General features: G+C 51.3%; 4 protein-coding genes across 7 annotated transcripts; 3 read left to right on the top strand and 1 right to left on the bottom strand.

Moving 5' to 3' along the window:
• The first annotated feature begins 3,220 nt into the window (after positions 1–3,220).
• Positions 3,221–20,742, top strand: LOC137147324 (zinc finger protein 585A-like). Of its 3 annotated transcripts, none has more exons than XM_067539338.1 (6): positions 3,221–3,310; positions 9,645–9,814; positions 11,819–12,077; positions 12,418–12,531; positions 13,414–13,527; positions 13,826–20,742. In XM_067539338.1, the coding sequence occupies exons 3-6, from the start codon at positions 11,975–11,977 to the stop codon at positions 16,312–16,314; spliced, it is 2,820 nt and encodes a 939-aa protein (XP_067395439.1). In that variant the 5' UTR covers positions 3,221–3,310; positions 9,645–9,814; positions 11,819–11,974; the 3' UTR covers positions 16,315–20,742. The 3 variants fall into 3 exon arrangements, with proteins under 3 accessions (XP_067395439.1, XP_067395438.1, XP_067395437.1); XM_067539337.1 differs by lacking the exon at positions 3,221–3,310 and adding an exon at positions 3,668–3,927; XM_067539336.1 differs by lacking the exon at positions 3,221–3,310 and adding an exon at positions 7,946–8,337.
• Positions 20,743–33,597: 12,855 nt separating this feature from the next.
• On the bottom strand, positions 33,598–71,092 carry LOC137147326 (zinc finger protein 850-like). The gene is made up of 8 exons (XM_067539341.1): positions 70,229–71,092; positions 58,651–59,599; positions 47,861–48,024; positions 45,538–45,866; positions 42,466–42,575; positions 40,875–41,001; positions 39,285–39,386; positions 33,598–37,984 (listed from the first exon to the last, which is right to left on the bottom strand). The coding sequence occupies exons 1-8, from the start codon at positions 70,684–70,686 to the stop codon at positions 35,595–35,597; spliced, it is 4,629 nt and encodes a 1,542-aa protein (XP_067395442.1). The 5' UTR covers positions 70,687–71,092; the 3' UTR covers positions 33,598–35,594.
• LOC137147325 (zinc finger protein 774-like) lies at positions 41,269–52,137 on the top strand. Of its 2 annotated transcripts, none has more exons than XM_067539340.1 (3): positions 41,269–41,303; positions 47,283–48,809; positions 49,567–52,137. In XM_067539340.1, the coding sequence occupies exon 2, from the start codon at positions 47,297–47,299 to the stop codon at positions 48,200–48,202; it is 906 nt and encodes a 301-aa protein (XP_067395441.1). In that variant the 5' UTR covers positions 41,269–41,303; positions 47,283–47,296; the 3' UTR covers positions 48,203–48,809; positions 49,567–52,137. The 2 variants fall into 2 exon arrangements, with proteins under 2 accessions (XP_067395441.1, XP_067395440.1); XM_067539339.1 differs by lacking the exon at positions 41,269–41,303 and adding an exon at positions 45,196–45,766.
• A 38,643-nt stretch (positions 71,093–109,735) lies between the features above and the next one.
• LOC137147323 (uncharacterized) lies at positions 109,736–120,179 on the top strand (the record flags this gene model as incomplete). The annotated part of the gene is given in 3 exon segments (XM_067539334.1): positions 109,736–109,832; positions 116,525–118,414; positions 118,417–120,179. Coding segments are annotated over 3 exon segments (3,750 nt in total), but the record flags the coding sequence as incomplete, so codon positions are not given.
• Between the last annotated feature and the right edge of the window lie 21,059 nt (positions 120,180–141,238).

Here is a 141,238-nt window from a genome sequence, read left to right on the forward strand (position 1 = left end):
GTGTCCCACCTTTCACAGTGGCCAGAAGTAGGTGCTTCAGAGGAAGGTGTTGAAACCACACAGTAGTAGATGTGGGCTAATCTGCCCGGCATGCAGCTCTGATGCTCTCTCTGATAGTCAGAGATTGGCTTGAGCCCTGAAGCGGGGGGTTCAGTATCCCTGTCGAAAAGTTTACCATTCATCGCGCTGGCTATTCTTGTTATCCATAGGCACGTCCCATCTCCTTCTGAATCTTGCTCAATTCTTACCCTCCACTATGTCCTGTGTCAGTGAGTTCCACGTGCTAGTTGTGTGTCGAGTAAAAAGGTATCTCCACCACTGATCAGTTCTGAATGGCCCAACAGTTCACGTCATACAACATCATACAACGTCCCGTCACAGAGAACAGAAGCCCCCAACCTCCCTTGTCTAGGCCAGTCATTATTTTGTAGACTTTTGTCACGTTCCCCCCTCCCCCCGCATTCGTCTGCATGCCAATCTTAGTCGAGTCAATCTCTCTTCGTAGGAGGGTTTGTCCAGGCCCCTGGTCATTCTCACTGCCCTTGTCCAAACCCCTCCAGTTCTGCAATCTGCTGGCTGAGAGGGGGCGCCCAGGCGGCATGCAGGTTTCAGAGAGGGACAGCGCCATTGAGATATTGGAATTGGAAAAGGTACAGAAAAGGGCAACTAAAATGATTAGGGGTATGGAACAGCTTCCGTATGAGGCGAGATTAATAAGCCTGGGCCATTTCAACTTGGAAAAGAGACTAAGGGGGGATACGATAAAGGTCTATAAAATCATGACTGGTGAGGAGAAAGTAAATAAGGAAGTGTTATTTACTCCTTCTCATAACACAAGAACTAGGGGTCACCAAATGAAATTAATAGGCAGCAGGTTTAAAATGAACAAAAGGAAATATTTCTTCACACATTGCACAGTCAACCTGTGGAACTCCTTGCCCGAGGATGTTGGGAAGGCCAAGACTATACTGGGGTTAAAAAAAAAACCTAGATAAATTCATGGAGGGTAGGTCCATCAATGACTGTTAGCCAGGATAGCCAGGGATTGCTGTTTTCCAGAGGCTGGAAATAGCCAACAGGAGAGATCACTTGCTGATCCCCCATTCTGTTCATTCCCTCTGAAGCACCTGGCACTGGCCACTACAGGGCTAGACGGACCATTGGTCTGACCCCGTGTGGCCGTTCTTATGTACTGTCCTTGCCAGGTCTCCATTTCCTATGCTCACATCTCACCAGCAGCTCTATTGATAGTGGTTGCTAATAAGCTGTGAAATAATCTTTGCTGGAAACGGCAACAGCAATCTGACTCTTTCATGTGTTTGTCGTTTTCAGATGGATTTAGCATTGACCATGGGGAAATACCAACCCAAACCCTGCTTCGCCTCCGCAACTGCGGGTGACACTGGCCTGAAAGCTTTGCTAAAATAAACACATTTTGCACTGTTTTCTTGCTGTCTTTTGACTTAGTGCAGTTGAGCCTCACTCATTTGCAATGGGCTAATTTTCATAATTTGCCTGCCCAATGGCTGACTCTCAGCTCAGGTTGCACAGGAGACACGGTACTGGACTGTGGTCTTGTCGAGCTAAGACTTCCTTGCTTTCAGAAAATAATCCACTGTGGAAGGGTTATTGCTGTGCTATTGGACAGGAGAGGAGTAGTTCCACTCGATCACACTCCCCTGGTCCCGCACCATAGAGTCACTCGTGGCTGACTGTTGGCCAAATCCTATTTTCATGAAATATATGAAAGAACAGAGCCACAGACACCCCGCCCCTCCACTTCCTACCAAGAGGCATTTCAGCCTGACACACTGTAACTTTAATCCAAAGTTAAAACCTCAACTGTCACTTATTGTTCTACCCTTTGAAATGTTCACTGCAGCCTTTTTAAAATATCCATTTACTGCAGAATAATTCAAGTCTGTCTGTACTTTCTATAATTCTATTTGTTTTAAGATTGTTTGTTTGTAAAACCATCCACTGACCATTTTATCTGTTAATTTTATGCACTTTCAATTTCATTGTAAAAAGCCTATTTTAAGTATAAGAAGCCACACTGTGAAGTGTAATTACATACACCGACTGAATTGTGAGAGACGCTGGCAAAACTGAAATAATGTTTGCTTTAAAAATAATACGTGAATTCTTCAGCTAGGAGTTGGCCCCGAGTGATTGGAGTGTGAATGGCTGAGCAATGGAGGTGGGTGTAGACAGGGAGAGTGACTGAACAATTGGTCTGAGTGAGGGATGTCTAAACAGAGGAAGAAAACACCAGCCTCACCTAAAAGGTTTGAGGGAGGGAGAAAGGAGCGAAGATAATAACTTTTACCACTCAGCTGGCCGAAGAGGAACCACCCTGATAACTTTGGAGCCAGCCCCCTTCAAAGGACAAAATCTGATCAGGCTTGCAGCAATGTGGGTGATTAAGGATCACACCAAATGCAGATGCAGCAGGACAGAGCAAAAACCCACAGACTTACTGTGACCCATCCGTGCCCAGGGGAGCCACCTGAAAATGCCAAGGTCAGGGCAGGCTGCAAAAGGCACATCTCTACAGTCTCTGTGGTGCGGTGGGAGGGGCGCTCTGGCATGTCTAGACAGTCTCTATGGTGCGGTGGGAGGGGCGCTCTGGCATGTCTAGACAGTCTCTATGGTGCAGTGGGATGGGCACTCTGGCATGTTTCTACATTCTCTATGGTGTGGTTGGAGGGATGCTCTGGCACGTCTGGACAGTCTCTATGGTGCGGTGGGAGGGGCGCTCTGGCACATCTCTAGATTCTCTATGGTGCGGTGGGAGGGGCGCTCTGGCACCTCAGGCCAGTCACTGTGATGCTATCACACGGGCGCTCTGGCAGGCACGTCTCTATGGTGCTATGGGAGCGGCGCTCTAGCCACCCCTGTCAAGGCTCCTCTCCTCCACAGAACACCGCTCCGGCCCCTCCCAGGAGCGCCCGGCCCCGCCCTGAACTACATTTCCCATCGCACCGTGCGGCCGCCTTCTCGCGCGGTACTTGTTGGGGGGGGGAGGTTCGTCTTCTCGCGAGAATTCCAGCGCCGCCGCGAACTACGGCTCCCGTGATCCCTTGCGGGGCCGCCGCTAAGCCGCCGCGGCTCCAGGGGGCTGGGTGAAGCTGAGCGCGTGCGCGAGCGCGACGTCGCGTCCTGACGTTCCCGTGTGACGTCATCCCCGCGGAGGGCGGGCGGTCGCCGCGGGGTTGCGGGTCTGGGTCCTAGCGGGGGAGTTGGACGGTGTTGCCATAACAATGCGCGATGACGTGGCCCCCGCCACAAAATGGAGTCACTGGGTGACGTAAGCGCCTCTGCTGTGGCGTGGGGGATGGGGAGGGGGTGTCTGGGGACCACGTGGGGCGCTGGGCGTGTGGGGCTGGGGGAGGGGCGGGTGTGGGGAGAGACTGGGGGGGAGGCAGGGTTAAACTGGCTGAGGGGGCGGGGGTGGGAGAGGCTGGGGGTGTGTGAAAGGGGGGTGGGGAGAGGCTGGGGGGAGGGTTAAGCTGGGCGGTGGGGGTGGGGAGAGGCTGGTGGTGGGGGGCAGGGTTAAGCTGGGCGGTGGGGGCAGGGGTGGGGGTGGGGAGAGGCTGGTGGTGGGGGGCAGGGTTAAGCTGGGCGGTGGGGGCAGGGGTGAGGAGGGGGAGAGGCTGGTTTGAGGCTAGTGTTAGCGCTGGCGGCTGCCCCGGGCGGGCGCTGAGCCGGAGGGGAGCCGGCAGAGGACTTGGCCGGGTGCTGCCGGGGTGGGCAGGTGCGCGAGTCCTGGGCTGGAAGGGCGCGCAGGGACGTAAAGGGTAACTCTGCGTGTGTCAGGGGCAGGCCTGGCAGCCCACCCCTCAGGGCAGGGCCGGGAGCCCACCAGCTAGCTCTGTAAATCCTCTGTAGGCCACCGGCCCAGCGAGGACTCCAGCAAGACACACGGTAAATTCCCCCTTCTTCAGCTCTGGGCAATGGCTAGAGAACAAACTCAGCCCAGCTCCCTTGTGAGTTGTGTCCCAGGAGCTCCCGGCACTGCTAGTTCTATTTCACGTGAACTCCGGGAACCGGCTGAAGGAGCCTCCAAGTGTCACAGGACTGTGGGTAGAGCCTTGTGTTGCAAAGATCCTCACTCCCACTGCTCTGGGACGTCTGTGAAACACACAGCCTCTGTTCGAGTCTCGTGAGGACAAACGCTGTCAGCTTGGATGGATCCTTATTATCCGACATCCCCCTGTGCTTCACGAAACAACTCGAATTACTGACGGAGCTAAAGGGGCTGGGCGTGGGAGTCAGGCAGCAGGTTATGGAGGGGCCATGCACTTTCTCTTTGTAGATTCAAGGGTTTAGTTGATCTCGCTGTGGTTCAACTGCTGTGATTGATGGAGCCGTCCAGTGGCCTAACAAATCTATCCCTGTGTGTAGAGAGGGTGCTGCTGGAGCACGGTGGCTGGGGAGACCCAGAAGCCATCATGGGGGACAGAGGAGGGAGAGGGGAACAGAACCAAAACTGTGAGTACTTCGTAGAATCATAGGGTGGAAGGGATGTCGAGAGATCTTCTAGTCCAGTCCCCAGCGCTCAAGGCAGGACTACGTAATAACTAGACCATCCCTGACAGGTGTTTGTCCAACCTGCTTTTAAAAATCTCCAATGATGGAGATTCCACAGCCTTTCTAGGCAATTTGTTCCAGTGCTTAACCATGTAGTTAGGAAGTTTTTCCTAATGTCCTACCTTAACCGCCCTTGCTGTAATTTAAGCTCATTTCCTCTTGTCCTGTCCTCTGAGGTTAACGAGAATCATTTTTCACCCTTTTCCTTGTAACCACTTTTTTGTACTTGAAAACTTTTATCACGTCCCCTCTCAGTCGTCTCTTCTCCAGATTAAACAAACCCAATTTTTTCAATCTTCCCTCACAGGTCGTTTTTTTAGGCCTTTAATCATTTTTGTTGCTCTTCTCTGGATTTTCTCCAGTTTGTCCACATCTTCCCTGAAATGTGGCACCCACAACTGGACACAATACTCTAGTTAAGGCCTAATCATCGCGGAGTAGAGTGGAAGAATTACTTCGTGTGTCTTGCTTACAACACTCCTGCTAATACATGGTTCCCAACCAGTGGCCCATGGGCCAAAAGTGGCCCGCGGGGTCTTTCAGAGTGGCCCGCGGCTCCTGTCCCGCTGGCTGCAGAAAGAAGCCATTGCCTAAGTACACAGGCAGAGTGCGCCGCCGGTGCAGGCTCCTTGCTGCAGCCAGGGGGATGGAAGATCAGCGTTCCCCTCCCTTGGCTGTAGCAGGGAGCATGGCAAAGCGCTCTGCCTGGGGCCAGAGGCGCTGGGGTCCTGCTGGAGCCAGAGGGAGGGGAGCACTGATCTCCTGTCCCCCTGGCTGCAGAAAGAAGCCACTGCCTAGGCAGTGTTTTCTTGTTACTCTTTATGTCTCTAACTAATTTCATCTCATTTTGTGCTTTGGCCTTTCTAATTTTGTCCCTGCATACTTGTGTTGTTTCTTTATATTCATCCTGTGTCATTTGACCTAGTTTCCACTCTTTGTAGGACTCTCTTTTGAGTTTTAGATCATTGAAGATCTCCTGGTTAAGCCAGTGTGGTCTCTTGCTATACTGCCTATCTTTCCTACGCAGTGGGATTGTTTGCTCTGGTGACCTTAATAATGACGGAAAAACTGCCAACTCTCTGGAACTGGTTTTCCTCTTAGACTTGTTTCCCATGGGCTCTTACTTACCAACTCCCTAAGTTTGCTAAAGTCTGTCTTCTTGAAATCCGTCATCATTATTGTGCTGTTTTTCCTCCTACCATTACTTAGAATCATGATCACTTCCATCTAAGCTGCCTTCCACTTTCACGTTCTCAACCAGTTTCTCCCTGTTTGTCAAAATCAAATCGAGAACAGCCTCTCCCCTAGTAGCTTTCTCCACCTTCTGAAATACAAAATGGTTGAATAATCTGTGCCCTGCTGTGTTGTTTTCCCAGCAGACATCTGGCTAGTTGAAATCTCTGGTCACCACTCAGTCATGTGCTTTGGATGATTTTGTTAGTTGTTTAAAAAAAGCTGCACCCACCCCTTCTTCCTGGGTGGGCGGTGTGTGGTAGAGCCCTACAATGACATCACCTTGTTTTTGTTTTGTAAATAACTGCAAACCCAGAGAGTGCTGAAAGGGGCAGCACAAAGCCAGTTTTCCTCCAATGGCCTAAGCCTGCTTGACCTGAGCAGTTAGCCAATATCTGAGGGCTAGCGGGTTGGGAGCAGTTGAAGATGGAGTCTGTCATTTCTTTGATGCAGCCCTATTATTTACAAGGAATGTGCAAAATCCTGTCTCCCTGAACACAACAGGAAACAGCTTCTTTGTTCACGGTTCCAAGCCCCTTTCCAGCTAGCACGCTGCCCAAAGCTTTCTCTGAAGGTCATGCTACATATGCTTCTCTGGCTGTCTCTGATGCTTCCCTGCTGCCTTCTCTGGGTGACCCTGTGATGCTTCTGGCTGCTTCGCTCCACGCACATGCCCAGCTCCACCACAGCAATACCCATCCCCTGCATATGCTCCGCTCCTTGTGTATCGCCTGTGTTGGGTGGTGGCACCTGCTGTTTCTCCCATCTCATTCTATAAAGGGCTTAATTATTTCTTACACTTATCCTGAACGAAGGGCGGCTTTTATGCCCACCAGCTTCAAGTGCCTGCCCAAACCCTAGCATAAGGTTGGGCACTAGCTCTGGGCACTACAGGCTGGGAAAACCTCTCAACGCCCCACCCACATGTACACCTTGGAAAGTGCTTTCTTAGTGGGCAAAGCAGTGGTGCCTGTGCACGTCTCTGTGGGAGGTGGCTGAGGGTCACCGTTGCTTGTCTCACCCGACGTGGGTGGGTGAGGATGGTCCTCCCCAGTAGCTATGTGGGAGTGGAGAGAGGGTGTGTACAGTGGCCCGTGGCCCCTGGCTCTCTTCTCCTTATGTGCTGCATGTAGGGCCAATGTAGAGGCCAGACCCCTCCCCTCCTGCCTCCCTGACGTCTCTCTCTCTCAGCCAAACCTGTCCCTGGCTGCCTGCCAGTCGGGAGGCCCCTCTGCACGCCGAGCCCTGCTGTCTTGGTAAATAGACGGATGGCCCAGTGGAGGGATTTCTGTGTTTTCTTTACAAAGTTCCCATGCAGCTTTCCTCCCCCCACCTCCATGGCCCCTGCAGCAAGCTCAGCCTTGTCTCTTCCTTCCGGCTCCTCCATGGGATTGGGTGGTGCACGGGGCTGTCCAGTCGGGCTGGGCAACGCCTCACTTGTTTCAGGTGGGAGCGTGGCTTACTGATGAGAACTGGGGACTGGAAGTCAGGCTGCCTGGGTTGCAGACTCAGCTCTGCCCTGATTACCTGAGTAGTTCTGGCCGATTGCTTTCCTGTGCCTCAGTTTCCCCATCTGTAAATGGGGGATGTTTCGCATTCTCTTTCTACCGCGGAGGTTGGAGTGCGTGATTCTGCTGTCATGCTGACTCTATCCTGTGGTAACTCCAACAGCTTCAGTAGGGTTCCCCCCCGTCCTCACCAGCGTGAGATCAGCACGGGCGCCTCGATCTGCTAAACTGCTCCCAGGGACGGTTGAGAATCACTGATCCAAATGAGCTTCCTTAGCTGCTTCCTCTCTTACCAGCCCAGTACTGACAATGGTGTTGCTTGTAGGCTCAGAGACTCCGCAAGAGCAGCCATGGCACCAGTGGAGCTGGCAGGGGGGCCTCTTTTAGGATTTGTGATCCAATACATCCGGGGGTACAGGAGAGGAGATGAGTGTGGAAGTCCCTCCAGCCACCAGTCACTAGTGTCTAATGGGCCTGATGGCACTTGGCATGAAACTTCTTGCATGGCCTTGCATGGGACTTCTTCCCAGACACTACCCCTAGGCTGCCCAGCCTTTAGTTGATTTCCACGGTGCTCTCCCGTTCCTTGCATGCTAGAGAGAACCAGGAGGAACATGGATGTTAAAGCATTTCCAAAAGCTCTTGAGTTCAAAGCCTGTTTTCTCGGCTCGAATCACGGTTTGCGTCTATGCAAAATTTCCCAGCGATTAGATTTCCTGCTGGGTGTTGTCCTTCAGACACGAGCCTGGGTTGAATATTTCTCTTCAAAGCAGAGCCCTTTGGCAGTGATGAAGATAAAAGTGCAGAAAGTGTTCCATGCAGAGAGGGTAGACGAGACAATGAGTATTCAGTAAATGCTCCCAGCCCAGGAGAGTGGAACAACGAGTGATGTTTGCAACGTAAAGCAGGTGCTGTGCCCACCAGGAGCACCCGACAGCACTCCGTGATGAGCTGCAGCAAAGCTCCTCCGCTGTCCATGGAGAAAAAGAACTGGAAATTGGAGGTAACAGACGGGCAAAGATTCCTCCCTCATTCCTACAGCCATCCAGGGGCATGCACAGCAGTTCAGTTGAAGTGCTGGTAGGTGAGCCAGGCCCTCCTCGGTCTGTATCCCAGCTCTGATACTCACTAGCTGTATGGCCTGGGGGAAGTGACTGACCGACCATCTACTTGCCGAGAATGCTGCCTGCCACCTGGGAATGCGTTGAAGATTGGCTAATCATGGTCCAGTGCTTTGGAAATGTGAAATGTTCCGTCCCTGCGCTGGGCCTGGCACTGGGAGGTGTGCAGCTCTAATGACTTCAGTGGGGAGCTGTGGAGAACCAGCACCTCGGAAAATCAGGGGCTAGGTGCAGTTATTACGCACATCGGACTTAACCCTTCATATGCTAGCTCTTCAGAGCTGGAACACACGCAAACACTATGCGTCGGACGAGGGGTGGGGCTCTGTCTGCAATGCTGCCATTGTATTACCCTCCCCCCCCCCCCTCGAATCCTGCATTCGATGCTGGTCTCCCCTTCTCAAACAAGATAGCACAGTGATAGGAAGGGGATAGAGACACAGACACAAATGCTCCATGGCCTGGAGAGATGGAAAAGCCTGGGACTGTTCGGTGTAGAGAGGAGGGGACAAAGTAGTGACTGGATAGACACGGTAAATCTGGGACTTCTCTTTAGCACTGCCTACAACACAAGAACAAAGGGACGTGCAGTGGTGGTGAAAGGCCGTGCATTTAAAACTCAGCAAAGGAAATAATTTGTGCACCATGCGCTGCTGGCACTCACAGCCGTCAGAGATCACTGAGGCCAAGAATCACACTGTGGGATGAGGGGGAAATCGTGGTCTGCTGGTTTGCAGTCTTCATTCCTGCATCTTGCCGTGCTACCGAACTTCAGTTCAGGACTGTGTCTGGCGTGCTGTGGGCTGGGATAAAGGGGCCCTGCTTTCACTATTATCTCTGACCGAGAGGGGCAGGCTGGCTTCATGCTGTCCCATGGGATGCTGGGAACTGTAGTTTTCCCTCTCCCCCGTTGGGCACCGTGAAGCAGGCTGGGCAGCACTCACATGTGGTAGTGACCTCTCACCCGCCTGGACTACAAGTCCCAGTAGCGCTGAGCGGGCTGGTCTTGGGGAAGTTTGCTAAAAGAGGGGCATTGTGAATTCAGTACAGACCCTGGGCTTAGCTGAACTCTGTCCCTAAGATGGCTGGAGGGAGGGGGGAGAAAAGCATCAGTAAAGTCTCTCTTTAGCATTTGTGTTGTGCCTCTCTCCTGTCCCCCCCCGCTTACTAACCCTCGCACTCAATGCAGGGATCTGCAGCAGCCATTCGGAGAAGCTGGGAGGAGGGACCATTCGAGTTGCCAGTCCTGGTAAAAGGTGAAAGGAAAGGATCTTGTCCTCACATCCTCCACAGAGCATCCACCTCATCTTCCACTGAGTCGTCTCTGATGGGAAAATGCCTGCAGGGGGTGCTGCCCAGGTAGGCTGCAGCTGGGGGACTGCCGGGTCTAGAGGCTTGCCTGGCTGCTTGCTGTCTTGTGCACACAGGCTGTGGACAGGAATGGGTTAATTCTGCTCCTTATTTCCCCTCCCTCCCGCCCCCGCACATCGCAGAAGATAGGAAGGTGGCGCTGTGGTGGATGGGGCAGTCTTTGATCCGTTGGTGCTGTGTGAGGGTTTTGTGGTAGTGTTTGATGCTTTCTGGGGGAGTTGGAGATCTAACAACACATCACCCCAGTTCTTGTTGTTTCATGTCGTCGTTAGACCTTGGATCCCACAGGCTTTTCAGCCTACTGAGTCTGAGCAGTGTCCAGACCCTGTTTGTAAGTCTGGCCTCCCTGGCACACTTCTGGGGCACCAACCCACTCTCTGGTACCCCCTCCTGATGATGTGGAACCCTGTGGTCCAGCTGCCCTAGGCCCCAAAACCAGTGCTGACTCCCTAGGTCTTCCCAGTAGCTTAAGTTCCGCCTGCGCAGGTGCTCTGGTTTACAGGGTTAACCCTACAGGGTCTTTGTTACAGTTAAAGCAAGTAACACAGACGTTGCAAAGGCACTTTTGAACTATACACACCTCACTCATACCCAGGGCACAAGTGATATACAGAGCTATGGAGAATTAACAAGGAGCTGCACGCAAGACCCTGCCTCAGTTTCCTCACCTCTTCTGAGAGCCCTTTGGGTCTTAGTCAATGTTCTTCAGGGAATCCAGAATCCTTCTGGGCCCCCTCTCCTCCTGCCCAGCCTTCTCTTTGGGTTCTGGGCTTCACTGGCTAAAGGCTTTAGCGACATTAATGAATACAGCGTGACAGGTTTCTTGGGTGGGAGGATGTGGTGTATCCCAGATTCACTGATGGGGAAACTGAGGCACAGCAGAGGATGTGACTTGCTCAGAGCTGGGTGTAGAACTCCCAGTCCCCTGCGCCAACCGCTCCTTCCACATGTGAGTCGCCGCCAGCCAGCACTTTGTCTATTCACAGGCGTCCTCTGTCCATTCCCACCCAGCTATGCCAGTCTCTTTCCTCCAGACAGAACTGAGTTGGTCCTGGACCTTCTGCTGTCTGACATGACATCTGCTGCACACTGGGGTAGGCGGGAGCCTCGATACCACCAGCCACCCATATTGTACTCAGCCACGTCGCCCTGTACGAGCACCAGGCAGATGCAGCCAGTTCTTCCATTTCAGTCAGCACACAGTGACCTTTCCCAGGACACCGGGGTGGGTGACTGCTGCGCTGCTGTTGCTGGTGTGCCTGAAGCAGGTGGTGCTGAGCGGGGGCTGCTGCTTGTTGCAGGTGCTGAGGACCTCTGAGGATGTCATGGTCTGTTTCTGGAGAGGGCGGGTAGTGGGATGGCAGAGGGAGCTGTACTGGGAGTTGATCAGGGAGAATTACGAGCTGGTCGCTTCGCTGGGTGAGGACTGTGTTTGGTGAGATGCCAGGCAGTGGCAGGGCAGCATGCGAGGGGCTGGAGAGTGCTGATAGGCAGGGTCTGCAGTAAATCTAACTCTTCGGGCAGGGGACTGGGCCGGGGTTGGGCTCAGCTGTCACACTGATTGAGGAGGCCGTAGCCTTCTCCTTCTTCAAATCTCTTTGCAAGAGTCTGCTCCCTGGAACCAGAGCTGGTACTTCCGGTGCAGGGGACAAAACCTCCAGCCCCTGGATGGCAGCGTCGCTAAACTCACTGCCCATGACTGCCCACCTCCCTCTCTCTCGGAACGAGAAGTAAGACCAGCCTGTGCTCCCCCAGTGGGATCTGGGAGCCAGGAGCTGATGGGTGATAAAGGAAACTGTACGGGGGCTGCCAGGAGCCAGGCTCGGTACTTGTTTACGGTTCCACTTTGCAGCCCTCCCTGCCGTGGGGGGCTCTGGGTGTGTCTGCGAGGGGTGCTGGAGGGGCTCGCCCCCTTTGCAATGTACGTGTCTGGTTGCTGGGGCAGCAGGGAGGTCCCTGTCTCCCTCTTCATTCTGTCGCTCCCCTCTTCAGGGGCCTCGGTGAAAACAGGCCTGGCCCAAGCCAGCGAGGCGGGGAAGAACAATCAGTCTCAGCCCTCCGGTGGAGCGCAGGGTCAGGTGCTGCCTGTGGCAGTGTCTGAGAGCCCCACACCACACAGCGAGGCTGGCCCCACGGCTGGGTGTAGCCATGGCCGAAGAATCCCACCCATCAAAGGAGGGGGCAGGATGGCACAACGAACTGGAGCTGGGCTGTGGAACCTTTTCTCACAGCGTCACCAGTTCAAACCCAGGTCAGTGCTGCTCGGGAGCAATTGCCGTCTGATGTCCGTTGCTTCTTAGGACACCTCCTGAAATCCACCCCCTGCCTGGCCCTTCCACTGTCCTTGCATGAGATGCCAGCAATCGAGTGGGCAATGGAGACTTATTTCTCCCCACACCCACCGATGCCAGAGGTGCTGGGTACAATAATGCCATTTCCCATGCTCCCCTCTCTGCCCGTAGCTGTGCTCTAAGCAGCCGTGTCCGGGGACTGATCCAACGAGATGCTGAGTGCCCTGGCTCTCCCTGGCTTCCTGGGGGCAGCTGTGGTCCAGCACCTGGTAACAGGACTATTTTTTCCCCCTGAACCAGGCCACCCAGCTCTTAAACCTGATCTCTTGTCCCGGATTGAGCGAGGGGAAGAGCCAGGTGCTGGGGTTCAGCTCGTCTTGGGAGGCTTAGAATGTCCACCGGATCCCTGCGCAGGTGAGTGCTGAATGCGCCAGCTAGTTAGCAGCAGGGGAGGGGAACCGCCACTGCTCTAACCCTTTCATGTCTTCACTCACTTACACTCCATTGTTAAACATAATTTGCCATGGCTTCAGGGAATGTGTCAGGCATGGATTTGCACTGGTGCTGAGTGGCTTCTGCCTGTCGCCTTCTCTTTTGATTGGGTGGGTTAGTGAGGATTATCTGACAAGGCAAAGGACTAGTCTAGGCTCCCAGCTTCTAATCCCAGCTCTGCCACATTGACCCTGTGCAACCTTGGGTCAGGTTACTTAACTTGCCCTGGCCTCAGTTCCCCCCTCAGTACAGCGTGGATAGTAATTCCTCCCAGTAGACAGGCTGGAGATGTAATTAATTAATTCCTGTGATGGGCTTTGAGATTCTGGGTCGAAAGGCACCAAAAAAGAACGAAGTATTTTTATGGCCATTTGGAAGGACCGTTGAAAGCGAAGATCCAGAGGGGTAGCCGTGTTAGTCTGATTTTAGCAAAACAGCGAGAGTCTGGTGGCACCTGAAAGACTAACACATTTATTTGGGCCTAAGCTTTTGTGGGCAGAAACCCACTTCGTCAGATGCAAGCTCAGTGCTCTCCTCTGTCCGCCAGTCGCTCCCAGCCCAGGCGTGAGGAAAAGGAGGGCTCAGCAGGGCGCTTGAGGGTGTTTGATTGGATTGTCTGGTGTCTGTAATTACACGTTAGGCAGCTGAGACTTAGACTAAATAAAAACGTTCCCCTGGGGCTGAAGTTAATTATTTTATTTGTGAAGTAGCGTGTGCAACGTCTCCGGCACCAGGCTGTGTTCGCTGAACGCGTGTTGTACAGCCTGACCCTACTTGATGACGTCCTCTTATCCCCTCAACCAGGCTTCGGATTTTTCAAGCCCGATGGTTTGTTCCGTATTGAGCAATGGGAGGCGCGATATATGGGGGATGAGCAGAAACTGGAGGAGAGCAAGATCCACAGAAGTGCCTGCATAGGTGAGTGCGAGCAGCAGTTTGTTCTGGTCTGTGCCCCTCTTCCAGGGGATGCTGAGGTCAGCGTAGAGGATGCTTTGCCTGGACGTGTTGTCTCAATGGGCTGCACTTCCAGAGCAAAGATGAGGATAGCTGCAGTCCGCTCTGCTTTGTCAGTTAGCTGCAGCCTCTGGTCTTCTCGCAGGCTGCCAGTGCAGCCCTCAGCTGGGTGCAGGCTTAGGAGCTGCTCCTTTCTTTAGTGTTACACACTGCAAGGAACGGCCCGGGAGTTACTGCCTTCTCTCTCTCTCTTTGAATCCAGCTGAGCATGGCGATGCGAGCACAGTCGAGCGGGAAGAGGAGAACTCGGAGAGCTTTGCTGAAGACTTGGAGCTGTCCCCTGCAGTCTGTGACCGTTCCAACGGCTCCTTTCACAGCAGGCAGCTGGCGTCCAAGGGGCAGCAGAGAACCCAGACCGGGATCAAGACGGAGGAATCAGCTGGCTTCAGCAAATGTTCAGATGCCGTTGTCCGCCAGCTCGGGTCTGGGCCTTTCCAATGTGCTGAGTGCGGGAAACGCTTCCGCCAGAAGCAGAGCCTCATCACGCACGAGAGGATCCACACCGGGGAGAAGCCTTACAGGTGTCTGGACTGCGGGAAGAGCTTCAGCCAGAAGCCCAACCTCCTGACTCACCGGCGGATCCACACCGGGGAGCGGCCCTTCTCCTGCACGCAGTGCGGGAAGAGCTTCAGCCAGAAGGCCAATCTCATAGCCCACCAGAGAACCCACGTGGGTGAGAAGCCACCGCAGTGGGGCGGGCCAGGGGGGAAGCCAAAGCCCCCGGCACACCAGGGAGACTATGAGGAAAAGCGGCCGTTCATGTGCCCCGAGTGCGGGAAGAGCTTCACGCAGAAGCCCAACTTGGTGACTCACTACCGGACCCACACCGGGGAGCGGCCCTTCAGCTGCGCCCAGTGCGGGAAGAGCTTCAACCAGAAGACCAACCTGGTGACTCACTACCGGACCCACACCGGGGAGCGGCCCTACGCGTGCCCCCAGTGCGGGAAGCGCTTCACCCAGAAGACCAACCTGGTGACTCACCAGAGCACCCACACGGATGTGCGCCCGTACCCGTGCAGTGAGTGCCAGAAGTGCTTCAAGGACAAAGTGTCCCTGAAAGCGCACCAGAGAACCCATAGCCTGAGCCAGCCCAGACCCCCTGGGAATCCAGAGCCAGTCCCACTGCACAGCCCCCCTGCTGTGCCGCTCCAGCCCGCCGGCGCTGAGCAGGAGAGCCAGTTCAGTCCCACTCAGCCAGCGCTAGCCCAGAAGATCCCCAGAAGCCAGGCACCGTGCACGTGCACTGACTGTGGTAGCAGCTTCCCCCAGAAGCAGCAGGTCCCGCTGCACCAGCAAACCCACTCAGCAGAGCCGCCCTTCCCGTGTGTGCAGTGTGGGGAAAGCTGCCAGCAGGCGGCTCCTCTGAAGCACCAGCCCGGCCATGCCAGGGAGAGCTCCCCGTGTGGGAGAGGCTTCAGCCCAAGTCAGCATCTTCTCAGATACCTGGGCCCCTGCCTGGGCCATGGCGACGCCGCGCACGTGGCCCACGGGGCAGAGAGGCCCTTCATATGTAACCAGTGCGGGAGCAGCTTTAGCTTGTGGCCGGCTCTCGTGGCCCATCAGAGCAGCCACGCCGGATGGCAGCCGTATCAGTTCCCTGAACGCGGGAAAGGCCTCCGGACCCGGCTGTCCCTGCCAGCCCAGCAGGAAACGCAGGCGGGGGAGAGAGCCTGGACGTGCCCCGAGTGCGGGCGGAGCTTCAGCCTGCACAGCCAGCTGGCCAAGCACTGGGAAAGCCACCGGGGTGACAGGCCCCATCGGTGCGACGTGTGCGGGAAGAGCTTCGGCTTGAAAGCCAACCTGATGACGCACCAGCGGCTCCACACGGGGGAGCGGCCGTTCGCATGCAGCCAGTGCGGGCGGCGCTTCAACCAGAAGGGGAACCTGGTGACTCACTACCGGACCCACACGGGGGAGCGGCCTTTCGCCTGCCCCCAGTGCGGCAAGACTTTCAGCCAGAAGCCCAATCTCCTCGCCCACCAGAAAATCCACATGGGGCGACGGCCCTTCGCCTGCACCCAGTGCCCCAAGCGCTTCAAGGGCAACATGTCCCTGAAGATCCACCAGCGGGTCCACGGAGGGGAGAGACCTCCTGCCAGGCCCCCGGGCGTGGGTCTGCTGGAGGCCAGCCCCGGGAAGAGGTGCTGTGCCCACGCCCCATGTGGGAAGCCCTTCAAGGAGCACGGGGCTCTGCAGCTCCCCCAGCGCGTCCCCAGTGGGGAGCGGCCGTACGCCTGCCCGGAGTGCGGGAAGTGCTTTCGGCAGAAGGTCACTCTGGTCACCCACCTGCGGACCCACACCGGGGAGCGGCCGTTCCAGTGCGCCCAGTGCGGGCGGAGCTTCAGCCAGAAGCCCAACCTTCTCACGCACCAGAGGACCCACACCGGGGAGCGGCCCTTCGCCTGCACCGTCTGTGGGAAGGGCTTCAGTTGGAAGCCCAACCTGGTGACTCATTACCGCACCCACACGGGCGAGCGGCCCTACAGCTGCGCTGACTGTGGGAAGACCTTCAGCCAGAAGCCCAATCTTCTCACTCACCGCAGGACTCACTCCCAGCAGAGGCCGTGTTCTGCCCCCAGCTCTCCCCCCGGCACGCCTTCGTCCTGCGCCGCAGTGGGGAGCAGCCCCACGTGTGCTTGGCCTGCAGAAGGGGCCTCGGCCACTGCTCCACCCACAGCGGGGAGCCCCTGAAGCCTGGCAGTCCCCTCGAGCAGAGATGGGGCGTCAATGCAGCGGGTGTGGCAGAAGCCTCGCGGATAAGGGAGATCTGTGAGCGCACCAGAGCCGGAGCGTGTAGCGCATGGCCCGGTCGGCGAGCTGTACGGTGACTGTGTCAGGACCTGGGGCTAACCCCTGCTGCTCCTGCACCAGCGTCACCGGACATGGACGGGGAACGTTTCAGCCGGAAGCCGGCTCTGACTTTATTCCCAGCACGCTGAAGTTCAGAGAGGACGCCAGCAGGAAAACCAGCTGATTAACATACAGCGCGTTGCTCTGTTGGTGGCTGGGTGCAAAGAGACTGAATGTTTCTGAGCAGAGCGAGGGGCGGGCGCAGGAATCCGGGTACTGTAAAATCAAAAAGGGGGCAGAGCTGGGACCCTGCGGCGAGTTTCCTGGGAAATAAAACCCAGAAAGAGACTTTCCCCAGGAGGGAGACCGGGAACAGCCCGTGGAGCTCTGCGCTGTAACCTGTGGCCTCCCTGGAGCTCAGCGTGATGGGAGGTGACTCTTGGAAGCTGTGATCCCACTGCTGTCATCCAAGCGGAGGCAGAGCCCGGCTATCCTGGGTGTACGTTGTACCGAGGGTATTGCTGTGTTCTGGATCCCCCCCAGAGCCAGCTGCAAGGAAGTGACGGGCTTCCTGGGGCTGCGAGCCCCAGCCCTTGTAGAGACAGTAACAGCGTCCCTTTTATTTTAGTTCCCTCCCCCCAGAGTGTCAGCACTTCACAGTGTGTGGGGGCACCTGGGGCCACAGCACCCCAGCTCCAGAGAAGGCTGCAGTTGGGTCTGGAAGCAATGGGGGGTCCCCACAAGGAAGAGGTGCCCGTCCTGGGGAGCAGGCAGGAGAAGCAGGGCACCGATGCCCCGGTAGAGGAGGACAGCCGCGCTGGGGCTCGTGTTTTGGGCGCAGCACACTGAGGCCTTGGCTCCGCTCGAGAGCGTTGCCCTGTGAGGGGAGAACAGCTCAGCACCGCAGCCCATCAGGTCCAGAACTGAAAACGGAAGGACAGGCCGAGGCCCTGGCAGCTGGTTAGCTGAGCCCCCAGCGTCGGCCAGCTGTGTGATGAGCTGTGGGGCAGAGAAGAGCAGCAGATTCCAGCATAACTCTCCCAGCTCAGCTCTGCTCTTCTCGTCGTCCCAGCGGTAACGTGGCCACACCGGGAATGACGCATCTGCCAGACAGACAGAGAAAATTCTACTGGGGGAGGACTGGCTGGGTGGGGCACCCAGCTTGGGGGACATGGAGCACACACAGAGCCCCTGGCATGTTGTGGAGGGCAGAAGGGGGTACACAGGAGGCTGTGGGGCAGGTGTGGGGACATACAGGGAGTCCTTGAAATAGAGGGAAGGGAGAGTGGCCCACGGGGCGCTTGCGGGGGAGTGGAGGGATGCAGGGACCCCGCTGTGTGTTCGGAGCTTGGCCTGCAGAAGGTACAAAGCGTGCGGTGACCCTCTTGTAAATTCTCCCGCTGAAATGGAAACGCAGCCAGCTGGATTCTCAGCCTCCCGTCCCAGCCTGTCTGGGCTCGCTGGCTGCGGGAGCAGGTTCGGTCATGTCCCGTCTCGTCTCCTGCCCAGCCTGGGGTGAAGCCTTGGGGAAAAGCCTCGGCCTTCGCCATAGAGAGTGGCCCTAGGCCGAGGTGCAGGAGGCAGTAGCCCCTTTAGCTGTAACAACCTGGGGGTCACCGGGATCGCGCTGGAACCTCTCCACTCGCTCAGCAATGGGCCAGGCTCAGCTAGCTGCTCACCTGCCTGTGCCTGGGCATTGTCGTGCAGCAGGGAGCGTCTGGCCCCAGAATCCTTGTGCGGGCTGCCGAGGTCCTTCCTGTCCGTGGATTGCTGCTGCTGGGATGTGGGGGTGGCTGGGAGCACCTCTTGGGGCGGGACAGACTTGCCTCCGGGCATGGCTGGCTGAACAGGGTTGAATGGTGAGAAGGAAGGAGCCCGGCTGGCCAGGGACGGGGACACCCAATCCAGTTTTCACATAGTGACTGTGAAGTGGGGCCTGCGTTGGGCCATCTCTTCCCAGGCACCAGCCCGTGAGATCAGACGCAGGCTCCTGCTTTTATTATGGCTGAGGCAGGGGGTGAGGACAGGCTGCGGGAAAGGAGCCTTTTGTGTGACAGTCTCAGACCGTTTCCTGCCGGCCATCACCACACAGAGGCCTGGCTGGCAGTCCCAGCCCGAGGCAGAACAGGCCCCAGGCCCTGGCCTTTGTCCCCCCAGGACGATCTGGCAGGGTTGGGGGATGTGTGCGCACACGTGAGGCCGGCAGTGTCCCAGCCGTCTGCTTCACCAGGACAGCGGTCTGTAGAGCTGATAGACCAGCACCTGTCTCCAGCCCGACTTTAAATAGCTACCCTGGAGCGTCATGGGAAGAGATGGGTACGGACCCCACGAGGACTTTTCTCACGCATAGACCCGCCTGTTCTCTCTGGCTCAGTGCTGATGTCTCCATACGCTTTAGGCGCCCCCCTGAGCAGCAGCTGCAGGCTGGTGTCAAGAGTGGGCATGTGGGTGTGTGGGAAACAAACTAGCGTGTGGCTTCATTTAGTTCTTGTCTGGCATCCGTGAGTCCCCCCGGCACGCCAGACAGGCAGCACGGTGCAGCGGGTTAACGCTCAGAGAGCGGGGGCTCAGACAGGCGGCAGTAGCAGAAAGGTTGGGGTGAAAGGCCGTACGTGTGCCCCAACTGGGGTGGGTTGGCAGGGGACGGGGCTGCTTCCGTGTTAAAGTGCATTTTGTGTGAAAGTGGAGAGCCCTGCCCACCTCATCCCGTCAGCCATCTCCTCACACTTGGCATGGAGCCGCTTTGTTCCCAGCCACCGAGCCGCACCAGTCAGGGCCCCATCCTGCTCTGGACTGGTGTTTGGCGCGAGGCATGACGGACTTGTGCCTGCAGGATGTTCTGTGGGGCAGGCACTCCCTCTTCCAGCACCTAGCGTGGGTTCCTAGTGCAGCACGAGGGCTCTTGGCGCTCCAATAACGCCTTGTGTTCACCCGTTGTGTGGGTCCTGGGCGCTCGTGATGCTGTTGCAATAGGACAGGGTGGTTCAGCCCTCGGTGGTTGGTAACCGCAGCCTGCCCTGCCCCCGGGCAGGCCCTGATGAGCTGTCTTTGCCTGCCACTGAGTCACGTGTGTGTTGTCCAGTGCAGCATGGAGCTTGGACCGATCGCAGCGTATGGAACGAACAGCTGAATGGGTTGGCATGTCAGTTCCTTGCTTCCCTGCGGAGGTAGGGAGAGAGCCTGCAGCAAGGACTGCGCATTATTCACTGACCAGGCTCCATCCTGGCTTAGAGCGGGCAGGAGTGGGCAGCCAGTTGGACGGGACTGGGATGGAATGGGGCTGACAGGCTGCTGGATGGGGCTGACTGGCACCAGTGCTTGGCGTGCCTGGGGACCATTTCTCCAGCATGAAGCAATCCCGATCAAACCCTGCCACATACCCGCAGCCCTCTCCTCGTGCCACTGCTGCGTATTCATGGCACGGTCTGGGTGGGAAACGCGCCGGTGTCACTGTCCTCGTTAACCCAGCCCCGCGCTCACCCCATGTTTCCAGCCCTTGTGAGTCTATTTCCCCCGATATACTCATTTGAAATAAAAGCTTTCGGGCAGCAGGTGAGTTCTGCATTTGTGGAGGTGCCTGTCTGGTTTCCTGGGCTGCCGTTTGCTGGGGAGCAAAGCACAACCTGCGTCCCATCAAACGAGGGCAGCTGGATGGGGCCACAGCCTCTGCTGCACTTCTAGGCTGCCGGGCTGAGCTCAGCCGGCCCGTGGGCACCGCCACCCTTTGCTCGAGTGCGGTGCAGAGGCCTGTGAGAGGGCATCCAGAGTGTTCCTGGCTCTCTAGCGTGCTCAGCTCAACCCCTGGGCATTGGCATCTCTATCTTTCCAGGCAGGGAGCTCATGGGTCCTGGGCACCCTGACGCGTTAGGCCCATTGACCAGTTTCTCAGCAAGAAAATGCAGAGACTTGTGTGATGCAAACAGACGTCCGTCCTCGTGCGGTTCTTGTGGTGACACCAGGACACTACCGGGTAGCTGTGTGCTGCTCCTGGGGCAGGGCAGGGCTGAACGTGCCCCGGCTTTGCCGAAAGCCTTGTCAAAGTGACTGAAAGGGTGGCCCAGTCTGGTGCACTGGCATGGCCGGGGAAGCTGCAGACTGACTGTGGAACAGCCTCGTGCACTGCTGTAAAATAGCCGAGCTACCTGCTAAGATGCCGTGGGGCTGGTGCATGGTGTGGTGCTGGGGGTGCGGTGCGCCTGCTCCACAGCTGTTACCTCCCTTTGTCTCAGACGAATCTCGCGGCGTGATTCTCAGCCCATGGTTCGCACCTGCATAAATCCTCTATGTTTGCTGGTCCTCCCTGGAATTTGCATCTCCTCCGCACTTCGTGTTTTCTGAAAACATCCGCTCACTGTGCAGCAGCAGGCCCAATAGCTAACAGAATGTGCAGAACCACTGGGAAAGGGATCGATAACAAGACAGAAAATACCACAGTGCCTGTATGTAAATCCATGGTGTGCCTGCACCTTGAACACTGCGTGCAGATCTGGGCACCCCATCTCAGCAAAGATACATTGGAATTGGAAAAGGGCAACAAAAATTACTAGGGGTACAGGAACAGCTTCCATGTGAGGAGAGAGTAAAAAGAGTGGGGCTTTTAGCTTGGAAAAGAGATGACTAAGGGGGCATATGACAGAGGTCTATAAAACCATGACTGGTGTGGAGAAAGTGAATACGGGAGTGGTGTTTACTCCTTGTAACACAAGAACTGGGGGTCACCAACTGAAATGAATAGGCGGCAGGTTTGAACCACATACAAGGCAGGCCTGCGTCACACCACGCACAATCGAGCTGTGGAACTCTGCCAGTGGATGTTGTAAAGCCCAAAGCCATAACGGGGTTCAAAGAAGAACTAGGGACGTTCCTGGAGGACAGGTCCAGCAATGACTATTAGCCAGGCTGGGCAGGGGTGCAGGCCCATGGTCTGGGTTTTCCTAGCTTCCGTTTGCCAGAGGCTGGGAATGGCCGACGGGATGGATCACTTGATTCCCTGTTCTGTTCATTCCCTCTGCAGCACCTGGCAGTGGCCACTGTGGGAAGACAGGATCCTGGGCGGGATGGACCATGGGTCTGACCCAGTGTGGCCGTTCCCATGTTCTTACTGGCACCTACACGCTTCATTCGCATGTGGTTTATTTCATCTGCCAGACCAGGAAGGCGTTAAATAAGATTGGTCCTAACCCTGGGTTCTGAGATCCTGCCTGCCTGGAGGGAGGCGTGGCAAGGCAGCCTAGGCCAGCTCAGCACGCTGCCAGTTTTCAGTACCATTGGGCTGGTCTTTCAGCCCATGTGCCGCAGCCCATCCGGGCCAGCTGAGCCGAGCACGCCGTTCGCAGGCGGGGGGTTCTGCACGTTGACGGGACAGGGTGGATTATTGCTGTGCCGCCGGGTGTGTTAGACCCAGTTACATTGGGGGGATGGACGGCCAGTCTCCCCTCGCCCCAGGGGCTGCTGGGAGGTGGACTGCCCCCCCCCCCCCCCGGATAGAACAGAGGCCGGGCCGTGCTGGCTGTCTCCCAGAATGCAGTGCGTGGGGGCGGCTCTGCAGGTGAAGGCTACCCAAGAACAGAGCAATCGGGCAGTGGGTTGTGGTTGAGGATAATAGCTGCCTGCAGCATCGTGCGATGCCGCCACCTCCCCAGAGCCCCTCGCCTCTTCCTGCCGCCAGGGGAGCAAGCCTCAAAGCCCAGCGGGTTCAGCTGGTGCCTCAGCTGGTGATTCCCCGGCTGAGACACCTGGCAGTGGCTGGGAGAAGGGCTGCAGGCTGCCCTGCTCAGGTCGGACCCTTCTGTCAAAGGACAGCACTGTTGCAGCCTGGCTGGACACGGCTAGGGTGGCAGCCCCTGAGACCCGCTGGGCTGGGCTCCCGTTGGGCCAGGTGCTGTACAGACACGGGGAGTGGCAGGGCCTCTAGGACCACGCACTGTCTGGTTTGTATGTGAGCCGTGGAGAGCTGGCCCATCAGCCTGGGGACTGCCCAGTTCTGTGACCATTGTCCCTCCCCCCCCCAGGTCCCTGTGCCAGCTCGTGGTTCTCGGAGGACGAGGATCCGAGGCAGCATCCCAATGTTGCACCCATGAGAGGCGGCACCTGCTGTCCTGGAACGACACGGCTCGCATGGTGATGGTGCAGGGTTCTTGTGTCAGGTGCTGCATATACAGCGTGGTTGACGCAGCTCCCAGACGCTGCTGCTGCTGCCAGGAGGCATGACAGTGAGGGATGGGCATGTGGCCTGATACGCGGCCGGGAACACCTGCACTGGGTGCTGGGCAGAGGGACACAATGGGACTGACTGGGCTTTTCCGTCTCTAACCCCAGTGAGTAATCCATGCGCAGTCATTCCCTGGACCCAGCTTCAGTGGGACCCTATTTGGGATGCTGCCCGCTCAGAAGCTTCCGCAGGCTGAGCAGGAGCGGGAGGCAAATGGGGGCAGACGGGCCAGAGGGGACCAGCCCATGTGGCAGCATCTGGAAGGGGAACCAGGGCGTCCGGCTACTGCGAGGCAGGCCTGGGAACGGGGCGCAGAAGGCCGGCGCTGGTGTTTGCCGCGCTGAGTGGAGGGGTGTGAGTGGGAGAGAACTCCTCTGCCATGTGGCAGGTCCAGGAAGGTTCCTGCGTTAGCGAGGAGGGTTTGCAAGTGCCGGGGGGGCACCAGCGTTCTCTGCGGGGAAGGGGGCTGCACCTGTGATAGTTCTGCCATTGCTGCTCGGGGCTGCTGCTCTCCTGATCAACTGGTAACATTTGCCTTCCTGCCCCCAGCCCCGCTGGAGGGCGCCCGGGGCCTGCCTGACGCGGTGCCCTGGGATGGGCCGTTGGAGGTGCCGGAACGCTTCCCTGAGCCCTGCCCACATTGCGCTCAGCACGGTGTGTCTCTGGCTTGAGCCTTCTGCATCAGCCTCGTTCGTACTGAGCGGAGCGATCTCCTCTGGGAGCCCTCGCTGCCCTCCCCCTCCTCCCCTGCTCCCAGCCTCTGCCAGGCCTGCTTTTCGGAGGGGCCGAGCACCCGTGGTGTTGCTCCTCGGCATAAAAACCAGGCTGCGTCTAGGTGCCTAGGAAGGATTTAGTGCCTAGTGTCACCTCCCCCCCCCGGGTGAACGGTCGCTCCCTGTGGGGGGCAGCCCCATGTCTGCACCAAGGGGACGTGAGACATTTCTAGAGGAAGGCGTGGCCTCGAGAAGGGAGATGGGGGCAGCCACATTAGCCCTCGGCATTGCCCCGAGGAGCCCAGTGGTGTGAGTTGGTTGTAGCTGTTCATATTTATGCTGCATGGCCGGGAACTATCTATTTAGCTCGAATCTCACAGCAGAAGAATGATCATCTTCTCAGCTACAGCTGGTTAATGACAGTCAGAGCCTCCTAATTGGCTAGTAACTTAGCGTGGTTACTAATTAGCTCACGCAGTGTTTTCATAGCACCGCTGCAAAGAGCTGCAGGAGACACAGGGAAGAGCCACTGGTGGCCCAGGAGCTCCCGTCTGGTCTGGTCTGTGTGTTGCTGGGGTCATTTAACTTGCTCCACCTTGCGTGGGGCCGGGGCTGGACGTCCCAGCTCAGCACCACAAGCTGTCTGGAGCGAGACCTGGGCGGCCCCTAGCAGGCCTGAGAGAAGCGTCCCCACCTGCTGTCTTCACCCTGTTGTACACAGCCACCGGGACAGCACCGTTCCTGGCCCCCACGTACTGGAGAACGCGAAATGATCACGTTTCATCATCGTTTTAAACACTTGGCTCGGACACCTGCCCCAGCTGGATGCGTTCCAACGGATCTCCTGGATGGAGGGAGACTGGGTGGAGGCCCCATTGCCTTGGGGCTGACCTGGGCTCAAGTTTAAGGACGTTGCCAAGGGACTGGAAAACTTTCAAGACCGACACCACAAGCTGGGAAGACGTGGCAAGAAACAGGCTACTCTGGAGGGCCGCGGCCGGGGTGCATCCACACAGCGAGTCTCGGAGCCTGGGTGGAGAGATGGAGCTCGTGTATGGCGCTACAAGTAGCCACGCAGACGTTGGGCTGGGGCTGGAGCTCGGTCTCTGGAGGCCACCACGCCTCCCTAGGGCTCAGAGCCCCGCGTCTGCTGGGCGATTTGTAGTGCCGCAGGGCCAGCCCCGCGAGCTCGGCCTGCCGGCGAGCCCAGACCCCCTTGGGTGTGGGGTGCTGCTCGCTGTGTAGATGCACCCACGGAGGCTGAAGGGAGAGGAAAGCGAACAGGAACGCAGAGCGGGCCGCAGGTGCTCCTGGTGTGCCAGCTTCAGCTTCCGGCCCGGTGCTTTGTTCTGGCATTACGGGCAGCTGCCAGTCGAGAGCTGTGGCCTGCCGTGGTGTGGCAGCCGTGTGGGCCCCAGGACAGGAGAGCGACACGGTGGGGGAGGTCACGTCTTCTCATGCACCAACTTCTGGTTTTGAGCCAGAGGAGCTTACGCAGCTTGAAAGCGTCTCTCTCCCGCCAACAGAAGCTGGCGCAATAAAAGATGCTTCCTCCCCTCCTCGTCGCTCGAGGCCTGGACATTTCAGCCACTCACGGCGCTGCAGCATGACACGTCGTCGCTGGACTGCAGCTGTGCACAGTGCCGATGTGCTCGGTGCTGTACGCTGGGTACAACACGCCAAACAACAATCAGGGCCCCAGCCGCATCTCCGGGCAGACGCTGACATCCAGAGCCGGCACCGGCAGGGCTGGGCGCTCTTCTCCATGCACAGCCTGTTTGCCCTGCAGTGGCTGTGGTTAATTCGGACCACTTCCCTTCCAGAGCCGCAGCTGTGGTGAACCCACTGGCTCTGTATCAGGCCCTGAGAACAAAGGCCCTTCCTCAGAGATGTCAGCCCCCCCTCACCTCCCCACCGTCCCCGCTGCCATAGGAGGGCGTGGGCCATCTGAGCAGAGGAGCCAATGGCAGCTGCCTTCCCCCTACCCTCAGCTCTGGCTTTTTTTCTTTTTCTTGTTTTTGCTGAGCAAACCCTGAATTGTGCTGGCCTTTGGATTGCCGGGGACCCCAGCCAGTCCTCGTGCTGGAGCCCGTGCCAGGCAAGGGCAGGGCTGAATTCTCAGCCGGGAAACAAGTGACTGAGCCCAGGCCCTGCCACCGAGTCTTTAGCCTCACAGACGAAAGGTATTTCCTCTCTCTCTTTTCCTGGACCGATTCCTGTCTCCAGCAGTCTGTCGGGGTGTTTGTCTGCATAGACGTGTGTGCGTGTGTGTGTAATATTGCGTCTGTTGTTGTGTGATTTCTGCATTGCCCAGGCAGGACGGGTGCTTTGCTCTCCTCAGTCGGGTTCTCTGGCTTGCAGAGTGGAGCCACTCCTGTTCCTGGGGGGGTTTAATTCTGGTTCCCAAGCCTTCTTGCAATCTGCCCTCCCCTCGGAAACTTTTGTTGTCGTCTGTGCAAAGAGGAAGAAAGCGCCATGTGGGTTGAAAGAAGGGTCGGTCCCGTTCCCTTGGAAAGGGGGCAGAGAGACCAGTTGCCTCTTGATCAAAATTGGGGCAAGAGAAGAGGAAACCAGCTGCCCAGCTCCAGGGCTACAGGGCAGGTGAAATGCTCCAGGGGCTTGCCCAGGTAGGACAATGCTGGTTGCATTTGTGTGCAGGTGGCCAAACAGAGGTGCCTGTGGACCTGTGCCTGGGCCATGGATTGAAAGTGAAATAGGGAAAACGGGTGCTGGACAGCGGAGACTCCGGACACTTTACTTCACTCGGTAACTGCGGGAAAGCAGAGTAGAAACCCTGCGCTGTAGGGATGTGGAGCAAATCATTCGGTAAGTGACCTGGCTTGAACTGTAAACTAGCCGCTCCTGCTATAAGGCTGCAGCCTCTTTCGCCCCCGATATCGTCAACTGTGGAAAGACAAGGACGCCTTTACAAAACCGGGGTAAGAAAAGCAGCCGAGCAGGGGCAGGTTTTGCTTAGGTGCAGAATGTCTGGGAATTGCCCTGGGGGGAGGCAGGGATTGCGTTTGCTTACGCTGTTGGTGACTGTTGGCTTAGGGGACTCCATGTTGAGCTGGTCACGGACATGGGCCTGTAATACTGAGGGCGTATCCAGGAGAGGGAGCAAGTTAGAAGTGGTGGGAGCAACAGGTTGAATTGCAAGTGGCATTGACATGAGGATTCGGGCGATGGGAACAAACACCCAGGAGGAGGAAAAGGTGGGCCAGCAGAGATGGCTGAGAAAACGGGGGTTAAGTGGGATAGCAAAAAAGAGAGAAGCTGAAGTAGATGGGACTCCAAAGATGGGCCATGAAAATGGCGGCCTAGAGCGGCTGGAAAGCTTAGACTTGTTTACAGATGAGTCAAAGAAGTGGGGCTGTGATAGAGACACACAAAATAGTGACTGGGCCAGAGAAAGTGACTCCCACTCACGCTTCCCCAAGAGAGGTGAACGAGGGACCCCCAATGAAACTGAAAGGGAATAAAAGGAAACGTTTCTATAGTGCATAACTAACCTGTGGAACTCACTGCCACATGATAGCCTAGAGGCAGAGAGGAAGCATGGTCTTGTGGTGGGTGAAGGCACAGTGCTTTGCTATGCACGTCTTGTGTGACCCTGGGGAAGTGATTTGATCTCTGTGCCTTAGTTCTCCATGTGGTGGGAATAATCCCGCCTCGCTTTTCCGGGCTGCTTGTTTGGGAGTCTCAGATACGATAGTGACCGGGCCATATGGGTAACTACATTCAAAGAGGATTGTGGGTGACCAGGTAGTCTGACCTCCCGGATAACGCAGGCCAGAGGACTTGCTCAGAACAATTCCTGCTGACCGAGAGCATCTCTTTTAAAAAAAAAAAACTCCCGAGCCTTTCCGATGGTGATTTCCAAACACCCAGCGATGGAGACCCCAGCAGGACGCTCTCTGCAGTGCCTCTGTCCTAAAGAACTGTCTGCAGGGTGCGAGCAATCACCGCCAGACCCGGGGAGAGCAGGGAGCCGGCACTGGACTGAGGATAATCACAGTGAATTGCAAGGGGGGGCGGGGCTGCAAGCCGAAATTCCTGGTCTGCAGGGAGGGGGACATGGGTCCTGCCTTAGAGAGGTGCTGACTGGAGGGCTGAGACCTAGAGGGGGTGTCCCTGCAGAAGACGCCGCAGGGGCAGAGGTGCAGCAAGCCCTGGGTCTGTGACAGGCCCCGCATCTGCCCGTAGTGTCGTGAGTTGTCACAGAGCAGCCCCCGTCTGGCCCCAGGAATCCGGCAGTGCCGGCGTGAGGGTGACACGGTGCTGTCCGTGTGCTTGGTGCTGTACAAACCTGTGCCGAGGCTTTGCACTCAGGTCCAGGTGACACACTGAGGGATGAGCCCTGTCGTTTCCATGGGCCATGACACCTCCCTATGGGCGTAGGGTGCCACCCTTCCCCTCCTCCCCCCACCAGCTCTTGCCCGGCAGGCCGGGTCACACGTTGTTTTGCCCCTTGTGTAGCTCCTGAGGGGAGGAGGTGGGGGTCTGTGTGTGTGTGTGTGTGTGGGGTGGTGAGTGGGGGTCATTTCAGAGCTGCAGGGGCGTGAGGGGGAGATGACCGGAGGCTGGGTGCCCTGGGCTCTGGAACCACTCGGTGAAGCCAGTCCGGACTCTAGACTTGGAGTCTGCCCATCCCTCCCCCCCCCCGGTCTCTTCCAGCCCATCGCCCCCCCAGAGCTGTCCCCTTGCCCATCCCCAGACCTTTGTCTCTTTCCCGGGCAAGGTGGCCACTCTTGGTCTCCACTTGCCACAGCCTGTCGCAGCTGGTTGACCCAGGCGGGCGGGGGGTCCTGGCCAGGTCTGCGCACGTGTGGCTGGGGGAGGCCCGTCCGCCCTCCAGTGGTATCTGCACTGATCACACACCCGGGTCCCATCACCGACACATGCGTAACATGGGGAAACTGAGGCGCACACCCAGCACGCAGAGACAACCCCAAGAATATCCCCACGTCGTCACAGCCCGTTGGTGGGACGGGCCCGTCGGCCTGATAGTGTTGTTGTGTTACCGTCGGTGTGATAGTGTTGTTGTGTTACCGCTCTGCACCCGTTCGGAAAGACACTGGGTCACTCGTGTTGGCTCCTTCTGGAATCAAACAGTTGCTGGCCTGACGGTCCCAGAATTCTGCCCCTGGTGCAGCTGGCTCACGCCGGTGCTGCTGTTTCTGGGGACTTCTGTCCCCCCGCCCACACACACACAGGGCAGCCTCATTATACCATTTCAATGACCTCTTCCCTTCTTACCAGGTCCTCCAGCCCGGGATCCTAGCATCCCAGTAACAAGGGTGGAGCTGGGCTTCCTGCATCAAAGGGACTCCAAAGAGAAGGAAATACCGAAAACCATCTGCACAGGTGAGGGACAGCCGCTGAGACGCTGCCTGCACCAAGCCAACCCGGCAGAGCCATGTTCGCCCCACGGCTAATGGCCTGCACCGAGCCCGCCAGCCGCCTGCCATTAATCATGGCTCTCCACCCATGTGCTTCCGCTGCCCGGGTCAGCCTCTGAGTCATTTTATGATGCACCAGAGCCCTGGGGAAGCGCCGCACAGCCCAGCCAAAGGGGCTCTTGGAAAGTGTTCCAGGCTCAGTAATTCCATGGACACGGAGCTCCTTAGCCCTCTCTCTGTGTGTGGACTCATTTAAAACAGACAATGCTCAGTCGTGCTCAAAATATTCCAGACAAGCATGTCAGGCTGTGGGGTCATGATTGGCTGAGGCTCGTTTTCAAACCCTCACAATCGTAACTAACAAAATCTAGTCTGGGGGCTTCCTACAGTTTGCAGTTCCCATAATTTACAACTCGGAGCTGATCGTTTTGTTATTGTGAAAAGCCTCCTGCCTGGGCCGAGAGGCTGTTTGCCACGTTTAATCAGGAGAGGCAGTTGTGAGAGACCAGGGGTCCGTTCAGATCTGGGTGCTGCCGGCTGCTCTCAGGTACATCAGTGTCAAAGGGGCACGGTCCTCCTGAAAACCCGATTTCCAGCAGAGCGCTTTGCATGTGCTTTGCTCCAGGGCGCCTGAAATCCCCGTAACCGCATGAGATTATAGACAAACCAGGCTGCTCTGTTCTGAATGTGTGTTTGCTGTGAGCACTGAAACCACCTTGTCTGTGGGGCCAGTTTGGCTGATGATCAGTTGCCTTTTTTCCTGTCAATTGCACCAGAAAATAACGTCCCTTTCATGCCTGGACTGGGGGCGCTCATATGCACATTACTCCCTAGCTCCTGCACGGGGCGTTTCCCTGTACCACCAGCAGCGAAGCTGAGACTAAAGAGACAGCAGGGCAAGCCTGTGGGCCTGGAAGTGGAGGAGGAAGAAAGAATCATAGAATCATAGAATATTAGAGTTGGAAGGGACCTCAGGAGGTATCTAGTCCAACCCCCTGCTCAAAGCAGGACTAACCTCAGCTATATCATCCCTGAACATGGGTCTGAACATGGCTGGTGCCGATGCCTTTGGTCTGCTCAAAAGACCCTTATGAATTTTTTAAAGGCATTTGAAAGGAAAAGTTCCGCACATGCCATTTAAAGGGGACTCTGGGGGAAACTCGTTTGTGTTTTCCAAATTAGCCAACTTCAGCAAAATGAAAACCGCTGAGTCCCTGTCACTGGAGCTACCCCTCTGGAGTCGGGGTCTAAGCAAGTGAGAGCAGGCGTTTGCCCAAAGGTGACGTAAGGAAACAGGAGCATGAATGGGGGCTGCCGAAGGTCCATTTCCTTTCCTGACTGGGTTTGGGGCTGATGAAAGGGGCTGGAGCAGGGCCTTGGAGAGCGAAGGTCCCTTTCTTCATGCACAGATGAGCACGGCACCACTGCAAGCTCACCCTAGTCTGCCTCCAACGCCGGGTCTTGGCAGGATCATCTCTAGCAGCGAGATTGTAATTCAGTCGGGATGGCTTAGCTGGTCCTTGGTCTCTGTGCTGAGACTCCCAACAAGGGCCAGGCCATGCCAGCTGGGGGCTGGTTTCTGCGTTGTGGAGACTTGTCCAACAGGAACTAGCCTGAAACCTCAGCTCCTTTCACCCAGGCTGTCAAACAGCTTCCACATAACAGCTAGTCCCATGCCCTGCTTGGACTGCAGAGAACCAGCGACCTGGAGCACAATGCTCCAGATTGCCTTACAAACCCCTTCCATTATCCAAGCCTTCCGGAAACGTGTCCGCATTTCCCTTTACCCCAGATCCCAGGGAACCCTGGGTTAGTAACGAGGCAGTGTGAGATGTTAGCTGGAATAAAACCAGGGGATTTGTGACAGTTTGGGCCATTTCCCCGCTCCAGTCAATATTCAGAAGAGTAAGTGCTGTAACACGGACTGATCTTGAACCAGAACTCAGGGCTGTGTTCACTGTATTTTTGCTGCTGGAACAACTTATTCCTGTGACTTGGTTGTCAATCGAATGTTTCTTAACACTGGGGCTGTCCTTTGTTACCAGTATGTGCAATAATGTCTGGATCTCTCTTTCTTTAATATCACAGACGTTCTGCCTGTGAACAGCATCAAGCGCGAGAAGCATCACGGGTGCCACACACAGACACCAGAAGGCCTGGAGGTGCCACCAGAAAAGGAAAATATTTTCCAGTGTCCTGAAAGAAGAAGGAATTTCGCAAACCCGTGTATGGTGACGGGGAACCAGAAAATGCCTGTGGGAGCAAAATTGGTGGCGGAGGGCCCTGGTGAGTGAGGCTCCTGGAAGGCCACAGACAGCCCCGGGAAGGGGAGAGGGCAGCGGTCGTTCAGTGCCCCTGCTGGACCAGGGCAAAGCTGCAAGGGTAAGGTTGCTCAGAGGTTAAACCACAGGACGCGTGCAGCCGAGGGACACTTTGTATGCAGTGAGTGCGGGAAGAGCTTCAGCTGGGGGTCGTCCCTTAACATCCACAAAAGGACCCACACCGGGGGGCGGCCCTACCAATGCCCCAGGTGTGGGAAGCGCTTCACCCAGAAGCAGCACCTCCTCGAGCACCAGCGGCTCCACAAGGGGGACAGAGGCCATCAGCGCGCACAGGCTGTGAAGACAGAACTCCTGTAGGCTGGGGGGGAGCTGAGCACGGGCACATGAGAGCGTTTGCAGCAGGAGCACGACTATCTAACACTAGTGAACCACACTCTGCCTTCTGCCGCACCCGGGCATCCAGGGCGGACTTTGCCCCTGGGACACCATAGACTGGGGTCTGCGTTTCTGGCGCACGCCGGAAGTTGGCGGGAGTTTTGGGTGGGCCAGGAGTGCAAGAGCGGACACGACGCAGGACGTAGCTGACGGGGAAGGAGGTACCGCTACCATGTCTTCCCTTGTTTGCCGCTTGGCAGGGGAACACAACGTGCACTGCTCTGTCTGAGGCGGAGTGCGAGAGGCTCTGGCGCTGCAGGCCACAGCGGTTGTATCACCTAACGTATCGTCTGAGCTGGGGCTGTAGCAGTCGAGTCGCACAAAAGTGGTAACCCGGCCATCGTATGTCTGGGCTCTGCCCCCTCGCCCTGACCTGCCATGCCAACACCAATAACGTTAAAGGCTTGAAAATGTCCAGCAGATGGGATTGTTCCTTGCTTTGCACCACAGCCTGAGTCTGTGCGTAGCTGTTGCCTTTGGTTTCAATCGATGCCCCAGACGAGTGACTCCCGTGTTAAATACGAAGGTGGTTGTTCTTTATACGCCGTACTATCAATGCCACCTGAAGACACTCATGTACAGGATAGTGCCTGGAGCGTAACCGTAGCCAGAACCCATGAATAAAACCCTCGGGAAGTGTAACGTTCCCCTGGCTGACTCTGTTCCCTCGCACCCTGTCTGCAGAGCAGAGCCCTGCCTAAAATCAGAGCAGTCACGTGAAATGAGTCAACGTACTGAAATAATGGCACCAGCCCCCCTTGCTAATCCCGAGTCAGGCTGACATTCAGGCCTCACCTTGCCCCGCCACTGTGCTGCGTATTGGGCTTGATCTTGCACTGTTGTGTCATGTCCTGTGGTCGCTTACACCCAGAGCACACGTCTCGGGGTGAGACAGAAATGCAGCTCCTCCCTCCCCCAGCTTGTTTAAAAGCCTTACCTCAATATTCTTTGCTGTACTGGTTTTAGAATTACAAACTCTGTTCTGGGGGCGAGATGTGACTGTGGGAGGCCATCGTATCACCCCGGTGGTGCAGGACTATTTTAAGCATGTATGTTTTTATTACTGATATTTTAACCTCCTGGAGAAAGTACAAGACAGGGAGAAAGAAACCTCAGAAAAGTCCAAGCCCTTAAGAGACTTTGACAGGGCGTTGGAGTATTTAAAGACCCGGGGAGTTTTGTTTCCTCAATGACTGGGTGCCAGGTGCCATAGTGAGGGTTATGCATGTTTATGGGCGGGGGATAGACATTTTGTCTCTGTTGCAATTAAAATACTCGTTTACTTTTAGAAGCTAAAGTGATAGTGGACCATGACTCCTTTGCTGGTTGTGTCACAGTGTCTAACTCACTCTGTACCACGCGTGTTAACTAGTCATTCGTCTTCTCAGAGGGGGAAGTCTCCATCTGTGTCATAGAATCATAGAGTTGGAAGGGAGCTCAAGAGGTATCTAGTCCAACCACCTGCTCAGAGCAGGACTAACCTCAGCTAAATCATCCCAGCCAGGGCTTTGTCAAGCCAGGCCTTAAAAACCTCTAAAGATGGAGATTCCACCACCTCCCTAGGTAACCCATTCCAGTGCTTCACCACCCTCCTAGGGAAAAACTTTTTCCTAATGTCCAACCTAGACCTCCCGCCCTGCAACTTGAGACCGTTGCTCCTTGTTCTGTCATCTGCCACCATTGAGAACAGCCTAGCCCCATCCTCCCTGGAACCCCCTTTCAGGTAGTTAAAGGCTGCTATCAAATCCCCCCTCATTCTTCTCTTCTGCAGACTGAACAAGCCCAGAGGGGGAAGTCTCCATCTGCATCCCCATATCAGCCCCCCATGTTCAAGCAAATGTTCAGATTCCTGCCCCAGGTCTATGCCTGTGGGGGAGGCGGCTGAACATCGAAGTCCCCGCATAGATGGGAGGCTGGGTGGAGAATCTTGCCCCGAGTTTGCCCCCTCTAACATTATCACCTCCATGATCTGCCATAGCTACCCATCAGGGGGGCCTGATCCAATGTCATCTGATGCCAGTGGGAGTCTTGGCAGCAGCAGTGGGAGTGCTAGTGTAGACAGGGCCCAGGTGCGTCATCCCCACGCTGTCTAATGGTGGTGCAATGGTTCAGATGTTGGTAGAAATCTCCCCAGACCCGCAACCCAAACTGCCTTACCTGGAAGCTGCCAGGCAGTGTCTGATCACCAGCCCAGCGCCTCCCACTTGCAAACAGGCAGTTTACGAAGAGTCAGAATACAGCAGTTCGCAAGTGTATACAGTGCCGCTAGGGCCTGTTTTTTCAGTGCTGTCTGCTCTCCACGGCCAGTGACGTCAGTGGGAGCTGAAGGCTTCCAGCCCCTTACAGCACTCAGCCCTCACTGCTGTGCTGAGGTGTGACTGATAGCAGGTATTACTTTAATCTCACCACGGAGACACATTGGTTTGTACAGGAGCTATTTTTATTTACAAAATGAAAATACACACACTGCACTGTACTGTACGTCCGAGACTGTAGCCGCATACACTGCTATGCGACTTTACCTAGAGTGTGACGCAGAGGTCACGTAGGACCCGTCAAAACACCAAGGGTGGTGGCTGGGGTGGGCCATTTAACACTGATTCTTCATCATTGGGTTGTTCCAGATCAAATTCGCTCCATTTACAATTAGCAGCAGATTCCAGCCACTGATGCTGCAGGTTCCATGTGGTACGTGAAACACGAAGTGAAGCGCTCTGCTTCTCTGCTCTTCCTGTGATTGTCACAGCATGTAGCGACAGAAAGGGACTGCCATCCGAACAAGAGGTTTCATATTCCACTTCCTGCCCTGTCACTCTGCCCCTCCGTTCTTTCCTGCTTTAGAAACCAAGGCAGGCATTTTCTGAGCTCGCTGTGGCCATCTTCTCAGGAACGTCTTTCCTGCGTATATTATCTTTGCACAAAATACATCAAACCCATGTTCTCTATTCACTCGGAGGCTCTACATTTTCACACCAGGCCTCCCCTGAATGAGTGTGAAAAAGGTGACTTGACAGAGCCCTTTCAGAAACATGAAAATCTTAATCAGGTCACCTTGCAAGCCTCATCTTCTCCAGCAGGAGAAAAATTAACCCCTGAATCTTTTACTCCTTTAGATTCTTCAGACAGCATCTTTGCGGCCCTCCAGTCCACCCACTGTAAGACGACGATCTCCCTCCTGTGGGGCAGGGATGCATCTCCCAGGGCCCTAATACAGCAAGAGCACCCTCCCCAGGGCCATAATCGTCTTTCTGTGGTCCAGGGAGGGGCCACTGCCACAGACAGAATCCCAGGGGGGGTTCCCACAAGCACCATATGAGCTAACATCCTGTCTCATTCAGTGTAATCAGCACCAACCACGCAGCCTCTGTGGCCAGAATTCAGCTGACCACTCTGCAGAACAGACAAGACATGGTCCCTCACCAGCACTATTAGCTCGGCTGCGTTGTCAGCTGAGTCAGAACCGTCTGAAATGTGTTTCTTTCCCCATCCTCCATGGCCACTGTAGCATGAAGTTAGCATCACTGATCCACCGCACCTGCCACTGGTCAGCAGCGAAGGAAGAAATAGAATCACAGGCTTTACTCCTTTGAAAACGTTCTACTCGCTGGACGTTTGTGTCCCCCCATTTGTTAAGTTTTCAAAGGTTACTGTACAAGGCGGTGCAGTCTTTGTGGTTTGTTAATTCCTGCAATGATCCCATCTGAAATTTACACGTAAACAGCAACAGCGGCTTTTCACACATTCGGTGCAGTTCTGTCGTCGCTCTCCTGGTTCCGATCTGCAGAGTCGAGTGAAGCAGGACCTCGTAGTGAAGCGTCTGTCCGTCCCCATCGATTCCCGTGAATGTCTGTCTGGGGACCTTCGAAATGCCCAGTTGTGAGGAACATGCTGATAAACAGACCTGGACTGTGCGCTGTGTATTTGCTGGTGTGAACGGGAGGTTAATGTGAGCTGGATGGTTAGACTGGAGCTGCGGGTCCAGGCATGTGGCCCTGCACTAGTGATGTGTTTTCAGTGCTCTTGAAGCTTCTCTCACATCAGCCGTGTGTGGATTCCTAGTGGTTATTTTACAGTACGCGTCTGCCTTGCACCTTCCTTGCTCAGCTCCTCTGGGCAGGCGTCTAGTGCTGCTGCTCTTTCACCGCTGGTAAATGTAGATGGTCTCCTCCTTCCGTGCATCCCCGAGTGAAACCGGACTTCCAACCGAGACTGAAATCTGGCTCCCCATGGAGATGGCTCCCACGTTGAGCATGCGCCTGTGTGGATTTACCGCTGCGTGGACTCTCTGGTGCCGCATGAGGTGTGTTTTCTTGCTGAAGCGCTTCCCGCAGAGGTCGCAGGGGAAGGGCCGCTCCCCGGTGTGGATCCGGTAGTGCGTTATCAGGTGCGTTCTCTGGTTGAAGCTCTTGCCGCACTCGGTGCAGGTGTAGGGCCTCTCTCCGGTGTGGATCCTCAAGTGTCTCTTCAGGTCCTGCTTGTGCCTGAATCTCTTCTCGCACTCCGTGCAGGCATAGGGCCGGCTCCCCAGGTGGGTCTTCTGGTGCGTGAGGAGGATGGACTTCTGGCTGAAGGCCTTCCCGCACTGGGCACAGGCGAAGGGCCGCTCTCCGGTGTGGATGCGCTGGTGGGTGTTCAGGTGGGTTTTCTGGCTGAAGCTCTTCCCGCACTCGGTGCAGACAAAGGGCTTCTTTCCCGCGTGGATCTTCTGGTGGGTGATGAGGTTCTTCTTCCAGGTGAAGCTCTTCTCACATTCGGTGCAGGCGTAGATGGTCACGTCCCCCGAGTGGACCAGCTGGTGGGTGAGGAGGTTCTTCTTACAGCTGAAGCCTTTCTCGCACTGGGTGCACCTGAAGGGCCGCTCCCCAGTGTGGATTTGCTGGTGCCTCATCAGGTGGGTTTTCTTGCTGAACCCTTTCCCACATTCGCTGCACAGGAACGGCCTCTCGCCCGTGTGGATCCTGAAGTGGGTGACAAGGTGAGTCTTCTGGCTGAAGCGCTTCCCGCATTCACTGCAGGCGAAGGGTCTCTCTCCGGTGTGGATCCTGTGGTGCCGGATGAGATCCTGCTTGTGGCCGAAGCTCCTCTGGCATACGGCACAGGTGTAGGATCGCCGCTCGAGGTGAGTCTTCTGGTGCACGGTGAGCACGGACTTCTGGCAAAAGCTCCTGTTGCAGTGAGCGCAGCTGTACTGCCTCTTCTCCTCATGGGTCTTTTGGTGCGTGATGAGATATTTCTTCCAGCTGAAGCTCTTCCCACACTTGGCGCAGGTGAACGGCCGCTCCCCCGTGTGGATCCGCTGGTGGGTGATGAGATTCTTCTTCCAGCCGAAGTTTTTCCCACACACGGTGCACGTGAACGGCCGTTCCTCTGTGTGGATCCGCTGGTGCCTGGCGAGGTCTTGCTTGTGGCTGAAGTTCTTCTGGCACACGGAGCAGGGAAACGGCCGTGTCCCCGAGTGAGTCCTCTGGTGCCGCATCAGGTGGGTTTTCTTCCTGAAGTTTTTCCCACACTCGGTGCATGGGAACGGCCTCTCACCCGTGTGGATTCGGAAGTGTGTTATCAGGTGCGTCTTCTGGATGAAGCTTCTCCCGCACTCGGTGCACTGATAGGGCCTCTCTCCCGTGTGGATACGGTAATGGCGTATCAGGTCTTGTTTGTGATTGAAGCCCTTCTTGCATTCAGTGCAGATGTATGGCCTCATTCCCATGTGGGTTGTCTGATGAGTCATGAGAAGGGACATTGGACCAAAGCTGTTGCCACAACCAGTCCAATTAAATGGCGCCTCCAACGGCTGCTTTCCCTGGTGCGGTTCCAGGCCAACCTTATCTGCAAAGTTATCTTCGTATTCCATGCACATGTACGGCATTTCTCTCTTCAGGTGTTCTTGGAGAAGTGCAAAATTCTCCATGTCACCAAAGCTGGATTGTTCTGCCTCTATTGTGCTCCTCAGCGATTTGTGAGGGATCCTGCAGACATTCCCCCAGTCTGAGCTCAGGGCGACCTTCTCTTGGCATGTTTCTGACAATCGGTTTGGTACCTCCATTTTTATAGTGGCATTCTCTTGGGTAGCTCCAATGAGGCTCACCGGCTGCTTTCCTGATTTGCACGGGATCCCCAAGAGGCTGTCCCAATCTGAAGACTCGAGAACAGCGTCTTTGGACTTTTCCGATGAGAGTTTGGGTGATTCTAATTTTACAGCAAGGTTCCCGTTCTCTGCTCCTGCAGGGTTCACCTGCTGCCTTTCTGGTTTGCACTGGATCCTGTAGATGTCTGAAGATTTGGAAAGATCTTCTTCAGACTTTTCTGATGAGGACTCAGCTGGCTCCAATTTTATAATTACGTTCTTATGCTTGGCTCCTGCATGGTACATCTGCTGCCTTTGTGGTGTGCACTGGGTCTTGTAGGAGTTTCTCCAGTCTGAAAACATGGAGAGATTCTCTTCAGATTTCTCTGATAAGGGGTCAGGTGGTTCTGATTTGATGTTAAAGTTCTCATGAAGGTTCTCATTGTCATTCCCAGAGCCATCATCTACAACACAGAGAAGAGAGTTCAGAATATTATTGCAAGGGAGGGTAAAACTCTTCGTATCAACGCTTTCCGATTCCCGATGTGATCCCACGGATGTATGTCCTACAGCAGCCCTGGTAATAGTCACCTTGTGCCACATCCGTTCTAGAGACACAAGGTTTACAAGATTTTGAACTTGTGCAGGAAGTCACCATGCCAACAATATGGTAAGTTTTTCTAGTGCCTTCATGTTAGGATCTCAAAGCATTTACTGGCATTAATTAATCCCCCAGCCCCGTGCTGTGCGATAGGTAGGTAAGCAGTACTGGTATACCTGTTTTATAGAGAGCTCACTGAGGCATGCTGAGATCAAGTGACTTGGCAGAGGTCACACAATAGGTTAGTGACAGAAAGCTGGGAACAGAATCCCGGAGATCCAACTCCCACTGCACATGCTGCTTCCACCCTTTCCATGATGTATTAGAATTGGCTGGTTACAGATAAAGTTGCTCACGTGATTGTCTTTATGATTTTGACACTAGGTGGCATTGATGAAATACAGATTTTCTTTTAAAAATGCTGTCGGGTCACATCCGTTTGTGATGAGTCACAGGGCCACGCTACTGTTTACTTGCGAAGATTAAGATGACTGCCACCTCTTTGTAAAAATGTTCACAAAATTCCAAAATTGTTCAAAAATGTCAGCTGAAAAGGTTGAGTAGGAAAATCCATACCAGGCAGCGTGACATTAATCATGTGCTATTCCTGATTTCTTATTGGCTGTTCTCCCAATCAGGAAGCACACACAATATAATGTGTCTTAATTTGCCTAACCACACAGTGCTATAAGAAGCACTAATAATGAATAACAAATAATCAAAACAAACAGTTTGCAAACAGCCAATAGCCCGAAAATTACAGGCACAGACTGTTCAGAGAATAATAAATCCATTTGAAGAAATGGAGACTGGATTTGAGAGTGACAGATTAACCTAAGAGGTGCTGAATTCGTAGCAAAAAATTCAACAAGCACTAGGGGAACAAAGTATTTGAATGGCATTTGAAAGCCGAGGCCGGGATGTAGAAATCAGTAAAAGAACCAAGATGTGACAGCGAAGAGGTAAAAATCTGCAGCTCGGGACCTGAAGTGTTTATGGAACATCAGGTTCGTTCCTTTTCTGCCCTGTCTGCATCAGCCACGAAAGCTCAAAGCATCGTGTGTAAATGCAGCCCTTCCCCAGAAAGCTGTGAACTCATTTCCGCTGGCTGGGGCGGGCAGGGCCGACACCCGGGCATTTCCGGAGGAGGTCTGATCCCTCACCTGTGAAGCAGCTTCGCAGGGCCCCCTCTTCCGCTGTGTCGCTGCATGCCCTGGGACGGGAAGGCTCCTCCCCTCGCTCGCATTTCATCACAGAATGACCTGCTGAGAGCACGAGGCAGACCCAGTTACTTTCCTTCTGCATCTCCCAGGCTTCAGAGTCTCCTGTGGCCCCTAACATGGTCCCCTCCTCCTGGTGAACGTGCCCTTGGCAAGCTGCAAACTCCCCTCCCAGAGAGGGTCTCGCCTCTGCGAGCCCTGCTTTTTCTGCTCCCTCGCAAGGGTGGGTTTACCTGCTGCTCTGCCCCTCAGGAGCGTCCCCCTGTTTGGGGGCATCTCTCCACATGGCCCGGTCCCCTTCTCCTCCAGGGACTCTCATCTTGGCCAGGGACTTGCTCTAGCTGGGGCCAACCTCCTGGGACGGAGACCCGGCCTAGTTTTATTATTAATTATTATTATCCGCCGGATTTGACACATTACCCGCCGGACTGGACACAGAGACACAGCTGGAGTGGCCATCTCCATAGCACAGCGCTATCCATCGCACCAAACTCTCGATGGCCCACACCCAGCGCCACGGCAACCGCTTGGCAGACAGGGCCCAAAACCGGAGGGAAACCAGGAGTCCGGCCAGGCGCCGTCTGCAGCTGCTGGGTCTCCCCATCCCTCTCCCGCCAGTAAGAGACGTGGGTGAGATGGCGACAACCCCTTCCTGGCCCCACACAGCAACGGGCCTCGATGAGGAGCGCCTCGCTGGGATTGCCCAGGGCCCACTCCCCATCCACGGTCTCATGAGAGGCCAAGGAATGAGTGAGCTACAGACCCTCAGCTCCCCTCGCACCGCTAGGGCCCGGCCTAGGCTGAGAAAAAAGGGGGTGTATCAAAAAGTGCTGGACCCCCCCCCAGGGCCAACCTCAGCCAGCCAAGTCAGCTTGTACAGTGTGAAACTGCGGCTTTGCCAGGCCCCATCTAGTGTGTGAAAGGGGGTCACTGAACAGTGGGGAAAAGCTGCCTTTCCCCTAGTCTAAACTGGCGCGTGGAGGTAGGGGGTGGTGCGTGTGAGGGTCTGGCAGTGCCGCAGTCCGGGCTGCTCCTGCTCGGAGGAGAAACAGAGGCTTTCAGTCTCCTGAATGGTCCACCTCATGGTAAAGAGTCATTTCCCGGTCGCATGCCACGTCCGCTCCCGCCCCGGCTGCCCCAGTCAGGACCCGGGTACGTCGGATTTCCTACTTCCGTATTCCAATGACCGCTGTTCTGAAAGAGCAGCGTGTGTGTGCGAAACGGGGCACAAAGTCACTCCGGATGTCCGTGATTGTGACACCGCTGGGGTCAGTGGAGTGGTGGCTGCACACACCAGGTCTGAATTTAAGCAGTGTGTGGGTAAGGGCTTTATCTTGCACACGCTTCCCATAGGGAGCAGTGTTTACTGCCCGGCGTCATTCCACTGCTTGCAAGGCGGTACGCACGACTCCTGGTACGAACTGTCTGGAAGATCAGAGCCCTAGATTTTAAATGTGTAAAAATAACATGCAGGAAACCCCCAGAATCAGGCTATCGGTAAAAAAAAGAGACAAAGCGATGGTTGATTTTTACCCATTGAGATCAGAAGCTCATAATTCTCCCTCATGACGTCCCGGTAAAGCTCTCTCTGCCATTCTTCCAAAATCGCCCACTCCTCCGGTGAGAAATAGACACTGACATCCTCGAACGTTACCAGCCTCTGAAACACAAACAGGGAGCTGCTGAGCGCCCTCCTGGAACAGGGAGCTGTGAGGGGTTGTAAGGGGGTTGGGAGAGTGCTCGGTTCTGGATCCCGTCAGGCCGACTGGTTGTGCTGTGCTTCCCTTCCTGAAAACTGCAATTTGCAACAGACCTTCAAGGCATACTCCTTGTCTTGTGGGTGCAAATACCGCGCAGACTATCTCCATGGTGTTGCCTCGCAGAGGAATGGTTTGTCTGCAGGAACACTTTGAGTTTCCCCAAAGAACCCGCGCACCCTGTGCAGAGCAGTAACACATTCAGGTGACTATAACCACAGGTTATTTTTCTAATTCTCCTCCCACATACAACAGCTGTTAATGTGACAGACCCTCTGATCCAAACCTCTTTGAAAGCACAGGGGCTGGATATGAATTCCCAGCTGTAAAGCTGGGCCACTCGTTCTGAGTCTAGGTTGGATTCTAGACCTGGCAGAGTCCATATGTTCCTGCTCTGGCTCAGACGCAGCTGAAATCTGGTCTCATGCGATTTTGGCCTCCTATGGAAGAAGCCCTGTGAGAGCAGCTGCTCTCGTGAGATCCCTGCCATTTGGGGATGAAATCTCACAAGAACAGCGAGGGGGAGCTCAGTGCCTTTGAATATTAGGGTGATCAGACGTCCTGATTTTATAGGGACAGTCCTGAAATTCAGGGCTTTTTCTTGTATGGGTTCTTGTTACCTCCCATCCCCATCCCGATTTTTCACACTTGCTCTCTGGTCACCCTGTTGAATGTAAACCCCCTAGTCCTGGTTCAGCCTCTAACCCACACCCCAGTCTAAGACTAATCTAGATGGTTCCCTGCCATAACCCATCTCTAAAATGAGGTTCTTCAGACCCAGTGCACGTCTAACACATCTCAGGCCACGTTTTCAAATGGAACACGCAGCCGATGGCAGCTGTAAAACATCCCATGCGCTGCAGAGCAATGCGGCGCTCACAACCCATCCCAGCTTTACTGTGTACGGCAGACAGGTGCAGCTCTGGTGTGCATGCTTCCTGCGCGTAGCAAGGCAGCGTTTTTCTAAAAGATCTGCTCTAGGACTCATTTTGGGGTGCTCTCTGGCTTGTGTTACACGAGAGGGCAGATGAGATGCTCACCCGGTTCCTGTGACTCTGGGCTGTTTAGATTTGTGCCTCTATCACTGAACCCCAGCCGAGAAAGGCATTTCACCTTTTCATTACAAACTGCTCCAGTAGCCAAGTCCTCACCAAGGTACTGAGAAAACTGCAGGCTGCAGCTTAACTGATGGACACAGCCTGACATCAGGACACAGACACATTCTGATCTCCGTGTCAATCCGAAGCCACTTCATTCAGTGGAGTTGCTCTGGATTTACTCCAGCGTCACTGAGATTGCAGCTTGCTTCAGGAAAGACCCTTCAGTGTATTTAGCTGCAAACACAACATTCATTGTGCATGTCCTACCTGAGCAGGGACCTCCTCGGCCATTCCCCTCTGGCGCTGGAATGAAGCCGGTGTGGCTGGGCTTTCCTGGCTGGAACTCAGCAGATAAGGAGGACTCCAACGCTCATCTTCTTTTAACAATCAGTAATGTTTAGAGATCCCTATTCCCCCTTCTAGCCACCTGGTTTCTTTCAATGGCTGCCAGCACAGAGGGGCTCTGATCTGACTGCCGCACAAGTTACCCAGAGAGGCGGTGCAATATTAGCTAGGAGCAAAGGGGGAAATCTGCAGGCAGGACTACAAGATTTTTTTCAAAAGCAAACCCTGACCAGCTCAGGGCGCTGCGGAACCAGGCGGTCACGCACCGAGATCACATGTGTGCGGTGTTAGACCCAGAGCCCCTTCTATTGTAAGGGTTTCACTCCAGCACAGCTGCGGTGCATTCCTGGGAGCGGTAGTCCTTCCCCGGAAGGTGCTACAGCTGCATGTGATGATTGTACGGGTGGTTTTCAACCCTAGCAGCGAGGGAGAACTACACTTCCCATCACCCCGCAGAGCCGTCATCCTAAACCCTTTGTTTTCTGCACGGCTGCGGTGGCAAACCGTTTGCACTGCCCACAGAGCCCCTCTGCTCTGCATTGCAAATCATTTTCTTTCTGATTAGGAATAAGTGACCAGGGACTCGAGGTCTGATCCTGCAGCCCTCAGCGGAGCTGCTTGCATGAGTCAAATCCTCAGATATCTGGGGTCTGGGGACCGGCCCGGCACTGCGTTTGAGCCAGGTTTTCAGGGCAAGTCTCCTATGTTTGTGGGCCCCCTTTATTTGTGGGTACGTGTCGTAGTGTCTAGATAGTGACGTACTGCCCCCAAATGTAAGTGACCAGAGTAAGTGTGGTGCAAATATTCTGGCACAATTTATTGCAGGTGCAAACCCGCTTGGGGAAAAAGGCTTGGTACAGACTTCTTTAACAATCAAGTGCGTTGTTTTCGCCTAGATCCTATGGCAAGGGGCGTGTTATCAATGCATGGATACAAGAAAAGGATTAGATCTTACAAACTGCAGGATGATTCGCCACAGTTTAAACCCGTGGATTCTCTGTTACTGGTCATTTGTAGATCACGGGAGGGTGTTCTTCTAGGAGCTCTGCTTTAGGAGTGATTTTTGAGGCAGTTCTCTGGCTTGCGGTACACCGGGGGTCAGACTTGATGATCACACTGGTCCCTTCCGGCCTTGGAGTCTAGGCACACAACATTCAAGCTGCCCTCTGACCTTACCTGGACATTTCACCCTCTCCCCGCCCCTTTGTCAGCAGGTAGAGCTTTGTAGGCACCCCAGCGGAGGTGAGTTTTAGGAAGGGATTTACAAGCGGGCAGGGTGATAGCTGGGTGGATTTTGTTGGGGAGCTTTTACCAGGTGGCATTGAAGAAAGCCCAGACGTGTCTGCGGGTTGAAGCTGAGTGGTGGGCAGCGAAGGCTGGGTAAGTGGGCCATGCAAAGGTGGAGTAAAATACTAGGTCAGATAGGGTGAGGCTAAGTCACAAAGTGCCTTAAAGAAAAAGAAAAGCCGCTTGTGTTGGCTGCCGTGGAGAAGGGGGAGCCGGTGGAGGGCTAGAAACGGGATAAAGTCAGGATGAGCTGATAAAGCAGGAAGGTGTTAGCAGCAGGATTCAGAATGGCAGATAAGGACTGTGAGTTTCCCTAGCCCAGCGGATCCCAAATTTTCAAGTGTCCAGACCCCTTTTCAACCGCCAAACCTTTCACGGACTGCCACCTGCTGCTAGTGTTATTTGAAATGGTACGTTTCCGTGGTGAGGATGGTGTTATTTTTTCTTTTTGCAGACCCCCTCTAGTAGCCTCGTGGACCACCAGGGATCCGTGGACCACAGGTTGGGAACCGCTGGTCTAGCCCTTAACTGAAGGGATGGGGGCCAGGTCTGAGTTTTTAACAAACTTTCTTCTGCGTGCGTCTCGGGCATCTGAGTTACGTGTGTCAACGAAAGCAAACAAAGCCCAAAGCATTTTAAATAGGCTGAAAAACAATGACCTCCCCGCTCAATTAATCAAAGGTCACTTCCATGGTCTCTTTAGTTGCCATAAATCTAGTTCTGTCTGTTTGTCTGTCTGTCTTTATGCCATACTCATCATGATAGTATATGAGAAATTCCAGCCATTCCGTGTTTTCTAGTCGTCCATGGAGTCTTCCAGGACAAAACAGATTAAATGAGACCTACATTTCTAAGGTAAAGAGCAAGTGGGGGGACGGGAGAGAAACAGCTCTTATTTTTAAATACATCTTAGAGAACTTTTTTTGTTAAAAAGGCACCAGCCCCCTTTGACCGCTTCACCAGTCACTGTCTGGATTCCCCTGCATGAGAGAGTCAGATTTGCAGGGACTGAGCCCGGACATGGGGATAATCTTGAAGGATCCCTTAAAGATGAGGGGACAGGGGGCAGGAGCATGTGATCCAGTGTTGTCCTGGCCAGGTGGGTCCCAGGATATTGGACAGACAAAGCGGGGCAGGGAATATCTTTTATCTGAGCAACTTCTCTTGGTGACAGAGACCAACTCCCGAGTGTACACAGAGCTCTCCTCCAGGGCCGCTGCCGCCCGTGGCTCAGGCAGTTTATGCGGCCAGTCTCAGCTGCTGAGATCTGTTCGCCATCCCTCCCAGCCCCGGCAGAAACAGGAAACTGCCGCAATCCCACGCGATCGCGATTCCTCCCAGGAAGTGCTGCAGCCGGCGGCGGGCCGGGCCGCTCCCAGGGCTGCGTTGCAATTGTGTGTGTGCCCGGCTGCTCCTCGCCCACACACCGCGGAGCGCTGGGCTCGCCGGGGAGGGACTCGGAGACAGCAGCACCTGCAAGGACCAGCCGGTTTTTTCCAGCCCCCCCCCCCGGCCTGCGCGCTGCAGCTGCAAATCCGCATCGGATCCGCTCCCCACAGCTCGGGGCTGCAGGCCGCCTCTCCCCCCCCCCCGGCCAGCCGGCCCGGCCCCCGCCGCCGGTCACTCCCCGTGGCCGCGGAGAGCCGCTCCGAGCCGGCAGCCGTTAGCAGAGGGCAGCCGGTGGAAAGGCAGCCGGGAAACCCGCACCGGCGCCGCATTTCGGCCAGGCCAGGCGGACCCGGCGCCGGTCGGAGCCCGCAGCGAACATCCCCGTTTGCACGGAGCCGGGGCTGCACAGACGCGCGAAGCCCCGTCTCCAGGAGACCGCCCGGCGGGGTTTGTTGCACAAACATTCATCGGCTCGGCGCTGGTCCGCAGAGGACGCGGTACCGGGCTGCCTGCCTCGGGCGGAGATGTGAGCGGGGATCGGGACCGGGTAAGGAGCCGCTCGCTTTGCTGTTTGCGGACCCGAGCAGATGGAGGCCGGGCGGGGCAGAGCCACTAAAGTGAGGGGCGGGGGTTCGCTCTTGGGGGCGCTGCGGAAAGACCAGGGCGTGGGAAAGCCCGGGGTGCGGGGCTGGCTGTGCTGGAGGTGACGGTGCAGGGGTGTGGAGGTGTTGGTGTGTTCGTGGTAGTGCATGCACACGCGTGTGTGCAGCTGTGAGTGCATGCACACGCCTCTTCCGAAAGCAGATCGCAGGCAGCGAGGGCACAAGCTGCTGAGCCGTGGGGCAGTGGGATGGAAGCAGTGCTGCTGCCCCAGCTTGCATTGAGTGCAAACTCTGCCACTGCCTGGCTGTGTGACCTTGGGCACCTCACTTCATCCTTGTCCCACTGTAAAATGAGGTTAATGTGCCTTGTCTACCTCCCGGGGACATTGTGAGGCTCAGCGAATCCATGTTTGCTCCTCGCTTTGAGGAGCTGCAAGGCTGGCTGTCTAAACGCTGAGCAAAATGCACAGGGCCCAATTGTTAGTATTTTATGATCCAAATAGTCACGCTCACCTGATCCATTGCATTCTGGGACTCTGGCCCATTGCATTCTGGGACGTGTAGTCTCGGTGTCGGCTACACTATGAAGGTTGAGGTTGTCTGATATCAGTTTCACTTTGAGGAAAGCACATGCATCACTGGGGCTCCTGGGGCTCCATGCAACCTGCTACTGGGGAAATTTGGGGCACCCCAGTTCAGCTGCTTTAGGTGTACCAGCAGCATAGCTCCTCGCACAGGAACAACTTCCTTCTTGTCGCTACGTATTCAAAGGATGAGGAGTCCCGGCCTTCAGCCAGAGCACCCTGTGCTGTGAGTCAGGCTACAACAGGCGGAGACCTTCAAGGAACACACGGCCGTGGAAGGAACGGGGTGTGTGATTTAATAAGTGGCTCTCTGTTCAGTACTGAATAAATACCATGGTGTAGTGCCAGGATCCCTGCTTCTATAGGTCCCATCCTCCGGGTGAGGTATTGAACACAGCATGGCCCTGATCACTGAGATAGTCATTACAAATCTCCTGGCACTCTTGGTAAGACTTAACGTCCTGTTTAACTTTGAACTGGATTGATGGCACTGTCTTTATTTCAGTTCCCCCTCCAGTTGAAATTGGGTTCAGGGTTCTTCATTTTGAGTCCTCAGCTGTTGTGTAGCGTTGCTGTGTGGTGTTTTAGAGCTCTAGTGTTCCACCCTAGAGGAGGCTGCATTTCCCTTTAATCTCTGTATCAGTTTATATTCGTAACATGCACTGGGGATATTTCGAGTGAGGGTGACAAGTCAGTGGAATGGGGGTATTAATAATAATAATAATAACAATAACACCCAGATGTCTTCAGGCAGAGCTAATGACTGTTGGTGCTGACATGACGGTGAGGGGTCTGTTTAGTCACTGTCACACAGTGTGCCAACGGCTCTTTTCCACCAGTCCATGGGTTAATACCTGCAGTGTATTTGTTTACCCAGGAGATGACGGTCCCATGAATGCAGATCAGCAAGAGGATCTCATGACTCACCTGACCACCCCCACTGGAGAAAGGCCATTCCCGTTCCCTGCTTGCGATGAAAGCTTTAGCGATGAGAAAAACCTCGTAATCCACAGCCAGGCGGAGGAGAGAGAGTACAAATGCATTCTGTGCGGGAAATGCTTCAACCAGCAGCCCAGCCTGACCCGGCACCAGAAAAACCACACGGGGGAGAGGTCCTATATCTGCCCTGAGTGCGGGAAGAGCTTCAGCCTCAAGCACAACCTCATCATCCACCAGCGCACCCACACGGGCGAGAGGCCCTACAAGTGCAGCGTGTGTGAGAAGAGCTTCAGTCTGAAGCAGAACCTCGTCACCCACCAGCGCATCCACACCGGGGAGCGGCCCTTCGCCTGCCCCGAGTGCGGGAAGAGCTTCCGAGAGCAGCGATTCCTCCTCAACCACCAGCGGACCCACACGGAGGAGCGGCCCTACGAATGCGGTGACTGCGGCAAGTCCTTCAAGGAGAAGCAGACGCTTGCCAACCACCAGAGGACCCATAGCGGGGACAGGCCCTACCAGTGCCCCGAGTGCGGGAAGAGCTTCAGCCAGCGCGCGTTCCTGGTGACGCACGAGAAGACCCACCAAGGGGGGAGCCCGTTCACCTGTGGCGAGTGCGGGAAGAGCTTCAGTTGCAAGAGCGGCCTGGTCACGCACCAGAGGATCCACACCGGGGAGCGGCCCTTCAAGTGCCCCGAGTGCGGGAAGAGTTTCAGCCAGAAAGGCTCTCTGAAAATCCACCAGAGAATCCACACCGGGGAGACCCCCTTCAAGTGCCCTGAGTGCGGGAAAACCTTCACGCAGAAGATAAATCTTACTACCCACCAGAGAACCCACCTGGGAGAGAAAGCCCTGACATGAGCCTGACAGCGCCCTGAAAGCTTTACAGAGAGGGCAGCTCTGGACGACACAGGGGACCTCCTGGAGGAGCGCATAACCGCGCTGGACGTGAGAGACCGAATGGCAGAGACCGCCCGTGCGAACGTCCTGAGTCTCCACAGCGCCTCCTTTCCTTACAAAGCCCTGGTTCCCCGCAGGGACAACCATCGTCTTCGTGCACTGACTCTGGGGCTCCCTTTGCAGCTGCTGTTCCCATTGTGCCGTCAGGTTTGTGCTCTTCTGTGCCCAGACGCCCCAGGAAGACTCCAAGTCCTAATCCCCTGGCTCCAGGGTGCCGGCCTCGCCCGCCAGCGAGGCAGTCTCCACCCACGTCCCTCTCCCAGATCCCTTGTTCCCTGAGGCTTGGGAGCCGATGAAGTAAATGAGGGGAGAAACACTCGACGAAGTTCTTGAGCACTGATGTAGGGACCGGTCCTCTGAGGCTCTGAGTGCCGTCAGCATCCTCCGGCCTCCTTTGGAGACACTTGGCATCTTGCAGGACCAGGCCTGCTTCTCAGAGATGCTGAGCCCCCCCTGCTCCCGTTGGCTCCAGTGGGGACCGTCAGTGGCCAGCGCCCCTGGAAATTAGGTTTGTTTCTAGAGAAGCGCCCTCTTCACTTTCTCTCAGGCTTGGAGCATCGCAGCCTGTAAGGCCTTAAAGCCAATAGTTCTGGCCTGGCCAGAATTCAGCCCCGGGATCTCTGCAGCCAATCACGTTCTGCAGCGCGGTCCGCAAGTGCCCTTATCTTCGACATGGGCTTGTCGCTAACAGACCGCAGGGCTCAGGGGGACCTGGCTGCTCAGAAGGACTTGACGCCATGCATGCTGGGATCGGTGTTCCCCACAAGCCCTTCCTCCATCTAAGGGTTAGGGCGGCTGCTCTCCCTTTTTGCCCATTAGATATGGCCCTTGGTGAGCTGGTAAAGTGCCCTCAGCTGGGGAGGGCTGGGCGCTTCTGCTGTAGCTGCTCTTGGGATAGTGGAAGCACGGCTCAACCAGCAGGTCTGAGCTATTCGGGCGGGCGGCTGCCTGGGAACGGTGAAAAGAGAAGAGGAGGCGTGCGCCCCTCGAAGGGGGTGTGGCTGCACTCTCCCAGCTCTTGGCTGAACCGACAGCCCCTTGTGACCATTGCAGAGCTGGGTAACTTACAGCAGTCGTCTGTCATGTTGGTCCAGCTTACCCCCTCCCCACGCTCGCTCTGGGCTGTTTGTTCACGGGGCTGGCCCATAAAGCACTATATATATATATATATATATACACATGCTCAGTGTCATTGGCATTATTCTTGTAGTTAGAAATTGTCCACCAGCGCATGAACTAATCTCTGAATGTGTTCATTTATCCAGGCAGCGAGAACGCTGGGTATGAAAAGAAGCCGGGTCTCGTGAGTCATGTGTAACGTTAACACATTTGATGTGGGGAAACACTTCAGCCAGCAGCCCCCGCTCCTAGAAAGCACACAGGAGAGAAGGTGGCTCCCTGAAACAGAATCTCATCCCACATCCTGAAATCCAGCGCAGAGAAACTGCATTATCGGCATAATTAATAGAAAGCTTCAGAGACCAGAGATTTCTTCTAAATCGTCAGGGACCCTGCTGGGAGGGGAAACTGAGGAAATATAGTCATTGCTGCCAAACCTTCAGGGAGAAGCAGGCTCACAAATCCCCAGGGAACCCGCCCTGGGGAGAGACTGTCCCAATGAACTGAATGTGGGAGAGGGTTGGTCTGAGGACGGTCCTGATGATGCATGAGAAAATCAACACAGGAGGGGTCCCATTTACCTGCTCTGAGCATGGGACAAGCCTCAGCTGTGAGAGCGACCTCATTATACTCCAGAGAATCCACACCAGAGAGAGACCATTTAAACATTCCAGGGGAGGGAAAACTTCACGTGCAAGATAAATCTTACAACTCCCCAGTATCTGCACCAATCAGATCGCCTGACTAGAAGTGGAGACCTAAGTAGCTGCAAAGATAAGCTAAGAAAAATGCTCTCCTCTGTGGGAATCACTGGGCATAGTTCTGTGACTCGGCCTGTGCATGAGGTCCGAGTAGATGAGCAGAGTGGTTTCTTCTGGCTTTAAATTCTGTGGATCTGTAATTCTGAATATATGCCTGAGACCTCCTGAAGGTGGGAAAACGTTATGTTAAAACACAGGACAATTGGTACAGGAGAGACATCAGACAAATGTCCTGTATGTTAGAAAAATCTTCCTTGCCTCCCTTTGCAGTACGGGACGCTCAAAAATCTCCAAGTGGTGCACTGATCAAAGAGTGTTTACTCTCTGGCTGCTGTTACAGGCCAGTTCAAGGAGGGCTGCTATGCCAGTGGCATGTGATTTTATCCCTGTTTTTTCCCCGGTGAGGTATTTCCCACCTCCTGGTCTAGTGTGCTGGTCCCTTTTGGTGCTTTGTGTTTCTGTTTCTGTTTCTGTTCTATGCCTGAAGATTCTGGGCCGAAGGGGAAGGTTTCATTAATGTTCTCAAAGGAGGCAAGTTGTGGCAGCGTGTGAGGAGGGCCAGGACTCATTCTGTGTCCCCTGGGAAAGGCAGCGGTTGGAAAAGGTCATCAGCACAGTCGGCATAAAACTCAAGAGATGTAACACACGCACAGTTCCGACCTGTGTCGCTCACAGCAGTTCAGGTGCTTCAGACAGAAATGGTTTGGGAAAGTGAATTTTCCTTTCATAGTTTTCTGCCGTTCGCTCAATGTTACGCGTCACTCCGCCTGGACAGTGAAACCAGAGGGGTCAGTTTCAGTTTCTGTTTATAGCCAGTTTCACTTTCTGGGTCTCAATCTTGTTACTGGATTCCCAGTGCCGGGGGGGAATAGCAAACGTCTGGAAGGAGGGAGTTCATTTCAGCCGAGCTGTATGGAGGTAAAATTAACCCAGCTGATGCATCCAGAAATTAACGTATCAGAGACCAGACTTTAGGGTCCAGTCCAACTCCTATGGAAATAAATAGTCAAGCTCTCATTGACTTCAGCTGGATCCTGCAAGATGCCGAATACTCTGGACTGGAGCCAGCAAAGCACAGAGCTGTAGCGTGTGCACTGACTACTCACCTGCTTGAAGTTAAGCAAGGGCTTAAGTGCTTTGCTGGATCAGGGCCAGAGTGCTGAGCACCTGGCAGGATTGAGGCCTTAGTGACTAAAGAGCAAGTATTGTAACCCCGTAGCCTACCGGCTGATAGGGTGCCCATGCTGGCTGAGAGAGCGTGCGGGTCTCAGTGTCATAGATTCATGCAAATGCTCCTATCGATAGGAGGTTGTTGAGAGTCTCACCTTCCCACCACCTTTTATTTAAAAACAAAAAATCTAAATTCTGTCTGTAATCCTGGGGGATTGGCTGGGTCAGTTCGTCTTTGGGAATGTGCTGGTGCTGCTTCACCAAGACCTTTCTATGGCTGGACAGTCCCGGATTCCTGATTAGGGGGCAGGTGATGGCTTATGTTTCTGTAGAGGAGCCTGGGTCTGTAACTGTCTGCGTGAACGCTCGCAGCGATCCCTGCCTGTGCAGGAGTGGAGAGATGGGGTGATTAAAGGGTGTGAAAAGGTGAAGAAATATGACAGGAGAGTGGAGGGGAGGGGCATGCCTGGAGAGGGGTAGTCCTGGGGGAGCAGCCGTTAAGCTGGGAGTGGAAATGAGGGGGTGTATCTATGGTACTGTAGCGGGAATGCTAGAGATCAATAAAGGAAGGGGTGTTTTGAAATGCTTCTGCATTGTGTGATCAGTGCTTTATTTGAAAACCTCTCCTGATCACGGCTCACACGTGATCATCCAACAGCAGCCCCCAGCTGGGTGCAATGAATGCGGCAGGGATTGCCCGGGAACTTCAGCACTTAAACCGCTGGCTTCCACCAGTTCAGCTAAAGTCGAAACCAAACTAAACTCCCTCGTGGTCGCTGGGGCCAGGCCGATACAATCCCATGCACTTAGCCAGTGGAAACTGCTCTGGACCTCAGAAACGGCGTCCCATCGGCACGTGAGCGGGGGATGCTGGTTGGGAGGAATGCCACCTTCACATCATCCCCATGGAAGCTCCCCCACCAGAGCTCTGTGTGTGCAGGTCACACGGGTTTCCCATCCAGGGGCGTGCTGGCCACCTCCTGGTCCAGCCACTGCAAGGTTCACTGAAACAGCACCTCTCGCCAAGATGTGTGAGACCCAGAACAGAGCCGGGCGGAGCAGGGAACAGTTTGCTCTTGCCGCCACCTCAGCTTTCTCTGTTACAGCAGTTCCCTTGCGCTGCTCTGTAATGATCTCACACCCGTGTTCTTGTGGCTTGTCCCTGCATGTTCAAAGGGCCCTGGCCGGCCCTGCCAGGAGGTGAATGGGATTTATTGAGATGAAAGGAAAAGATTCACACAGGAAACTGGGGTTTCTTTGGAGGTCACTTGTATTCTGTGTGGGCCTTTAAGAAGGAGATCAGAGACCTCCCTGGTCACATATGTGCCAAAGAATAATCATAGAATCATAGAATCATAGAATATTAGAGTTGGCAGGGACCTCAGGAGGTCATCTAGTCCAACCCCCTGCTCAAAGCAGGACTAACCTCTGCTATATCATCCCAACCAGGGCTTTGTCAAGCCGCAGCTTAAAAACCTCTAAGGATGGAGATTCCACCACCTCCCTAGGTAACCCATTCCAGTACTTCACCACCCTCCTAGTAAAAAACTTTTTCCTAATGTCCAACCTAGACCTCCCTCCCTGCAACTTGAGACCGTTGCTCCTTGTTCTGTCATCTGCCACCACCGAGAACAGCCTAGCCCCATCCTCCCTAGAACCCCCTTTCAGGTAGTTAAAGGCCGCTATCAAATCCCCCCTCACTCTTCTCTTTTGCAGACTAAACAAGCCCAGTTCCCTCAGCCTCTCCTCATAAGTCCTGTGCTCCAGCCCCCTAATCATTTTTGTTGCCCTCCGCTGGACTCTCTCCAACTTGTCCACATCCTTTTTGTATTGGGGGGCCCAAAACTGGACACAATATTCTAAATGCGGCCTCACCAATGCCGAATAGAGGGGAATAATCACTTCCCGTGACCTGCTAGCAATGCCCCTCCTAATGCAGCCCAATATGCCATTGGCCTTCTTGCCAACCAGGGCACACTGCTGACTCATATCCAGCTTTTTATCCACCGTTACCCCCAGGTCCTTTTCTGCAGAACTGCTACCCAGCTCGTCGGTCCCCAGTCTATAGCTCAGTGGGTTTCCCAAGCAGTACAGTCAGTGTGAGCCAGGTGAATGTGTGCTTCTCCCGAACACCCGCTGAACCGACAGCACTGTTAATGCCTTGAGAACCACAGTCTCAATACCTCATTTCAGGCATGGTGGGCTGTGAATGTGTCACCTAATCTCGCCCATCGGAGCTGTTCTTCCCCAGAATCCCATGGGACGCAAGATGAAGGGCTCTGCCGTAGCTAAGGAGAGCAGCGCCTCCACTGTGCCCCAGCTCCTTGCAGAGACCTGGTTTGATCCCTACAAGCCCCGTGGCGCCCGCTGGGGTCTGGGAGCTGAGTCTCTGGCCAGTGTTTTTCTGCGCACTGAGCCGCAGGGCCTGGTGCTAGGCAGCACCATCTGTTTTATCTGGCCCCAGAGCATGAACCTGTGAAGTGTTTGTTTCCTTCCCAGCGATGGGAGGAAGATGTTTGTAACCTCCCTGAATGGCCAGTCAGTGTGTCTATGTCAGTGTGCCTATGGCCTGACGGGTCTGAAAGCCTGAGTGAGAGAGGACAATTCTCATCTCCAGGAGAAGACCCTGGGCGTCTTGGTTGATCACAGGGTGACTATGAGACGCCAATGTGATGTGACCATGAGAAAAGCTAATGTGGTCCTAGGATGCATCAGACGAGGTATTTGCAGTAGAGATAGGGAGGTGTTAGCACTGTTATACAAGGCGTTGGCCAGACCTCATCTGGAATAGTGTGTGCAGTTCTGGTCCCCCATGTTTAAGAAAGATGAACTCGAACTGGAATAGGTGCAGAGAAGGGCTACTAGGATGATCTGAGGAATGGAAAACCTGCCTTATGAGAGGAGACTTGTTTAGCCTAACCAAAAGAAGGCTGAGGGGAGGTATGATTGCTCTGTATAAATACATCAGAGGGATAAATACCAGAGAGAGGGAGGAATTATTTAAGTTCAGCACCAATGTGGACACAAGAACTAATGGATATAAACTGGCCATCAGGACGTTTAGACTTGAAATGAGATGCAGGTTTCTAACCATCAGGGGAGTGAAGTTCTGGAACAGCCTTCCAAGGTGAGCCATGGGGGCAAAAAACATCGCTGGCTTCAAGACTGAGCTTGATAAGTTCATGGAGAGGATGGTATGACGGGACAGCTTAATTTGGCAATTGACTGATCTTTGACTGCTGGGGGTAGATATGCCAATGGCCTGTGATGGGGTGTTAGAGGGGTGGGTTCTGCGTTACTACAGAGAATTCTTTCTGGGTGTCTGGCTGGTGAGTCTTGCCCCCATGCTCAGGGTTTAGCTGATCGCCATATTTGGGGTCGGGAAGGAATTTTCCCCCAGGGTGGATTGGCAGAGGCCCTGGGGGGTTTTCGCCTTCCTGCGTAGCATGGGGCACGGCTCACTTGCTGGTGGATTCTCTGTATCCTGAAGTCTTTAAACCATGATTTGAAGACTTCAATAACTCAGTCATAGGTTCGGGGTCTATTACAGGAGTGGGGGGTGAGGTTCTGAGGCCTGCGTTGTGCAGGAGGCCAGACTAGATGATCATATTGGTCCCTTCTGACCTTAAAGTCTACGAGTCATCTCACCTAGTCACATGAATCTAGCGTGTGGTCCTCAGAGCCCATCCTGCAGCTCGTCCCTTTTGCTCTCTCCCATGTACCCTCAGAAGGCCCCACTCTCCGGCTGGGAGGGCTAGACCGAGTTGCCTTTGGAACAATACTGCACGTTCAGTCACTCGGAGACGGTCAGGAGGCAAGGAGTGCGCTCCCAAAGCAGGCACGTCTGCTGCCGCAACATACCCCCAGCCTCTGCTGGCCCGGCGGTAAGGGACTAATCCAAGATCCCCAGCACCTTGCATCCATGTGGCTGCTAGAATAAGAAACTACATTAAACAAACCAAAAAACCACAAACAAAAACAAGAATTTTCTTCTAACCACTTAACTAGCTAGAAAGAAATTCTCCATCGTCGGCTCACACGTAAGGAGAACTGTGCAATATCCGGGCTAGCGGGTGTGTGTGTGTGTCTCGTGTGTGTGTCTGGAGCCAGAGACAGGCTGAAAGCCGCACAGCTATTGTTTTCTCAGGGTCACGGCCTTCTTGAGAGGCAGCAGAGGCCTGTGTTTTTGGATCTGAGGAGTCCCACTGCTGCCTGAGTGCAGCTGAGCCGGTGGCAGGGGTCTCACAAGTGGCCATGGAACATTACACGGTGTCAGAGAATTTCCCAGCCCATTGAAAAATTGTCACATGAAACAGTCTGTGCGAGAGGTGGATTCACAGCCTCCAAAGGGAAGAAAGATTGCCTGTCTGCAAGGTCCAGTAGGAAATGCTCTGATAACTTTTTTAAAATGTTTCTTTCTCATTAGATTTTTGAAAACCAGGGCTGCTAACAACTGCACACAGGAGCTTTTTGCTTTTTGCTGGGACATCACATGTCTAATTTGCTGTCCACTAGCAGCCCCAGGTCCCTTTCAGCCATTACTGCTCTCCAGGGGTCTCCTTCCCCCTGTGTATGTGAGATTCTGGTTACTTTCCTTGACATGCACTAACTGCTTTTTTCCAAGGTGATCTTAATTTAATTATTTCCTGCCCTGGCCTCTAATCCCACTAGGACCCTGGGGATTATTTCCAAGTCTTGACTGATGTTTGCAGCTCCTTCCAATTTAGCATCCTCTGCAGATTTCATTTGTGTGCTGGTCACCTCCTCTTTCAGATCGTTAGCTGAGATGTTAACTAAAACAGGACCTCTCACCAGTTCCTGTAAAGCCTGCAAGACACCTCCCTAGATCAGGGCAGCTGACTATTTTTGATTACTCTCTGTGCACATACCCCACGGATGGGAACCAGAAGAACATACATAGGTTAGACTGATGAGTCTGCTAGCCAGTTTTCAATCCAAACCAATACGAATAAACGTCTCAAAGAAAATGTTGAGTCTCAGAATCAAATGTTTGACTAAAACCCAAATATATTTCACATTTATGATTTATTGCATTCACTTCACCCACATCTAATCTTTTCTACATCTGCCTTGCAGACCAGGCACCTCAGGTTGGGGCTATCTATAGACAGCAGATTTATGTCTTGTGCAGTACCAAACACATTCTCAGAGCTTAACATATCCATCATCGTAATAAACCCATGCTCATTATTGCTCATGGTTCTGTTCCCTGTAGCTGATTAATAAATTTTTTTCCCCTTAATACACGTTTTATTGTTTTTAGTAGAGCGATGAGCTACTGACCTTAACTGCCAGGCTCACTCTCCTCACCACATTTGAAAATCAGTCCCACATCTAAAGAGAATTCTGTGTTACATTTCACTACAAAACAACAGGCTGGGTAGCTTCCATCTGAACACAATTCAATGGTAAGGAACAGACATCAGCAACTCTTCGTGCTGATTGTAATGTTTGTGTGTTAAGGACCAGATAGTAGACAGGAACTCTAAACTGGAAAATCTGTGAGGCAAAGCCCTTCCTTTATACCTGTCTGTAAAGTGCTCAGCACCTGCTGGCGTTATGCAAATAAGAAATGATCATCAATTCTAAGACAGCCTGCATTCACAGCCTGCGTCTGCATCACACAAACGGCACAGTTACAGCTCATTCGTCTCCCGGGTCACCTTTCAAAACCTCTTCTTCTCTGGCATTGCCTTGCGTGGTGTTCCCCAGCACCCAATTTCATCAGCCAGTGTCCCAACGGATAAAGAACGTGTTAAGAATTACCCAGGAGTTGGCAGGAAACAGTTTGGAAGCCCTTGTGACCACACCACAACACTCCTGCTCCACAGCATGCAATTCTTTGCTTCCATTTGCTGTGGCTGGACTTAAAATCTGGAAGAACGAACATCTTAGCATGTGCTTTGAGCTAATCTTTCTGCTTCCCAGTGGCTGCCAGAACTTGGTCCCATCCCTCGTGCCCCACAGGGTCACTGATGAGTGTCCCATCTAGACCTGCCCCTCCTGCAAGAAGTGCACACACCTGGCGGTGTTCTGAGTGCAAAGGGTGATTTGTGGCAGCTATATTCAGCAAGTCCCCTTCAAACTCCTCCACGAAATAGGAGGGATTGGGTGCTTCCTTCCCTCTGGGATACCAGCATCCACTCATGAGGAGCGAGAATCTGGATCCCAGGGCTTTTTTCTGCAGCCAATCCTCCATTAATGACCACCTGTTATTGGAGGAATCTTCTGTGCTAGCTGTGGCTGGTGTGTTTTTGTACTGTGTATTTTGTGCGTTGCCCACCTCCAACTACCTGTCCTGTGAGGGCATTAGCTTCCAAAATGTAAGGCTTCAAGTATACCCAGCCAGGAGGTTAGTGATGCTTGTTGTGGGTCCATCCTTGTCAGGATCCCCCCCAAAGTTCTTTCACCAACTGTCCTTTTCTGAAGATGTGGGTGTTGTGTTTGCAGCCAGGGGATCGAGCTTTTCCTGCCCAGTGAATGTTACAGCTTAAAGATCTTCTCGGCCCCAGCTCTACCTTTGTTTGCACCCATCAGCATCGGATTTCAAGTCACAAATGTTTCTCACATGAGGTAAGTGCCTTAGAAATGGAATAACTTCCCTTTAAAGTGTGCAATTTCTACTCTAATGTCTTGTGCGCAGACAGCAAACATAAAGGGCTCGGTTGCAGATTCTCCGTTGACTTCAGTGGGTGCAGGATCGCCTCTGTGAAACGTTTTCCATGTTTTAAGCCAGTTTCCTTGGCCCTGCCTGCGCGAGAGGGAAAGCATTTTAGACGGAGCTCTTCTGCAATAACATTGCTCCAGAAAGGCGTGAACACAACTTCCAAATGGATTCCCCTGCCCCCTACAGACCGTGGTCTTACAGACTGTTTGACAAATGGCTTCCTAGACTAGGACTCTGCCTTGTTTAATTAATTAATGTTTACAAAGGCCTGCAAGTGGAGGCACCACGTACGTGCTGCATGATGCTTATCACGATTACCTAGTTGGCTTGTGAAATGGTTTATGGTACGTTATACCCAGTCTACACAACTGAGACCCAATCCAGTGTTCATTGAAGTCAACCGAAGGACGCCCGTTGACTTGGATCAGAGCCTTAGACAGACAGGGAAACACAGGGAGGCCCGGGTGCCCTGATGTCTCTCTGGGAAGCATTCTGTTTCAGGATGGCTAATGCACTGTACCTGTGGCGTGGCCGGGGGCCTTTAACTAGTGTGTTGATATGGCCTCTCGTGCGGATCCTTGGTCCCGCTATGAGATAAGTTGTCTCTGTTATCTGTATTCAGTACACGCTGGCTGGCTCTCCCGGGTGTGGAGTCTCTCGTGGGTGGTGAGATGCGCCCACTGGGTGTAGCTCTCCCCGCACTCGGCGCATATGTAGAGGCTCCCGGCTTTGTGGCTTCGTTGGTGGCTCACCAGGTGGTTCCTTTGCTTGAAGCTCTCCCCACACTCGGCGCAGGTGTGGGAGGTCTCCCCGCTGTGCGTTCGCTGGTGTATCTTCAGGCTGTACTTCTGGGTGTAGCTGTTCCCGCACTCCCCGCAGGTGTAGGGGGTCTCCCCGCTGTGCGTCCGCTGGTGCTTGTTGAGGTTCTTCCTCTCGGTGAAGCTCTTCCCGCACAGGGGGCACTGGAAGGGCCGCTCCCCGGTGTGCAGGCGCTGGTGGACGCGCAGCCCCTGCTTGGCACTGAAGCTCTTCTGGCATTGGGTGCACTGGTAGGGCCGCTCCCTGGTGTGGGTGCGCTGGTGGTTCGCCAGGAAGCGCTGCTCCCGGAAGCATTTCCCGCACTCGGGGCACTGGTGCGGCTTCTCCTCCAGGTGGCTCCTCTCGTGGGACACCAGGTTGCCCTTCTGCCGGAAGCTCTTCCCGCACTCTTTGCAGGTGAAGGGCTTCTCCCCCGTGTGGATGCTCTCGTGCTTCTTCAGCGCCTGCTTCTCCACAAAGCTGCGGCCGCACTGGGCGCACGTGTGCGGCTTTTCGCCGGTGTGCACCGACCGGTGCTGCAGGAGGCTGTGCCGCCAGCGGAAACTCTTCCCACACTCACTGCAGGCGTGCAGCTTGCCGCCCGTGTGGACCTGCTGGTGCTTGATCAGGCTGGTGCTCCAGGTGAAGCTTTTCCCGCAGTGAGCGCATCTGTGCGGCCTCTCGCCTGTGTGAATTCGCTGGTGCTCTCGGAGGACCTTCTCCTGCCCAAAGCCTTTCCCACACTCGGTGCATTTATAGGGTCTGTCATCCACACCGAGAAGCTGGGCAGCTTTGAACATGGTGCACGCAGGGTATTATCTATTAGAGCTAGCTGAATGATGGTTCATTGCAAATGGCATGTGTTGTGAATTTAGCCCTTTCTCCTGTGCCTGAGCGTCTTTACAATTTGCATGTGTTCACCAGAGGGTCTGTGCAAACAAATCTCAGTCTAGGAGTTATTAATAAGTTAGTTACTATTCATTATTCATGGGGCTGTGACTGATCACCTATGTCACATGCTAGTCTTTCTGCTCCCTGCTAGGATGGCTGAAACTTTTAAAATAAAATAATAATGAATAATAAATAATGAAAAATATATTTCCCAGGGTGAATTTTTGGACAGATAATCACTAATGCTAAAATTCACGAAACTTTGGTGGTGTGCAGGCATTTTCATGAATACCTGATGGCTGTCCAAATACTGGTGAATAACAAAGATTGTGATCCCACGAATAACGTGGAACCAAATGAATAGCTTCCAGTCTCCAGAATATGTTTTGTAACATTCAACCAGCTCTGTTAATTCTGTGAAGACTCCGTGAGTTTTTTCCTAGACTGATATGTTTTTTCTGGGGTGTTTAATGTGCATGATTATTGTTTGTGTATCAGATATGTGTACATGGCACTGAGAATTTTAAAAATGTTTTTGAGTTTGTTGAAACTTCTTTCACCAGCAATGAATGTATCTGGCTTGTTTTCTGCTGGGTTCCTCTTCTTCCTCAGTCCCCCCGGCTTTTGTGGCTTCTCTCATTATCACTGCTCCAGAAACCATCTCTTTGTACCTTTCTCTTGGAAACTCCCCTGTTCCTCCAGTTGTTTTATATTTTTATGGTGTTTCTCTTCTCTGTTTTCCACTCAGGGACCATTTACCCACTGAAAATGGAAAAAGCAAGTTATTTTATTGCTAACAACGGCGCTATTGTCAAATGTAAAAATAATCCAGAAAACTTTTATTCACAGTCAGGTCTCCAGAAATTTCTATTCCTCATTGTTATTTCTGCACTGATGTACTTGCTGCCTCTAAGGTGTAATGTTTGAGAATCAGCTGTAACTTGGACCCGGGGGTATAAAGGTTTCCCTTGTGTCGTATTTCAGACACCTGTCATTGTCACCCCTTCAGTTACCTGACCAAACCTCTTCAAGCAAAAGTGGCTTACTACACTGTATCAATGGGTTGATAGGTTGGCACATGCATACTCAGAGTAAGTTCTCCTTTAGCCCCATGACATGCGGTGGCATTAAAAGCATGGCAGAGCCCAAAGAATTGCACCACATACGGTGAGGTTAACATTTTCTTATTTAGTATTTCCCAGGACCAAGTGACCTTGGCATCCCTAATCTCTCCCTCAGAAGCCCACTGCATCTTGGAGAACACAAATGCCAAGTGTGCTGGTACCAGCAGCCCCTTTGTGTTGTGCAGAGATATTTGCCAGTGACGTTTCCATTTCCTGGGGCAGTGAACAATCTAAATTCTGTTTGCTCAAGTGTGTAGGATAAAAGCCAGCTGCTTATATCCACTATTGCTGGTCAAAGGCGCCAGCTTGACGTCTCCAGACTGAAACCCTGGGTTCATCCGGTGACAGCTTCCCACAATGGCCAGATCATGTGCCTTAACTATGCACTGCAGGGAGTCTGCCTGCTGCAGGAGACTCGCCACGATCCATTCAGTCTACAGCCGCTCTGCTGAGACGGGCCAGTTGTGATAGTAGGCTTGGCGAGGGGGACGTTGGGAGCTGGACTGAGATCACCAGAACCTACCACAGCGAGGCCAGCAAACAGCCATCAGATGGCAGCAGCTTTCAGTCACCACCACCTTGCTCTGGATTTGACGAGCAACCCAGAGCTAAAAATGTCTGCAGCCCATTACCCACCCCTGAGCCACCCCGTCACCTAAAGAAAACTCTCCTGGAATGCAGCTGTTTGTTCCCTTAAAGGCAGGTTACAGATGGGAGAGATTTCACTCCCTCTCCTTGTATTCAGGCGTTGAGAATTTCTGAACAGCTCAGTCCCCTGGGAGACAGCCAGACAGAGCCTGTCAGTCTGTCCTCTGTGCAGCTGTGGTCTGTGTGCAGCCGCAAGAAAGTCAGTGTCCTACCTGAGATGAAATCCCGCCAGGCGTTTTCCTGTCTGAGTCCCCGGTGCAGCGCTGCCATGATAATTGCTGTGAGTCCCAGATCCCGCTCTTCTCCTCCGGCAGGGCTCGGAGATCCTGCTCCTCCTGCCTCTTTCAGATCTGTCCTAAAGGCAATGCTCAGACCTGCTGCACCTGGAGTGACCGGGGAGAACAAAGGGGCCCGAGAGGGATGTGGGTGGCGGGGGAGGGGAAGGCTGGGTAGATTTATGGAAGAAGGGACAGTCAGTCCTTCCTGAGCGCAGCTCCAGATGCGCAGAGCGGCTCCATCCCTCGCTGTGGAACTGCTGGGGCTTGCACCGAGCCACTTCCTGGCAGGAATTGCTGCCCCGTCGCACGCGATTGCTGTAGTTTCCTGTGCTTCCTCTTGATTGCTGATGTGCAAAAAACAAAACAAACAAACTACATTTCCCAGCAGCCCAGGCCTGGAGATCTCCGGCCGCGGCTGCTCTCGGCTGTGCAGAGGGCCGGCTGCGCTGGGCGGTGCAGTCTGACGGGAGAGCGGGATGCTGCGGGTACCAGCGGCCTGTGGCTGGTTCAGCACATTTCACAGGAGGGGGCAGGAGCACAAAGGCACGGCCCGTGCACAGCTCGGCTTCCTGTGGGAGCTGAGCAGCAGGAAGGTTTCAGAGCCGGGCCCCGCAGATCCAGTTTTGTTTGGGAAATGTTGGGAAAACAGCCTCATCAAAGCGCTTTGTTTCCACTTTATTCCAATATAATATAACGAACCGTCTAGTTTATGTTGTCCAAACAAAGACTGGACCAGCACAGGACATTTAGATACAGTGTAATGGAAAATGGTGATGAAATGAATACATCCGTGTAGCTGGAACATTTTCCAGCGGACAGTTGTTCAGCTGGAAAGTTTTGGACGAATTCTAGTGTGTCTGTTGCTTTCCCCATTGCCCGGTGGTACACACCTTTATGGCTTTTTGTCCCATGTGATCTTGCCTGGTGTGTTAAATTCCATTTCTGACGGAAGACTTTCCCACACTCAGTGCTCTTGGATGGTTTCCCTTTCATTTGGATAATCCAGGGAGTGAGGAATATGTCCCTGTCTTTAGTTCTGCAGTGCATTTATGTTGTTCTTCTCTGGTCTGCTCCCTCTGCCTAGAATTATTACATTTCGGCGTTGTGGCTATTTGCTCTGGATTCTTGTATGCAGTTAGGGTTTGCTGAAATGGATTTATCTGGTTTGATGTCTGGTGAGGGTTCCCCTGATGTTTCACTTGGCACTGGCTCTCCTACTACACCGCCCTGTGCACATCTCTCTTATCTATTTCAGATGTGTGTCTTCTTTCCATTGCTCTCTCAAGATTTAGGCTGATTTTTGTTTTGTTTTCCATTCAACGCCACATCTGCTGGATCCGTATGAAAAAGAAAAGATCGTTACTAAGAAGCAAGCTGTCTCTTTCCTAACAAATACTTAGATTACTAATAGGTTCCCAAGAGTCCACTCTGCCTGCATTAGTTAGTAGTAAGCCATGCCGTGTGGGGAGTAGGTTATGACTCAGCATTCAGACACAACAACATAGGACATTTTCTCTTCACTTTTTTTGAGCTTGTGAACTTTGGCCCAGCTGTTTTTCTAGCTTTGTTGAATCAGGAGCTTTCTGTGCCCTTGATTTTACCTTTCTAAGAGAGGAACTATTCTGAAAACCGCTGTCGGGGAGAGGTTGCTGGAGCACAGAGCGGTTGGACTCTGAAGGGCTAGTCAAAGTAACTTTCTCCATCCCACCCCACCTCATCCCACCTCAGTGGCTTTGTCTAAACTCTTAAATAAACCCAAAGCAGCCACCAGCATCGCTGTACTGGTGCCGGTCCCTAAGCACATACAGGGGACATACAAGAATTTACAGCATTTGAACTGTTCAGGATTTGACTCCTATTTTGAAACAAAGTCCAATGCTCCCACTCCCATGATTAAAGTTTCTCTGGCTTGGAAGGAAAGGGACGAGGATTGTGACCATGGTGACTGCTGTTAGTGAGGCTGGATTCCATGTCCAGTGGTGCCCCAGGGCAGTGGGAGCAGGTGTGGGGCAGGCAGGCGCTGGGAGAGGGAGGGGTGCTTGGGGAGTCGATAGGGAGGAGTGATTGAGGGGAGCCAGGAGAGGTCCGGAGGAGGGGATTTGCGGAGATTCCTCTGAGTGGTCGTGGGCCAGCCAGGGGCAGTGCGATGAGTTAGAAGGGAGGTCTGGGGGCCCCGGCAGGAGTGCGGTGTTGTGGAGGTGGTGGGAGAAGGCTGTATCAGACCCTCCAGCTGTCAGAGCCATATGGCCTCGCAGCACTGGCCTGGTTAGAGGTGCCCCGGGGCATGGCCAGGAAGCCAGGCTGGTGCCACAGCAATCCCACGGGGTGATGGTTGCAGATTGGGGGGAGGGAGGGGAGGAGAGAAGCACTTGGAGGTTTTGGGGGGCAGTGGAAGAGCCTGGAGCAGCCTGACAAGGGTTGTGTGTGCAGGGAGGGAGAAGGGGCAGTGGGAACCAGGAGTTTGTTGAGGGAGTGGGGGACCTGGGGCTGCCTCCCTCCTTTTGCTCCTGCTCCATTTTCTCCCCCTTCTCCAGCCCTCTTCTCTTCCCTCCCTTGATTCCTGGGTCCCCCCCCCCAACCTTATCCCCATCCACGACCACTGCTGTCGCCTGCTCCCCCAGGGCCAGAGAGCAGGGAGGCAGAGAGTGTTGAGTGGCAGAGATCACTGCTCCAGTGCCCCAGAATCAGGAATGCTGGGCTGCAGGGTGGTGTGACACGGCTGCCCAACGCATGGTGTGAGCTTGTCAGCCCTGGAGTCCAGTCTCACCCACGCCAGTATTGCAGTGCCAGGCTGTCAGTGGAGTTACTCCAACGCGAGGCCTGAATTTAGAACGGCTCCATCCGCAGCGACCTGGTCCTCCGCTAGGATCCATGCCCTAGAGAGATGCAGGGAGACGGGACTCCTTTAAAGGTGGTGCAGCCAAATCAAGTCGTTCTAGCACTGGTTTACACGGTATAGGGGAGCAGGAAACAGGCGTCTGCAGGCAACCCAACGGTTGTACACTAATGAATGTGGTGGAAGGAAAGTTGTTATAGAGAAGAAGAAGAAAAGAAAAGGGGCTGTATTCGGTGTATCTCCACTGGCTTCAGGGGAATTAGAGGAGAAATGAATTCAGTCCAAGACTGAGTAAAGTTTAAAAACACCCATGGGAGCTTGTAGAGGGACTGGAATTTGTGGGAGAATCTCAGAGTAATACCATGGCAACCTTTAATCTCAGTTTTATTAACACCTTTACCCCCCTCTCTACCACTCTTTCAAACGTCCTGAGATTAGGTTATGTTTTATCTCCAGCCAGCTCCATAACTGGTTTCCAGAGAGGCAATGAAGTCTTGTCCTGCCACTCTGACATCTCCTCGTGGATGTCTAGCTGTCCGCTGCTCTAGGCCTCAGTTTCCCCACCTATAAAATGGGGATAATAATATTGACCCACCTGCCTCCCAGAGGCTATGTGAGGATGTACTAATTAACGTTTATACAGTACTTTGGAAACATAATAAAAATGAGAGTCCCATAGCACTTTAAAGACTAACAGATTTCTGCAGACATAAGCTTTTTTGGGCTGCAACCCACTTCGTCGGATGCATGCAGTGGAAATCACAGATAGGAAGTATATATATATATGCCCGGCAACCAGCCGGCCGGCTTGCCGGGCAGCCAACCCAGCAGCAAGGGGGCGGATAGGGAGGGCAGCAGCTATACATACCAAGGGTATGCGGCAAGGTGAACTACAGGACTCTCGCTGTTTTTGCTGTATACAGGCCCGCACTAACACAGCTGGGAGTTCCGCCCCCTCTGGAGCTTTGGAAACATAATGTTCTTTATAAGTGCTAAATATTATCATTTAAATTGCTTCTCATATATCAATATTCAATATATAACGACTCCTTGCTCGCCCGCCCTGCCTGAACGCGATGGCTTCCCGTCTCGCCCGCCCTGCCAGCCATTCGCCCTGCCTGAAGGGCCGGGGTATCTTGGGTATCAGGGCCGGGGGGAGCCCTAGGAAGGCGATGCCTTCCTCTGCTTTAACAGGGGATGCTACAGGACTCTCGCTGTTTTTGGTATATGAACATGGCTTCTGGAGCTTTGGAAACATAATGTTCTTTATAAGTGCTAAATACTATCATTTAAATTGGAGCGATGGCTTCCCATCTGGCCAGCCATTCACCTGGGTATCAGGGAGCCCTGGGCGATGCTGCTTTAACGGAGGATGGGAGGGATGTACGGTTCTGTGCCAGTCAGGAGGGAGCAGCAGTAGGGAAGGGACGGGTGCTGCCCAGCGTATCCTAAAAGCTCAGTCCCGCTTCGGGAAAATGAAAACAATCCCACCCACCACGTAACCCTGCGATGTGTTGTTAAAAGCCTCCCCATCTTGATTTATATAATTCCTCCCAGTGCGCCCTTAAGCTACTTCGGGAACAGCTGTGTTAGGGGATCAAGAATCCGGTCGAGCACAGAGCAGGACCCCTAGTTCTTCCTAATCCCGCTCTGTCCGGATAATTGGCCTGTGAGCAGCTGGGAGACACTGTATCTCAAATGGGGAATTGCCCAAACTTGTGTATTAACTACAGGGCAGCAAACCACTTTAATTACTAACCGTGTCTATGCAATGGACATAAAGGGGGAAACTACTGGATACTCAAATGTGAGGGGGAAACGGATCACTGGGTGGTTTAAACCTTTGTCTGGGGTAACAGTTTCCCTCCAAAACCAGGCGAGGTTGCTGCTGATTAAAAGGGCAGGAAACCCCCAAATCAGTGAGGATTTTAACTTTTATCTTTCAGAATTAGGTGAAAATGGGCCAAATCTGAGGAGACCAATAACTAGAGGGAGGGAGAAAAATAGAAGGGAAATTTGTATGTAATTTAGTGGGTACCTGCACTGGTGGTACTCCCCCCCCCTCAGCTGGGTTAAAAGCTCACAACAGCAGTTTCCCTCCAAAAATGGAGAGACGTTGCTGCCGCTAGAAAGGGTGGGAACCCCAGATCTGAGGGAATTTTATATTTATCTTTGAAAATTAGATAGAAAATGGAAAACTGAGGTGATTTGAGATAAATACGTAATCATTAGAGAGAAGACGCAAAGCATGAGGGGATTTTATACCCACGTTTGAGAATTAGGGAGAAAATGTGAAACATTTGGTGTTTAGCAACAAGAGGCAACATCTGAAGGCTATCATTCTTCAGTGACTAGAGAGAGGGGGAAAATTTAAGGGGTGTTTATGTTAATATTTGAAAATTGGATTGAAAGTGGCAAAATCAGAGGAGATTTTAATCACTGTTCAATAATCTGAGGGAAAGTAGTGCAGTGTGAGGGGATTTTATATCAATATTCAATAATTAGAAAGGGAAAACGGGAAATCTGAGTGTATTCAAAAAATTATAAAGGGAAATTGCAACATCTGAGGTGATTTTATAGTAGTAGTAGAGAATTAAAAGGGCCAAAATCTGAGGAGATTTTCTATCAGTTTTTGAGAATTGGATAATGACAAAAATCTAAAATACATTTATGTTGATATTTGATAAGAGAGAAAACGATTAAAATCTGAGGGGATTTTGTGTCCATACTTGATACATTCAAACATTTGGTGAGATTTTGTAGCAGTGTTTGATTGTCAAAGAGAAAAGGGTGGAAATCTGAGGGGATTTCACATCCATATTTTATAAATACGACTTTGATAAATACACAGGTGAGGCCACACAGCTAGGAACAAAGCCGGTGGCTGTGATGGGGTATACGTACCCCGTGCTGGCTGGGGAGAGAAAAGGAGCCGCCGTGGGCCCAATCAGCCCGGTCCTGCTACACCTGCAATGGGTGTCGGACCAGCAGGAGGGATTCACAGGGGGAGAGAGCCCAGCTCAGTTGTGAGCTGGCTGGGAGGAAGCGCAGACCTCCCGCTCTCTCTGCGAGAGAGGTCTGGCTAGGCCCAGGTATTGACTAGGGAGTGTGCCTGCCACAGCCTCCCGGAGGAAAAGGAGGCCTGACAGGGGAGGAATGTTTGGTTTGCTAGTCCCAGGGACTTTGCCGAGTGTTGCTGAGTAAGACTGCTGCCGGTGGTGCCCTGCTGGAAAGGGGTGACAGCTAAATCAACCCCTTTTGTCTTTTGCCCCAGCTGGGGATGCAGCAGTGGGTTGTAGTGAGTCCAGCAGTGACCTGCTCAGAGCAGGCCGTACCACCAGACTGGGAGCTGTGTCCTGGAAAGCAGCGCCTCCGAAAAATCCTAGGGCTCAGGTGGGCAATCAACTCATCATCAGCTCCCAGTGTGATGAGGTGGCAAACAAAAGGCTGATTGTGTGATCCTTGGATAAACGGGAGTAGCCAGCTGAAGTGGGGAGGTGATTTTTACTTCTGAACACAGCACTGGTGAGACTGGTGCTGGAATACTGTGTGCAGTTTTGGTGTCAACCGTTTCAAAAGGATGATGAAAAATTGGAGACGGTGCAGAAAACAACCACAAATACGATTCAAGGGCTGGAGAAAATGCCTTCACGTGAGAGAGTTAACGAGAGCAATCTGTTTAATTTATCACAACGACGATGGAGAGCTAACCAGCCTGTGAATACTTTCCTGGGGAGAAAACACTGGGTCCTAGCGGCCTCTTTAATCCAGCAGAGAAAGTCACAACAAGAACTAATGACTGGGAGCTGAAACCAGACAAATTAAAATGGGAAAGGAGACATGAACTTTTAACACCAGAGCAACTTACGAAGGGGAGTGGTGATTTGCTATTCCTTGATACTTTCAAATCAAGACTGGCTGGTCGTCCTTGAAAACGTACTTGGGCTCAGTACGGGAGTAACTGGGTGAAATTCTCTGGCCTGTGACCTACAGGAGGTCAGACTAGGTGATTTAACGGTCCCTTCTGCCCTTAAAACCGATTAATCTTTTCTCTGATGCTGGGTTTGAGCCTCTCCTCTTCCTGTTCTACAATAGATACAGCTCAGTGAGTGTTTTTATACCCCTTGAGTTCACATGACTCAGCCCAAACTATTGTTCAGTCCTGCTGCTTCCTGGGACAGTTAAAAATTCATTCCTTTGTTTCTGTCCCTCTTCCCAGGCTCGAGTGAGGTTTCCAGTCTCAGAAAAGGAGCAAAAAAAAAAAATTTACAAATCAGGGCCCTGATCCATCAAACACTTACACACACGCTTGGCTTTGACCAGGTGAATGGAACTCAACCAGGACCTTGGTCTGCGCAGGGATAATTGTTCTAGTGGGGTAAACCAGGCACATAATATGTTTGTCTTTGCTGTATCGCATTTTAGCAATTTTTGGCTCATTCCCCTAGTTTTTCTATAAAACAGAATGCCACAAGGAATTGAATTCAGTATCTTTGGGGGAAAAACACATAAGGTAGAACTTTAACCCTGGGGAACAGATGGTGTTTTCTATAACGATGGGTTGGAAAGTCATGCAAATGGGAACATCCTAGGGCAAACCAAGAAACTCCTGAATACACAAGAAAGGAAAATGGAGGCTGTTGACTGGAAAACTGATCAACAATGGTGTGTAAACCTGATGGCAATTCTGGACAACAACAAAATGATCCTCATGTAACAACGTACAACGCAGCCTGTAGCCATATTGTTTCATGGTGCACTGTACAGAAATACTTCAACAAAATGATACTCGTTCCCTCTGCTAGAAATGCTGCAGGGGCAGAGAGGACTCATTAGCGACACTCTGCCCAGCTCCGTCCATGCAGCTATTCTAACATCACACTTCTTGCTACTCAGATTTCCACGTAACGCACGTAGCGTCTCTCCCCTGGAGAGTCATTTGTCCTACTACGATTAGATTTATTGCTGAAATGGTCTAGTAATTATTACACCTACAGCGTTCCTCTCCTGCATGGATGATTCTCTGCCATCACGTACCATCCTCTTGGCTTCACAATGAAGCTTCTCTGTTCACCTCTGAGTATGTTGTGAGTTATTATTTGTATTACCGGAGTGCCTAGGAGCTCTGCCTATGGACAGGGCCCACTGTGGTAGCCATTGTACAAACTCAGAACAAAAAGATGGTCCCTATCCCAAGAAGCATATCATCTAAGTGGGTAAAGTCTTGATTTTCCTGGTCTTTCCTTAGCCATCGGCTCCACAAAGCTGTACCGTGCCTCTGTCTCTATTGACGGCCCCTCGTCGCTGTGTCCTGAGACAGTCCTTGCGAAGCCCTCATCTGCACTCACTGCAGGCCCGCTGGCCCTGCCCGGCGTGGCCCCTCTCGTGACTGGTGAGCTGCGCCCACTGGCTGTAGCTCTTCCCGCACTCGGTGCATATGTAGAGGCTGCCCGTGGCGTGGGTCCTCCGGTGACTCACCAGGTGGTTGTTCTGCTTGAAGGTCTTCCCGCAGTCCTTGCAGCGATAGGGCCTGTCCCCGGCATGGCTCTCCAGGTGTTTCAGCAGGTTGGGCTTCTTCCGGAAGAACCTGTCGCACTGGGCACACTTGTAGAGCGTCTCCGCGCGGTGGGTGCGCAGGTGGCTGATGAGGTGGTTCTGCTGCTTGAAGCCTTTCTCGCACTCGGGGCACCTGTAGGGCGTCTCGCCGGTGTGCACCCGCCGGTGGGTCGTCAGGTTGTGCTTGTGGCTGAAACGCGTGCCGCACTCGGGGCAGGCATAAGGCGTCTCCCCCGTGTGCGTCTTCTGGTGCTTCCGCAGGCGCTGCTTCTCGCTGAAGCGCTTCCCGCACTCGGCACACTGATGGGGCGTCTGGCCCGTGTGGATCCACTGGTGCTTCCGGAGGTTGTTCTTTTGCCGGAAGCTCTTCCCGCACTCGGCGCACGTGTGCGGTTTCTCCCCGGTGTGGATGCTCTGATGGGCTTTGAGGATCTTCTTTTGCCGGAAGCACTTCTCGCACTCGGCACACTTGTACGGCCTGTCGTCTGGGTCAGGGCTCTGTTGGACTTTGAGCATCTTCCTTCCTCTCCAGCTTATGGTACAGGAAAAGTGTTTAGAGTATTGCCATTTAACAGTGATACTGCGATAGCACCGAGAGGCTTTAACCTGGTCAGGGACCCCTTGCGCTAGGTGCTGTACAGACACACAGAGTTTCTGTCAAGTGGGGACTGAATTAGGAAGATTCTGCTCTGGGAGTCTTTCCCCACATCACATGGTCTCCATAATCGAATAGTGTCAAGTGTGCTGGCTCTTCTTTCACCAGAAGTGGATTTATCTCCTAGCTTCTTCTTTGGTTTCAGATTTCACTGGGTCCTGCAGCTTGGCCCATTATCACAGCCCTAGAAACCATTCTCATCCTGTCTTCCTGAGGCTGGTCCCTGCAGTTCAATGTATTTTGTATGCTGCTGCTTCTTTTTGTTCCTGGATTCTTCAGGCACTGGAGAAGAAAGATATTTTGGAGGTTACTGTGACGACAATACAACTATCCCAGCATGAGGCATATTAATATTCATGAGCCTGAAAACACGAGACTGTCCACTGCTGAAGTGAGTTTGAATGAAACCTGAATAATCTGAACCTAGTTTTGCAATCGTTGCTTGCCCAGAATGAAAGTTAATTGTGTGTGTGTGTGTGTGTGTGTGTGTGTGTGTGTGTGTGTGCAGGGGGTGTGCACTGGCTATGTAGGGAATGCAAGTTTGGCCTTCTTACATCATATGTTAGCAGTTACAAAAAGAGCTTTGCCTGTAGCACTACAGGATTAGGAAAGCGTCTAGCACCTGTGTTGTTACATACGGATCAACTGACACCCAAATGCAGATCTGACAACACCACAAAGCAGTTTCTGGTGTCAGTGGAGCCCCTCTCTCAGCAGGAGGAGATGCAGCTGCTGTTCAGGTTATTTTCTTTTTTTACAGCAAAAGGGGGAATCAGCATCAAAGTTTTATTCTAAATAATTTCACCATAAAGTTAATGATTGACTTAATTCTCCACCGGGGCTTTTTCTTGAATAACAGCTTCAATCTATGTGGTGGCAGCAGGAGCAGAAAGTTGCATTCCTCTTGCTAGAAGAACTGAGGCTGTCAATAAATTTGCGTATTTGCTGCGCAAGCCCCTCAGCAATACATTAAACAGAATAATGGTCAGAGAGAAACCGCACGCCTGTTACGTTGCTGTCAGCCCCGCTCCCTTTGCTCTGCAGAAACGTTCGGCAGGAATGTTTTTGGCCCTTGCAAAACTTCTTGGCCCAGTTTTTCCAGTCCCTTAGACCAGTTTCACAGCAGTGATCTCAGGGGAGCTGCTCCTTATTTGAACTGGGCTGAGAGGTGAATCAGACCCTCTAACTGCTAATCCTGGACCAAACGCACAGAGGTGCCCCGTACCTGCACTGAATTCAATGGGAGTTGTGGATGCTCAGTTGTGGATGCTCAGTGCCACTCAAGAGCCGAAGCCATCATAAACTCTGCTCTAAATTCCACGCTTGTTAACCTAGAGTAACTCCACGGATGTCAGTCCAGATTTACAGGCGTGTCAGGAAGAGCAGGATTTGGCTCTCATCATTTTGTGCTTTACAGCTTCTAAATGCTCTAAAAGTAGCACAGGTCAGAGCATGTTCTCAGTGCCCCCCGGTGTGAATTGGGCATAATTCTTTTGAAAGCAGGGGATTTACTCCACGTTTACACCTCATAACCGAACTTACAGCCTGATCTAACTAGTTATTAATCATCACACTGCAAACAAACGTTTTACCGAATGTCGCTTTGCTGCACTAGTTTGCAATGCAGAGATTTTACTAAATTTGGATCTGGTTAAGCTAGGGACATAAAAGCAGTTTATAACAGTGTGTAGGATTCACCATGACCCGAAGAGAGGGGAAGATCAGCAACGTTTCATTCTTGTGGTTGCTTAGCAGAACCCTAAAAAGCTCAGTTCCTGGATGCCTGGAGGAGCAGCAGCCGCCACCCTCCAGTGTTTTACCATCTCCCTCTGCATACACGCTCAGTCCTGCTCCTATTAACATCTACAGCAAGACACCCATTGACTTGAATGAAAGCTGGATTAGGCCCAAGATCACTGTAAGATTCCTACCTACCTGAGCAGAAACTCTTCAGGCATTTCCTTGTTTCTCCTTCCTCCAGCGAGGCTGTTTCTCAGCAGAGAAATGGAAAATAACGAAGGCTCCAGACTGCTCTCTTCCATGGTTCAGTTCTCTTAGTATTTCTCATGTTTTCTTTCTGCTCTCCCTGCATCTCTTAATGGCTGCAAAATCAGCCTCAGCCCAGCTCGTGTTCAGCTCAGTAAAGTGACAGGGGGATCAACAAAGCAAACAGAGAAACTCTGTTGAGCTGAGTGGGGGGATTGGTCCCTGCTTGGAGAGCAAATAAATACTAGATTTAGAGCATAATCTAAAGCGAGTTTGCTGGGGGAAGGACGGGTTCTGGTCTCCCTTGTTGCTGTGTTTGATTCGCCCAGCCAGCCAGCCTGCTCTTTTGTGAGAGCTGCACTCCGCTCTCGCAGGGCATTTCTGGGAGTTGTAGTACTTCCTGGAAGGACTGTCTATGGTTGGAATTTCTGGTTCTGTTTCCTCAGATCAGGCAGGCTGGAGTTTATCGGCCTGGTGTAACACAGACTGCATCCTGCTGGACACGCAGGGGCAGCTCCACAGTGGGTGTACCTTAGCACAGCCCCACTGGTTTCGATGGAGTCCGAAATACCATGCAGTCACATTGCAGACCATGGCACGGTGCACCGACAAGGCTTCTTCAAATAGGGGATTACAAATAAAAAACCAGACAATGCAGATGCATGCCTGCCTCACTGAAACGGGCCCCAGCTGTTCAGGCCTGCAGCCCCCCTGCTTCCTATAATCCAGTTTAGCCCTAGACACTCTGAAATGAACAGGTCAGTTTGATAGAGAATAGACAGGGTTATTAGACTGGTCTGATAAAAGTGAATATGACGTGCTGGTGCCGAAATGGGCAGGTTCCTACAGTCTGGGGAGCCAGTCCCTGCTTTCATGACCCTTCAGGGAGTGAAATGTAGAGGGCGATGTGCTGCCTCCTGATAACCCAGAAAGTACAAACCCCAGGGTCACAAACCCTGAGTGTTCAAAACGCGTAACTCAGGACCTGCTAAATTATGCGATTGCCTTAAAAATCATGAGAATTCATGCTGTCATGCTGTCTGGATAAGGGGGGCCCCTGAGGTGTATTCGGGAGCTCTGACTACTCCCTTCTATAACAGTCTCGTGATGGGGGTGTCACGCTGGCTGGATTGGGGGGGCACATTTGTCATATTGATTAACATCAGTGTATCAAAATCATAATAATTCATAGGAGATGTGCCATGTCAGTACTGCTAGAATGGCTATAAAGTGCCAAGTCAGCTGGTGATGTTTATATTCATGTGCTATGTGTGTAGTGGAAGTTTATGAATATATTTGATGTACCTGTGTTTCAAACTGTGCTGGCTGGGACACACCCCAGACAGAGAGGCGGCAGAACAATGGCCTGCTTGATGGCCCATTAAGACACTCACAGGTGCAGGGAGCCCAGGAAGGAACTAAAGGCAGACCTGAAGAGTTACCAGGATTGGCCCATGTGACTCTGACTCCATTTTAGTTCCTGTAACATTCCACAAGACAGCATGGCCAAGGCCAGGGGGTAGATAAGGCCAAGCCACAGAAACCATTTTGTCTTTGATCCTGTCCAGCTACAGACACACACCTACCTCTGGATCAATTCATTCTGCAACTGAACCGAAGGACTTAGACCCATCCAGGATACTGGATGTGAACCAGAGGAACTGTACAAGCTGCAACTCCACATTTCTTCCAGAAACCTGATGTATAAGGACTTACAATCATCTGTATGTATTTGATTTGCTTTAACCCTTTAACATTTCTCTTATGGTTTATTTCTTTCTGTTTACAATAAACCTTTAGTTTAGTTACTAAAGGATTGGCTGGCAGCATGGTATTTTAGGTAAGATCCAAACTTACATTGATCTGGTGCTGTGGCTGACCCCTTGGGGTCAGAGGGAACCTTTTGAGTAAAGAGCAGAGAGTTTAAATAACTGGTCTCTTTACTGGACCTAGTGCTGATTTGGGAGCCAGGAGCTGAAATGTAGTAAAGGGGGCTGTGGGCATTTGTGTACTGGCTTCTGTGGGGATTCAGAAGTGCAGTTTGTGGTTCGTTGGGAAGCCGGGCTTCAGTGCCACCCACCAGTGCTGGGAGAATCTGCTCTCCGTTTGCAGCCTGCCCTGATCTTGGCATTATCAGTTGGCTACCCTGGGCACGGGATGGGTAGTAGTCATAGCAGGATCCACAGAACCACAGAACCAGAACATTTGGGTTTTGGGTCAGAACTTCACGCTATTCCAAATGTTAAAATTTGATATTGAGAGTGTTAAAGATTAAAGCTAATTAAGATGAGTGAGCAGAGATCATATGAGGCTATGAGCGCAAAATAGCTTAAACAGTTATGTAAAGAGAGGAAATTAGCTCTTAAAGAGAATGTCTCAAAGCAGAAAATGAGAGATCTGCTCAAAGAAAAGGACCTGAAAACAGGGTCTCTAGCTGACGTACTCACAGAGACAGCGGCGGAGGAAGATCAGAAGCAAGCTGTGAGAGAGAGACAACGTCTGCAGCAGGAGAGAGAAAGAGAGGAGGGGAGAGCCCAGGAACTCAGAAGGCTGAGAATAGAAGCTAAGGAAAGACTTTCCAAATATAAACATGAACTTCAAAGAAAAGATGAGGAAAATGAAAAAGCTCATCAAGAATGAATGAAAAAAGCCAGACTCCAACTCCAGATCCTGGAAAAGCAAAAGCTGTGTCCCTCTGGAAGCCCGGTTTCTCTTAACAGCGATTGGGGGAAAAAATCTCTCCAGTTTATAGCGATGTTGATGTGTTCAGTACTGATGTGGTAAATATATATAGCTAGGTTAATGTCACCCAGTCCCAGAGGAAGTATAAATGTAAATCTCCTGTGTTACCAGTAATCAATGGGGAAATCTGTGAAGGGGGGTGCATGAATATAAGCAGTTGTCTGTATTTAGCCAGGTACGCTGTGACAAGGAAGAGAGTGTCTCTAGCCTTGGGATTGTGCGGAATAGCAGTTTGTATGTTCAGAACAGCAGTTTATCTGCTGGGGGATTGAAAATCTCCCGTGTGCTGTCTGTGGAGCAGGCAGAGGGGACCTCGCAGCTTATGCTGGTGAAGGATTTGTCAGTTGGACCAGAGGAAATTCTGGATTCAGTTGAGACCCAGGAAGGAAGTGTTCCTAAACCTGTGTCTGTTGGGGGTAGTGACTTGCCCCTGGGGGAAGCTACCCCGGTCCCTGAAATTTTGTCTGGGAACAGCCAGGTGGGCTGGGACAAAGGGGAAGAAATCTCAAATTGTTTGAGTGTGACAAGTAGCAGTTTATCTGCTTTTGGGGGGGGGGGAGGTGATCCCCAATGTACTGTCTGTGGAGCAGGCAGAAAGTACTGTTCAGTTTATGCTGGTGGAGGATATATCAGTTGATATACCAGAAGTGGTTCTGGATTCAACTGAGACGCAGGAAGGAAGTGTTCCTAAACCTGTGTCTGTTGGGGGTAGTGACTTGCCCAAAGGAAGGAAAATTCCAGACTGTTTGTTCGGATGTTAGGAAAGGCAGGTTACCTGCTGAGAAAGAGTTCATCTCCCAGCTTCTGTCTGAAGAGCAGACAGGGTGTGCCTCTCAGTTCATGCTGATTGAGGGGGTGCCAGTGATGTCAGATTTGGTCTTGGACTTAACTGAAACCCAGAAAGAATCTGTGAGGGCTCGGGGAAATGTTTCTTTAGAGCAACCTCTAGCTGAAGAGAAAAAGGAAATGTCTGTGAAAGAGGGATTGTTGCCTAAAACTGCTTCTAGAAGAATAAAACCTCCTGATAGCCCTTGCAAGCAGTTTTCTGCAAGGGAAGGGTGTGGAAGTGAAATGACTGAATTAGCTGAGGATGAGTCACTGCCTGTAGTGAGCAACAGTTTGTATGTTGAGAAACTTGGTTCAGTTTCTGACTGTCAGAGCTTCTGAAATGTGGATGGATTCACTGACTTTGTTTTAGAAAGGTCCACTTTGAATACCTTGAAAAAGGTTCCAGATGAAGTAACAATTATTAGGAAGCTTAAACAGCCTGTAACCCAGTGTCTGTGCCTGGTTGTTATAGTGGAAGGAGAATGAGGTTGGAACCTGAATGTCTCCAGGCTGTTGGCTCTGTCAGTGAACAGATGGTGTCGCAGTTTCAAAAGGAAAGTTGGGCAGACAAACTCTCACCTCGGGATGCTTTGGGTGTATCTTGTAGTCTCTCAGTGCACTCAGGTACATTTGGGGCTATGTGGAGTCAGAGATTGGCAATGGAAGAACATCAGAGCCCTGTTTATGAGATGCCAGTGAGAAAATGATGGATCTGTCTTTAGATCCTAGTCCAGAGGTGAAAGGGATAGCAGTTAAGAAGTTGGAGACTAGTGAACTGGCTAGTGTGCGTGTGAATGCAGATTACCTGCCTGACAGAGGGGGGAAGGATCTACCCATAGCTGTTAGCGAGGTGAATTCCTCCCTCTCGGGTGTGGCCAGCTGAAAGTGAGTTGGGCATGCCTGGAACAGCTCTGAATGGGAGCCACATGCAGAATGAGTTTGTTTGGGCTCTACAAAAAATGTTTCATTAGAGGGGGCCAGAGTGGGGGCCCAAAGTCTAGCCCCAGCAGGAGGGTGATGTAGAGGTAACAGAGCAACCAGTGGTGAAACATATGTCACCATTGAGCTAACTAAACCCTTACAACTGTTGGTAAAAAATTGAATAACATTGTTACCTCCATACTGAACCTTACAAAAAAAGCCTGTTTTAGCTAAACATGATTTTACTGTTAATATTATAGCCAATGTTAAGCCTTGTAATGTGTTGCTAATGCTAAGAATTGTAAAAATGTACCATGTGCCTGATACTTTGTGAAACACTTGAAGCATGTTAAAAACTGAAGAGGGAAAGTTTCTGTGTTGCATTCAGCAGTGCCTAGGACACTCCTTCCTGCATCAGTTTTGCGTGGGGGGTGTCATGCTGTCTGGAGCAGGGGGGCCCCTGAGGTGTATTCAGGAGCTCTGATTACTCCCTTCTACACCAATCTCACGTTGGGGGTGTCACACTGGCTGGATTGGCGGGGGGGGGGGGGATTTGTCATATTGATTAACATCAATATGTCAAAATCATAATAATTCATGGGAGGTATGCCATGTCAGGTACTGCTAGAATGGCTATAAAGTGCTGGGTAAGATGATGATGTTCATATTCATGTGTTATGTGTGTAGTAGAAGTTTATGAATATATCTGATATATCTGTGTTTCAAATTGTGCTGGCTGGGATACACCCCAGACAGAGGCGGCAGGACAATAGCCTGATTAATGACCCATCAAAACCTTTACAGATGCAAGGGGCCCAGGAAGAAACTAAAGGCAGACCTGAAGAGTTACCAGGATTGGCCCATGTGACTCTGGACTCCATTTTAGTTCCTGTAACATTCCACAAGACAGCATGGCCAGGGAAAGAGGGTTTATAAGGCCAAGCCACAGAATCCATTTTGTCTCTGTTCCTGTTCAGCCACAGACACACACCTACCTCTGGATCAATTCATTTTGCAACTGAACCAAAGGACTAAACCAAACCACCGCAGTTTGTGGCTGGCTGGGAAGTCTGACTTCAGTGCCACCCACCAGTGCTGGGAGAATCTGCTCTCCGTTTGCAGCCTGCCCTGTCCTTGGCATTATCAGTTGGCTGCCCTGGTCACGGGATGGGTCACACATGCCAACAAATATTTGGTCCTTTTATTTGCCTCCTGGTTTTGGAGCCTCTAAGGGTGTGTCTACACACGCAGGTGCTGGACCTGGGGGTGCTGCTGGACTTCCTGGCTTGACGTGGCTTCCATCATATCCAGGGTTTACAATTTGGTTCAGTGGCTCTCAGCCCCCGCCCCACCACACACGCTGTTCCAGCACCTCTGTCTATACAGTGAGTGGCAGCCCGTGGCAGCGAATCTCAGAGCCCCGGTCGACAGGCTTGGTCTCACAGGGCTTGCGCTACGGTGTGCATGGGTTGGAGCTCTGGAAAAACTGCATTGACTTCACTGATTTACAGCAGCGGAGGGTTTGGCCCAATGTCTCCATAATGCAGGATTAGGATTAGTTACTGCTGACCTGCCCTGCTTCCTCGCGCAGCACGACTCCTAGGTTTCTCCCTGTCACTGGAGATCTGTATTTTCGGCAAGCTTCTTCCATGTATGTGTTTGTACTGGTCCACACATTTGGTTAATTTCGTGACGCTGGTGAACCAGGTGCCAGCTCTTGTCAAGGCTGCAGGCGTTAACTAAGAGCTAACAAACCTATAACTGGACACCAGAGCAATTCACCTGTATGTTAGCTTTGCTCAAAATAGGTAGTAGTCTTATAAGAATAGATTTAGTGTTTGGACTCTGTGAAATGCTTATAAATTGCTGCTTGCATTAATCTCATTTCTAATATCGGTATTCCATGCTGTAAGAAAATACATGTTTTGTTTTATAACTTGGAAAACGTTTGCTCTGAACTTGTTAACCCAGGCAAGGAAATTGTCTCTTCCCCTCCCACCTCGCCCATCTGGAAAGACTATCAAGGAATATCGCAAGGATTGGTTAATGACCTCATTGCACTTTGGAAATGCTGCATGCAGGGAAGCGTGTCTTGTGGACTGGGAAGCTAAACAAAGGAAATAAAACAAAGCCACAGGAAAGTTTTCCATTTCTCTTTTAACTGTTTGAACTCTGACAGGGCCAGAGGCTCTAAAGTGGTTACTGCTGTGAAAGACACTTTGAATTGACAGATCACTACAACTCTGTCACTCGTAGGAGTCAGATGATAACTCATTTGTGTGTATCTGTTTGCTTGCTTTAACCTGTACATAACTTTTATTTATTTTTCCTAGTTAATAAACCTTTAGATAGTTGGGATTGGCTGCAGGCGTCGTCTTTGGTGTAAGATCTAGAGTACCAGTTGAACTGGGGTAAATGACTGGTCTCTTGGGACTGGGAGCAACCTGAATGTGGCGTGATTTTTGGTGTGAGTGACCATTTATCACTAAGTCCAGTTTGTCTGGGTGGCAAGATAGACTGGCGAATCTAAGGGGACTGTCTGTGACTCCGTAGTAAGACAGTTATAATGATCCAGGGGTTCCCATTTGCAGTTGGTTTGGTGAAATCTAATGACAGAACACACCACCAGTTTGGGATGTCTGCCCTGGTTTTCACAGTCTGCCCTGAAGTAGGTCGGGAGCCACTCCAGACAGCGTGACTAATTGCTTCCTCTCTTTCTAACCTCTCCAGGTCCCTTTGCATAATTTCTCTATTGTCATTAGTATTTGCAACTCCACCAACTTTATTAGCATCTACAAATGCAAAAAAAAAAAAAGTGCTTTTCGTTTCCTCTTCCAGGGCATCCGTGAGGATTTTACATACTTGATCAATTGTCGTTCATTACCCTTTGTCCACGGCCCTGCAGTCAGGTTTCCGCTGACATGAACATGTTCCCATCTAAGCTAATTTGGATGGATGTTTCAGGTAAGACTGTAAGACACAGTATCGAATGCCTTACAAAAACTATCCTCTATTTACTACATGACCTTCTCTAAGTTTGTAATTCTATTAAGAAAAGGCAATCAGCTTTGTCTGGGGATATTTATTCTTAATGAACAATCGCGTGCATTCCTAATGACTCCACGTCTGGAACTCTTGGGCCACATTTTGATAGCCTTTCTCGCACAGGTTAGTATCTTATTCCATGAGCAGTCCCAGTGGGAGTAAGGTGTCCTTACCGTGTCCGTGCCTGCCAGCACTAGAACATCAGAATGTGGGTGTGAATCCACTGCCATCAGGCATTGACATTGTACTGGGATAAGTGTTGGTGGCTGTGGGTACCCCCTCTGTATGTGTGTATGAGACCAGCTTTGTTTACCTGTTTGTGACATCACAGGGAAATGGGTGATGCCCGAGCTCCCTGCTCAAGCATATGCTGTTCGTAAGGGCGCGTCGCCTGTCACATCATCACCAGGCAGGAATGAGCTACTTCTAGGGCAGACCAGGAGAGGGCTAAGGAGAGATCATCACCTTTCTGAGAACCCTCTCTGCTGACACGGTACGTCCTAGCTTATTGCACATCAATGCCAGGGTTGTGGCTGGCTGCTGGCATATTAGATTTCAGAGACATGAGTCTTTGGAGGCAGAGATAGAAGGGTAAATTTATCTTGCAGACGCCTTTGGTTCTGCTCCATGCACCAGGGGTCCTGCTGGTTTGGGGGAGATAAAAGAGCAAAAGTCCCTCTACCAAGAGAAAAATATTCTCAGCAATGCCAGGAGGGTTTTGATTTTATCAGGGCACCGACCCAGGGAGTCAGGAGATTTGGGTTCCACGGGGTTCTGCCAGACACCCTGTGTGACCTTTGGGAAGTCTCTTACTCCTTCTGGACCTTACTTTTCCCATTTATAAAGCGAGGATAATAATATCTGCCTCACAGGGCAGGCTGTGACACCCAGTTCATTTGTATGTGTAAAGGACTGAGAGATACTTGGATTGGGGGTACCAGTGGAAGTGCAAATTTCTGGTTTTCTCTTGTACTAACTATGGCAATTTAAGAGGGTTTGCAGGCAGCAGAGACTGTCTTGGGTTTAAAGGATTGGTCTGCGGCAAAAGAGTTCAGGCTCCCAGATCTCTTGGGGCTGAAAAAATAGGGCACTAAATGAAAACCAGCGAAGAAATTCCATTCTTGATTTTAAAAAAATGGTGAGGGATCAGAAAGCCTATTATGTGATAAACACCCACAAGCCTTCTGAGGGCAACAAGACATTCTTGTGTATACATGGTATAAGTCAGTGGTTTTCAGCCAGGGGTACATACACCCCTGGGGGTACACAGAAGTCTTCCAGAGGGTACCACAACTCAGCTAGATATTTGCCTAATTTTATAACAGGCTACATAAAAAGCACTAGTGAAGCTGGTACAAACTAAAATTTCATTCGGACAATGCCTTGTTTGTACTGCTCTATCTACTATACACTGAAATGTAATTACAATATTTATATTCCAATTGATTTATTTTATAGTGATGGGGTGAAAATGAGAAAGGAAGCAATTTTTCAGTAATACAGTAGTGTGCTGCGATAGTTCTGTGTTTTTATGTCTGATTTTGTAAGCGAGTAGTTTTTAAGTGAGGTGAAACTTGGAGTACGCAAGACAAATCAGATTCCTGAAAGGGGTACAGTGGTCTGGACAGGTTGAGAGCCACTGGGATAGGATGCACGTGGTCCTGCGCTCAAGGCACAGGGTTCATGACTAGACACACCGCGTGTGGCGTGGCGACATTCCACACCTCTTTGCTCACGTTGACATTTATTGAGTTCCCCTCCCAGTGAGTTCAGCAGGGGGAGGAGAACTCAGCAATGACACGTCTGCCTCAGCCGCTCTGCTCCGCTCTGCAGCCAGAAAGGCAGCGGGATACCCTGGCGATCCCCACAATGTTGGGGAATTCTCGGGGGGTGTAGAGCCACATTAGCAGGTGGTGTGTCTTCGGGTGCCTGCCCAAGGTGACCTTGCACCCTGGCAATCCCCTGCTGCCGGAACAGCCCCTGGGGCCTGTGAGCGGCTGACAAGTTAGAGCAGCTGTGAGGCGCTGTAACATACCCGGGGGACGGACCCCCGGATCAGGGGAGTGTAAAGGCGTTAAAGCCATCCTTATCCCATGTTCCCCTAGTCTTGTGCTGAGCACAGCTTGGCTGGAACAGGGATCCGGGCTAGCGTGTTCAAACACAGGGTCTCTCCTGTGTCATTCTCTTGCTAAGACACTCCTTCTTTCCCCCGCCCTGGTGCTGAGCATGTGGCGGGGCTGTTCTCCCAGGAACCGGTTGTACCCACAGTCAGTGCATGTAATCTGATTCTCCGCTGTGTGGACTTTCTTGTGTGCTGTCAGACGTATCCCCTGGCTGAAGCGCTTTCCATGCGGGGTGCACATGAAGAGGATCCCGAGGGCGTGGGTCCGCTGGTGGCTCAGCAAGTGGTTGTTCTACTTGAAACTTTCCCCACGTTCCGTGCGTGGGAAGGGCCTCTCCGCTGCGTGGACGTCCTGTGGCCTGCTCAGCGTCGGCTCCGTCCCAAAGCCCCTCCCGCTGTCACCATAGCGATGTACCGTGTCCCCTGGGTAGATTCTCCGACCCAAGTCTGTGCTGCACTCAGTGCGTCGATACGGGGCCTGGTAGAGTGGGAGGGACCCCCTGCGTCTTGTCAGTGTCCCTCCCACGCTGGGCACACTGCGGGGCCATGTCCGCCCCATGGACTCTGGTGTTTGTTCAAGTCACTCTTCTGTCGGAAGCTCTTCCCGCAGCGTAGGCAGGCGTGGGGCCGCTCCCCGGTGTCTTCCCACAGTCGGCACAAGCATACAGCCGCTCCCCTGCGTGCAGGCCCTGGGGTGTCAGAAGCACCTGTTTGTGCTGGTAGCTCTTCCCAGACGCGCTGCACAGTCTGATGCACCTTCAGGATCTTCTTCTGCCAGAAGCTTTTGCTGCACTCAGTCTATTTACAGGGCCTCTCCCCCGGGTAGATATCTGGATGTACCTTGAGCATCTTCCTTTGCCTGTGGATATTTCTGCCAGGTTTGCCCTGGGCAGACCCACAGGCATAAATCTAACATCTCTCCTCTGGATTCTCTCCCACATTCATATGTGTGTAAAGTTTGTGGCTTTGTTGGAACCTCTTCCACAGCACAGTAATGGAATCCAGCTAGCATGTTCTCCTTCGAGTGTTTGCTCATGTCCATTCCACTATAGGTGTGTGCACGCCTCCGTGCATGGTTCCCGGAACTTTTTTCCCCTTACCAGACCCCATAGGGCCGGCTCCGGCATGCCCTGGAGCCCCGTGCACATGCCGTGGTATATGAGGCGTTGCCAGCCCTACACCCCCTCAGTCCCTTCTTTCCGCCCGTGATGGTTGCTGGAACTAGCCTTGCTTGCAGCAAGTTCTATTCCCCTTGTTTGGACGTGTTTGGTATTCTAAGTTAGTTTTAGTTAGTTAAGTAGTTAAGTGTTGTTAAGTGTAGTTAGAGATAAGGCAAGTCCCTGCGGGGACTTCGAGCGGCCGGGCTATGCCCCAGTCACTGGGATTCAAGCCGTGTGCCTCCTGCAGGAAGGCCTTTCCGCTCAGCAACCCCCACAACTGCTGCCTTAAGTGCTTGGGGGAAAAGAAAAGTGCAAGATCTGCAGGGCTTTTAAACCGAGGACTCAGAAGGACCGAGAGATCCGGTTAAAAGCCCTGTTGATGGAGGCAGTGCTCCGCCCGGTGTCCGAGCCGGCCTGCTCCACCTCAGCACCGAACATGACCTCAATGCAGAGCGCAGCGCCGGCATCGGCCTCAACTCAGCACCGTGCAACATCGCCGGCACCGAGGAGAAAGAAGCGGTGCATGGAGTGCGGACACTCCCCTGCGCCATGGGTACGGGCAGGGTCGAGTACAGAGATGCACCGAACTCGGCCCATTAAGGCTCTTTCTCCAGTGTCTGCATCTCTGGTCAGGGAGCCTCCCCTGACTCCTGGGAGTGGGAGAGTGCCCCTGCCAACACCGTTGACACTGGAGGCTTATCAGGTGTCAAGAGCCTTGCTGGCCTTGCCTACGCCACCTCCGCCCCCCCTCTGTTGAGGGAGAAGGGGCTGGTGTCACGGGGGAAACCCGTGTTGGGTCCCCCTGAAAGGCGGTGGAGATCCCCGGTACAGGGAGGAAGATCTCATGTCGGATGGCCACCAGGGGTAGAGCGAAGACGCTCCCCCAGCAGTCGCTCCAGGTCAGCGTCGGCGAGCTGGCCTGCTCCGGCACAGGACGTGGAGTCTCCCTCTCGGCGCCAACGTCAATCCCCGGCACCGGAGACAGCGCAGGCCAGGAGGCAGCACCAGTCAAGGTCTTCCCGGCGGCACTTGGACAGCTCCCGTTCCAGATCCCTGGCACTGAGGAGTTCGCCCGCACTGAGGCGGCACAGAACCCGGTCACCATCGGAGGACCTGGCACCACGCAGTCCACGACGTGGAACCCGGTCGCCGGAGTCTGGCTCGGCACCGAGGAGTTTGGAGCAGTGCCAGTCTCGGTCACTGAAAGGTAAGCGGCACCAGAAGTCATCGGTACCGAGATGACGCTCCGGTACCTCTAGTTCTTTGGAGCACACCTCTGGTCATCGGCACTGCTCACGGCGATGGAGGCGGTCCTCCTTCTGCAGGTTGGAGGCGTCGAGAGGGCAGTCCCCAGCACGGAAGGGCACCTGGGCCCAAGGACGTGCACATCACCGCCAGTCCAGTGGCTTGGGTTCTCCTGGGGGCAGTTGTCGGGAGAGCCAACACCCCCACAAAGCATCACAGCCTGTGGAGCAGTCAGCCCCAGGGTCAATGGCCGCAACAATGGCCTTATTGGGCCCCATGGGGCATCCAGATGGGGCCGGGACCCCAATCCATCCTGTCATCAGGGGTGCAGTCTGTACCTCCATCACAGGAGAAGGCCCGTAGACACCACTCCTCGGACGAGGAGTCGGACCCCATGGAGGGACCCTCAATGGGTGCAACCCTTTGTCAGGCTGGGGCACACCCGCAGGACGCGCCTCGGCAGTCCTCTTCCTCCTCACCGGACGAGGCAGTCTCCCGGGACCACAGGCCGCAGCAGGAGCTGCTCAAGACGGTGGCCTCCAACTTGGGGCTGGAGGTGAGGGAGTTGGAAGAGGCTGATGATAGCCTCTTCAGTGTGCTGGCGGTGACTGCCCCAGCGAGAGTGGCCCTACCAGTCCATGAAAGGGTCCTCAAAATCGTAAAGGCCCTGCAGCAAACCCCTTCCTTGGTTTGCTGTACGTCAAAGGTGACTGAGAAAAAGTATTATGTCCCGGCCGAAGGATTCGAGTATCTGTTCACTCACCCCTCCCCAGGAATCCTGGTGGTAGACATGGCCAACCAGCGGGACAGGCAAGGTCAGCCAGGGTCCACTCCCAAGAACAAAGACAACAAAAAGCTGGATTTGTTTGGGAGACAGGTTTATTCCACGGCAGCCCTGCAGTTCAGGATTGCCAACCATCAGGCCCTCCTGGGTAGATATAATTTCAACTTGTGAGACTCCCTCAGGTGGTTCGCTGAGGCCCTGCCCCAGAACCAGGCCGCAGACTTTACCACCGTCCTGGAGGAGGGAATCACGGTGACTAGGGCAGCGCTCCAGACAGCCAGTGATGCTGCTGATTTGGCGGGCAGGGCCATAGCCTCCGCCATCTCCATGAGAAGGTGCTCATGGCTGCAATCCTCAGGCCTGTCCCAGGAGGTGCAGCAATCGATTCAGGACCTCCCCTTTGATGGGTCGGCCCTAGTCTCTGACCAGACCGATGCAAAGCTGCATGGTCTGAAGGACTCCAGGGCCATGCTTCGCTCCCTGGGCCTGTACACGCCCCAGGCTTCCAGGCGTCAGTCACGACCCCAGGCGCAGTAGCATCCAAGGCCTCCGCCCAGGCCTTTTCAACCTTATAGAAATAGGGACAGAAATAGGGGGTTTAGAAGGAGGAATAAGCCTCCCAGCTTGTCCTCAGCCCCCCAGCAGGGGCCCCCCAGGGGGTCGGGCAACTGGAGGAAACAGTTTTGATGGTGCACTCAAGGGTGGCACCCCAACTGCTCTCCTGGATCTGCCCCGCCCTTTCCTAAACAGGTCAAGGCCCTTCTATCCCGAATGGGCAAAGATCACTTTGGACCGTTGGGTCCTCGAGATAGTCTCAGGTGGTTACACCCTACAGTTTACATCTACCCTCCCCAACAACCCTCCCTCTCCGTCCCTCTTCAGGGACCCCTCTCACGAGCAACTCCTCTTATAGGAGGTGGACCCCTCCTCAACCTGGGAATGGTGGAAATGGTCCCTCAAGGCAGAAGGGGGCAGGTTCTATTCGTGGTACTTCCTCATCCCCAAGGTGAAGAGGGGTCTGAGACCCATATTAGACCTGCGTCGTCTAAACAAATATGTCAGATGATTCAGGTTTCGCATGGTCTCTCTAGCCTCCATAATCCCTTCCCTGGATCCAGGAGACTGGTATGCCGCCCTCGACCTCAAGGACGCATACTTTCATGTGTCTACCCTCCCCAGAAAGACGTTTTCTCTCTTTCACGGTGGCTGGCTCCCACGACCAGTTCACAGCCCTGCCCTTTGGCCTCTCTTCGGCTCCCAGGGTGTTCACCAAGTGCATGGCGGTAGTGGCTGCCCACCTGAGATGAAAGGGTATGCAAATCTTCCCTTACCTGGACGATTGGCTGATCAGGGGCAGGTCCAGGTCCCAAGTGCAGGAGAGCGTGACCCTCACTTGCTCCACGTGCAGCAGGCTGGGACTGCTTATAAACGAGCAGAAGTCCACACTAATCCCAGTGCAACGCATAGAATTCATTGGGGCCACCCTGGATGCCTCCCAGGCCAGAGCCTTCCTGCCTCAATTACGTTTTGAGACGATGGTCTCTATCATCTCCCAGCTGCACCAATGCCCTACGACAACAGCCAGGCACTGCCTACAGCTGTAAGGCCACATGGTGGCCTGCGCGTATGTAGTGAGACTAGCTCGCCTGAGGCTCAGACTGCTTCAGGCATGGTTGGCCTCGGTATATGTGCCGAGCAGACACCCACTGGATCAGGCGGTCACAGTTCCCTGCCCATCCTAGCCTCCCTAGACTGGTAGCAGTCTCCCAGGGCAGTGTTGAAGGGCGTTCTGTTCAGGGAACTGGTCCCGTCGGTCATCCTAATCTCCGACGCCTCGGATGTGGGATGGGGAGCCCACATCAGCACCAACCTAGGCACTCAGGGGCTCTGGTCGGGGGAGGAGAGGCGCCTGCACATCAACGTGAAGGAGCTGAGGGCCATTCGCCACGCGTGCAAAGTGTTCCTCTGATTCCTGACAGGCAGAGTGGTGCAGGTGCTGACAGACAACACCACAGCCATGTTTTACATAAACAGGCAGGGGAGAGCGCGCTCCTTGGCCCTCTGCAAGGAAGCTACCTGTCTGTGGGACTTTGCCGTGAGGCACGATTTACACCTGACTGCCTCTCACCTCCTGGGAGTGAGGAACGACAAGGCGGATGGTCTCAGCAGGTCGTTTCTACCCCGTCACGACTGGTCGTTGCACTCGGAGGTAGTGGCTATGATCTTCCAGAAGTGGGGCATTCCCCAACTGGACCTGTTCATTTTGGCCTGGAACACGAAGTGTCTGAGGTTCTGCTTGCTCCGGGGTCGCGAGACTGGGTCGATTTCCGACGCGTTCCTCATCAACTGGACGGGGACCCACATGTACGCGTTCCCGCCAATCCGCTCCTGTCCCTGGTCCTGTTGAAAATAATGAGGGATAGGGCGGACATTATACTCATCGCTCTGGCCTGGCCGAGACAGCACTGGTTCAGCATGCTGCTGGAGCTTTCGATCGCCCCATCCCTGGAGCTCCCGAAGCGGCACCAACTTCTATCCCAGGACCGTGGTCGCCTGTTGCACCTGGACCTGGACTCCCTGCACCTCATGGCCTGGAGGCTCTGTGACTGACGGAGGGAGAGAGAGCCTGCTTGATACAGGTCCAGCAAGTCCTGCTTGGCAGCAGGAAGCCTTCCACATAGGTCATGTATCGGGCTAAGTGGAGGCGGTTTACCTGTTGGGCGGAGTCCCGGGGTATTCCGCCCAGCCTCTCACCTGTACAGGTGATCCTGGAGTAACTGCTCCAGCTAAAGCTCCAGGGTCTGGTGCTGGCCTCGCTGAAGGTTCACTTGGCGGCCATTTCGGCCTTCCATCAGCCACTAGAGGGGAGATCGCTGTTCTCCTATCCCATGTTGGTCAGGTTCCTCAAAGGGGTGGAGAGGCTTTATCTGCAGGTCCACGACCCGTTGCCTCCCTGAGATCTCAACCTGGTCCTCTCGAGACTCATGGGGCCCTCCTTTGAACCCATGGCTTCATGCCCTCTGCTCATGCTTTCCTGGAAGGAAGGCTGCCTGGTGGCCATTACCTCAGCCAGGAGGGTCTCCGAGATTAGGGCCTTGACCTCAGAGCCCCCTTATACAGTATTTTATAAGGACAAGGTGCAGTTGAGGCCGCACCTGTCCTTCCTACCCAAAGTGGTTTCCCAATTTCATTGTAACCAAGATATTTTTCTCCCTGTGTTTCTTCCCTGGCCTTCTACATCGAGCGTACAAAGCCCTTCCGGAAATCAACGCAGCTCTTCGTCGCAGTGGCCGAGCAGATGAAAGGCTCACCTGTCTCCACCCAGCGCATCTCCGTGTGGATCTCCTCCTACATCAGGTTCTGCTACGAGAAGGCGAAGGTGCCGCTTCCAGGAACCATCACAGTGCACTCAACCAGAGCTCAAGCCTCGTCTACAGCCTTCCTGTAGAGAGTGCTCCTGCAGGACATCAGAGCCGCCACCTGGTCGTCAGTGCATCCCTTCACATCCCACTACGCCATCGTACAGCAGGCGAGAGAGGATGTGGGATTCGGCAGAGCCGTGCTGAGGGCAGCTCTCCGCTAACTCCTACCCACCTCCAAGGTACTGCTTGTTAGTCACCTAGAGTGGAATGGACATGAGCAATCACTCGAAGAAGAAAACAAGGTTACTTACCAGTAACTGCTGTTCTTCGAGATATGTTGCTCATGTCCATTCCACACCCACCCCTCCGGAGTGGTGGAAAGAAGGGACTGGGGGGGTGTAGGGCTGGCAGCGCCTCATATACCGCGGCGTGTGCGCGGGGTTCCAGGGGGAGCCGGAGCCGGAGCTAGCCCTACGGGATCTGCTAAGGGAAAAAAGTTCCGGGAACCGTGCACGGAGGCATGCACTCACCTATAGTGGAATGGACATGAGCAACACATCTCGAAGAACAGCAGTTACTGGTAAGTAACCTTGTTTTTCCTGCTGGATTCCCTGTATTACACTGTACAAGCTCCTGCAGTGTCTCCCTCTATCACAGCTCTGCCAGCCATTCCCTTCCCAGCTTCTTGAGATTTGTTCCATCTTCAAGAGAGGACATACCGATGGTAATACAATGAACCTAAATAAGATACTGTGAGAGCAAGGCAGGGCTAATATGCACAAGAACACATGCAGTCTGTGTTTAGATAAGGTGATTTTTGCGCAATGAGATGGACCCAGAAAACAAAGTGATCAGCAATGGATTAACTCTGTGATACAGTTATAGTGTTACTCCTTTTGACACCGGTTAGCCAAATTCAGAGTACAGAGGATTGTTCCAGCTAGGAGGAGAAGTTGGTGATAGAGTTAGGTATTTTTCTTTGATGCTGTCTTGTTTATTTACATTTAAGGAGCTACAGAGAAACACTGTGCTACTTGCATTCTTCTGGTTTGTGCTGTAATGCAAACCCCTATCGCCCACCTTATATCCCGCCCCATCATTTCACCCCTCCTCTGCTGACCTCCTCTCTAAATGGACTGGAGCTGAAGAACCAGGCCTCAGCACAGAAGATGCTGAATTTTGAGGAAAAGATGCTAGCCAGCTAATTGAGGCATGACTTGAAGATGAAGGAAAGATTTAATCTTCACTGGAACATGTATAAGACTATTTGACATGTCAGCCCAGAACACCCTTGTCCTTAACCCCAGCTTGGTTGTACCCCCGGCCATTGCTTCCATATTATCATGTTCTACAGCCCATGGAGAACTCAGGGTGGGGGTTGAACCAATCCATGCACCAAGGAATTGCAGAAACAGCCGTACCCAATGCACTCTACTCCATGCAGCCTCTCTCCTGGATGGAGGTCATGTTGCTGGCTCCTAGTGTCATAACACCACTTTCCTGGTCCTACCCCTGTATCGTCAGAGTCCACTCGACAGGCCCAGCCCCTGTACTTGCCTCACACACAGGAAAAGACCACAAAGAAGGGAATGTAGCCCAGAAGGAAGAGAATAAGCTTCAAACGCAAGATGGCTGTGGATCTTTATAGCCTCAGATACCCTCACCTCACTGTGTACCGAGCACACCTCTCCACCCTGTAAATCAGACATATGAGTCAGGCTGTGACAAGGCAATGCCCTGAGCCCAAAGCACCTCCCAGAGGCTCACGTGGAGATTCAGGCAAAGCTGGGTAGTCAGAGAGCCCCTGGGACTTCAGATCACCCCTTCTCATGTGCCCAGGCAGTGCGGGACAATGAGCAGAGCTGCCCTTGCCAGATGTCTCCTGTGTTCTTGTTGTTTGAGAACTGCTGATCTGAGGACACAATTGTGGGAAACCAGCTCCAAGCTGTTTTCCTGTAAATGGAGATCACTGACCAAACAAGTCCTGAAGGCCCTGGGCTTCATCCCGGGTACAAACCGAAATGGAAGCCAGCAGTGTAACTGTGAAAGACAGAATCTGAAACCTTTATGCCTGTGCGCTGGCTACAGGTGCCAGGGCCCCGAGTCGCAGCAGCAGCATTAAGGTACGCAAGGCCCCTGGGCAGGCGGCGACAGACCCTTCACTGGTCTGGGGGATCCCCAGAATGTCACACCGCGGTATCGGAATGCTTCTCAGCCAGCCTCTTGCTGTGCCTTGTCGCTATTCCCTGGGTAACCTCAGTGAAAATAATCCGTTCTTTGCCAGCCTGTCAGCTACAGCCCTGGGCCAGATTCATCCCAGCACTGGCCCTGCGGCTGGTGCAGAGAGGTGACTCATACACACAGGGCTGCCTTGACTTGTGCCCTGCTTTAATGGTTCCCATGGGCCACTGCAGAGATGTAAGAATGTCCCAGCCCTGTCTCCTCCAACCCCGTGTCCCAAGTACTTCAGGTCACCCCTGCTCTCACACACCCAGGCACTGAGGAACCATGAGCAGAGCTGCGCTTGCCAGATTGTCTCACGTGTTATAGTTTGAGAACACTGATCTAAGAAACCAACTCTGGGAAACCAGCTGTTTTCCTGTAAATGGAATTCACTGATCAAGCCCTGAAGTCCCTGGAATTGATTCAACATAGAAACGGAAATGGAAACAGCAGTTTAACTAACTGTGAAAGATAGAATCTGAAACTGAATTATAAATAGATGACACCACATAAAAGTTCATTTTTTCTGTGGGAACCCCCACCGGTCTGGTGGACAGCATAGAGGACGCAGGGACCAGCAGGCTCTGAAGGAAGAACAGACATTGGTTCTCTGAGCTAAAAGATACAGTGCTGTCTGTGTTTGAAACTTGGGTGTAACATTTGAAAGAAGGGGTTGTAATAGCAGCAAATGCTTTGAAAATGTTCATTAGCGGCTTGTTAATAATAGCAATTGGGATTTTTACAGCCCAAAAGTTCTGGGCACTTTACACTATGGCCAAGATTTTCAAAAGTGACTTTGGGGGTCCCATTTCACACACCAACCCGATTCTCAGAAGGTGCTGAGCGCTCGCCCCCTGGAGCTCAGGCCCCTCTAAGGGTCTCCAGTTGGGCCCCTGAAAACTTAGGCACCTACAGTCACTGATCACTTGAAAATCTTGGGCTACAAATAGAAAAACGTGTCCCCACCTCAGATAGATTACAGACCGAGTTTAGCACGATGTCAGCAGTGTGCCCTGGTTGTCAAGAAGGCTAATAGCATATTGGGCTGCATTAGTAGTGTGGTAATCGGTGTGTTGGTCACCGGTGTTTATCAGTGTAGGCTGCGTGCATGTGTCCCTGTGTAGATGCTGTCCCAGCCTTGGCCAGGAAACTGAGATGGCTCTCACGATCGAATGAGTCGACACGACCACAGATTAGCTGAGTAACGAAGGCCCCAAGCCAGGTTTATTGTGTGCGGCACAATGAGAAATGACTTACAGAGTATTTCTGGGTCAGTTTCATATCGGCGGCGTTATAATGGTCTCGGCCCAACGGTGGGACTTTCCATTATCCCCTAGACCGGACACCGGTATTCCCTCTGACACCCTCTTTTATAGACTGTTACATACACTTTCGGTCTGCCCCTTTTCACGTAGGTAGTTGCCACCCTCCTGACGTAGTCTAATACCACCTTTTTCCGTTGATTGGCTGATTTGGGCACCGCCACTCCATGTATCATTTCTATCCATAGAAGTGTCATTTCAGAGAGTTAGTATCTTGGTACCTCTTATACCTACTACATATTTTAGTAATATTTTGGCAGTCTTACAACCTTGCAGAATCAGCACTTTCCTATACCAGTCTCAGTTAACTTGAGTGACCCCTTATACTTCTGTTCACTCGGCTTTTTCCATCTAGGCCTTAGCCTGTTTTACAGGCCTTAAGCTCTCACTTCTTACTACAAGTAGGAGCATTGCCAGCAGGACGCGGGAAGTGATTATTCCCCTCTATTCGGCACTCGTGAGGCCGCATTTAGAGTATTGTGTCCAGTTTTGGGCCCCCCACTACAAAAAGGATGTAGACAAGTTGGAGAGAGTGCAGCGGAGGGCAACAAAAATGATCAGGGGGCTGGAGTACAAGACTTATGAGGAGAGGCTGAGGGAACTGGGCTTGTTTAGTCTGCAAAAGAGAAGAATGAGGGTGGATTTGATAGCAGCCTTTAACTACCTGAAAGGGGGTTCCAGGGAGGATGGAGCTAGGCTGTTCTCGGTGGTGGCAGATGACAGAATAAGGAGCAACGGTCTCAAGTGGCAGTGGGAAGGTCTAGGTTGGACATTAGGAAAAAGTTTGTCACTAGGAGGGTGGTGAAGCACTGGAATGGGTTACCTAGGGAGGTGGTGGAATCTCCATCTTTAGAGGTTTTTAAGCTGAGGCTTGACAAAGCCCTGCCTGGGATGATATAGCTGAGGTTAGTCCTGCTTTGAGCAGGGGGTTGGACTAGACACCTGCTGAGGTCCCTTCCAACTCTATGATTCTATGATAAATTGCCCGGCAACAGAGAGGCGGAGCCAAAGCAGGAAGGGGAAATATAAAAGGCCGGCCTAGCAGAGCAGTGGGGGAAAGCTGCCGCCAGAGGCAGACATGTCTTCCCGCAGGCTGCGGCCTAGGCCTGACTCTGGCCGAGCAGCCGTTTGGAGCAATCGCCCCAGCGAGCGGAGCATCCAAATGCTGCCCGGATCGCCAGGCCCTGGTGACTGGACAGGGCCGCCGAGCCCTGGTAATTGGAACGAGCCACCCGAGACTCTGGGGTGGGAAATAGCCCCTGAGGCCGGCCCTGACCTGGAGGATCTGCCTGACGCCGGGGCCCCACTGGAGCTGCCGGGGACCCACTGGGACCCTGCGACCTGGAGGAGCTGCTCTCGGCTGAGGAGGAGCCAACGGTGAGGGACTAGCAGGACTCCCGCTGGCCTTCTACCCCGAAGAGTGGGAGGAGGACGCCTGGCTCCAGGAACCCGGGTTCCGGGTGGGAGGAAGTAGCCCAGGGGCAACCGACTACAGTCGGGCTGAGCTTACGCTTGAAGCAGTGTCAGCCTGTTGCGGCGGGAGCCCCACTGACACAGGGGCAGAGTCACTTTGCCACTGGTAGGGCCCTGGGCTGGGACGCAGTGGAGTCGGGTGGGCCTGCGTCCCCCTTGTCTAGCCACCCCGGCAGTGCTTGTCTTCTCGGATCTATTGCTGCCGAAGATACTGAGCCGGGGACCCATACACACCTTGCCAGCCCTGTCTGCTCAAGGGCTGGGGGGCTACTGACTACTTTGGTTGCCCCGCCCTGCCTGAGAGCCTGAGGGTTATAAACTATCTACCAGCTCCACCCCGCCTAGGGGCTGGGGGCTAAACACTCACCAACCCTAGCTCTTTCCCGCCATAGACCAACGTGCTGTGGCCTTCCTCGGAGCCTGGGCCTCAGGAAAAGCTGCAACACCCCCGCTGGGCTGGGATGCACACGTACAAACCTAGTAAAATAATCCGTTCTTTGCCAGCCTGACAGCTACAACCCTTGGCCAGATTCATCCCAGCACTGGCCCTGCGGCTGGTGCAGAGAGGTGGCTCATACACTCAGGCTCGTGCAGAGAGGTGGCTCGTACGCTCGTACACTGCCCTGCTTCAGTGGTTCCTATGGGCCATTGCAGAGATGTAAGAATGTCCCGGCCATGTCTCCTCCAAGTTCGAGTCCCAAGTACTTCAGGTCACCCCTGCTCTCACACACCCAGGCACTGAGGAACCATGAGCAGAGCTGCGCTTGTCAGATTGTCTCACGTGTTATAGTTTGAGAACACTGATCTAAGAAACCAACTCTGGGAAACCAGCTGTTTTCCTGTAAATGGAATTCACTGATCAAGCCCTAAAGTCCCTGGAATTGATTCAACATAGAAACTGAAATGGAAACAGCAGTTTAACTAACTGTGAAAGATATAAACAGAATTATAAATAGATGACACCATATAAAAGCTCAGTTTTTCTGTGAGAACCCCTCCAGTCTGGTGGACAGCGTAGAGGACGCAGGGACCAGCAGACTCTGAAGGAAGACTACACATTGGTTCTCCGAACTGAATAAGCAGCAGAAAGGTACAGTGCTGTCTGTGTTTTGAAGCTTGGGTGCAACATTTGAAAGAAGGGCTTGAAATAGCAGCAAATGCATTGAAAATGCTCATCAGTGGCTTGTTAATAATAGCAATTGGGATTTTTACAGCCCAAAAGTTCTGGGCACTTTACACTGTGGCCAAGATTTTCAAAAGTGACTTTGGGGGCATCGCTTGACACCCCAACCCGATTCTCAGAAGGTGCTGAGCGCTCGCCCCCTGGAGCTCAGGCCCCTCTAAGGGTCTCCAGTTGGGCACCTGAAAACTGAGGCACCTACAGTGACTGATTACTTATGAAAATCTTGGGCTACAAATAGGAAGACGTGGTCCCCGACTCAGATAGATTACAGACCGAGTTTAGCACGATGTGACAAATATGGGTAACTGACTAGTGGGGGGGATGGGGCAAGGAATGAGGAGTGTCACAGTCGTAGGATCAGCTGGTGACTCGGTAACAGACTGTGCTGCATATCTTGGGCACTTAATCTGAACTTTTTATTATTTATCTTTTATCAGAATTGCAGCCTCACAGTGTTAGGTGCTGCACAAACAGACTGGAAGCACATATGTGCGCTCACACGCAAACACACACACATGTGCTCACACACAAACACGCACACATGTGCAGGCACACGCAAACACACGGTCCCTGCCACAAGCAGTTTAGTCTTATTCTTAGAAAACATGAAATAATCAGTAATGTTCATTCACTTCTTGTGGGACTCACGGAAGGAAACTTGAGGAGAGGGTGAGGAGCTGGTGCCCTACATTGACAGGGCATGTCAAGAGTGGAGGGTGTCCCGGAAGCAGGCACAGACATGGCTTGGCAGAAGCAGATGAACAGCACCCTGAGCCTGGCGTTATCCGTGCTGCCGAGAGGATGGAGGGTGATGTGACAAGGGACTAACTCGGGGATGCAGACAGCGGTGGCATCGTGCCGGGCTGGGAAGGTGAGGACAAGAAGTATGAAGTAGATGCAGTGAAGTAGGGAGAAGCCAGTGGGGAGATTGAGAGAGGAAAGTGTCTGGTCAGAATGACAGGCTGGGAAGACTATTTTTGCAGCAGCAGCATTTTGTTTTGGAGAGCTCTGAAGTGGGTATTGGGGAGGCCAGAGATGGGGAGGCTGCAGTAATCCACGTTGGAGACGATCAGGCGAGACAAGAGGTTTAACCGTTGGCCTAGAGAGGAAAGGTTGATCTTGCAGACATTGTGGAGGCAGAAGCAGCAGGATTTGTACACGCTCTGGGGGTGATATCCAGGAGGAGCTGTCTGAAGAAGGGTTGAAAGGTAGGATGGGCAGTGAGAGAATGCAGGAAGACAGCCACGCAGAGAGAGATGAAACCAAGGCAGCCGGTGACAGGGAGACGACCCATAGAACCGGCTGGTTTCACTCTAGCCCAGTGGATCTGGTTTCCTGGCCGGGCTCTTTGTGAAGTGAATTACAGCAGTGCGCACTGGTGTGTGAAGCACTTCCATTCCTGCTGGGCAGTGCCTTACATCCACTTTGCACATTGGTGTCAGTGACAGCAGGGCAATGGGGCTCAGGCCCACAGAGCTTGAATTTGCTGTGGTAAGAGACCAGAAGCCAGTGAAGGGACTCGAGGAGGAGAGAATGCGCTTGGAGACCAAGGAAAGGGGGTGACTTCAGCAGCAGCATTTGTGCTAGACTGGAGGGGGATGAGGTGAAAGCAGGGAAGCTGGAGAGCTTTGGATTCAGCAGTTAAGGGATGGACATTGGACCAGATTCAAAGGTGCCCCCACCTCAGAGAGCCCCTAGGCCACCTCTCCAAGAGCCCCAGCACAGAGGTGCATCAGGGATGTTGTGGGGTGGTCCAGGGGTTGGAGGAGACGTGGCTGGGACATTCTTACATCTCTGCAATGGCCCATGGGAACCATTAAAGCAGGGCACAAGTCAAGGCAGCCCTGAGTGTACGAGCCACCTCTCTGCACCAGCCGCAGGGCCAGTGCTGGGAGGAATCTGGCCAAGGGCTGTAGCTGACAGGCTGGCAAAGAACGGATTATTTTTTATTATCAGTAGAAACCCTTCTTGTTACACTTCACATCCCTTGCTAACTGCAATTCCAGTTGTTGTTTGGCCTTCCTGATTTCACCGCTCCATGCTCGAGCAGTATTTTTATACTTTTTCCTAGCAGGGATGTAAAAGGTTAACCGTGTAAACGGTAATCAGCTGTTCAAATGTTTCATTTAAAGTGGGGGAGAGAGGGCAGCCCCCCCCCCCCCCCCCCCGCAAAAACTGGACACTGTACTCCAGATGTGGCCTCACCAGTGCCGAATAGAGGGGAATAATCACTTCCCTCCATCTGCTGGAACTCACTTTCAGGTAGTTAAAGGCTGCCATCAAATCCCCCCTCATTCTTCTCTTTTGCAGCAACAAGAACGCAGACGAGACTGGCCTTGCCTGGTTCAACAGGGAACGTCTGCCTGCCTGATCAGGACTGGTGAGCACAGCGTTGTAAGCTTAGCATGTGCACCATGTCTGGTGATTGTTAATAAATACAGGATAAGGTTATTATTGTGTAAGACTCTCTCACAGGTAAAAGATCCTGCAAACCCACAGTAGTATACACCTGGAGCCCTGCGAATTGGGAAAGGGTGTGGGTACTTATATTAACTGGGCTAGTTTCACCCTGAGCCCTATGAATTGGGTACGGGTGACTCCGAACCCTAGAGTGTGAATTGGGTAAGGGTAGGTGCCTTTCCCCCACAGCCCTATGGTCTGGGAAAGGGTGGGGGTGCCTAAGTAACCAGGTTACGCCTGGAGCCCTATGGACTGGGAAAAAGTGGGGAGCCCTTATGTGTGGGTAACAGATTGGTGGAGAAGTCAGACAGCCTAAGGTCATTTGGACCAAACTGACAGAGCCTCACCCAGTGAATAATAGTAGAAAGGTCACAGTAGCAGAACCCCGTGTCATAGGGGTCGATTCCTGCTTGACAGAATGAACACTCTGAAGCGTCAGGAGGGAATGAAGAAAAGGATCAAGGAGGGGTTAGTTGAGGAGCCCACCCTCCTAGCTAAATGGGTAGCGGAACAGGTCCATGCCCTTGGGAAGAAGACTCCTTCCAGGGAGGGATGCCTTTGAGTCCGCTTGTAAGGGGTTTGAAGCATTCTGTAGGTGTCCGAAGCCCAAGCCAAAGAGAGAGGCTATAAAAGCAGCCATGGGCTGGGCGCTGTGAAAAGCTGTCACCAATCTCTTCAGCCTGGTAGCAGCCAGGAAAGGCAGTTGGAGGATTATAAATTCAAACTGGGTACAGTTAGGGATGATTTGGCTCAGTATAAGCCATGCCAATGTGCCAGTGAGGCTTCAGCGTTACAGAATGCAACAGCTTTACAGGCAAAAGCAGGAGAGTCTGAACAACTGAAACTGAAAGTAGAAAACCTGAACGGGGTGGGGGGTGTATCTACATTGCAAATGAAGTCGGGGGCTGCCCAGGCCGCTGTCAGAACTGTGTTACAAGAAAATAAGGATCGGGCCCAGGCAAACAACGCCCATACTGTTTGCAGACAGCGAATAGAGAAACTGGAAAACATGTTGGGAGCCCAGAGGGGCTTAGTGGCAGCAGTAGGAGGAGAAGCAGGTGTGAGCATGGGGATACAGACATCTGGGATAGTCCTGGGAATGGGAATAGTTGGATCGATCCCGAATGGTCATTAGCCCCTGATGCCTTTCCTGAAGGGCCCTATGCACACAAGGAATTGCAGGATTTGAAATTAAAGGCACAACAATCCAGTCCTGTGGCTCCAGTTACCACTAGGGTGATAAAAAAACAGAACCTAACCTTGATGACCAACCGCAACCAAGGGAAACAAGCCTAAATATTACAGCGATTTCTGATTTTACCCCAGACCAGGTAAGGGCGGCTCCTCAGTTATTAGGACCCTTAGAGAGGGATACATGTCTGGACTGGATGGTTTAGAGCCTTGATGCCCCATAAAGTGATACCTGGAAAATTCCACAGGAGCACAGAGTCAGTGATCACTGGAGAAGATACAGAATTGTTCCAATTTCATTTAATAAAATTATTTCAAATTAAAAATACATCATGAGCAACAAAATACCAGCAGTGAGGGCTCAAATGTCTGTGCCCTGACATCTGAGCCTCTGTTAGAATCTGTCTGTCCATCTCATAGACTCGTAGACTTTAATGCCAGAAGGGACCAGTGTGATCATCTAGTCCGACCTACTGCACATGGCAAATCACAGAACCTCCCAATCACAGAACTCTGCCAATCTGACCTGGCAGGGAATTCCTTCCTGACCGTCATCAGTTGGTCCCTGAGCCTGTCAGCAAGACCCACCAGCCAGACAGCAGGGAAAGAATTCTCTGTAGTTGCTCAGGGCCCTCCCCATCTACTGCCCCATCTCCAGCCGTTGGAGCTACTTGCTACTGGCAGTGGCAGATTAGAGGCAATCTCATCACATCATCCCCTCCATAAATTAATCAAACTCTGTCTTAAAACAAGCTCGGTTTTCACCCCCAACCATCTCCCTACCTGGCTGTCTGTGTGATAATGTGCTAACTGTGCTGTTACCTCATTCTCCCCCTCCTTCACCTCCACTGTTCTCATCTCTCTGCTGCATCTTGTCACCATCCAGATTTTCAGCTCTTTTGGGCAGAGGCTGCCTTTTTACCGTGTATAGCGACAGTGAGAGTGAAAGCACAACAAAAATGGCTACTATCTCCATTCCCCTGCATCTCCCACTCTCCACCATCTTCCTTGAGAGCAACTTGGCTTTACTCTCTTTGGGAACAATAGGCCTGGGCCCGAGGAAGAGTCTGGGCAGAACAAGGCCCTACAGGCCAAACACCCCGGGAGCAGAGGGGTGGAGCCAGGCCAGGAAGGGGAAGCTTAAAAGGCCGGCCCAGCAGCTCAGTCAGGGGGAAGTTGCTGATGGAGAAGGACGTGCCTTCCCTGAGGCTGCGGTCTGGGCCAGACCCAGGCCCCACGTCTGTGCAGACCGACCAGAGCCTCCAAGGCCTGCCTGGGTGGCCGGGCCCTACTGACTGGTTCTTTGACCTTATTCACGGTCTGCCTTTCAGTTATTCGGAACAGAGTATTTGGCAATATTCCTATGGAAGTTAAGTTAGATTTCTGTTTGCCTAAAAGGTTCCACTTGTACTAGAGCCTGGAATTACAAAAAATAGCAGTTTGGTCCAATTGGTTAATTACATGGGAAATCGTTATAGTTCTCCCCATGGAACGTCTGGTCTCCCTTCAGAGCCTGGAACTTTATGGGTTTGTGGAGGGGGGAAATACTGATTATCTCACTCTCTCTATTGAAGCAGGATAGTTCTCTCTCGCCATTCAGTTTGGAGACACTGAGGCTACGTCTATACTGACTGCGGCAAAGTCGCCGCCGTCAGAGCGATCTTTCTGGATCAACTGAGCGGTCAGTGAAGACCCGCTCAATCGATCAGGAAGTCGACGCTGGTAAACCACCCCCACAAGTGGCATAGTGCTGTGAAGACGGCACGCAGAAGGGAAGCACAGCAGTCGATGGGAGTTACATAAGCTACTCTGTGTAGTTTGTATAACTCCCATCGACTGCCGCTGAATAGCCAGGTAAGTGTAGACGAGGGCTGATAGTTTGAGAATAATGAATTTCCTGAGATCTTTGTTTCTTCAGAAGAGCAACCTCCTTCTCAAGGCCAGTTTCTGGTAGGAACTTAAGACTGGGCCCAAGTTTCCCCAAGGGTTTGGACCATGAAGGCCTTTGTTAAAGAGAGTTTCTAGGTGTTAGACTTCAGCTAAGGTGATTTACTTTGGCTAGAAATGAGCACAACTCATGTCATCAGAACTGAAGGCAGTTTCTCATGGCAGGAGCATTGATCTTTTGTAGGCAGCAGATAGCCTTTCTGCTATAGTTACTGATTGGATCTTTTTGTGGGTATTGTTTCCCATTGAAATGTAGAGGTAGAGGTGGGTCCTACCCAAAAAAAAAAAAGTCAGATGCAAATGTTGCCATCTTTCTGAAGACAGGTCAGGAGCAGCAGAACTGCTTGTGTGTGTCCAGGAGAGGCCACAGTAGACTCATGAAAGCCTGTCTTTCAACCTTTTCTTAACTTCCTGCCTTGTAAACACAACCTGTTTAAGTCTTTCTAGTTCTGTTTTTCTGATGATTCCCATAAAGTTTTTCATAGTTATTACAGTCTTTTCACATTCTGTGGTATGTTGGTTCAGCTCTCTTAAAGTATTTCTTTAATTCTGGAATTTGACATTCATTCTTCATCTTTTGAATAACTTTTCTTTCAAAGGGGAATTTATCTATTCCAGCTTTGCATATAGGAATTTTATTCCCAATATTTTGATTTTATACTTAGTTAACTTCCATAATTTATAATCAAGTTCAACATTCTACTCCAAATAATTTCATATCTTCATTGTCACTATATATTTTGGCCTGGATCATTTTACATTTACTAGAAAAGTACAAACCAGTGTGGATGAGTACAAGAATTGTAAGGTTGGTAAGAATCTGGCTAAAGTGGAGACAACTGCTGTGCTGTGCTCAAAGGGGAACTGTTGGGCTGGAGGCAGGTTACTAGTGGAGTTCCTCAAGGATCAGTGCTGGAAAAGATTTTATTTAGTACTTTCATTAATGACCTTGGTCCAAAAAGCAGGAGTTCGCTAATGAAATTTCCTGATGACACAAAGTTGAAAGGACAAGGTGGGCGTCCAATAAAAGAAATTACCTCAACCACTTTGTCTCTCTAACATCCTGGGCCCAACATGGTTACAACACAGCATACAAAGCTGGAAGGCCTCGGCGACAGAAGATAATAGGAATATCATACAGGAAGAATCAGATAACCGTGAGAACTGGAGTGATAGAAATGGGATGAAATTTAATAGTGAAAGGCTTCGCATTTAGGGGTTACTAACAAGAATTTCTGCTATAAGCTGGGCACCCATCAGCTGAAAATGACAGAGAAGAGGAAAGACCTCTCTGTATTAGTAGATCCCAGGACCACAAACCAATGTGATGCAGCTGTTGTGATGTTCTCCCCTCGCAATCTGGACTGGTGTGTAGCTGTGTCACCCCAATCCCTCACTCCCGGGCCCTGACTTACTCTGTTTGCTGTGTGAACCACCCACTTATGGGTCAGCCCACTCCCAACCTCCTGTGAGTAATGGGTCCCTAGCCCAGTGAAGGAGCACTTCTGGCTAACCACTATGGATTGACCCCCAGCAAACACCCCCAGTCCCAGATGCAACCCTGGGAACTGCCGTCTTACAGGGTTCAGTGCTGTACATTGCATCCTGCAAGCTCATTTACATTCGTCCATCAATTTATCAAAGACATTGCTATGCACCAGCTCTGTCACTCCAAGTGAAGTCTCTGCACACACTCAATCGATCTGCACTGTTTTAGCTAAAACAAACAAATAAGTTTATTGACTACAGCAAGATTTTAAGTGATCATAAATCAGATTAATCTGAATCAAGAGGTTAGACCACAATTAACTAAAAGGTAACTCGCATCCTAAACTAAACTTAATATTTCAGTAGCTTTTCAGTCCTTGAGGTTAGCTTACCCACAGCTGGCTGCATCCTGACTCCCGTGGGCAGTTTCTCAGTGTCCTTAATGGATTCCAAGGGAGAGCCCAGAGACAAAGATGCCTCTTTCTTTTAACAAATTTCCTCAACACCCCTTGGGGTCAGGTGATCGGCCATGTCCGGCAATGGGCACAAATCACACTATTAGGGTGTACATGGGGTACAGCGTGTCACAGCTCTGAAAGAGGTAAATTTGATCTTAGGATGTATGAGGCAAGGTATTTCCTGTAGAAAAAGAGAAGTATAAATGCCATTGTACAAGGCACTGTTGAGACCTCATCTGGAATCCTGTGTGCAAATCTGTTCACCCATATTTAAGAAAAAAGAATTCAAACTGGGACGGGTGCAGAGAAAGGCTGCTAGAATCATCACAGGAATGGAGGGCCTGTCTTCCTAGAGGAGACTAAAAGAGCTTCCCTTGTTTCACCAAGCAAAACAAAGGCTGAGAGGGGTTAGGACTGCTCTCTATAAAATACACAAACAGGGTTAGCACCAGAGAGGGAGAAGAGCTTGTTAAGGCCCTTCTGTCTACCCCCTTTCCCCCCACCGCCCCCCGCCCAGTTCTTGGTTTGCTGATAGAAGCAGAAGTCCAGATTCCAGCAACAGGCAATACAATGGGTTTATTGGGATAATCAAGCAAGCATGAATCCCAATTCTTCATACCAGTAATTTTTCTTCTCCGCACTTCCTGTTTGACACTATAAAAACTGAGGTATCTTAACCATTCATTTTAAAAAAAAATTACAAGATTTTTTTAAACCACTTCTAACATATTGTAACATAATTCTCTGACCAATCATACCCCTTCACCTTCATTGATTACAATTAGTTATGCAACAGACACATTCAAATAATCAAACAGAAATTATCAGAAAAGTGGATAACATAATGACCAAACAATACAAAATGTAGATTTTACAACCACAACTGTTGACAAGTGTTTAAAAACCAGACAAAATGCTATCAAACAAAGTTTTCTTTTAACATTCTAAGATCTTTTCTTTATCTGGAGGCGTTAGACTGAATCGCCTTCTTAACAGCCTGGTGTTACCTTGTTTTAATGTAATGTGTTTGGAATGTGCGGATGTGACTGCACGCTTCCCAGTTTATGGCTTCCCCTGCTGCTTCTTTTTTTGTTTAGCCAAAATACAAGGTCTCAGACGGTCATAGTGAAAAAAGGCCCATAAACAGGCAGCCTGTAATTTTGATTCTTTGTTTTTATACCTCTGCAACTAGCTAAGTGATAAAAATATACTTAAAATCAGAGGCCTTTCCAGGCAGGCCTGAATATCTATATTCTAACAGAGCTATTTAAACTAAATGACAATGTTGGCACAAGAACAATGCCCATGAATATATGCAGGACATGAGAAGGAGGTTGCTAACCATCAGAGGAGTGAGGTTGTAGAACAGCCTCCCATTACGAGTAATGGGAGAAACGAACTAGTTTTAAGATGGAGCTTGATAAATTTACGAGTGGGATGACATGAGAGAGCTGCCTGCTGTATCAGAGGACTGAACTCAACCCAGAAGGTCCTTTCCAGTCCTATGTTAGTGTAAAGCACGAAGGATTCTTTCTCCAAGAATCAAGCAGCACAGACAATACTGAAGCGGTTTATTCACGATACCGGGAAGTCTGATAAATCAGCTTCAGCTTCATGGTGTTACAGTGGTCAATTATATACGCTTTCTTATCGATGACATGGTATGTTTTAAATTCTTTATCTGTTCACTTACAAATACAGACATTCTCCAATCCGGAGAGCACAACGGTGATAATGGTCTTTACATTCATTCAGAGACACTTTAATCACTCTACTTACATCAAGGATCCCAGGGCTACACTCGGGGCAGGGGTAGGGTGGAGGAAGAAGGGGGGGGGTCCTTACAGATAGATGGTAGGTGAGACAGAAATTCTAAAAGCAAATGTGCTGTTCCCATTGGAATTAGAATCACTAAGAGGAGATCTGGCTTCCTGAGCCATCAGATGCTTACACTAGCCATTGTCCTTGAGGATCAGGTATGCTCGTTAGCCATTTACATGAGTTTCGACCTACAACTTGTTAGCTGAAAACAACCTCAAGCCTTACATGAGCTTATATATGAGTATTGAGAAGTATAATTAGTTGATATCATTAAGCTGTGGTTTGTTCTAGGAACAATAGGACAATCATATTTTCACACTACTAAATATTAATCAGTAACAATTCCTAATATTAGACATAACAGTCTAAAACATTAGAAATCTCTAAGTAAAATTGTAGACTATAATTCTTTTTGCTATTAGTGTGGCTTAAGTAGTGTGCAGCGTCTAGTGCGTGTCAACTCTGTGCCAACTAACCCCCCTCCATGTAGACACGGCCAAAGTTTCATACATTCACCAAATTTAAACTTTGAAACAACATTCTATGATACACATCTCAAGAGGAGGCTAGTGTGATGGATTCTGCAGTAAACCTTTTACAGTAAGATGGGTGGTGGGTGATGTTAGGATATAAGTATGTAACGTAAGTTCATATAAATATTTAGGCCTGTGTACTTGCCTGAGATGGGATTCTGGGCCCCTGGGCCTGCCTGAAAGTCAAAGTCTCTGAGCTACACATGTTAGCAAAGAACAAAGACATAGTGTGTTCCTTTTGCCTGTTTGCAATTAGATGGGTTGTTCTTTATTACTGTGAAAAGATAAGGGATGCAGTTAAAGTGTTTCAAGGCGTACTAAAGGTTTAATATATAAATGCGCAAGTAAGGAGAAGCTCTGACTCCTCTTCAAGACAGATGCCAGAGCAAAGCCAAGCAACCGGCTGAAAAAGTAAATAAAGGTGTTAAAAAGAAACAAACATATGGCCATAAACTAACCACGGCCGAGATGTGACCCCACTCCCTGCCCGTCCCATGCAGTACAAAAGGGGTTGTGCCAAAACCCCAGGCCCAGACCCCCGAAAACAGAATAGGACCATATATTAGAAGGGGTGGTACTGGGGGGGTGCCTACAGGTATAATTAAAGATATTAAAAAGAAGGGGAGGAGGAGAGGGTTTTGTTGGCATACAGAACCACGGTCACAAAAATAGGGATGTTTCTCCTATATTACAACTCAAGGTTCAAGGGTCAAGTCAAGGATGGTCTTGTGCTGCCATCATGCTGAGACCCCAATACACATCCTGGGCCACTCCGGTCAAGTAGGATGCTAGCAGAGTGCCCCAGCTCTCTGGAGGCCAGCTAGTTGCCATGGTAACCCTGTCAAAGGTTACCAGGAATACCTCTGGACCATCCTCTGGCCCCATTTTTGTTAGCATGAATGGAGGACTCAGGGCTGGGTCTCTGCCACTCCCAGCTGAACTCCCAACGTACTCGGGGGCGGAAACAGTGTCCCCTTCTGCTGCACCAATCGTTGCTGTTGCTTTCCTTGCTGGGGGTTGTTCATTCGCTGATAAGTTCTTGCTGCTGCTGTTGCTGGGTGACTAGCAGCTGGAGCAACTGAGTCTGCTGCTGCTGCTGCTGCTGGTCTCTAACCCATTTCAGCACCTTGTCCAAAGCCATCTCTAGCTCACTCTCCTTTTTCTAGGTGCCTGCATTCTCCACCACTTTGTAGTGGGCTTCATTCAGGACCAGCAGGCCTAGTGGGGAGGATGCAGCCAAATAGTCTCTCCACGTATTGGATCAGTTCTTCTGGGAAGACTCGGGGGCCGACAGCCTAGTCACAATTCGTCCTCTCCCCGGAATCCTCCGGGATCTTTCAGGCAGCTGGGAGAAGAAGGAAGGGCAGGGGGACCCAGAGCCTTCCTCTCCACCGGATCCTGGTCCAGGGCCCAAAAGGAGAGAGGTGAGGGTTAGCTCAGTCCCTTCTGGCTGCTACTCTAGATCAGCCTCCCCTGGGTTGCGTCCTACCTTCCTAGCTACATGCGTCCCTTTAGAAACTACAGTCTACAATAGCTCAGCAGTGGGATATGCATCGAGATAAGAGACGCAGTAGTGCAAGGCACGCAGAACTCCTTCTCAGCTGGGTGTGGGGAGGTCACAGCTAGCTAAACAGATAGTGCTGGCAGGGGAATGCGCTAATTCAGCCATGACAGAAGCAGCTTGTGTTTTGGGGGCTCTATGGAGGCCCCTGTAGAAACTATAGCTACATAATTGTGACACCCCATGTCCAATAGCAACACCCCCAGAAACCCCACATTCACCAATGACATGTAATTATGATATGATATGTTCTGTACAAGGTAGGCCGTGTTTGATATTATTTTAAAAGTCTTGATCTGCTAAACATTAATACCTTGTTGGGTTGTATGTGTGTGAAGTTATGAAAGGTTGTTGAACATGCTATTAGAACATGTTGCAAGGTCGAAAACTCCCACACACAGCCTTTTACACACAATAATGGCGTGGCCAGACATTGTTAATAGCTCTCTCTCACCCATTCAAGAATAAATTCCACTACAGGGATTGTTTAAAGGCAAGACTTCACTATAGGAAGCACGTTCACAAGGGGGCTTGGCTGACCAATGAGGACAGCCCCACAAGTCACAAGCCCAATTGTTCTAGCAAGTTGAAACAGACTATAACAGGGGGAGCGTGGCTCCACCCCATTCACTTGAACACCTGAAGCAACAGAACTTGGAGTCATTGTGGACAGTTCTCTGAAAATAGCCGCTCAAGGTGCAGCGACAATCAAAAAAGCGAACTGAACATTGGGAATCATTAAGAGAAGGATGTATAATAAGACAGAAAATATCGTATTGCCTCTTTATAAATCCATGGTACGACCACATCTTGAATACTGCGTGCAGACGTGGTCGTCCTCCCTCAAAATAGATATATTGAAATTGGAAAAAGTACAGAAGAAGGCAACAAAATGATTAGGGGCATGGAACAGCTTCCGTCTGAGGAGAGATTAATAAAATTGGGACTTTTCAGCTTGGAAAAAAGACAACTGGGGGGGATATGACAGAGGTTTATAAAATCATGACTGGTGTGGAGAAAGTAAATAAGGAAGTGTTATTTACTCTTTTTCATAACACAAGAACTAAGGGTCACCAAATTAAATTAATAGGCAGTGGTTTAAAGAAACAATAAGAAGTATTTCTTCACACAATGCACAGTTAACCTGTGGAACTCCTTGCCAGAGGAAGTTGTGAAGGCCAAGACTATAACAGGGTTAAAAAAAGAACTAGATAAGTTCCTTGAGGATAGGTCTATCAATGCCAATTAGTCAGAATGGGCAGGGATGCAAAACCATGCTCTGAAGTGTCCCTAGCCTCTGTTTGCCAGAAGCAGAGAGTGGACAACAGGGGATGGATCACTGGATGATTGCCCATTCTGTTCATTCCATCTGAAGCACCTGGCATTGGCCACTGTCGGCAGACAAGACACTGGGCTCGATGGACCATTGGTCTGACCCAGAGTGGCCATTCTTGTGTTCTTATGCTATGCTCTTTCTCAGTGGAAACCCTGACTGAATGAAGGCAGGAAGCCATACCACTTCCTGCCGACCCTAGGGTTAATCCCTCTGGGCATAGCTGGCCTGGGTGGGGCAGGAAGATGCTTCCAGCCTTCATGCCTTCTTGGGCAATCTTGTTTTAGAGATTTTCGGAGATCACAGATTCATGTGACTCCAGCCATGTGGCTCTCGGGAAGAAGTTTAGTGAAGGAGAAATGGTTGTTCTTATTTTTCATCTACTCAATTTAGATTATAATTATTCAGCATGTAATATGTATATTGTGATAGTGCCTAGAAGCCAACTAGGTCAGGGCCCCATTGTGCTAGGTGCTGTACAAACTTATATGATTCTTACATCTACATTCTGCACTAACAGAAACGTTAATGGCCATGCGAGGATCCCAGCTCCGGCATTTGTAGGGCCCTACATTAGAACGGCCATACTGGATCGTGAAAAACACGTCACTGACTATGAAATCTTGTCTCCCCCATGAAATCTGGTCTTTTGTGTACTTTCACCCTGTACTAATCAGTGTTACGCAAACTGGGAGTCCTGACCCGAAAAGGGGGTCACAAGGCTATTGGGGAGGGGGGTGTTTCTGTGCTGACTTCTGAGCTGGGCGGCTGGACAGTGGGGGCTGCTAGCTGGGCGCCCAGCTCTGAAGGCAACGCCACCACCAGCAGCAGCACACAGGTAAGGGCGGCATGGTATGGACGGAGTCATCACTTTTGCAAGGGGCCATTATGTGCGTTACATGGCTATATTTTGCTGTTTTTAAATATATATTCATGCTTTGTTACAACACCATGAAATTTAAGATTTAAATACCAGAAACTGTGAAATTCAAGGTTTTTAAACGCTAGGACCAGGACATTTACTAAAATGAACCGTGACTGTGGCAGGGCCATGAACATTAGCATCCATCTTGGATGGTCGTATTCTAACTCACCTTGGGAAACAAGAGGGACAAAGCTGGTGCTGCTGGAGAACTAAGGAACGGCAGCCGAGATCTACAATGGAATGTGAGTCGTAGCAGACGATGAGGCCTTCAAAAAACATGACGACGGTGAAGCAGCTGGCGTGCTGAGACCACTGCCCATCTTGCTGACCAGTGTCGTCTTAGGGTTTCCTTGTGCTCCCCTGTGTGTCTGTCTCTGTCTGATGTCTCTTGTCCTATACTTAGATTGTCAGCTTCATGGGGCAGGTTAGTTTTGTGTTTATACAATACTTAGCCCAATGGGTTCCCGGTCCATTAATGGGGCCCCTGTGCCCTACAACAACACAAATAGTAATAAGAAAAAGATGGGATTAAATAGAGAAAATGCAGCCTGTCCATAGAACCCTTTTCCATGCTCCTTTGAGCTCCACCATGATGCACTTGAGTGTGTCCCTGAAATGATGCACTGTCATCCTCACAAATCTGTGTGTTACTGTGATGCACCAGAGCACCTGGTCAGGAAAGGTTTGACATCGGCAACCAAAGAGCCGTGTCTGAATCTGGTCCCGGATGGGCTTCAGTTTAACTCCTATTATTTCCTGCAGGTGAGACACAGAGGAAAGCATTCAGACATTAAACCATGGCTGTGTCACATGCTACTGTTGTGATGCCTGCTCTGGGCCGCCCTTTCCAGCTGGGGATGCTGTATGACTGCCGCAATGAAACCCTCATTCCAGGTAATGCTGGTAGCCCCTGAACTGGGGAGGGAAAGAAGGAAAGAGACACTTCCTGAACCACTTTATAGCAGAGAGTGAGCTGCGTACAACTGGCCCAGAAATGTTTATGGAAACAGCCCAGCACATGAACACAGGGGTCACGGTGTGGGGTTTTTGCATGGGGCAGGATGTATGTGCATTGGGATCGTGGCCCTTCTGACGTGCAAGAAAAGAGCTGTGTACAAATGAAATGTTTGCTTTCCCAGTTTAATAGAACTCCCACCAGTCCAGCACTGGAGTACAGCCCTATCTCACAGCATCACATACATGTTGGGCTGGAAGGGACATCATGAGATCATCCAAACCAGCCCCTTGTGCTGAGGCAGGACCAAGTAAACCTAGCCCATCCCTGACAAGTGTTTGTCCAACCTGCTCTTAAACACCTGCAGTGACAGGGATTCCACAACCTCCCTGGAAGCCTGTTCCAGATCATAACTACCCTTGTAGGAAGAAAGTTTTCCCTATTATTTAACTTCCTAACCCTTCCTGGCTACAGATTAAGTTCATTACTTCTTGTCCTGCCTTCAGTGGACATGGAGAAGAAGTGATCACTGTCCTTTTTATAGCAGTCCTGAACATATTGGAAGATGGTTCTCAGGTCTCCACCTCAGTCTTCTTTTCCAAAACTAAACATGCCCAGTTTTTTTAACCTTTCCTCCTAAGTCGGGTTTCTCAATTTTTATCATTTTTGTTGCTCTCCTCTGGACTTTTTCCACTTTGTCCACGTCTTTCTTGAAGTGTGGTGCCCAAAACTGGACACAGTTCTCCAGCCGAGGCCTCACCAGTGCAGAGTAGAACAGACAATTGTCTCCTGTGTCTTACAGACAAGACTCCTGTAAATACGTCCAAGAATGATAGGGACCTTTTCTGCAGCTGCATCGCACAGCTGGCTCATATTCAATGTGTGATTCACTCTAACCCCCAGACCCTTCGCAGCAGCACCACCACCTCGCCAGTTATTCCCCATTGTGTAGCTGCTTGTGCATTTGATTTTTCTTTCCTAACTGCAGTTCCCTGTATGTGTCTCTACTGAATTTCATCTTGCTGATTTCAGACCAATTCACCAATTTGTCGAGGTCACTTTGAATTCTAATACTATTCTCCAAAGTGCTTGCAGCCCCGCCCAGCTTTTCACATTCTGGGGTCCAATCAGACTGGTGCAGCGTTGAGTCCCCTCTTACCCTGTAACTCTTCAGTGCCTTACAGCTTTGCTATTGTAGCTCTCTGCCCGGGACACTCACCATCAGTCACAAGCAGGCACTCTGTCTGTGCATTGAACAGCACAGGTCCAATGCTTTGGGTCCAAGATCCTGCCTAAAATATCACAGATTTCCACTGGTCTCTCCCAGCACTGGGTAACAACTGGCCAGGTGCCTCTACTCCACTCTCTTCCCAGCCCCAAATGAGAGGAAAGGCTGAATCTGAAGATGTTGTGTAGGAAGACATAGGAAGACACAGGCTGGATGTGAGAGTCCAGGGAAAGGACTGAGTCAAAGGTGACACCAAGCCTGTGAGTCCAAACAACCAGAAGGATGGAAGTGCTGCTCACAGCAAGTGTAAAAAGCATAAGGCAGTGCTTCCCAAACTGTGGGTTGGAACCTTGAGAGGAATCACAAAAGGGTCCCAGCTGGGCTTACAGTATCTCCCCCACCTGGAGAGCTTTCTTCAACGTTTTCCCTGCTGACTCAGGGCCCTGTAGGTTCCTTCTTGCCTTGCACTATCTACAGATACAGGCTGGTGCAACCACTAGGCAAATTAGGTGGTCGCCTAGATCTGCAAAATTTGGGGGGTGGAAAAAAACTATGAACTGAGGATTAAAGCCCAGGGGATGGAGCGATGTGCTAAGGGTGCTTGCGCAGTGACGTGCCTGGGCTCCTCCCCCTGGTGCTGGGATCACTGCGCTGCACCGCCCAGGGATAAAAACAACATGAGGCAGACAGCCAGACCTCCCCCCAACCTGCAACCCAGCACTGGACCCCCCCACCCTCCCGCCCTGGCTCCCCCCAAGTACCAGCACTGAGTACCCTCTAGCTCCACCTACCCCTCTGTGCCCCCTGCAGCACCCCCATCCTGCTTGACTGCCCTGTGGCACCCCTGGCCCCCGCAAAGGCCTGTCCACCCACCCTCTCAGCAAAGGCCATGTGGATCAGCTGTATCTCAGTCTTGCAGCAGGGGGTGGCAATGCTTTTTTGCCTTCAACCTCGCCTGCCTTCTATGCTGAGCTGGCTGGCTCTGTGGATGTGGGGAAAGTCGTGGATGTGATATATCTTGACTTTAGCAAAGCTTTTGATACTGTCTCCCACATAATTCTTGCCAGCAAGTTAAAGAACTGGCTAGATCATCGGGTTCAACGGGTAGTGATCAACGGCTCAATTTCTGATTGGCAGCCAGTCACAAGCGGAGTGCCCCAGGGGTCGGTGCTGGGGCCTGTTTTGTTCAAAATCTTCATTAATGATCTGGAGGATGGGGTGGATTGCATCCTCATCAAGTTTGCAGATGTCACTAAGCTGGGGGGAGTGGTAGATACTCTGGAAGGTAGGGATAGGATACAAAAGGACCTAAACAAATTGGAGGATTGGGCCAAAAGAAATCTGATGAGGTTCAACAAGAACAAGTGCAGAGTCCTGCACTTAGGACGGAAGAATCCCATGCACAGCTATAGACTGGGGACCAACGGGCTAGGCAGTAGTTCAGCAGAAAGGGACTGGAGGGTTACAGTGGACAAGAAGCTGGATACGAGTCAGCAGTGTGCCCTGGTTGTCAAGAAGGCTAATAGCATATTGGGCTGCATTAGGAGGAGCATTGCCAGCAGATCAAGGGAAGTGATTATTCCCCTCTATTTGGCATTGATGAGGCCGCATTTGGAGTATTGTGTCCAGTTTTGGGCCTCCCACTACAAAAAGGAGAAAGTTAGTGGGTTCACATGAGTCTTCAGCACCAGGCCCCCAAGTGGGGCGGAGCTGACAAGGAGTCTGCAAGCACAAACAATAACACGTGAGACAATCTGACAAGGGCAGCTCTGCTCATGGTTCCTTAGTGCCTGGGCGCATGAGAGAAGGGGTGACCTGAAGTGCTACGGGCCTGTGGGAGACATGGCTGGGACATTCTTACATCTCTGCAGTGGCTCATAGGAACCACTGAAGCAGGGCACAAGTCAAGGCAGCCCTGAGAGTAAGAGCCACCTCTCTGCACCAGCCGCAGGGCCAGTGCTGGGATGAATCTGGCCCAGGGCTGTAGCTGACAGGCTGACAAAGAACGGATTATTTTTACTGAGGTTTGTAGGCCTGTGTCCCGGCCCAGCGGGGGTGTTGCAGCTTTTCCTCAGGCCCGGGCTCCACGGAAGACCACAGCGCCTTGGCTACGGCGGGAAAAAGCTAGGGTTGGTGAGTCTTTAGTCCCCGGCCCCTAGGCGGGGCAGAGCTGGTAGGTAGTTTATAACCCTCAGGCTCTCAGGCAGGGCGGGGCAGCCAAAGTAGTCAGTAGCCCCCCAGCCCTCAAGCAGACAGGGCTGGCAAGGCGTCTATGGGTCCCCGGCTCAGTATCTTCGGTAGCAATAGATCCGAGGAGACAAGCAGTCCCGGGGTGGCTAGAAAAGGGGGGGAGGAGGATGCAGGCCCCCCAACTTTACTGCGTCCCAGCCCAGGGCCCTACCAGTGGCAAAAGGATTCTGCCACTGGGTCAGCGGGGCTCCAGCCACAACAGGCTGACACTGGTGCAACCACAAGCTCAGCTAAACTGTAGTTGGCCGCCCCTGGGCTACTTCCTCCCACCCTGAACCTGGGTACCTGGAGCCAGGGGTCTTCCTCTGGGGTAGACAGCTAGTGGGAGTCCCATTAATTCCTCACCGTTGGCTGGCGGCAGGTCTGGGAATTCCTCAGGGACATCAGCGGATGGCAGCTCCTCCAGGTGGCAGGGTCCTGGTGGGTCCTCCAGCACACAGGGCTCTGGCAGCTCCGGCAGGTGCCAGGTGACGGGCAGCTCCTCTAGGTCGTGGCTGGCCTCAGGAACTCCCTCCCAGTCAGCAGCCTCCGGTAGCTCTTCCCAGTCACCAGGGCCCGGCAGCCCTGGCAGGCCCTTGAGGCTCTGGTCGGTGGGGTGTTTGCTCTGCACAGCTACGGGACCTGTGTCAGGCCCAGACCACACCCTCAGGGAAGGTACATACTTCTCTGTCAGCAGCTTCCCCTTAACTGAGCTGCTAGGCCGGCCTTTTATATCTCCCCATCCTGTCCTGGCCCCGCCCCTCTTCTCCCATGGTCTGTGGCCTGCAGTGTCCTGATCTGCCCAGCAGGGGCATCGTGGCCCTTCCTCGGACCCAGGCTCTGAGAAGGCCACAGCACCTTGCTACAGGGAGACACTAAGGTGTGCTTGTAAAGTGAGTAGGATGAACCAAGGGAGAGCAGAAAGATGAAGGAAGGGGTGAGATTGGAGCCATGACCAGGAGATGGGATAGGAAGGAGCTGCTGGGGTCGCTGGAGGGATCAGAGGAGGAAAGCATGTAAGAAACCTTGGTGCGGGTGATGGCAGAAGAAGGTACAGGGAAGGGAGGCAGAGGTGCTATCAGACCTTGTCAATTCTTCTTTGACAAAGGGAATCCTGAATGGAGAGAAATGAGGGGCAAAGAGAGAGAGAGAGGGTTTAAGGAGAGAATCAAAGGCCTAAAGAGCCACCTGGAATTGTGGGTGTGGGATCTGATGAGGGTGCCAAAGCAGTGCTTCTTGGCTAGGGAGATGGCAGAGCTGTAGAAGGAGAATGTAAATTTTTAGTGGAGCGGGTCAGCCAGGTAGTGGGACTTCTGCCAGATACACTTGGCTGGATGAGAGCAGGAGCAGAGATAGTGGAGCATGGGGCCGCATTGCACTAGGCACAATACAAAGACACAGCAGCAGATGGTCTGTGTCTCAAAGACAGGACAGACACCGGATGAGGTAAGGGGTATAACACACCAGCAGAGTGAGCAATGTGATGGCATCAGACATCAGATTAGCTCCACAGTTATTCTCCCCCCCCCCCCCCATGCTGGGAGAGTAGATCTTGAGATAGGAGAGAGGGTCAAATGGACCAAGTGTGGAAGAGAGCGTGGAATAGAGAATATCAATGGCAAAGACAGTGGAGGAGAGGGAAGATTGGGCAGGGAGGAGAGGACCAGGAGCAGAGGAGAAGTTGTGGATGTTGATGGATTTGGAAGTCTTTTTTCCCCTCTTCCCTCTTGGGTGAGCCTAGTTCAACTGGACCCAGGACTCTGAAATTGACTAATTATTTAAAGGTCAATGGCTTAAAGGGTTTTGATTTTCAAGTTTTCCAAAAAACAAAGAAACAAAAAAAACCATTCAACTTGCTTCGTCTCAGTCCAAAGAAAAGTTCAGCAATGGAGATAAAAAGGGGTTATAACTAAGTGAGGTTTCAACCTTCCCGGGGGCATTTGCTAACAAGAATTCTATAGCTCTAAATAGAGATGACCTCAGTGAAGGAACTATTCCCAAGAGCAGCAAAACCTGAATCTTCCGAAAGCAGAAATCCAAGCCTGGGCAATGGAAAAAGTAAGAAGGCTGTTGAGGGTAAGGTTTCAGCCTTAGAATACCAAAGGGATCTCACTAAACTGGGTGGCTGGGCAACAAAATGGCCGATGAAATGCAATATTGATAAATGCAAAGTAATGCACATTGGAAAACATAATCCCAGCTATAAATACAAAACCATAGGGTCTAAATTGGCCATTACCACGCAAGAAAAATCTTGGTGTTGTGGACAGTTCTCTGTAAACATCCACTCAATGTGCAGTGGCAGTCAAAAAAGTTAATAGTATGTTAGGAATCATTAGGAAAAGGATAGGTAAAACAGAAATTATAATGCCAATATATAAATCCACAGTATGCCCACAGCTGAATACTGCATGCAGCATGAGTTGCCCCATCTCTGAAAAGATATATTAGAATTGAAAAAGTACACAGAAGGCAAAAATATAATTAGGGATATGGCACAGCTTTCATATGAGGAAAGATTAAAAGAACGGGAATTGTTCAATTTAGAAAAGAGATGACTAAAGGGGAATATGATAGAGATCTGTAACATCATGACTGGTGTGGAGAAAGTGAATAAAGAAGTGTTATTTACTCCCTCACATGACACAAGACGTAGGGGCACCCAATGAAATTAATAGGCAGCAGGTTTAACACAAACGAAAGGAAGTACTTCTTCACACAACGCACTGTCAGACAGTGGAATTCACTGCCATGGAATTCATATGCCATAGCATAACTGGGTTCAAAACAAGAATTAACTAAGTTCCAGTAGGATAGGCTCATCAATGGCTATTAGCCAAGATGGTCATAGACACAACCTCATGCTTTGGGTGCACCAAAATTTCCAACAGCCAGAAGCTGGGAATGGGCAACAGGAGACGGGTTACTTATTATTTGCACTGCTCTGTTCATTCCCTCTGAAGCATCTGGCACCGGCCACTGTCAGAGACAGGATACTGGGCCAGATGGACCATTGGTGTGACCCAGTGTGGCTGATCTTATGTTCTTAATTCTACTTTCTGTATTTATTATCTGCATTTGAATTTCAGATAAAGTCCTTGAGAACAAATATGTCACCATATCAGATTCTTCTCTCTTCTGTCACTAACCATATGTCTATCTGTGATTTTCCAGGGTTCACTTTATGGGACCTGGAGACACTTCAAAACAATGTGGATACAAAACCACAACCAAAGACTGAATTTGAGATCATTGTATCTGACACCATTGAAGACAAGGCCTCTGCCCTCAATGTCACAGCATCGCTGAAGGCCAGTTTTCTGGGGGGGTTGGTTAAAGTAGATGGATCTGCCAAATACTTAAACGACACCAAGAACTCTCAACATCAGGCCCGAGTTACTCTGCAGTATTCAACAACAACAAAGTTTGAGCAGCTGACCATGAAACATTTAGGGCGCCAGAATGTCTCTTACCCTGAAGTATTTGACCAAGGCACGGCCACCCATGTGGTCACGGCTGTGCTGTACGGGGCTCAGGCTTTCTTTGTGTTTGATAGGGAACTTTCTTCTTCTGAGAACGTACAAAAGATACAGGGAAATCTCCAGGTTATGATTAAAAAGATACCCCTGGTCTCCATCGAAGGGGAAGGAGCTCTCAAAATGGATGACAAGGAAAAAGCACAAGCTGAAAAATTTAGTTGTAAGTTTTATGGTGATTTTGCTCTTGAGAACAATCCAGCTACTTACCAAGATGCCATGAAAATATACTCCACCCTCCCAAAGATGCTGGGCAACAAGGGGGAGAAGGCCGTACCAGTGAGAGTCTGGCTGTACCCGCTGACCAAGCTGGATTCCAAAGCTGCTCAGCTGGTGCGGGAGATCAGCATAGCACTGATCTTTGATGTTCAAACCGCCCTGGAGCAACTGACAGAACTAGACATGCAATGCAATGACATGGTGAAGAATCCAATTGCCTCAACCTTCCCCGAAATCAAGAGGAAAATCCAGCAATTCAAAGCTCTGTGTAAGCAACACAGACAGACTTTCCAGAAAGAGCTCGCAGAAACTTTACCATCTATTCGTGGAGGTAGAGAAAATGACATAGACCTGATGAATATTTTAATCAAGAAAGATAAATCGCCATTCAGTAACCAGCGTCTCATGGAATTTCTGGATAAAAAGGAAGAAGAGATTAATTTAGTGGATTTTTACCTTACCAAATTCAATAAAGTGGACACTATATCTTCCAAAAAAAAGCTAGAAGAAATTTTACTAGACACCACAATTCAGTTCACTGTCTCATTTACATTCACCTCATTACAGGAAGAAGACGAATATATATCAGAGTTAGAACACTGGTTTCAAATCCAAACAGGGAGGAAAATATCTGATCCAAAAAGAACCAGACATGTACCTAAAGAGCCAAAATTCACACCAGGGGTCAGCCGTATGAAGAAGTCCGAAAAAATACTAAAATCTGCAAAATCCTTCTCAGATTTTGCCAGCATTAATAAGTCCAATGTGAAGACTCGGTTCATTGTGACCTCTGTTTTAAATAAGAACATTCCAGTAGCTTCTATTTACCTGTATAAAGGTAGAAAGCAAATAAGCACTGCATTTGAGCCTCCCTCAAAACCTCTTCCTCCTGTGATTGATGGAATCGGACATGACCGTGTGCAGCTCACGTTTAAACCAGCAGCCTATGGAAGGGCTGCGATATCCGGCTATCGGGCAGAGTACAGAATTGCAGGGCAGGAGAACTGGACGGCTGTGAATGTAAATAACAAACAAGAGACATTCACAGTAACCGGGCTACATGCAAAAACCGAGTACCAGTTCCGATACGCTGCAGTGAGCAAACCAGGGCTCAGTGCGAGCAGCGATTTGAGTGATACTGTGAAGACTCTTCCTACCAACCCTCCTGGGAAGCCTGAAACAACTAATGTAGCACCATCTGCTGTAACCCTCACATGGGAGAGTCCAACTGTTACTGGAGATGGAGTTGTTATAAAGGAGTATAAGGTGGAATATAAAGAGAAGGCTGACGGTGCAAGGCATAGAAAGAAAGAAAATGGCTGGAACGAAAGACAGAAAAGAGAACAGAGTTCTGTAACGTTGATGGACTGATGCCTAAGAAGCTCTACAGAATCCGAGTGTCGGCTGTGTGTGCGGATGGGTCTGTCAGTGACCCAAGTGAAGAGACTCTGATTTCAACACCAATGAGGAAAGAATCAAAAAAGCAGCCACGTGATTCCCTTAGGCAGGGCACTGTGGCAAGAGATGAGCAACCTACAACATCTCCAGCAAAATCACAGACAAGTGCACAAGATTTTGTGAAGCAAGGGTCTCTGATAACTGAAGGTTCGCCATTAGTTTATACCCTTCCATTAGAGAAGACAACGTTAGGTCCTAATGTTTCTTACATAAAGAACAGGCTGGGAAAACAGAACCTGCTGGTCCCTAACAAAGTCATTATGGTGATGGGAGCAACTGGGTCAGGGAAAACTACACTCATCAATGGGATGATCAACTATGTCTTGGGTGTGCAATGGGAAGATGAATTCAGGTTCAAACTAATCCATGAAATTACAAGCAGAAGCCAAGCCCAGAGCCAGACGTCTGAAGTGACTGCCTACGAGGTCAACTACAAAGAGGGCTTCCAAGTCCCCTACTCCCTAACTATAATAGACACCCCAGGGTTTGGTGATACCAGAGGGATAGACCATGACAAAGAGATAACCAGGCAGATCCGAGAGATTTTCTCCATCCCAGGGGCCACTGATCACATAGACGCCGTCTGTGTTGTAGTTCAGGCCTCACTCGCTCGTTTGACACATGCCCAGAAGTATGTGTTTGACTCAGTGCTCTCCATTTTTGGGAAGGATATAAAAGACAATATACAAATCCTGATCACCTTTGCAGACGGACAGACACCCCCTGTTCTGGAGGCCATTAAAGAGTCTGATGTGCCATGTTCTAAAGATGGTCAGGGCATGCCCATTCATTTCAAATTTAATAACTCTGCACTGTTTGCCAGCAACGCTGGAACTGCTGCGGGAAGTTTTAATTTTGATGAAATGTTCTGGAAAATGGGAGCGATGAGCATGAAGACATTTTTTGACTCTCTAGGTAAATTAGAAACAAGAAGCTTAACACTGACGAAGGAAGTTCTCAGAGAACGGCAGGCACTGCAGACGGCTGTGGAAGGCCTGCAGCCACAAATCAAAGTTGGTCTGATGAAGCTAGAGGAACTGAGAAGGACCCATCGAGCTCTGGAACAGCACAGGGGTGATATGGAAGCCAATAAAGACTTTGAGTACGAGGTAGAAAAAACAGTGCCAATAAAGATAGAGGTTACTGAACATTATATAACAAACTGCCAACAGTGTCATTACACGTGCCACTACCCCTGTGGTATTGCTGATGATAAAAAAAAGCATTGGTGTACTGCTATGGACAAGTCTGGACATTGCACTGTTTGTCCAGGTAAATGTCAGTGGAACATTCACTTCAATCAAAAGTACAGGTGGGATTATGAAGTAGTAAAAGAGAAACAAACCTATGCACAACTGAAGGAAAAGTATGAGAAGGCGTCTGGAGAGGTGATGACAACTGAGAAGATATTTGAGCAGCTTTTTCAGGAATATGCTGTGGTGGAAGAGATAGTGCTAGAGATAATTGAAATATCATCTCGCAGCCTCCAACGCCTGCAAGAAATTGCCTTAAAACCAAACCCACTGTCCACTCCAGAACATATTGACCTGCTGATCCTGTCAGAAGAACAGGAAGCAAAGCCTGGATACCAGGAACGCATAAAATCACTGAGTAAAGTGAGAGAAACAGCTGTGATAATAACCAAGATTGCCAATAAGGAGGAATTGATGCCGGCTGATTTGGAAATAGTTAAGAATAGAAAGCATAAACAAAACGTAATAAAACAAATTTGGGGTGCTGTAGTAGATTGGTTTAAACAACAATAATAATGAAAATATTTAGAACTTATTACACTTTTTCAAGCCTGATTCTCCATTGCATCGCGCCCTATGTTGTCACGTATAGATCTGCAAAGTGGGTTCAAATTCTATGTCAGTTGCAACCAGGTAGGAATGATATCCACTCTGCACTCAAGATCCATTTTCAGTTCTGCACTCATTTCCAGGATGAGTTCCAGTGGATCCATGTTGCTTATAAATGTTTGAAAAGTGAAGCACTTCCAACAGCTCCCATAGAAGTCAATGAGAACAGCTGGCACTCCCCACTTGAAGATCAGGCCTCTTGTTTTCAGATACTAGTCTGGCACTTGGGAGACCTGGGTTCAAGTCCAAGCTCTGCAACACACTCCCTGTCTGATCTTGGGTAAGTCCCTTAGGCCCAGATCCTCAAAGGTATTTAGGCTCCGAACTTCCACTGATTTAACGTCACCCATTGATTTCAATGGAAGTTAGGACCCAAATACTTTTGAGGATCTGGGCCCTAATCTCTCTGTGCCTCAGTTCCCCACCTGTATAACGGAGATACCAGCACGTCCCTACCTCACAGAGGTGCATTTATCCTGGCCCCATTACAGATGGGTGCTCAGATATTCTGCTGCTTCACTTTAGGCACCTACTTTTTTCAAAATCGTGGCCAATTTTTGTAACACACTCAAGGCTTCCACTTCTGACTTTGATGAGAGTGCTTCTGTCCCTACAGAGTACAGGCCTCTCTCGGGGTAGAGACATGGGCTTTTATTTTCAAAATCTGAATGATGAGAGAAAGGGTTCTAAGCTTAGGAAATTATTTGTGAACTGTCTTTGATTTAGCAAACCTGAAATATAATTTGAGAGTTTTTCATAATCCCAAAATATACGAAGGTCCTTCTGGTCCAAGTATCTGCCCCTCTGAGGCCCTGCTGTTTTCTCCAACAGGTAGCACTTTTTCTTTGGGATTTACCTGCCCTGCCGCTCCAAACCTTTCCTTATTTCTTGCTGGTTTTTATTCTCTCTGCATTCTGTGTCATTCTGCATTTTACAGTATGTTCTTTGGTTTTCTTTCTCTTTTCCTCACTTGCTTACAGCTCCTCATGTCTTTCTATCTCCCCCCAACTTAGGTCTGGCCTAAAAAGATTTTTAAAGGCCCCAGTTTTTTCCTTCTGCTTCTAGTTCTTCCTTTCCTGTCCTTTCCAGCTCCCCCTGCAAAATATCTTCTACTGCATTTTCCTCACCAGTCTAAATTTCTCCTCCCACCCACTCCGTACAGTCTAGGTCTCTTCCCCCATTCCCTTTGCTCCCCTACACAGGTGATGAGGGGATGAGCTGCTGCTGCCACCTGGTGGCATGATGTGGGTGCTGCCGTATTTACAGGGTGGCAGCACCATGGTTGGCAGCTGAGTCCTGACCATCTGTGGAAACCATGGAGAAAAACCCAGTGTCCTTCAACATGCATGGAAGAGAAGGTTAAAGGACTAGAGACCCAAATGTCAACCCTGCGGTGCATTACAGAAAACAATGTCTTTCTCCATCAGGCACAGGCAGAGCATAAGGAAGATTCAGAGAAGGCCGGGCAGGCGAAAATGAAGAACGGGGAAGAAAATTGGCAGCATGTGACCTCCCGAAGAAAGAGAACCCATGTGCCCACCATGCAGATAGAAGTAAGGAATCGTTTTCATCCTCTCTGCACAAGTACTACGGCAGAGAATGATTTGGAGGAACCTTCAGAGGGAATGGATCATCAGGAGACCCGTTTGATCAGAAGGCAAGAGATGCATTCTCCTAGGGATGGGGGTTCCACGACCACCATTCCAAAGAGGAAGAGAAGGGTGATGGTGGTCGGGGACTCCCTCCTAAGGGGGACGGAGTCATCCATCTGCCGTCCGGACCGGGAAACTAGAGAAGTGTGCTGCTTGCCTGGAGCTAGGATTAGGGATGTGACGGAGAGACTGCCAAAACTTATCAAGTCCTCAGACCGCTACCCCTTCCTGCTCCTCCATGTGGGCACCAATGACACTGCCAAGAATGATCTTGAGCGGATCACTGCGGACTATGTGGCTCTGGGAAAAGAGATTAAGGAGTTTGAAGCGCAAGTGGTGTTCTCGTCCATCCTCCCTGTTCAGGGAAAAGGCCCAGGTAGGGACAGTCGCATTGGGGAAGTAAATGCGTGGTTACGCAGGTGGTGTCGAAGGGAGGGCTTTGGATTCTTCGATCATGGAATGCTGTTCCAGGAAGAAGGATTACTAGGAAGGGACGGGATTCACCTAACGAAGAGTGGGAAGAGTATCTTCGCAGACAGGCTGGCTAACCTAGTGAGGAGGGCTTTAAACTAGTTTCGACAGGGGACGGGGACCTAAGCCCGAAGGTAAGTGGGGAAGAGGGACACCGCAAGGAAGCAGAAGGAGGAGGGTGCAGCAGGGGAGGCCTCCCGATTCATACTGTGAAAGTCGGGCAATCAGCTACTTATCTCAAGTGCCTGTACACAAATGCAAGAAGCCTGGGAAACAAGCAGGAAGAACTGGAAGTCCTGGCACAGTCAAGAAACTACGACATGATTGGAATAACTGAGACTTGGTGGAATAACTCTCACGATTGCAGCGCTGTCATGGATGGGTATAAACTGTTCAGGAAGGACAGGCAGGGGCGAAAGGGGGAAGGAGTTGCACTGTATGTAAGAGAGCACTATGACTGCTCTGAGCTCCAGTATGAAACTGGAGATAAGTCAGTTGAGTGTCTCTGGGTTAAGCTTAGAAGCAAGAACAATAAGCGTAATGTCGTGGTGGGTGTCTGTTACAGACCACCAGACCAGGAGGATGAGGTGGATGAGGCTTTCTTTGCTCAACTAGGGAAAGTTTCCAGTTCACAGGACCTGATTCTCATGGGGACTTCAATCACCCTGATATCTGCTGGAAGAGCAATACAGCAGAGCACAAACAAGCCAGGAAGTTTTTGGATAGTGTCGCAGACAATTTCCTATTGCAAGTGCTGGAGCAACCAACTAGGGGCCGTGCTTCTCTTGACCTGCTGCTCACAAACAGGGAAGATTTGGTAGGGGAAGTAGAAGTGGGTGGCAACCTAGGCAGCAGTGACCATGAGATGGTCGAGTTCAGGATCCTGACGAAAGGAAGGAAGGAGAGCAGCAGGATACGGACCATGGACTTCAGAAAAGCGGACTTTGACTCCCTCAGGGAACTGATGAGCAGGATTCCCTGGGAGGCTAATATGAGGGGGAAAGGAACCCAAGAGAGATGGCTGTTTTTTAAAGAGACCTTATTGAGGGCACAAGAGCAAACCATCCCGATGTGCAGAAAGAATAGCAAATATGGTAGGCGTCCAGCTTGGCTTAACAAAGATGTCCTTGGTGAACTTAAACACAAAAAAGAAGCTTACAAGAAGTGGAAGCTTGGTCAGGTGACTAGGGAGGATTATATAAACACTGCTCGAACGTGCAGGAATGAAATCAGGAAGGCCAAAGCGCAATTGGAGTTGCAGCTAGCAAGGGACGTGAAGGGGAACAAGAAGGGTTTCTACAGGCATATTGCCAACAAGAGGAAGATTCGGGAAAGAGTGGGCCCGTTAAAGAATGAGGGGGGCGACCTAGTGACGGAGGATGTGGAGAAAGCTGAGGTACTCAATGCCTTTTTTGCCTCTGTCTTCACAGGCAAGATCAGCTCCCAGACTGCTGTACTGGGTGGCACAGAATGGGAAGGAGGCAAACATCCCACAGTGCTGAAGGAACGGGTCCAAGACTATTTAGAAGGATTGGACATACACAAGTCCATGGGGCCGGATGCAATGCACCCGAGGGTGCTGAGGGAGTTGGCTCAGGTGATTTCAGAGCCATTGGCTATTATCTTTGAAAGCTCGTGGCAACAGGGGGAGGTCCCTGAGGACTGGAAAAAAGCAAATATAGTGCCCATCTTCAAAAAAGGGAGGAAAGAGGATCCAGGGAACTACAGACCGGTCAGCCTCACCTCAATCCCTGGAAAAATCATGGAGCAGGTCCTTAAGGAATCCATTTTAAGGCACTTGGAGGAGAGGAAGGTGATCAGGAACAGTCAACACGGATTCACCAAGGGAAAGTCATGCCTGACCAACCTGATTGCTTTCTATGATGAGGTGACTGGCTTTGTGGATGTAGGGAAGGCGGTGGATGTGATATACCTTGACTTTAGCAAAGCTTTTGATACTGTCTCTCACAGTATTCTTATCAGCAAGTTAAAGAAGTATGGGTTGGATGAATTGACTATAAAATGGATAGAGAACTGGCTAGAGCATAGGGCTCAACGTGTAGTGATCAATGGCTCCATGTCTAGCTGGCAACCCGTCACAAGTGGAGTTCCCCAGGGGTCTGTCCTGGGGCCGGTTTTGTTCAACATCTTTATTAATGATCTGGAGGATGGGGTAGATTGCACCCTCAGCAAGTTTGCGGATGACACTAAGCTGGGGGAGTGGTAGATACCCTGGAGGGTAGGGATAGGATACAGAGTGACCTAAACAAACTGGAGGATTGGGCCAAAAGAAATCTAATGAGGTTCAACAAGGACAAGTGCAGAGTCCTCCACTTAGGAAGGAAGAATCCCATGCACAGCTATAGACTGGGGACCGACGAGCTGGGCAGCAGCTCTGCAGAAAAGGACCTGGGGGTAACGGTGGATAAAAAGCTGGATATGAGTCAGCAGTGTGCCCTGGTTGTCAAGAAGGCTAATGGAATATTGGGCTGCATTAGGAGGGGCATTGCCAGCAGGTCACGGGAAGTGATTATTCCCCTCTATTCGGCATTGGTGAGGCCGCATTTAGAATACTGTGTCCAGTTTTGGGCCCCCCACTACAAAAAAGATGTGGACAATTTGGAGAGAGTGCAGCGGAGGGCAACCAAAATGATTAGGGGGCTGGAGCACAGGACTTATGAGGAGAGGCTGAGGGAACTGGGCTTGTTTAGTCTGCAAAAGAGAAGAGTGAGGGGGGATTTGATAGCAGCTTTTAACTACCTGAAAGGGGGTTCCAGGGAGGATGGGGCTAGGCTGTTCTCGGTGGTGGCAGATGACAGAACAAGGAGCAACGGTCTCAAGTTGCAGGGGAGGAGGTCTAGGTTGGACATTAGGAAAAAGTTTTTTACTAGGAGGGTGGTGAAGCATTGGAATGGGTTACCTAGGGAGGTGGTGGAATCTCCATCCTTACAGGTTTTTAAGCTGAGGCTTGACAAAGCCCTGGTTGGGATGATATAGCTGAGGTTAGTCCTGCTTTGAGCAGGGGGTTGGACTAGATGACCTCCTGAGATCCTTTCCAACTCTAATATTCTATGATTCTATGATTCTATGCCCAAAACATCAGGCCTGCTCCTTCAAACCAAGAAGCACCTGGTAGGCCAGGACACCTCGATGTCAGTCCTGCCCATGCCTATGTGAACAGTGATTAATGATTTCAGATTGCTTTGAGAATGAAACGCAATTGACATGACACTGAAAGTAGTCATAGATTCATAGATTTTGTACATGTGCAACTGATTGTTCCTTCCTTGGAGTTTTTTGCATTTGTCCTTATTGAATTTCACCCTGTTTTCTTCAGACCATTTCTCCAGTTTGTCCAGATCATTTTGAATTTTAATCCAATCCTCCAAAGCACTTGCAGCCCCTCCCGGCTTGGTATTGTCTGCACATGTTACAAGTGTCCTCTCTGTGCCATTATGTAAATGAGTGATGAAAATATTGAACAGAACCAAACCCACTCGCTCTGCCCTTCCAGCTGGACTGTGAACCACTGATAACTGCTCTCTGGGAATGGTTTTCCAACCAGTTATGCACCCACCTTATAGTAGCTCCGTCTAGGCTGTGCTTCCCTAGATATACAACCTAGCATCTGGAAGGTTGTATTTCTACAGCCGTGTGTCTGGAAGCAGCTGGCTGATATTCCCGTGTCAGGGGCTCATGGCAGATTAAAGTGAGCACTGGCTGGCAGCTGGGATCGCGCTTAGCGCTGAGGATGTTTCACTCGTACTTGCTTATTGCCTGTGCTCATGACTTGCATTGCTGGGTGACAAGGCCAGTCCATTGCTGGGCCTGCTTTGCCTGGTTCTGATTATAACTGCGCTGAGCGCCAGGGGATCCGAAGACTGACTGGTTTGTCTCATCGCTAAGCCTGGTTTGCCTCATTGCCAATTGCTAATCCCTGTATCCGTTAATCAGAGTGCCAACCTGTAACTGTGTCCAGCGATCAGTACAGCCATGCGTGGCCTGTCCTGTGCCGTTACCTGTGCACTCAGTGATTGCAACTCGGTTACTTTGTAGCCTGCAACAATGGTTTCATAGTGTTAATAAACACAGCTTTGATCTGAATCAAGAGTCGGTGTTGATCCTTTCCAGACCTGGGGCTGTAAGTGAACTTCAGTGTAAGGGGCTATCCCTCGTTATACACCCTGTGTTCACTGTCACCCTGCACAGGGCTGCCACTGTCTAGTACCGTCTGTTGGTGAACATGAAATGAAAAATCTGAAGTTACTCGTCATTCCTAGAAACAAATCGTCTGATTGTAACTCTGCAAAACCAGCATAAATCAGAACATTCTGAACTGTAAAACGTGTTTTGACTTCCACCCTTACTGCTCATTTTCAGGCTACGAACAAAATACAGGTTTCAAAATCTGCTCAACAACACAATATGGGGAACAAACAGCTTTACATGTACCTACCGTTCAGAGGTTTTTTAACCAAGTTGCATCCAGCTTGTTACTATCATAGCTTCAAACTGACATAGAGAAACACATTCACTACATAAGCATTTTATTTCCAGTTTGTACACAGTCCTACACAAATGGAAAAAGTGTTACTGCACATCTTAGACCCCCCCTGCCTGGGCTTTAGCTGCCACAATATTCAGTAAACGCTGCTAATCACAGCAGCACAGCCTCACGCCCTGTAAAGCTAAATAGATCACTCTCGTTAAGTCTCTCACTGTCAGGCGTTTTCTCCAGCCCTCGAATCATTTGTGTGAACCTTTTCTTCAGTTTTTCAACATCCTTTTTAAAATGCTGACACCAGAACGGTGTGCAGTATTCCGGTGTCCATCTCACCATCTCACCATTTCTATTCACTGCTCCCGTTTATGCATCCAAGGAATGCATTAGTCCTCTGGCCACAGCACTGCACTGGGAGTGCATTGCGATTTTTTGTCCGTTCTGACCCCTAAGCCCTTTACAGAGACACTGCTTTCCAGGGGAAAGTCTCCCATTCCGTGGGCAGGGCCTATATGATTTGTTTCTAGCTGTATGACCTTGTATTTAGATTTGGTTTGACTGGGACCAAGTTACCAAGTGATCCAGATCGCTCTGTATGACTGCACCGTCCTCATCATCATTTCTCACCCTGCCAGTCTGTGTGTGATTCCCCAGTGTTATCAGCAGTGTTTTTATTTTTACCTCCAGAACACGGATGAGAGTCAGTGGTAGCGTCAGGGCTAGTCCTGACCCTGCTAGACACACCCCCTTGACAGCTACTTTTTGAGCTCTGACACTTAGCCGGTTCTTAAACCATTTCACGGGTGCTTTATTGATACCTTACAGTGCTAATTTTTGTATTCAAAATGTCATGTCGTGCTAAGTCCAACCCCTTACAACAGTCTAAGTGCAGTACATCTACACAGGGCTCTTTTGTCATCCAACCTTGTCATCTCCTCCAGGAGTGGAATCGGGTTCATCGGACAAGACCTATTTTCCTGCTTTGTGCTCCCCACCATGCACCTCCTCCCGCCTGCGGTCCTACATTGGAGAAGCAGAGGTGCTCACCTGCTGGTTCACAGAACTGTGCATTGAGGGCATGAGCTCGCACCGTATCTCCGATAGGAGCGTGCACTCACTCTGGGTATGTCTACACTGACGGCGGTCAGTGTAGACTCGCTCAATCGACCAGGAAGTCGATGCAGTAAATCCACCACCTCAAGTGGCAGAGCGCTGCGTCGACAGGAATGCGGTTGTCAAAATTTGTGGATGACACTAAATTATGTAGGTTGTTCAAAACCAGAGACGACTGTGAGGAACTTCAGAGACATCTAACAAAGACGGTGAATGAACAACGTGACTGCAAACTAAACGCGTTGTAGATAAGTGCAAAGCGATGCACACTGGGAGGAATTGTTTCAACTCTGCATACACTGTGCAGGGCTCTAAATGAACTATAACAGCTCAGAGAAAAGACCAAGGTGCCACTGTAGTCAGGGGAATTAAAACATCCACCAGGGTGCAGCCGTGGTCACATAAGCAAAGAAAATGTTTTTACAGAGCACCCACTGAGCTGCAATTCTCAGGATCATCCCTAGCACTCCTTTTAAAAGGCCTGCTGCAGAGCTGTGCCAGGAGCTAAAAAGGCACCGGTGCTCCCACACCTCAGCTGCAGGCAAGGATTGTGTGCTATGACTCGGTGCCTGCTCATCTGTTCCCAGAAACAATGACCGAAGTCTGCAAAAAACCCTTATTCAATCACAGGATTTATAGGCAGGTCTGGCAAGAGACGGTTGGGGCCTTGGTACATTATGTTCACTGGGGCCCCACCTCGTCCCGTTTCACCCTGGTTACAGATATTTGCGGGGGCGGGGACCAGTACAATTTCACTTCCTTACCCCTACTGAGGTTTGTGCGCTCTGGAAAAGGGGTTTGCTTATTTCACATCTTTTCCGGGGATGGGAACTAAAGGCACATGTGGCAAACCAGCCTCCACGTTGGTGCCTCATCTCAGAAGTCAATGTATAACAAAGGAAAGCAAATAAACTGTGCAGCCATTCTGCTGAATGACAGAAGCCGGGATGGATGGATTTTAGTGGTCCTATGAATCAACAGGAGTTGAAGGAACAAACAGGTTTATTCACCTCTTCATAGACAAACCAGCAATAGAGTCACAGACTCACAGGGTTGGAAGGGGCCACAAGGGTTCTCTATTCTAACCCCGTGCCAACATGCAGGATTTGTTGTGTCTAAACCACCCAAGGCAGATGGCTATCCAGCCTCCTTTTGAAAACCTCCAGTGAAGCAGCTTTCTCCGGTTGGTATCTATTCACCATCCACACACAAGGCCACAAAATTAATATCTAATGTTTAAAGTAAAAGGGTTTTCTAGTGGAACTTCCACTAAAGGCATCAACAACGAGAGTTCTGTGGCACTTTAAAGACTAACAAATTTAATTTTAGCAGGTATAAGCTTTCGTGCGGCTCAACTCACTTCCTCAGCTGCAGAGGTAGAAATGATACATGAAATAGGAAAACATCATTTACATATACAAGTGCATAGAGAACAATGGGGGAGGTGGATGGAAGGCCGGTACTTGGGGCCTAATGACAGTCATTGAGTAGGAGGTGAGAACGGGTGAGCAAAGCAATTACCTCTTGTAATGAGAGTGGCATCGTTATCCACAAACCCTAAGACAAACATTTTGGGTAACTGTCCCAAGAACAGGTTCTCCTGGTTCCTGACCCTGTTGTTTGCGTGGATGCTAAACACTTTCAGTCCCACACGGTCCACTGGGTATTTAGCATTAGAGGTAAGCAGGGCCTCCGCGTGCCCCAGACAGATGCCTGGGGCCACCCGTGCTTTCTTCATAAAAAGGGACGCTGATACAATGCCTTTGGCCGCATCGCCCATTAAGCAGAAGGTGTCTTTACTGAGTGTCAGTTTAATTTTCACATCCATGCTGTTCTATAAAAACAACGAGAGTTCTGTGGCACTTTAAAGACTAACAAATTTAATATTTGCAGACATAAGCTTTCGAGAGACTTCAGCTCTCTTCTTCAGATGCAGTAATACAGAAAATAGGTAACACAAAGGCATCTTATAGATATCCAGGTGCATTGAGAACAATGGGGGAGGTGGAGTCCGGTACTTAAGACCTAATGACGACCATTGAGTAGGAGGTCAGAATGGGTGAGCAGATTAGCTGAGAGTCATTAGGGGGCAATTAGGAGCAGCTGAGGCCAATTAAGGACCAGCCAGGTGCTTCATAAAAACTGTCTGCCCCAAGCAGACAGGGCACAAGCTGGGAGGAGTAGGAGTGCCCTGTTGTGTGTAGGAGTGCAGAGTTGTGTGGAGGAGCAGACTGGAGGAAGGTACCAGGCTCAGGAAGCCAGAAGGACAGAAGGAGGGAAAATTAGCCCGGGGGAAGAGAATTGCAGTTGGGAACACAGTGCCAGCAGCAAATAGCTGCTTCTCATAGGGCGCCTGGGCTGGGACCCGGAGGAGTGGGTGGGCTTGGGTCCCTACCCCCTCCTCAGGTAAGACGGGGTGACTGGAGACGCCCTGGCCCACTACAAGCAACAGGAGCATGAGACCCACTAGGGTGGAGCCGGCTGTTTGCCACAGAGCTCAACCAGAGAATGTTTCTCTGGAGGCGGCCAGCGTGGGGGCCCAAAGCCTCGCCCCAGCAGGAGGAGCAGGCAGATTTTTCATGCATGAGGGCTTGCTATACCGAGAATTTCCTACAGGGAAAGAGCAGCCTCATGATAGAAACTGCCATCAACGTGTAGTGCCTGAGGGATGTGGAATTGAGTTGTGAAAGTTGGCTCATGATGATCCCTTTGCAGGACATCTGGGCATAGGAGAGATTTGTGACCGGCTAAACAGAACTTTTATTGGCCTTACATGTCGGACTCAGTGAGGAGTTACTGCAGAAGCTGTGATTTGTGTCAGAAGTGCAAGAGTTTGACGGATCATAAGAAGTTGCCCCTAGAGCCTTTGCCCATTATTGGGGAGGTGTTTGCCAGAGTGTCTGTGGATATTGTGGGGCCATAGGCGTGCGCAGCACATTTCATTAGGGTGTGCACCCAGGGAATTTACGTTAGGGTGTGCACCCCGGATCTTTATCAGGGGTGTCAAAGTCAATTTCACCAGCGGGCCACATTTGAATTACCCGCCAGGGGAATTCTCACTGTGTACTAGTCTCCGCCAAGAAATCTCGCGGAGAATGGGATTTTGGCGGCAGATCGCGGCGTCTTCCCATCCGCGGCACCATCGCGCGGCTCCTTCTTTTTCAGCGGCAGCTCGCTTTCTCTTGCAGTCCACCGAAAAATCGCACACGCCTTCTGCTCTTTCGGCGGCAGCTCTACCGGCCCACATCAAAAAAGTTCTTGGGCCGAATAAAAAAGGTTTGACTCCCCTGCATTGGGGTGTGTCTGGGCACACCTGGCACATCCCGTGTGCACTCCTATGTGTGGGGCCACTCCCTAAACCTTCCAGAAATGGGAAGAAGTATCTTCTGGTGTTGGTGGATTTCGTCACCAGGTGACCTGAGGTTGTAGCTTTATCCAATGTTAAGGCTGAGACAGTGGCCACCACTGTGTTTACTATTTTTAGCAGGGTGGAATTTCCCAAGGAAATCTTGTCAGACCGTGGTGCCAATTTCATGTCAGTTGTATTTAAGCAGCTATGAGAGAGATGTGGAGTAAGTCATCTAAAAGCTGCCCCTTGTCCTAGAGACCAATGGATTGGTAAAAAGATTTAATGGGACATTAAGGGCTATGCTAAAAATGTATGTGGACAGATGCAAGAATAACTGGAATGTCTCACTGCCTTACGTGCTGTACGCGTATAGGAGTGTACCCCAAGAGTCTATAGGGTTTGCTCCTTTTGAGCTGCTTTATGGGAGGCAGGTCAGGGGACCCCAGGATCTGATTTGTAATTCCTGGGAGGGTAATGTAGAGATGACAGAACAACCAGTGGGGGAGTACGTGCCACAATTTTAGAAAAAGCTTGAAGATCACATAAGAGGGGCATAAATTATGCACCAAGAATCCACCATTGAGCTAACTAAACCCTTACAACTGTTTGTAAAAAATTGAATAACATTGTTACCTCCATAGTGAACCTTACAAAGAAAAAGCCAGTTTTAACCAAATGTGATTTTGCTGTCAATATTTATGCCAATGTCAAGTCTTGTAATTTGTTGTTAATGCCAAAAACTGTAGGAATGTACCATGTGCCGGATACCTTGTAAAACCCTTGAAACGTGTTAAAAACTGAAAAGGAAAAGTTTCTGTGATGCATTCAGCAGTGTCTAGGGACACTCCTTTCTGCATCAATTTTGGGTGGGGGTGTCACGCTGTCTGGATCAGGGGGACCCTTGAGGTGTATTCAGGAGCTCTGATTACTCCCTTCTACACCAGTCTCACATTGGAGGTGTCACGCTGGCTGGATTGGGGCAGGGAGCATTTAATATATTGTTTGACATCAGTATGTCAAAACCATAATAGTTCATGTGACAGATGCCATGTCAGGTACTGTTAGAAAGGCTGTAATGTGCTAAGTAGGATGATGATGTTTATGTTCATGTGTTATATGTGTAATGGAAGTTATGGATATGTTTGATATATCTGTATTTCAGATTGTGCTGTCTGAAACACACCCTAGACAGGGTGGTGGCAGGACAATAGCCTGCTTAATGGCCCATTGAGACTTTCACAGAGGCCAGGGCCCCGGGGGAGAAGCCAGAGGTACACCTGATGAGTCACCAGGACTTGCCCATGTGACTCTGGACTCCATTTTGGTTCCTGTAAAATTCCACAAGCAGCCTGGCGAGGGCAAGAGGGTATATAAGGCAGAGAGCCCTGGGAAACCATTTTGTCTTCAGTCGGGATTCAGCTTCAGTTACCAACCTACCTTTGGGTCAGCTCATCTATAACTGAACTGAAGCTGTGAAACAAAGGACTGAGACCCATCCAAATACTGGATGTGAACCGGAGGAACTATACAAGCCTGCAAACTCCACAATTCTACTAGAAACCTGATGTGTATGGACTTTCAAATCATTTGTATGTATCTGATTTGCTTTAATCCTTTAACATTTCTCTTGCAGTTTGTTTTTCTTTTTACAATAAACCTTTAGTTTTAGATACTAAAGGATTGACTGACAACGTGGTATTTTGGGTAAGATCCAAACTTATATTGATCTGGTGCTGTGGCTGACCCCTTGGGGTCAGGAGGAACCTTTTTAGTAAAGAGCATAGAGTTTAAATAACTGGTCTCTTTACTGGACCTAGTGGCTGCCTGGGGCCCAAAGACTGAAATGCAGTAAAGGGGGCTGTGTGTATTTCTGTACTGGCTTCTTGATAACTAGTTTGGGGAAATCAGAAGCACAGTTTGTGGCTGGTTGGGAAGCCGGGCTTCAGTGCCACCCACCAGCGCTGGAAGAATCTGCTCTTCTTTTGCAGCCTGCCCTGACCTTGGCATTATCAGGTGGCTACCCTGGGCATGAAAGGGTCACAAAGACACCTTCTGCTTAATGGGCGATGCGGCCAAAGGCTATAAACTACGCATGGTATCAGCGTCCCTTTTTATGAAGAAAGCACGGATGGCCCCAGGCATCTGTCTGGGGCACAAGGAAGCCCTGCTTACTTCTAACGCTAAATACCCAGTGGACCGTGTGGGACTGAAAGTGTTTAGCATCCACACCAGCAACAGGGTCAGTAACCAGGAGAACCTGTTCTTGGGACAGTTACCCAAAATGCTTGTCTTAGGGTTTGTGGATAACGATGCCTTTAGTGGAAGTCGCACTAGAAACCCCTTTTACTTTAAACATTACAATATCAATTTTGTGGCCTTGTGTGTGGATGGTGAATAGATACCAACCGGAGAAAGCTGCTTCACTGGAGGTTTTCAAAAGGAGGCTGGATAGCCATCTGCCTTGGATGGTTTAGACAAAACAAATCCTGCATGTTGGCAGGGGGTTAGACTAGAGAACCTTTGTGGCCCCTTCCAACCCTGTGAGTCTGTGATTCTATTGCTGGTTTGTCTATGAAGTGGTGAACAAACCTGTTTGTCCTTCAGCTCCTGTTGATTCATAGGACCACTAAAAACCATCCATCCCGGCTTCTGTCATTCAGCAGAATGGCTGCACAGTTTATTTGCTTTCCTTTGTTATAAAATGACTTCTCAGATGAGGCACCAATGTGGAGGCTGGTTTGACCCATGCGCCTTTAGTTCCCATCCCCGAAAAGATGTGAAATAAGCAAACCCCTTTTCCAGGGCACACAAACCTGAGTAGGGGTAAGGAAGTGAAATTGTACTGGTCCCCGCCCCCGCAAATATCTGTAACCAGGGTGAAACGGGACGAGGTGGGGCCCCAGCGAACATAATGTACCAAGGCCCCAAACGTCTCTTGCCAGACCTGCCTATAAATCCTGTGATTGAATAAGGGTTTTTTGAAGACTTTGGTCGTTGCTTCTAAAAACAGATGAGCAGGCACCGAGTCATAGCACACAATCCTTGCCTGCAGCTGAGGTGTGGGAGCACCGGTGCCTTTTTAGCTCCTGGCACAGCTCTGCACCAGGCCTTTTAAGAAGAGTGCTAGGGATGGTCCTGAGAATTGCAGCTCAGTGGGTGCTCTGTAAAAACATTTTGTTTGCTTATGTGACCACGGCTGCACCCTGGGTGGATGTTTTCATTCCCCTGACTACAGTGGCACCTTGGTCTTTTCTCTGAGCTGTTATAGTTCATTTAGAGCCCTGCACAGTGTATGCAGAGTTGAAACGATTCCTCCCAGTGTGCATCGCTTTGCACTTACCTACAGCGCGTTTAGTTTGCAGTCGTGTTGTTCATTCACCGTCTTTGTTAGATGCCTCTGAAGTTCCTCACAGTCGTCTCTGATTTGGAACAACCTGCATCATTCTTTGTCATCCACAAATTTTGGTAACTTATTTTCCAGCCCGTTCTCCGGAGCATTCATAGATGCATCAAACAGTGAATTTCCTGTAATCTCTCCTGTAGGAAAGACAAGCCCTCACTGACCTGGAATCGAGAACAGACCCTGTACAAAGACACGGTGCCGGAGTGAATATAGATTTTTTAAACAAAAATTACCGAGTCTCACTGAATGCAATGGGACACACCGCTCCTGTTCGGCTGTGTCTACACTTACGGTGGCGTCCCAGCCAGCTGTGGAAGGAGCTTGTATTGATAACAATCCCTGCCCACACCTAGTTACAGGCTGCTACCAAAGGCTGTAGCACCAGGGAGGCAGTTGGGAAAGGATCTGTCAGTGGGGAGCTAACAAAGCCTTTCCCAGCTGCCTGCCCCCTGCCAGAGCCTTTCCCCACGACTGGAGCCTTTCCCGGTGGCAAGGAAAGGCTCTGGCAGTAGGACACTGCACTACTAAACAGAGCAGAGTAGATGGGGGATGCATGGCTTGGGCATGTAGAGGGGTGTGTGGGATATACACCCTGGGGATTCAGGTGTGCAGGTCACTATACTCCACACACCTGTGCTGTGCCTCACCATCTGCACTGCTCTTTACACTCGTGCTAGCTGGGCATGCAGTGTCTGTGCATTACATACTTCCCTGGGTGTAGACGTACCCTTAGAGGCAGATAGAAACTGAGCTCTGATTGGCCAATGGGGAAGATACAGCTAAGCATGTATCTTCTAGCAATTCATATGAGCTAACACTGCCTCCAGGCGCGCCAGCCAGCTGTGGAAGGAGCGCGTCTTGATAACAATCCCTGCCCACACATAATCACACACGGTGAGAGTCAGCACATCCCCGCCCCCTCAGCTGGGGGCTAGGAGAATGGCAGCCTCGTTTTCAGCCTCAAGCGGTGATGTAACATCCCACATCCCCCAAAGTTCGCTGGTGTCCTCCAGGAAACGGGGGGAGGCGGGAGCTGGTATTGTCTGTTCTGCCCTACAATGTCTCTACCGCTTCTGTCACTGCCGGACCTCAGCACCTTCCAGCCGGGCATTCGGCACCAGGACTAATATTTCTCACCTGTGGTGGAAAAAAGAGGCAGCAGTGGAAGCATAGGTTGCAGTGACCTCTAAGCTATCAGCTCCGGACGCTGCCGCTGCACCGCTCTGAAGACAGTGCGGCTGTTTCTGATGTGGAAAGAAACCCAGCGTTTGAAAGAAAAGAACCTTTCCGAGGCTCCCTTTACACGTTCCAAAGAAGCAGGGAGGGGCGTGACCCCATCCATTGATTCCTTTGCACGTCCCTTTTCCGAGCGCCCAGGAAATACACCCAGCCCGTTTGTACGGTAGGAGGATTACAGTCTCACGAAGCTGATGTAGCCCAGTCACAGGTGTTTTATTTTTACCTGGGGTATCTGTACTGTCACTCACCTCCACATTCACTGAGTCTATTTTAACTGATCAGCACTTACAGGCGCCTGACAGCTGAAGGACAGATGCACCCACGTGACTCTCCAAGGTTTCTGAGTGAGTGCACGCTCCTATCGGAGATATGGTGTGAGCTCACACCCTCAGTGCACAGGCCTGCGAACCAGCAGGTGAGCACCTATGCTTCTGTACTGTAGGACCACAGGCAGGAGGAGGTGCATGGAGGGGAGCACAAAGCAGGAAAATAGGTCTTGTCCGACAAGCCTGATTCCACTGCTGGAGGAGATGACAAGGTTGGATGACAAAAGAGCCCTGTGTAGATGTACTGCACTTAGACTGTTGTAAGGGGTTTGTACGACATGACATTCTGAGTACAAAGATTAGCACTGTAAGGTATCAATAAAGCACCAGTGAAACGGTTTAAGAACCGGCTAACTGTCAGAGCTCAAAGAGTAGCTGTCAAGGGGGTGTGTCTAGCAGGGTCAGGACTAGCCCTGACGCTAGCACTGGCTCTCATCCGTGTTCTGGAGGTAAATATAAAAACACTGCTGATAACACTGGAGAATCACACACAGACTGGCGGGGTGGGAAATGATGATGACAGTGCAGTCATACAGAGCGATCTGGATCACTAGGTAAATTGGGCCCAGTCAAACCAAATCTAAACACAAGGTCATACAGCTAGAAACAAATCATATAGGCCCTGCCCACAGAATGGGAGACTTTCTCCTGGAAAGCAGTGTCTCTGTAAACGGCTTAGGGGTCATAATGGACAAAAAATCGACAATGCACTCCCAGTGCAGTACTGTGGCCAAAGGACTAATGCATTCCTTGGATGCATAAACAGGAGCAGTGAATAGAGATGGTGAGACGGACAGTGGGATACTGCACACAGTTCTGGTGTCAGCGCTTTAAAAAGGATGTTGAAAAACTGAAGAAAAGATTCACACAAATGATTTGAGGGTTGGAGAAAACGTCTGACAGTGAGAGACTTAACGAGCGTGATCTATTTAGCTTATCAGGGAGTGAGGCTGTGCTGCCGTGATTAGCAGCGTTTACTGAATGTTGTGTCAGCTAAAGCCCAGGTAGGGGGGGTCTAAGATGTGCAGTAACACTTTTTCCCATTTGTGTAGGACTGTGTACAAATTGGAAATAAAATGCTTGTGTAGTGAATGTGTTTCTCTATGTCAGTTTGAAGCTATGATAGTAACAAGCTGGATGCAACTTGGTTAAAAAACCTCTGAACGGTAGGTACATGTAAAGCTGTTTGTTCCCCATATTGTGTTGTTGAGCAGATTTTGAAACCTGTATTTTGTTCGTAGGCTGAAAATGAGCAGTAAGGGTGGAAGTCCAAACACGTTTTACGGTTCAGAGTGTTCTGATTTTATGCTGGTTTTGCAGAGTTACAATCAGACGATTTGTTTCTAGGAATGACAAGTAACTTCAGATTCTTCATTTCATGTTCACCAACAGACAGTACTAGACAGTGCCAGCCCTGGGCAGGGTGACGGTGAACACAGGGTGTGTAATGAGGGATAGTGCACTTGCACTGAAGTGCACTTACAGCCCCAGGTCTGGAAAGGATCAACACCGACTCTTGATTCAGATCAAAGCTGTGTTTATTAACACTATGAAACAATTGTTGCAGACTACAAAGTAACCGAGTTGCAATCACTGAGTGCACAGGTAACGGCACAGGACACGCCACGCATGGCTGTACTGATCGCTGGACACAGTTACAGGTTGGCACTCTGATTAACGGATACAGGGATTAGCGACTGGCAATGAGGCAAACCAGGATTAGCGATGAGACAAACCAGTCAGTCTTCGGCTCCCCTGACCCTGAGCACAGTTATAATCAGAACCAGGCAAAGCAGGCCCAGCAACGGGCTGGCCTTATCACCCAGCAATGCAAGTCATGAGCACAGGCAATAAGCGAGTACGAGTGAAACATCCTCAGCGCTAAGCGCGATCCCAGCTGCCAGCCAGTGCTCACTTTAATCTGCCATGAGCCCCTGACACGGGAATATCAGCCAGCTGCTTCCAGACACACGGCTGTAGAAATACAACCTTCCAGATGCTAGGTTATATATCTAGGGAAACACAGCCTAGACGGAGCTACTATAAGGTGGGTGCATAACTGGTTGGAAAACCATTCCCAGCGAGCAGTTATCAGTGGTTGACAGTCCAGCTGGAAGGGCCGAGCGAGTGGGGTCCCACAGGGAGCAGTTCTGGGTCTGGTTCTGTTCTATATTTTCATCACTGATTTAGATAATGGCATAGAGAGGACACTTGTAACGTGTGCAGATGACACCAAGCTGGGAGGGGCTGCGAGTGCTTTGGAGGATTGGATTAAAATTCAAAATGATCTGGACAAACTGGAGAAATGTCCTGAAGTGAATAGGATGAAATTCAATAAGGAGAAATGCAAAGTGCTCCACTGAGGAAGGAACAGTCAGTTGCACACACACAAAATGGGAAATGGCAGCCTAGGAAGCAGTGGTGCAGAAAGGGACCTGGGGGCCTAGTGGGTCACAAGTTATACGAGTCAACAGTGTAACACCTGCAAAAAAAGCAAACCCCCTTCTGGGATGTTGTGACGGGGTGTACCTGCCCCTCCCGCCAGAGTGGGAGCCCTCAGCTTCCAGAAAGACCCCTCCCCATCATACACACTGCACACACCCTGGCAGGAGCTGGGGGTTAAAAGCCCAGCAAAGCCCCGGTGCAGGAGGAGGATGGGACCACAGAGGAGAGAGACTCACTCCCAGAGCCCGCCAGAAGGGACGCAGCCCTGCCATGCGCAAAGGGGCCGCCAGACTGCTTTCCTGAGCAGCAAGACTGATGTGTGTTGAGTCCTGCCGTGCCCAGAGGGGTTCAGGACTGCCTCCTGCTCAGCCCCGGTGGGTTGCTGGGCCCCATTACACCAGGGAAACTCTCGTACAGTTGCGTGATAGGGAGCCAGAGGCAACGCACGACACTTTGGGACCTGCACGGGATGGTGGTTGTACCAACACCCCCTGCTTTTGGGGGAGCCCCAGGCACTGTCTGTCACAGATGTGTTAGCAGGAGTGTTGGCTTTAGAATCTGTGAATCTATGACTACGTTCAGTGTCATGTCAATTGCGTTTCATTCTCAAAGCAATCTGAAATCATTAATCACTGTTCACATAGGCATGGGCAGGACGGACGCACCGAGGTGTCCTGGTCTACCAGGTGCTTCTGGGTTTGAAGGAGCAGGCCTGACGTTTTGGGCATAGAATCATAGAATCATAGAATATTAGAGTTGGAAGGGACCTCAGGAGGTATCTAGTCCAACCCCCTGCTCAAAGCAGGACTAACCTCAGCTATATCATCCCAACCAGGGCTTTGTCAAGCCTCAGCTTAAAAACCTCTAAGGATGGAGATTCCACCACCTCCCTAGGTAACCCATTCCAGTGCTTCACCACCCTCCTAGTGAAAAACTTTTTCCTAATGTCCAACCTAGACCTCCCCCACTGCAACTTGAGACCGTTGCTCCTTGTTCTGTCATCTGCCACCACCGAGAGCAGCCTAGCCCCATCCTCCCTGGAACCCCCTTTCAGGTAGTTAAAGGCCGCTATCAAATCTCCCCTCACTCTTCTCTTTTGCATGTCGAAGCACACTGGGTTTTTCTCCATGGTTTCCACAAATGGTCTGGACTCAGCTGCCAAGGACTGTGCTGCCACCCTGTAAATACGGCAGCACCAGCGTCATGCCACCAGGTGGCAGCAGCAACTCATCCCCTCATCACCTGTGTAGGGGAGCAAGGGCATGGGGGAAGAGACCTAGACTGTACGGAGTGGATGGGAGGAGAAATTTAGACTGGTGAGGAAAATGCAGTAGAAGATATTTTGCAGGGGGAGCTGGAAAGGACAGGAAAGGAGGAACTAGAAGCAGAAGGAAAAAACTGGGGCCTTTAAAAATCTTTTTAGGCCAGGCCTAAGTTGGAGAGAGATAGAAAGACATGAGGAGCTGTAAGCAAGTGAGGAAAAGAAGAAAGAAAACAGTGTAAAATGCAGGAGGACACAGGATGCAGAGAGAATAAAAACCAGCAAGAAATAAGGAAAGGCTTGGAGAGGCAGGGCAGGTAAATCCCAAAGAGAAGACGGAACTAGAGCAGATGTGTGGTTTAGAAAAAAAAAGTGCTACTTGTTGGGTGAAAACAGCAGGGCCTTGGAGGGCAGATACTTGGACCAGAAGGACCTTCGTATACTCTGGGATTATGAAAAGCTCTTAAATATTTTCCTCTGCTTAGAACCCTTTCTCTCATCATTCAGTGTTTTAAAATAAAAGCCCATTTCTCTACCCTGAGGGAGGCCTGTACTCTGTAGGGACAGAAGCACTCTCATCAAAGTCAGAAGTGGGAGCCTTGTGTGTGTTATAAAGACTGGCCACGATGTTGAAAAAAGTAGGTGCCTAAAGTGAAGCAGCAGAGTATCTGAGCACCATCTGTAATGTGGTCAGGATAAATGCACCTCTGTGGGGTAGGGGCGTGCTGGTATCTCTGTTATACAGGTGGGGAACTGAGGCACAGAGAGATTAGGGCCCAGATCCTCAAAAGTATTTTTGAGTATTTAACGGTGATTTTTCAACGTTAAATCAATGGAAGTTCGGAGCTTAAATATCTTTGAGGATCTGGGTCTAAGGGACTCACCCAAGGTCATACAGGGAGTGTGTTGCAGAGCTTGGACATGAACCCAGGTCTCCCAAGTCCCAGACTAGTATCTTAAAACAAGAGGCCTTAAAACAAGAGGCTCTTAAAACAAGAGGCCTGATCTTCAAGCGGGGAGTGCCAGCTGCTCTTATTGACGTCTATGTGAGCT

The sequence above is a fragment of the Emydura macquarii genome, unplaced genomic scaffold (assembly GCF_026122565.2).
Source record: "Emydura macquarii macquarii isolate MOO-44397 ecotype Brisbane River unplaced genomic scaffold, CSIRO-AGI_Emac_v2 contig_532, whole genome shotgun sequence".
In the NCBI taxonomy this organism is placed as follows: Eukaryota; Metazoa; Chordata; order Testudines; family Chelidae; genus Emydura; species Emydura macquarii.

Excerpts from the sequence above, each read along its gene's own strand:
- LOC137147324 (XM_067539338.1), top strand. The coding sequence starts at position 11,975 with ATGGCCGAAGAATCCCACCCATCAAAGGAGGGGGCAGGATGGCACAAC. Across the intron at positions 12,078-12,417 it reads CGTCACCAGTTCAAACCCAG|GCCACCCAGCTCTTAAACCT; the intron begins GTCAGTGCTGCT and ends CCCCTGAACCAG. Across the intron at positions 12,532-13,413 it reads TCCACCGGATCCCTGCGCAG|GCTTCGGATTTTTCAAGCCC; the intron begins GTGAGTGCTGAA and ends CCCCTCAACCAG.
- LOC137147325 (XM_067539340.1), top strand. The coding sequence starts at position 47,297 with ATGAATGCAGATCAGCAAGAGGATCTCATGACTCACCTGACCACCCCC.
- LOC137147326 (XM_067539341.1), bottom strand. The coding sequence starts at position 70,686 with ATGCTCAAAGTCCAACAGAGCCCTGACCCAGACGACAGGCCGTACAAG. Across the intron at positions 42,576-45,537 it reads CTGGCCGAAATGCGGCGCCG|AAGATGAGCGTTGGAGTCCT; the intron begins GTGCGGGTTTCC and ends GATTGTTAAAAG. Across the intron at positions 39,387-40,874 it reads TGAGCTTCTGATCTCAATGG|CAGGTCATTCTGTGATGAAA; the intron begins GTAAAAATCAAC and ends TCGTGCTCTCAG.